We start from the raw sequence: 117366 nt of genomic DNA on the forward strand, positions 1-117366 counted from the left end.
AGAGTGCTCATTTTATTCAGTGTTAAGTTCAGAATAATATTTTTCTTAAGTCAATGGTGTCATTGTGGCTGATTTCCTATAAATGAGAAGCACACAAGTGGGGGCTCAGGAACTAGAGTGGCAAGCAGTTGTAATGTATTTCCTCAACAACATGGTTAACCTAGGACTCAGAGACTAGCTGTAGCCACATGGCCACTCAGCTGGGTAAATCATCTCAATCCATTGAACTATGTGCAAATAGAGTGAGTGAGCCAGGCCCCGGCCAGGCAGAGAACCTAGAGACTTTGGATCAGTGCCATACCCAGACCACATAAGGATGGTTATAGCTACAGGTGCCATCTTTCTTCCTTGAATATGACCAGTAGTTCTCAAACATTTTGGCTCAGAGTACGTTATTATTCTTTGCAAGAGGAATTGCAGAATAACTCTGAAGATCCCAGAGACTTACAGAGGAGTATGATTGCAAAAGTAAGCTCCATATACTTGGGAGACACGTGTGAATTCCTATGCAATTGCAAGGTTAAGTCCCACATAATTCGGGGCACACCTGGGAAGAACTTGGGGCACAATTAGCACACCTTTTAAGCAGATTGATATTACTTGCTGAAGACACGCTCTCTCTATATAGCTATTTAGGTAACTTCCAGTTTTGTCCTTAATATTTAGGTCCTACCTGCCCACCCATCTAGTACAGCATTCATAAGCAAAATCCTAAGGAAAGTTGTTAACTCTCCCGGAAGAAAGGCTCTGTTGATCTCTTCCAAGAAACATACCTCAAGGCCATTTTTCTGAGGAAGGGAAAAAGCTGCTTAGAAGATAAAGCCAACAAAGTCTTTTAGTTACTTTTCTCCTGATTTGGAGCTGGGAAGATCTCTCCCAGTTTCCAGAATTGCTACAATGCTTATCTCAGCCAAAAGGAAGATTTTTTTGTTTGTTTGGTAATTTGTTTGCTTGTGTTAGCACCCTTTCCCCCAGGGCTATAAATAACAGATTCTACAGTTTTCTGATTTTATTCTAGCCATCAAATTCAGCCAATTGCAGCCAGATGGGACCTTTTCTGTATATAAAGAAAAGTGAACCAAGTGAGCTCTCTCTGGTGTTGGTACTCCATTTTGGGTGCTGCAGTCTTCCTAAGACTTCTGGGAGTTGCTGTCCCACTCCCACCCTGCCTCAGTTTTCTCATCTGTAAAATGAGCTGGAGAAGGAAATGGCAAACCACTCTAGTATCTTTGCCAAGAAAACCCCAAATGAGGTCACAAAGAGTTGGACAGGACTGAAACAACTCCACGACAACAACTCCAACCCTGAAAATTGATGAGCTTGAGTGAAAGGCTGATGTCAACCTAATCCAAGGAGCATCCCACATCCTCTCTAATTCTCCAAGACCTTTACTGGCTGCAGATAATATCCTTCAATAAAACTCATTAGATTCTTAAGTTCTAGGTTTGTGGTCTGTTTAGTTTTGCACAATGTCATTTATTTAGAGGACAGTGGCTACTAAATAGCGTAAGTTATATGCATAGGAGAAGTTGATCAATTCTCCTGTTCATGTATTTCTTGTGAATCCCAAAGTAACCCTGATTCTTGGGGAGAGGAGTAGAGCATCAGTTTAGAGTTGCACCAGATGATCATAATTCAATTTATATGAATGAGCATTTATTAAATATCTGCTTTGTGACAGGCGCTCCATCCAATAGCCCAGATTTAGAGCTGAGGTGGACCTTAGAAATCATTTCATTCAAATCTTCTTCCTTCTACAGAGGTGAAAACTGAGGCCCTGACACCAGGGGGGATGAGGTTTGCCCTGGGGCACAGGGCTCACCAGAGCCAGGATGAGAACCTGAGGCCTCCAGGTTTCCAGTCCAGGACTCAGAGGTACAGTGAAAGGAATGCTGGATTTTCAGACAGAGGATCTGAGTTCAAATTCTCATACTGCCATTTACTGCTTGCATAACTCTGACGGCCAACTGACATCAGTTTCCTCATCCATAAAATGAAAGGGTTGGATTATGCAACCCCTAGGGTCCATCCCTCTGAATCTATGATCCTATTTTATGTCGATCTTGGTGTGGCTAGAGCTTAGGCTCACTGGTGGGTGAAGCAGATTTCCTGTAGGGGACAGCATCATGTTCACTAGGCTGGGACTGAGGCGACACGTAGGAAACGCATGCAGAGAAATCTCAGTGAACAGATGAGGAGAGTCATGGGACGTCACTTAGTGGCTAAACCATTGCAATAGCTGCTGCTTAGTCTCCCTGCCTCAAGTCTTCCCTCATAGGGGGCAGCTGGGCGGCCCAGTGGATAGTGCACCGGCCCTGGATTCAGGAGGACCTGAGTTCAAATCAGATCTCAGACACATAACACTTACTAGCTGTGTGACCCTGGGCAAGTCATTGAACTCCATTGCCTCGCCCAGAAAAGAAAATTCTCTCCTCATTCCAGTCCCTCCTCCACTTGGCTGTTAAAGCTCAGATCTGACTTTCCCTTTCTTCTCTCTCTCTCTCTCTCTCTCTCTCTCTCTCTCTCTCTCTCTCTCTCTCTCTCTCTCTCTCTCATATACACATACACACACATACTCAATAAATTCCCTATTATTTCCAGGAGCAAATATAAAATCCTCTATTTGATTGTGAAAGCCCTTCATAATCTGGCCTCTTTCTAGGGTCCCAGTCTTCTTACATCTTACTCCGTCCTTCCGCACCCTCACCCCTACTCTGTGATCCAGTGACTTTGGCTTCCTTGCTGTTTCTCAGACAGGACAATCTATCTCCCAATTCCAATGCATTTTCAGTGGTTGTCCTTCATCCCTGGGTCTCTCTCCCCTCCTTACCTCTGCCTCTTGGCTTCCCTGGCCTCATTCAAGTCCCAATTGAAAACCCATCTTCTATTAAGATTCCCTAAGATTAAGATGTTAGTGCCTTCCCTCTGAGATGATCTCCAGTTTATCCTAGGAATCATCCTGGACTTCTCAGTCTCTCATATCCAAGTGTTACCAAGGCCCATCTATTTTACCTTTGCAGCATCTCTCTGATACACCTCCTTTTCTCTTCTGATACTGCCACTCCTCTAGTGCAGGCCCTCATCACTTCAAGCCTAAATTACTGCAAAAGCGTAGGGGTGAATCTAACTGTCTTTAGTCTCTCTCCACTCCGAAGTGTAGGTTCCACCATCTCACTCCCCCACTCAATCAGCTCCAGTGGCTCCCTATTCCTCCAGGATCAAATATAAAATGCTGTTTGGCATTCAAAGCCCTTCATAACCTGGCCCCCTCCTACCTTTCCAGTCTGCTTACACTTTACTCCCCAACACATACTTTTCAACCGAATGACACTGGTCTCCTGGCTGTTCCCCAAACAAAACACTCCGTCTCTCAACTCTGGGCACTCTCTGTGGCTGTTCCCCCATGCCTGGACTGCTCTCCCTCCTCCACCCCTACTACTGACCTCCCTGGCTTCCTTTAAGGTCCAACTATAGTCTCATTTTTTTTTTACTGAAAGCCTTTCCCAACTCCCCTTTATTCTAGTGCCCTCTCTTTCTGTTATTTCCTATTTATCTTTTATATAACTCACTTCGTACATATTTATTTGCATGTTGTCACGCCCATTGGAATGCCAACTCCTTGCAGACAAGGATTTTTTTTTTTGCCTTTATTTCCCCCCCAGAGTTTAGCATTGTGTGTGGCACGTAGTAAGTGCTTAATAAATGCTTGTTGATTTAATGTATTCTCTTTATATTAATTTTATACATCCTTATATATGTCCTTGTCTTCCTCATGGGATTGGAAACTCTTTGTGAGTAGGAATGGTTCCATTTTATTGTATTTGTATCCCCAGTGCCTAGCATAGTACCTGGTACACTAGTACACATAGTGCCTGGCGGCTGTCCTTCATGCTCAAAGAGGACCAAAATGGCATCGTTATGTCAGGGTGGAGGTATGGTGTGACCAGCTGTGGCTGATCAGACCAATACCAGCTCGGAAGGCTCTACTGCGGTCAGGCACAATAGGGCACGTTAACATTTGGAGTGGAGATGTCTCTACATTTGTGTGTCTCATGTTTCTTCTGACCTACTACAGTTTCGCTTTGTTCATAGAACACAACACTTTGTTTGAGGCAGGCATGCCATCCTGGGCGGTCCAGTGCCAGTGTCTCCCATGTTTCACAATGGATTCCAAAGTTCTTCAGAGGGACCTTGAGAGTGTCCTTGTATTGCTTCTTTTGACCTCCATTGAGCATCTTCCTTGTATGACTTCTCTGTAAAATGGTCTTTTAAGCAAAAGTACCTTTGGCAGTAGAGTTTGACTGCTTGCTGAAGAGGGACCTCAGTGTCCGGTACCTTATCTTGCCAGGTAATCTCCAGAATCTTTGTATGGAAGTGATTCGGTTTCCTAGCATGGTGCTGTTAGACTCTCCAGGTTTCACAGGCATATAACAATGAGGTCAGAACAATGGCTCTGTAGACTTTCCATCTGGTAGGCAGCCTAATTCCTCTTCTCTCCCACACTTTCCTTCACAGCCTCCCCAACACTGAGCTAGCTCTGGCAGTGCATATACCAACTTCATCATCTGTGTGTACATCCCTGAAAAGTGTATTGCCAAGGTACACTTATCCACAGAATTCAAAATTTCTCCATTGGCTGTAACTGATGGTTTCTCATATGGATGGTGTGGTGCTGGCTGGTGGACTTCTTGATGTTAATTGTCAGGCCAAAATTAACACAAGCAGCAGAGAATCAATTCAGGCTTTGTTGCAACCCAGCTTCAGAGGCTGCACTGAGTGCACAAGCATCTGAGAACAAAAAGTCAGGCACCAGCTCTACCTCCACTTTAGTCTTGGCTTGTAGCCTTTTCAAGTTAAATAAGTTACCGTCAGTGTGGCAGCTGACTTTGAGGCTGTTTTCTTCTTCATTGAAGGTGTTTGACAGCACTGATGAAAACATCATGCTAAAAAGCACAGGAACAAGCACACAGCTCTGCTTCACTCTATTGGTGATGGGGAAAGCATCCATTATCCAGAATCCATGCAAGCATGCAATCGTGGAACTGGCATACAACACTGATGAACTTCTCCAGGCAACCAAATTTTACCATGATCTTTCAGTAGCCCTCATAACTGACAATACCAAAGGCTTTGGTCAGATTGATAAACGTTGTGTACAGTCCTCTATTCTGCTCCTGGAATTTCTCCCGGGGTTGTCAGGCAGCAAATATCATGTTGATCATTCCTCAGCCTTTTCTGAAGCCACACTGGCTCTTGAGTAGATGATCATCTTTCAAGTAAAGGATCAGCCAACTATTAAGGAGGATTCTGGCAAGAATCTGGCCAGAAGTGACTAAGAGAGAGAGACCCCCCTGTGATTGTCATAGGACAATCCATTTCCTTTTCCTATATAGAAATGGACAATAAAGGCATCCTTGAACTCCTGGGAGATAATCTCCTCTTGCCATGTAACCTGGAAGATTTCAGCGAGCTTTGGTATGAGCAGTAGACCCCCTGCATTGTAAATCTCAGCTGGAATAGAATCAGCACCAGGTACTTTACCACATAAGAAGAGCTAATGGTATTTAAAACCTCTTATTCAGTTGGAATTTGGGCTAGAGAGGGGTTGACTTCAACCTGAGGTATACAGTCACTGGTTTCAGCATTAATTGATAAGGGTCTGTTGAAAATACTATGGAAGTATTCAGCCCATCTCTCCAGGATCATGTCCTTATCACTAATCAATGTGGCTCTATCATCACTGAGTGGTTAAGCCCATAAATAGCCTTCAGGGCATCATAAAAGTGCTTTGGATTATTAGTATCAGTATGTAAAACTAAATTTCATCTGCCTTTTTATTAAGCCAAGAATCCTGCATATTTCTAAGCTTTGCTCGTACTTTGCTTTTGATGGAGTTAAACACTGCCTTCTTAGAGATGGATGAACTATCCTGCTGGTAAACCCTATGGAGTTCTTGTTTTTTGTCTAGCAGCTTCTGAATCTCCCCAGAATTTCTGTCACACCAATCCTGTTATCTGTAAGTGCTCTGGCCCAGATGAGTAAATGCAATGCTGACTATGCACCAATAGGATATGTAAAGGATAAATTGGGGTTAGTCTCTGAGGGAAGGCATGAAGATTAAGGAGGACTGTGGAAAGCTCCTTGTAGAAGGTAGGAAGTTAGCTTGGATTTGAATGAAACCGATGGAACCAGGAGGCAGAGATGAGGAGGGAGAGAGATCCAGGGATGGAGGACAGCCAGAGAAAATGTCCAGAGCCTAGAGATGGGAGTGTCATGCCTGAAGAACAGCCAGGAGGCTGGTGTCCCTAGACTAGAGTAGGGGAGAGGAGTCTAAGGTGTAGGAAGAATGGAAAGACAGAAGGGATCCAAATTATAAAGGGCTTTAAAAGCCAGACTTTTCTTAATTCATTTTTTCAGTTGTGAATGACTCTTCATGACCCCATTTAGGTTGGGTTTTGTTTTTTGTTTTTTGGGTTTGTTTGTTTGTTTTGGTAAAGATACTGGAGTGGTTTGCCATTTCCTTCTCCAGCTCATTTAATAGAAGAAGAACTGAGGCAAACAGGGTTAGGTGACTCGCCCAGGGTCACACATTTACTAAGTGTCTGAGGCCAGATTTGAACTCACAAAGATGAGTCCTCCTGACTCTAAGCCCCAGCACTCTGTCCACTGGACCACCTAGCAATTAGGAAGACACAAAAGGACTGCCTTGCTGTAGTGAGGGCCCAACTGAGATAATGTAACATGAATTTGTAGTGGACCCAGTCAGGAGGATTTTGTGAATTTCACCAGCTTAATTCAGTACCATATGAATAGGAGCAAAGACAGCAGATGGTGGGAGTAATCCAAGGTTGGAGTTTGGCTGGGCAAGGCTTTTGCTAGAATAAAGAGGCTGAGGACTTGAGAGAAGATGACAGTGACCCAGAGGTGAACTGGTTCACCAAGGGATCAAGAGGGGAAAGGGAGGAGAATAGAGACAGTGTAAGGGTATGGCCGGGGTGGGGGAAATGAAATTTCGAGTGGAGGGATTGGAGATAGAGGTTTGGAAGAACAGGGTTAAGGCTTCAAGGCAGAAGGAGAATTGGAACAACAGATTATGTTGAGATAAAAGAATTTCTGAGCTCGTGAAACTGGTTGTAAAACACTTGTGAGCGATGGCAAAGATGAAGAATATAACAATTCTCTGTGTAGCTAGAGTGGAATGCAGAAGTAGGCTATAGGAAATGTGCAAGTTGAAGAACTAGGAGCTTAGGGTATTTGAGGGAGTATCAATATGAAATCCCCCTGGTGTGTGGGCAGGAGTTTGGGGGGAGAGAAGGACCATAAGCCAGGCATAAACTCATCAAGGAAGGATGAAGAGTGTCCTGCAGCATCGTGGACAACAGCTACCATTCATGATTGTCGGATAGATAGGGATTGGATGAACTTTTAAGGAGGAGAGCTTACTGAGTGGCAGTGATTACTGAGGGAGCCTGAAAGTGGCAATGGGGAGCAAAAAATATTCCAACTCCCCATATGGACCAGTGAATGATTTGGGGTTTCAACAGTGGTTCCCCTATCCTCACCCCCATGCAGAATCACTTAGATGCAGTAGTGTGACCAGGTGCAAGTATGTTATTCATTGAAGAATTAGTTCAGATATGTTATCATTGTCCACAAGGGTTTTGCCTGTGACTGGATAGGTGGGCAGGGTGTGGAGGGTGCAAGACAAGCCTCCTAGAACTGGAGAGAGTGCCTGGAGGGAGGTGGATGTCACAGGCAAGGCAAGTCATGTAGACAGAGCTGAACCTAGAAGATTCAGGGGGACAGGGAAAGGCTTTGTGGGATTTGAGCTCTATGTCTTCTATTAGAATGTAAACTCATTGGAGGCAGGAATGCTTTTGCTTTTGTATTTGTATCCACTGGGTTTAGCCTAGCACTTGGCACTTAGCACTTAATAAAAAAATAAATTCTTTCATTCATGAATTAGTGAATTCTAATTACTGGAGATCTTCAAGTGGAAGCTGACTGACCACTTGTTTTTTTTAATTAATTAATTTATTTTGAATTATCAACAATCACTTCCATAAGATTTTGAGTTTTAAATTTTTCTCCCCCTCACTCCCCACATTTCTCCCCAAGACAGCATGCAATCTGATATAGGCTATACATACACATTCCTACTAAACATTTTCACATTAGTGATGTTGTAAGTAAGAATTAGAACCAATAGGAGGAACCACCAGAAAGAGGAAACAAAACACAACAGAAGAAAAAAAAATAGCAAATAATATGCTTTGACCGGCATTCAAACTCCATACTTCTTTCTTTGGATGTGGATAGCACTTTCCATCATGAGACCTTTAGAGATGTCTTAGATCCTTGCATTGCTGAGAAGGGTTAAGTCTATCAATATTAGTCATTGCACAACATGGCTGTCACTGTGCACAATATTCTCCTGGTTCTGCTCACTTCACTCAGCATCAGTCCATACAAGTCTTTCCAGGTTTTTCTGAAGTCTGCCTGCTCATCATTTCTTATAGCACAATAGTATTCTATTCCATTCATATACCACAACTTGTTCAGCCATTCCCCAATTGATGGGCATCCTCTCAATTTCCAATTCTTGGCCACCACAAAAAGAGCTGCTGTAAACATTTTTGTACATGTGGTGGCTGACCACTTGTTACAGAAGGTGTTGTAAACATGGAGTAGAGACAACCACCTATCAAAGATTGAATGATTTTTGCCTCTTATTTTGTAGGAGGCAGCAAGGGAAATTGTGCCAGATTTGTAGTCAGGAGACCTGGGTCTGAATCTCAGCTCTGCCACTAACTCTTTCTGTCAAATTCCTTTGGCCTTCCTAGGTCTCAGTTTCCCCACCTGTAAAATGGGGTTGGGATCCTCTTAGGATTCATCCAGTTCTGGGATCTGGGATTCTAAATTGAACAAAAATTTATTAAGTACCCACTGTGTTCAAGTCCCCACAATCAGAGAAGTCCCACAAGGACAGGTCTTCTCACAATAGATGATATTCTATATAATGTTACACATGACATTGTAATAAATTTATATTGTGCTTTAAATTTTGCAGAGCTCTTTATAAAAATCTCATTTGATCCTCATAACAATCCTGGGATATAGATGCTATTATTATCTCCATTTTACAAATGAGGAAACTGAGACTGAGGGATGTCAAGTGACTTGCCCAGGGTCACAGAGCCAGTTAGTGTCAGGCTCAGGATTTGAACCCTCAGCTTCCCTGACTCCAGCCCACTCCTCATCAGATCAGATTTCTTTCCAAGACCTGAGTATTTTAAGGGGGGAATCACATGGCAACTTCATTGTAGTTCCAGAGAGCTACCGGCAGGGAGCGCTAGCAACCTGCCTGCCTCTGACGGCAGAGCAGGGGGCAGGGAGCGTCTTCCTCCCCCTCTCCCCCTCCCTCTCCCTCTCCTCATCCCTGGCACTCGGCTTTTCGCCTTTATCCTTTTAATTACTCTAAATAAAGTTTTGGAGCTAACTTTTTTTTTAACGTCCCAACGAAGGTGCGCCTGCAACCACACGACGACCCAAAGCGGAGACCTCCGCTGCGCCTGCGCAGTGTTCAGCGCACGGGGCCAGAGGTGACTCTGAGGCGCTACGCATTCAACGGACGCAGGCATCAGTTAAACGTTGCGCGGACAGGCGGTGCGAGGGCAGCCTCGGCGTCGGGGTCCTGGGTGGCGCCTGCGCAGTGCGTCCTGTCGCTGAGGATAGGGGTGACCCTGAGGCGGACCCACTGACAGGCTGACGAGCGGGCCGAGCCGGGGGGGAGGCGAGACGGGCAGCGATGCTGAACAAGTATCTAGGGCCGCGCTACAAGGAGCTGGTGAAGTACTGGTGAGGAAGCCCCGGCCCGAGCCCACCCAGGGGCAGGATGCTCTCCACCACTGCCGCCGCCGGAGTAGCCCCTGCTCGGCGCCTCCCCCATTCTGCTTCCCCTCCTCTATTCTCCTCCCCGTCCTCCATTTTCCTCCGCCCCCTTCTCCAGTCCCCACCCTCTCCTCTCTGGAGGCCCTCCCCCACTTAGATCTTTCCCCCTCCATATAACCACCCTTCCTTGGAACTCCCTTCTCACCCCTGTCCTCAGCCCTTCTCCCCGTTGTTGACTCTACCTCTTGCTTTTGGTAACTCTCTTTCCTCCACTAACTCTTTCCCTCCCTTATTAATTCCTATTCACAAAATGTTATTCAGTCTTTTTTCAGTCATGTCTGACTGTTCATGACCCCATTTGGGGTTTTCTTGGCAGAGAAACTGAAATGATTTGCCATTTTCTTCTCCAGCTCATTTTACAGATGAGGAAACTGAGGCAAACGGGGTTAAAGGTCACACAGCTAGCAAGTGTCTGAGGTTGGATTTGAACTTAGGTCTTCCTGACTTCAGGCCCGTTGGTCTATCCACTGTTCCACGTTATTTTGACCCTACCTCAACACCTCAATAGTACCCTAATCCTCCTTAGAACTCTCCATTCCCTCGTTATCTTCTCTTCATGGCATCCTCTTCCTTTAGAATTTTCCCTTCCCCTCTTTTGACCCTACCTCTCCACCTTGATAGGACTCTCTCCACCCCTCTGAAAACTCCATTGATGGCCCTTCATAGATTTACTCATTAATCTATTCATTCCTGTAGCACAGAGGAAGCGCCTATGATATGCCAAGCTGTGCTCTGAGGCAGGGAGATACAGAGACAGAAAAGAATCCTGTTGGGGGGTGGGAAGGACACTAACTAAGTGCTTTAGGGCGGGGGGGAGGCACAGAAATAGTTATCTGAAAGGCTTCTTGTGGGAAGTGACCCTGGAACTGAGATTCAAATGAAGCTGGAGATTCTATCTCCCTCCAGCCTTAATATTTGATGATTTTCTACCTTCATAGGACTCTTCTTCCCTTGGAACAATCTTTCTCTTTCAGTGATGTGGGTTCCTCCTTACATAGACCCCATTCTTGATCCTTCATGAAACATTCCTCTCACCTCCATGTACTCCCAACCCTTTCATTAGATCAAGTAGAGTCAGTTATCTCTTTGCAGGTGACCCCTAAATCTTATATTCAGCCTTGATTGATTTCCTTGAAGATTAGAGTCTCCCATCACCAGACTGCTTGGGGGATGTCACCATTATTTATATTCTGTGGCAGAGGTGTCAAACTCAAGGCCAGCAGACATCCACAAAACTCCCAGTAAAGCCAGAATCAGATTAAATTGTAATTAACTTGTAAACAAAATAGATTTTAAAATACAATAAAATATAGATAATGTTAGTTTGTGGTTTTCTAAGTCAGTATGCAGTCCACAGGGATATCTTTTTTTGAGTTTGACACCATTGTTCTATAGCATCTCAAAACTTCTCATATCCAAAACAGTTTTGCCTTCAGACTTCCCTTTAAGTGTCTCCATTAACGCCATAAGAAGACTAATCCCATCCTTCCGATTATTTTGAATTCTTCTTTTGTATCCCGTATGTGATTAATTGCCAAGTCTTATTGAGTCTATAATGTCTCCTGCAGTTTCTCTATTCATTGTTCTTTAAAAACCACCTTGTTCGCCCTGCTTCAGGTCTCTACTACGTCCAAATCCATCTTCTACACTACTGTCAAAATTACCTTCCTAAAACGTGGTCATGGCTGACCTTGTCACTCTACTGAGTAGGCCAGTCAGCTAACCAGCTTGGGCCTTGTTTTCCTCACCTGTAAAGTGAAGGGCTTGGATCAGGTGACTTTTAAAGACCTTTCTGGCTCCATGAGGTCTGTTATCTGTTCAAGAATCTTGAATGGCTTTTTATTCCCTCTAGTACAAAATGTAAACTTTTCAACTTAACATTTAAAACCCTGAACAATCTGGCTCCAGCCTGCTTTTCTAGTTCCAATTAAACTGTCCACTTGTTAATCTGCTAATTCCCATCTTCATGCCATTGTACAGGTTTCTTCCATGCTTGAAATGTACCAGCATGCCTTTGCCTTTTAGAATACTTAGTTTTCTTCAAGGGACATCTCAGGGGCTCTTTTCTAAAAGAGTCTTTCCCAATTCTGGAAATTTTAAATGCATTTTCCTGGCATCAGATTATCTTGTTTGCTTTGGTCTACCTCAGTCAATTTTATAAGACTAAATTAAATTATTATTACACACCCAGTAAAATGTGTGTTCCCTGAGAGCAGGAATGGTTTTTCATGCACTGTGACTTAATACGTATTGAACTGAATTGAAGTCCAATCAACTAGCAACCATTTATTAAGCCCCTACTATGTGCCAGGCACTGTGCTTAATTGTTGAGGATCCAAAAAGGGGAAAGACGGTCCCTGTCCTCAAGAGCTTACAGTCTAATGGGGGAGGCAACATGCAAAGAAATATATACAAAGCAAGCTATATACAGGATAAATAGGAGATAAGAGAGGTAAGGTACTGGAATTAAGAGGAGTTAGGGAAGGTTTGGTGTAGAAGATGGAATTTTAGTCGGGATTTTAAAAAAGCCATGGAGGTCAGTAGTTGGGTTGGGGCAGAGGAGGGAGAGTCAGATAAAATCCCCGGAGCTGAGAGATAGAATGTTTTATTCATGGGACAGCCAGGAGCCCAGTTTCACTGGGTCGAAGATTATGCATCCATAAGTAAGGTGTAGGAAGACTGGAAAGGTAAGAGGGGACTAGATTAAGAAAGCTTTTAAATGCCAAACAGAGCATTTTATATTTGATCCTGGAGGCAATAGGGTTTATTGAATAAGGGAGTGACATGAATGAACCTTCGATTTGGGAAGATCACTTTAATGGCTGGATGGAGTATGGATTGCAGTGGAGAGAGACTTGAGGCAGGCAGACCCTCCAGCATGCATTGCAGTAATCCAGGAGTGAGTTAATGAGATCCTTCAATAGAGTGGTAGCAGGGTCAGAGGAGAGAATGGGGTGTATTCAAGAGATGTTGCAAAGATGAATTTGACAGGCCTTGGCTGGAGGATGGTATTGCTCTTCACAGTAATAGGGAAGGTGGTGAAGGTTGGGGGAAAAGATCTCGAGTTCTGTTTTAGACATACTGAGTTTAAAATGTCTACTAGACATCCCCTTTGAGCTGTCTGAATGAAAGGCACTTGGAGATGGAGCAGGGTAGATAGATTTGAGAATTATCAAGGTGGTGATGTTAATTAAATCCTTAGGAGCTGATGAGATTACCAAGTAAAGTGGTTTGGAGGGAGAAAAGAAATAGGCGCAGGACAGAACCGTGAAGGACTCCTAAAGTTAAGAGAGTGTGATCTGGAAGAGGATCCAGCAAAAGAGCTCTGGCCTTGGGGTCAAGAGGACTTGAGTTCAAAGCCAGCCTCAGACACTTGACACTTGGTAGCTGTGTGACCCTGGGCAAGTCACTTAACCCCGACTGACTCACCAAAAAACAAAAAAAACCCACAAAAGAGACAGACAAGGAACAGTCAGGAAGGTAGGAGGAACCAGTAGAGAGTAGTGTCCCAAAAACCTAGAGAGAAGAGCATATCAAGGATGATAGAGTGATCAGCAGTGTCACAGGATGCAGAGCAGCTCAGATAGAGTGAGGATTGAGAAAAGACTATTGGATTTGGCAACTAAGAGATTTTGGAGAGAAGCAGTTTAGGTGGAGTAATAAAGTCAGAGGCTGGATTGTCAGGGAAGAGAGTGAGAGGAGAGGAGTGGGGGCCCCTCTCGTAGACGACCTTCTCAAGGAGTTTAGCCACAAAGGGCAGAAGAGATATGGGATGATAGTTAGCAAGGCTGGAAGGATCAAGTGAAGGTTTTCTGAGGATGGAGAAGAGACATGGGCATGTTTGTAGGCAGTAAGAAATGAGCCGCTGGACAGATTAAATGAAAGTGGGGATGGCGGGGGGGTACTCTATTACAGGAGACAGGATGGAAGGGGATCACTGGTACAAGTAGAAGAGTTAGCCTTGATGAGGAATGAGGCCACTTCATTTTGTGAGACGGGTGAAGGAGGAGAACGGGGCCAAACGCACCCGAATGGTAAGAGATGGCGAAGAGGAGAGAAGAGGGAGTTCTCAGTAAATCATCACAATTTTTTCCTGTAAAATACAAAGCCAAGTTCTCAGCTGAAAGAGTGAGAAGAGGAGGAGCCATGTGAGGTTTGATCTGGGATGAAAAGATTTGGATGAACCACTGTGGAGATTGAGTTGATGAGAGAGGTGGAGAAGGATTGTCCAGCAGCAGTGAGGGCCCAGTATAACATGGTTTTATAGCATGTTGTGTCATTTTCTCCACTTTGTTTAGCAGTGCATATATAAGTGTGAAGGTGATGAATGGCAAGCCAAGGCTGAGGCTTGGCTGAGCATAGACCTTGCCCTTTATAGAACTTTCTTCTTAGAACATTCCCCTCTATAGATTTCACTCTTTTCTTCTTCATAAAACTTTTCCCTCTTTGAACTACCTGTAGTCCTTTGCCCTTTCTCTCCAAAGGCTTTCCAAACCCTTCCTTCTTAGACACCCTTCCTCCCCTCACCAATGACTTGTCCCTCCTCTCCCTGAGAATCCATTCTTTCTTTTCTTTTTTTTAAGGCAGTTGGGGGTTAAGTGACTTGCCCAGGGTCACACAGCTAGTAAGTGTCAAGTGTTTGGTCTAAGGCTGGATTTGAATTCAGGTCCTCCTGACTTCAGGGCCAGTGCTCTATCCACTGTGCCACCTAGCTGCCCAAGAATCCATTCTTTCTCCATAAAACTCCATCCTTTCCCTCACAGAACCTATCTTTCCCATGCTTTTCGTCCCTTCTTCTAGCATCAGATCTTTCAAATAGAATTTTTGTCCTTCCTTTCTACACAAAGCTTCAGAGAACATAGTGGTCATGTGAGTGGGTTTTGAGGAAGTAGTTCTAAAATCCAGAGAAGCCAGGGGTTGTGGGCATGTTGTTATACTCCAGGGTTATATATATGATCAAGGACAAAATCAGGAATGAATTCTACAACAAAGGAATTCAGCCCTTCATTCTTGGGCCAGATTCCATTCAAGCCCTGGGTCTGGATAAAACACACTAATTCATTTCCATAAATTAGTCACAAAATAATGGAGCAGCAAGGAATCCTAGGATGTTACTGCCAGGTGGAACCTTGTGGCACCTAGTTATACTCACCCTTAGAGGTCCACTAGCCTAAGACCTCCATTAGTTTATTTATTTTAAATTTCCCTTCATTTTATTTATTTATTTTAGTTTTCAGCATTCACTTTTATAAGATTTTGGTTTCCAGATTTTTTCTCCCTCCATCTTCCCTTCTCCCCTCCCCAAAACAGCAAGCAATCTGATATGGGCTATGCATGTACAGTCGTATTAAACAGATTTCCACGTTACTCATGTTGTGAAAGAAGAATAAGAACCAAAGGGAAAAACCATGAGAGAGGGGAAAAAAAAAGTGAAAATAGTATGCTTTGATCTGCATTCAGACTCCATAGTTCTTTCTCTGGATATGGTTAGCATTTTCTGTCATAAGTTTTTTGGAGCTGTCTCGAATCATTGTATTGCTGTGAAGAGCCAAGTCTGTCGTAATTAACCATCACACAGTGTTACTGCTATTGTGTACAGTGTTCTCCTGGTTCTGCTCACTTCACTCAGCATCCGTTCATGTAAGTCTGCCAACTCATCATTTCTTATAGCACAGTAGTATTCCATTACATTCATATACAACAGCTTGTTCGGTAAGACTTCCATTTACGAAGAGCTGTCAGGACTGCAGAGGTAAAGGGACTTCCCTGTGGTCAGTGTCAGAGCCAGAATGACAAGACGCAGCTGAACTCCTCTTCGGAACAGTTTGTTGTCTCTCCCATCCCAGATAATGCTTCCCCTTCTCACCTTTCCCTGTCCTAAAAAATTAGAAACAAGAGCAACTTGTTGCTAAGCTGTGCAATACTCCCTTTTTTTTTTTAAGTAACACAGACTTAGCAACTGAAGAGCAGTGTGAAATGGGGTAGTTGGTGCTAGAGGTGGAACTCAGCAAGGTTTGGAAGGTTGAGTTGGATGTGAAGAGTGGAAAGGAAAGCAGGCAGGAGCACTGGAGACCGCAAGGCCCTCACGCTGGGGCCTTGAGCAGGCCTCCTCACCCATCCCTGGCCGAGCTGAAGGAAGAGGGATCCTTCCAGCCACTTCCTCTCCTTGTTTTGGACAGCCCTGTCACATGCTTCTAGTGTTGTGCATGTTTGTGTTGGAGTTCCCATCAGATTGTGAACCCCCAAAGGCTTGGATGGTGTCATTTTTCATCTTTCATCTTTGGTAGCCAATACCAAATACGGTACCTGACATATGGTGCCTGAAAATGTTTGTGGATTTGAATGTGCTCAGAACCGTTCGAGGCGCTGTGTGGATATTAGAATATAAGGGATATTCCCTATCTTCTAGCAACTTCCAGTTTAGCTGGGGAGCAGGAAGATGCTAGATAGGGGCAGCTAGTTGGCACAGTGGATACAGCCCCAGCCTTGGAGTCAGGAGGACCTGAGTTCAAATCTGGCTTCAGACACCAGACACTAGCTGTGTGATGCTGGGCAAGTCACGTAACCCTCATTGCCTCACCAGAAAGTTACTTTTTTTTTTGGTAAGGCAGTCGGGAGAGTCTTCCACATCTGTAATATGGAGACAGTAGCCTTTTTGAGAGAGAAGCATTTTATAATCCTTAAAATTCTATATAAATATGAATTGTTATTAAATAGTATTATTATCAGTATTGTTATTAGTCAAGGGACTTGAGAGGCCACTGTGGTCGGGAAGAAGATAGGATTGAGTTGAACTTAAGGAAGGAAGTCTAACGCGGAACAAAACAGAAGGTGTGTTTCGTGCCAAAGAAGAGGTCATATCTTCTGAGCAGTAAGGGTGCATGTTGGGAAAGGTGGGATACCAGGCTAGAGAGAAAGGTTGAGAAGACCTTATATGCTAGTCAGAGTAGTTTAGACTTTATCCTGTAAGCAGTGGGGAAATGTTCTTTTTTCCCCTTCCCTCCTTCCCACAATGTAGTTTGTGTTACAGCTTTATCTCCCCAGCCATAATGATTTTCTCTGGTCCTTAAGTGTTTGCAGCTCTTTTCTTCGAAGAATTCTGTGAGGTAGGTTCGTGTAAGCACTGTTTGTAGATGGTGAGACTGAGGCCAGAAGTGGTGCCCGTGGTTGCACAACTCTTGTGTCAGAGCCAAAGTGCAGAGTCTGGTCTGCTGGCTCCAGATATGATGTTTCTTCAGAGTTTGGACTCCAACATACCCAAGGCGTTCTCTCTTCACATCAAGTGTTCCTTCCACTAGAACCTGCCGCCTCTCAGGTGACTACTGTTTCCCATTCTTTAGATTTGCCTTCACTCTCAGCCTTTACATCTCTGACCCACCACCTCTGTCTTTAGTTTTTTGTCTTTTTTGGGTAATTACTGTTTACGTATTCTGTTTAATGCAAAGAAGAGTTGATGAAGCAGCATATGGTGCAGCACCACTGATTAGTACCAGTTCTGGGTAGGATTGCTGATGAATGCCAACTAAGTGCCCTTGGGCTGATGCTATTTAGACATGCAACCTTGAAAATTTGGACCTTGTGACTTCTCCAGTCAGTTTTCAGTTGAGCTCAGAACTCCAACCATATGAATGTGAGAGTGGAGGGAGACATAGAAGGGCAGTATTTGGTGGAGAAAGGACCTGAGGATTTTAGTTAACCTTGATGTAAACCAGCAGGCAGCTGTTCAAAGAAGGGTAGTGCAGTCTGTCTGGACAAGCCCTCATTACTAGCCACTTGAACTCACTGCAACAACTTTTCCTGTCTTTTCTCTCTACTGTGTCCAGTCCACGCCCTAGAATAATCTTCCTTATGCATATATCTGGTCATTGAAATAATTATGGTTAGTCAACATTTATTAAACACCTACCACGTGCCAGAGACTGTGCTAAGCCATGAGAATACAGATATGGAAAAAGCTGGCCCCTGCCCTCAAAGAGCTTACAATCTTACAACACAAAAGGAAGCTGAAAAGCTGAGGGTGGGGGGGTGGGAATGATGGCAGAATTAGAGAAGTCCCAAGACTGTGCAACCAAGTGAAAAATAAACATCTGAGCTCCCTCTTTAAATGGAGGTTTGGGGGTCATGGCCCCTCCTCCACTCAGGGACAGAGGGCATCAGTGAGCTACAGTACCAAGAGTTCTTACCAGGGTGATGAAGTGAGTGAACATTTATATAGAACTTTTAAGGTCATCTCATTTGTCTGCTCAGAAACATGTAGTAATTCTTTATGGTTTACTGAGTGAAGCTCAGATTCTTTTGCCTGGCATTCAGGGCCCTTTATAATCTGGCATGAACCCACCTTTCTGGCCTTACCTTGTATCTGTCTCTGTGCACTCTGTTCTAGTTCTGTTCCCGTTCCTACAGTGTTTTGCATTTTGTTGATATTCTTCCCTAGGCCTTACGTGTCTCCCTGTTCCCTTTTGGTCATCTGTTGAGTGCCTGCTCATCTTTTAAAGACCTCTTTCAACGCTCCCCCTTCCACCTAGCCTGCCAACCTCCTCTCCTGAGCTCCACAGCTTCTTTGTTTTCCCCTGAGTTTATTCAGAACTATAAAGTTTAGCCTTGAATTACTTTCTGTCCGATATTCATGTTGTTGTCAATAAGTAACAGAGTGGTAGTGAAAGGAACTGGATTTGGAATCAGAAAACCCTATCTCAAGTCCTAGGTCATCTCTCAGACCATGGGCAGGTGCTGCTCTGAACCTCAATTTCCACATTTATAACATGGGGATTATAATCTGGACACCACCCCAGTCCCCGCTGTTGTTGTGAAGAAAGTGCTTGGCTTGTTAAAATTTGTTTCCCCGAGTTGATTACAAGCTCCTTGAAGACAAGAATCATTCTTAATGCTATTCCTGTATCCCCCACAGTTCCTAGAAGTGGGTAACTCTTGAAGTAAGCATTCAGTAAGTATTTATTGATTAGTTGATGCATTGATGCTTTTGTTTCTTCCCCTAGGCTTCCCACAGTAGGCACATGGGGTGCTTTTGGTACCGTGGGGCTAGTTTGGGCCACTGACTGGCGTCTGATTCTGGATTGGGTGCCATACGTCAATGGCAAATTTAAGGACAATTAACTGACTTTTCAGTCTTATGGTAAGTCTCTCTAGCCCGTTTAAGAGTGTTAGGTTAATATGTTCATTAGATAATTGGGTGCTATTTGATATATTCACTTTTATGGATTCACAGTCTTTTGATTCCAAAGACATCGCCTTGTTTCCAATGCACACTTGCTGGACTCTCTTACAGACTTTTTTTCACCTTAGAAAGTCCTATATTAAGGGAGGGATAATTTACAAAGAATTATGCTCATCACTAACAACTTAGGGCGTGTGTGTGTGTGTGTGTGTGTGTGTGTGTGTGTGTGTGTTTAAGCTTTTATAGCCCAAACAAGTAACTTTTTGGGGAAAGAGCTCACACTGATGGGTGAGCTATCCTGCTGTGGCCCAATACCTGCCCCACTGCTCAAAGATGGCCCTAGAAACACAGAGGTTGTCTCCTGCCGTATGCCACTGTTGACTCCCATAACTGCCTAAAAAACACTGACCTTTAGATGTTTGCAGAGTGCTTTCTTAACAGTATTGTCTGTGGAGAAGCAAGAGAATAGGTTAGCTACTCGACCATGAATAACTTGTGCTATCTTCTGACCTGCCTCTCAGCAGAGGATCATGATAGAGTAGAAGGTCCCCCTGCAGAAGAGGAGTCTGAAGGCATGAGTTGTAGTAATAACAATAACTCAGATTTATAGAACCTCAAAACTTTCCTCGCAACAACCTTGTGCGGTAGGTGGTGCAAGTATTAGTGTTCTCATTTTACAGATAAAGAATGTGAGGCACAGGGAAATAAGTGGATCTGGCATGTGACTTTGGGCGAGTAAGTCCACCTCTCTGGAACCATTTCTTATGAGGATAATACTTCTGGTCCTGTCTATCTCACACAATTTTGGGGATAATTAAATGAGATGATAAATGTGAGAATGCTCTTAAAACCATAAAGCCGTCTATGAACATGTAGTGGTGGTATTATTTTACGCTGTTTAACCTAATGGGTAAAATGGAGAACCAGTCAGCAAGCATTTATGAGGTACCTGCTATGTGCCAGGCACTGTGAGAAGCTCTGGAGATTTAGAGAAGGGCAAAAGACAGTCCTTTCTCTCAAGGAATTCACAGTCAACAGTGGGGGATCTTAGTAACATGTAAGATAAGAGAGATGTTGCAATATCCCTTCCCCATACCCCCAGCAAACAAGAACAGCAATGACAGTCATTTTAGGCTGCTTTAAGAGATGTAGTATTCCTAACAAGAGAGATGTGACCTCTGTTTTTCTGGCCAGACCAGTCTACATCTGTATTCAGCTGTGGGTGCCACATTTTAGGAAGGTTAGTAGCCAGGTAGAGTGTATCCCAAAGAGGGCCGCCAGCACAGTGAATGGCCTAGAGACCCTACAGTCCATGGCCAAGGAGCTGAGGGGGTTCAGTTTGTTGAAGAGTAGAGTTTGGACAACCAAGACAGTTTATTTCAAGTATTTGAAGAGCCTGTGGAAGAGGATTGGTTTAGACTTGTGTTTAATCCGCAGGGGATAGAACAGGATTCAAGGGTAGGAGTTACAGGGAGGCCTCATTCATCTCAGGATGAGGATAAACTTCTTAACAGTCAGAGCTGCCCAGAATTGAATGTACTGTCTGATAAGAAAGTGAGTTCCCTTCCCTAGAGATGATCGAGATGAAACAGGATGACCATGCAGAGGATTTCCTGCTCAGGTAGAGGTTGGACTAAGTACCCTCCAAACAATTCTTCAGCCACTTGAGGTTCTGGAGTGAAGGAGATAGAGCCATTTATGATAACATAAGCAGCTAGGGACAGATCTGTCTAAACTAAACTCTCTGCAGAGCCACAGGTGTCTGAGTCTCAGCAAAGCACTACCTGGCGGGACGATAAAGTAGGGAGACTGACTTTTAAGAACAGCCGCACCAGCACTGACTTCACTAGAAGGAGAACAGTCCCTGTCGACGGGCATGCACTGATTCCATCCATGTTGCTGCTGCTCCAAAACCATTTGGGGAAACTGCCTTGCTAAACTTTGGCACTCTTTTGAAATGACCCCCATGGTGACAAATCATTGTCCTTTGAAGACAGATTAGATCTTTGGAAATAGCTGTTTGGGGTAACAGAATAACATGATTGTTCTTCTGTGACACATGGCTTGCTCTGAAGACTCTTTCCAAAGAGCAGCTCTAAAAATGTTTTAAGTAACACTGGCATTGATGAACTGTGTGTATATGGTGGTCTGTGGTGATGGCTCTAAATGCAACACTTACATGAACATGTGGGGGTTTTTTGGTTTTATTTTTTTTTAAAGGCCACGTCATCACATCTGTTAAGAAGTTATACCTAGCATTTGGTACAATGGAATTCTCTTGCATCAAAAGGATTTGAAAATACCTTCTTGTCCACCTACCCCTTGAAGTTGTAGTCATTCATTTTTAATGGCCTTTGTCTAGACATGTAGCAGCCAGGTGGACATCATTATTGATCATCAGAAAAATGCCAAAGATGTAGTGAGAACTAGAAGAAAAATTATATCCATTATTCAGCAGGAATGTATTGGAGGGAAAATCGTTAGCAAACTGAGGTATTTGGAAATGTTTATTGTCGAAACCTGTCGCCTTATCAAAATCATTTCCAAAAATACACTTGGCAGCCATGTTTTGGAATGTCTAGTATAGCGATCTGAATGCACCTACTGACCAGTGCACACTGATTCTAGTTTGGAGGCACACTTTGAAGAGTTTAGAAGCAGTCACTGACATACCAGGGAACCCGTGAAACTCAGAACTTATCTGGTCCCTCTTGAGCGGAATCCTAGTCTGAGGCATCCTGACAGATGTCTGTTGAGCTTCGTTTTGAAGATATCCACCAACATAGCATTTATCCTCTTCCAAGTCAGACCCTCCCACTTTAGAACCATTCTGAGCGTGAGGGTGTGTGTGTGTGTGTGTGTGTGTGTGTCTTTGTATTGAACAAATCTGATATTTTGCTTTTTCCGTAGCCCTTAGTGCTCATTAAGCCTCCAGCTCTCAGAATGATGTCTCCTGTCTGCTTTCACTTTGGGGAAGTGTTTCTGTAGTCACCTGTTGTGTTTTGGTTTCATTTGCTGCAGGTCTAGGGATGGAGGACTTTTTGGGGACTGCTCTTCTCGGGGGATCCTGATAGAACACAAATGTGAAATGCTCAGGAAGGACTCCAAGGACCTCTCAGTGACAGTCTTTGATGTATCACTTGTATAGGGATAATTAAACCTCTCTCTGAAACATGCTGGCTGCTTAGGTATTGAGCACAGGAATAACTATGACAACAGATTGAATTATGCCGGATTTCACAGTGACATATGGAATTAAAAAAAAAAAACACGCCAAGGTCAAGCTTGAAACCTTTCTGTGGTAATTTTGGTATTTCTTTGTGGTAAAGATGAGGATTGGAGGAAGACCAAATTATTCATTTATTCAAAAAACATTAAGTACCTGTCGTGGGAGAAGGGGGAGAGCATAGGAACATTTACCATAGCCCCAACAATGCTCACTGTGTCCCTCACCACCGCCATTGTTGCTTAATGCCTCCTTGAGACCTTTGAAAGCACAGCTGAGACATGAGTTGCCAGGGGCGTGACATGAGATGAAAGGAATTTACTTAACAAATCCAGATAGAAATCAAGGTTTGGGGGGAAATCAAAAAGAAAATGTCTTACCATAAGGGCTGGCTTATGGTCCTGGCTGCAGAAGAGGTAAAAATGTGTTGATTGGGCATGTTAATACCATGCTCAGACAGAGGTTCCAGAATGTTGGAGTGAGATAGTCTCTTGAGGGAAGGGAGGGAAGGATCAGGACTGGTCCTTGAGAGAACGAAGACATGGAGGAAAATAATTATGGAACCCTGCAGTGTTAAACTTAGAAGGGAGGTTAGAACATAAACGATCACACTTGGAATAAATTGCAGCGGTCATCTAGCCCAGCCCCCTTTAGCTAAAACAACCTACATGTCACAGTAGTGGAAAAGGACCCTTGATTATAGCACCATACAAGAAGGCAAACTTAGGTGCTGACAGAGAATGCACTGGTTGGGGCTGTGTTTTCATCATTTTGATTTTCCTGAACTACACACTGAGTCTTGGGTAATTAGAGGCTCTAGTCTTTTGGGATCTCTGCTATATTCCTGCTGGCTTATCTGTAATTCTTGAGATATTTATGAATTTGTAGACTATATTAGCTGTTAGCACTTAATACAGACTAGACAGAAATCATAAATCCAGGGGCAGCTAGGGGGCGCAGTGGATAGAGCACCAGCCCTGAAGTCAGGAGGACCTGAGTTCAAATCAGGCCTCAGACCAAACATTTGACAGTTAACTAGCTGTGTGACCCTGGGCAAGTCACTTAACCCCAATTACCTAAAAATAAAAAATTTTTAAAAAGAAATCATAAATCCAATAGCAATGCATTTAATTAGGACAGATCAGCAAAATCAGTAACAAGGGACTATCGAGTAGTGGCATCATTCTCACCCTGCCATACACAAAGGAGCCCAATATCTCACAGACTTTCATGTTGGTAGGAAATGTAATGCTCCCTGGAAAACCCCTCTGGTGCACCCTACCTGATGTGCCTTCCTGTCCTTGTTGCTCAGAGCTCCCCTTATCTTGGCTGCTTCCCTCCTGCCTCCACAGCTACCATTGGCTGCATCTCCCCTGAGCCCCCATTACCATCTGCTGTGATGTGAGCAAGGAAGATTCCTGGGCCAGGATGCGTCAGGGGCTTGTCAACACAATTTCTTTTCTTTGTCAGGAACACAAAAGGGTTAATACCTTTTTTTTTCTTTAAACTTCCCTCCCACTGAAAAGCTCCCTGCTCTCATTTCTGCTGGGTTAAGGCTACGATTTCCTAGAGTCAGGACCATACAAATTTTTGAAAATCTCAGGGACACATTTGGGGGGAAGGGTGGCGCTGGACTGATAACTTTTACCCTGAGCACCAGTTTCTATAGCAGAAGTTCTTTACATGTTTAGGGGGATGTGGGGCAGTAAAGTTGGTTTTCCCCTGAGAGAATGGTGGTCTTTTGTTCTCAAAGAGGACCAAAATTACAATAGTATGTTAGAGTCAAGTTACAGTGTGTCATACTGGCTGATTAGACCAATACAAGCTCAAAATGTTTTGCTACAGGTTGGGCACAAATAGTCCGTATGAACATTTGGGGTAGATTCTCTAAATTTGAGCATCTGGAGTTTCTTTTGAGCTACTTCAATTCTGCTTTGCTAGTAGAGCACAGCACCTCCTCTGATGAGGGCATGCCATGCTGAGCAGGCCTGTGCCAATGTCTCCCATGTCATGCAATCCCGAAGTTCTTCAGAGAGATCTAGAAAGTGTTCTTGTATCTCTTTTTTTTTTTCAAGATTAGCTTTTAGGAAGGGGTATTTAGTAAGGAGGCATAGCAAAAAAAAAAAAATAGCACAAAACATCCCCTCCCAAAGTCTGTGATACACGCTCTCACATACATAGAATCCATGGACAGTGGGCTCAAGCTTGGAAAGCAGGTGTATCAAAGGGGTAATGCACAGCTGCTGGAAGCCATTGTACTGGACACCCCGACATGTTCTCCTTAAATATGGTACAGGTTTTCTGTTGTGCTCTTTGGAGAGCCTCGAATCTGTATCCAGTCCATCCTTGGCTCCTGATGCAGACGCTGTCTTCTGCTAATCTGGAGACGGCTATGGGAAGTTGGGAAGTCCTCCAGGCTTCTACAACTCATGAGGTACTTTTAGGTTGTGTTTTGCCCTTCATTCTGGAAGAGGACTGTGACATTAGGAAGATGGTGACATTGTTATGGTTTCATACATATCTGGTATCTTCCAGTTTCAGCTGGTGAAGAGCTTGGTATTAGGCAGTTTTTCCCAGTCGGGGAACCATATGATGAGGTCTAGAGGTTTAGGGGTGCTGGGACGTGAGATCATGACATGTGGGTCCTGCCCAAAAGAATTTGACCCAAACCTGCTTTCAGCCAAAGACAAGGTTTATTAAAGATCTGCCATATTAGCCAGACTCAAGGAATCTGAGAGTCTGTGAGGTATTGGCTAGATTATAAGAATCTGAGCCCCTTGTATCTCTTTCTGATCACCATGTGAACACTTGCACTGTGTGAGTTCTCCATAAAATAGTCTTTTTGGCAAGCACACATTTGGCACTGGAACAACGTGGCCAGCCCATAGAGTTGCACTCTCTGCGGTAGAGTTTGCGTGCTTGGCAGTTTAGTTCCAGAAAGGACCTCAGTGTCTGTATTTTATTCTGCCAGGTGATCTTCAGAATCTTCCTAAGACAATTCAAATGGAAGCGATTCAGTTTCCTGGCATGGCGCCAGTATAGTGTACAGGTTTCACAAGGCATACACCAGTGAGATCAGCACAACAGCTCTGCAGACCTTCGGTTTGGTAGGCAGTCTAATACCTCTTCTCTCCCACACTTTCCTTTGGAGCCTCCCAAACGCAGAGCTAGCTTTGGCAATGCATGTGTCAACCTCATTATCAATGTGTACATCCCTGGAAAGTATATTGCCAAGGTAAGTGAACTTATCCACAGCATTCAAAATTTCTCCAATTGCTGTAACTGATGGTGTGATGCTGGCTGGTGGAGCACCAGTGTGTTCTTGGTGTTGATTGTTAAGCCAAAATTAGCACGAGCAGCAGAGAATCAATCCATGCTTTGTTGCATCTCAGCTTCACAGGCTGCACTGAGTGCACAATCATCTGCAAACAAAAAATTGTGCACTAACACTCCCTCCACTTTGGTCTTGGCTTTAGCCTTTTCAAGCTGAATTTACCATCAGTGTGGTAGCTGACCTTGACACTCTTTGTCCTCATTGAAGGCATTTGACAGCATGGCTGTAAATATCATGTTAAAAAGCACAGGAGAGGGGCAGCTGGGTGGCGCAGTGGATAGAGCACCCTCCCTGAAGTCAGGAGGACCTGAGTTCAAATCCGGCCTCAGACCAAACACTTGACACTTACTAGCTGTGGGACCCTGGGCAAGTCACTTAACCCCAATTGCCTAAAAAAATTTAAAAAAAACAAAACATACAGGAGCAAGCATAGCTTTGTTTCACTCCATTGTTGACCGGGAAAGCACAAGAGCATTGTCCATTATCCAGAACCCGGGCAAGCATGCCGTCATGAAATTGACGTACAATACTGACGAACAACTCTGAGCAACCAAATTTTGACATAATTTTCCATAAGCCCTCACAACTGACAGTATCAAAGGCCTTGGTCCAATCTACGAACGTTGGGGTGTAGGGTGTGTTCAGAGAAGACTAGTACCTCTGGTGTGCGGGCTGCTGAGCCCTTTCAGAAACGCTTTCCGCCTTTTGTGCCTACCTAATCTACCTAACGCTCCCCCGTGGCTCCATGAAGCTTTAGTATGCCCAGCAGCCATACCCAGGTAAATCATTTCAACAGACAGGCTAAACCAGGTTGAGGGTAACCAATGGTGAATTGGGGTGGGGTTCTACCCCAAGCATGCAAAGACTTCCCGTGGTGGAATGGGCCCACAGCTAAAGCAGGTGCTGTGGAGGGCTGCTCTTGTGGCCAGACAACCCATTAAATGAGGCCAGGTTAGTCATGGATATGCCTGTATTTTGTGTCAATGCCTGCAGCCTCCCCTCCATCCCCTTTCATCATCTGTTCTATGGGGCCAAGATTGCACACGTATTCACTCATTTTGCTATGTTTTTAGGGATCTTTTCAGTTATGTTACTGTAGCTATTGTATGCTTTTTCTGGTTCTGCCATATTTCTCTGAATTCCTTGGTTTCTTCTGGAGCAGTAACATTCCATCACATGTGCCACAGTTTGTTCAGTCATCCCCCAATTGAAGGGCACCCCCTTTCTTCCTATTTTTTGGCCATCACAGAAAGTGTTGCTATGGGTATTTTGTGGAGCCCCTCTGGTCATAATTCAAAACAAACAAGCATAAAATCATATGAAACAACATCACAGGGAGACCTACCTCCGGTTTTATTTTTTGCTTTCTTCTAAGACCTTTTTTGAAAGTCAAAATTATTAATTCAGTACTTATTAATGCCCCTATAGATACAACCCAAACCTGGCTACTGTGGGAGATTTGTTGTGTTTTGGGGGGTTGTTTTTATTTTTTGTGGGGTGGGGAGTTCTTGGAGGGGTTCAGACCTAGGACTTTATTTCCACTGGTGCAGCCTGGCAGGTCCACTGCAGCACAGGTTTTGTTGTTGCCTGGGTTGCTGAGAGTGAAGTGATTTGTCACAAGGTCACAAAGCTAGTCAGAGGCAGGCTATAGAAGCATAGATACTCGGAGAACCTATGCCTAAGCAAAACTCTGGATCAGCAAGCATTGAACGACCACTTGGTATCTGCTAAGGCATCCGACTGAGGAATTCATACTTGAACGTACAGATACAAAATAGGTACGAGGTAGTTTTCGAGGAGAATGTACTGGAGTCTTTTTAAGTAAAACATGCTTAATAAATGTTTTTAATTGATTTGGATCCTGCCCATAAATCACAATGTTTTTTAATGTCTCTTGCTCTCAGGCTTCCCTCAAAAGCAATTCCTCTTCCTAAATATATTCTTAAAACCCTTCATCACTTGAATGAATGGGCCTAGGCAGAAACTATTTAAATTGGGCTTTTTGGTTTTGGTTTGACTTCCTGATGGTTTTTAAAAAGAATCTTTCTTCTACCTAGAGCCATCTGATATAACAAAGACTTTTAAAAGAGAAAGAGAGAGAAAAGAATCAGAAAAAACAACTCTGATAATAGATGCAAACACTTGTGTAAAGGTGTGGGGGAAGGTGTTTTTGAGGCCGTTCTGGTTCTTCATAATTTCTCAACATTTTGTGTATTTGTGGTCATTCTTTACATTTGCATTTTTGCAATTATTCTGTATTTTGTTTTCTTGGCTCCACTTCACTGTGTATCAGTTCATGTAAATCTGTGCTTCTCTATAGTTGTCATATTTATAATTTTTTACATTCCAGTAATGCATTATATTCAGATACAAAAAAAAAAAAAGAATCTTTCTTGTAATGGACAACTGTCCCAGAGAGTTGTCTGCAGTGCTGAGTGAAGGCACAAGCAAGTCGTCTCATATATGAAATCCGTAAGCAGGAATTTCCGGTAAAGGGGATGAAACAAACATCTCCCTGCACTCAGAGTCAGTGAATTCCCTGTCCCTACACATTAATGTTCACCATCCCTTTATGTGAAGAAAAAAATCAATAAAGATTTCTCAAAAGGCTAACTAGAAAAGGATTAAACCATAGCCTTTATTACATAGAGTTTCCTTTTTAGGCCTGTGAGATTAAGCCCTTCTGCATTCTGGCTTCTATGCTGAATAATGCAGAAAAGAGGCAGGTGTCTAAATGTGAAGAACATGAGAATATAAGTACACACCTAGCCCTCAGCCCTCCCTTCTGCATTTGAATCCCATGGTCCCAGACCATAGCTCTGGATGGGCTTCTGTTCAACCTTTTACATATTTATGAGAAACAACCAGGCAGCTTGGGCTGAGATACCAAGGACGGACTAATGCCTGTCTGCTGTATTTCATTTGAATGCTACGCTTCTGTTTTTTCCATCCAATAATGGCACTTGAATGCCTGTTATGTGGGTGTACTATGGAAGGCAGATTTGACCTGGGTACCTACACGTAATTACTGTTAACCTTTGGAGGATTTGTTTTTCCTCAGCTTTTCTGGTGTATGTCCTCTACCCAGAATCCTAGGGAAACTCTCTGTTCTGAGTCTCAGGCAATTCAGTAACTTAATGAGAGAAGTTCCCATAGCCTGTCTGTACATGCCCCATCTTCCTGGATCCCCGCCGAGCTCCTCTGCGTTCTAGGTTCTGTGGGATAGTGGACAAAGCCCTGGCTCAGGAGTCAGAGACACTGGTTTAAATAGTGGTTTGGCCACTTGGGACTTGGAGTCCCTTCAGCTCACTAGACTCCAGGCTCTGCATCTCTAAGATGGGAATAATATCCAAAGTACATATTTCCCCAGCAGTATTGGGAAGATCAAATGAATAAAATGCAAAGTATCTGAGACCTTTTAAGGTCAGCCATCATCTGTCCCCTTGGTTTTGCTCCCTTCTGAGTACAAACTGTTAATCTCTAATCATCCCTCTTTGTGGCTCGGGATTCCCTAGATCTATTTCTTCCATATTGGGTCAGCCCCTAATTTTGCCCTCTGGTAACTGATGAGCAGTCTGGGTCTGTTCTGGAGTAAAGGTTCTGACCCATCATTTCCTGGGGCACAGTTTAACAACTGAGCACAACATGTATATGATGACCTCCTACAATCTGCAGTTTGGTTTAGTCTTAAATTTGGGGGATTGAAAGCCCTTCACAATCTAGCTCCAGCCTACCTTTTTTTTTTTGTGAGGCAGTCGGGGTTGAGTGACTTGCCCAGGGTCACACAGCTAGTAAGTGTCATGTGTCTGAGACCAGATTTGAATTCAGGTCCTCCTGACTCCAAGACTGGAGCTTATTCACTGGGCCACCTAGCTGCCCCCAGCCTACCTTTTCAAACTTCACATGCTCTACATTTTGCCAGACGGGCTTATTTGCCACCCCCAGTCCCCTTCTGCTTGCTTTTTTTGTAGCCTATTTACCCATGCCTGGAATGTGACCCCTTTTCAGACATCACCAACGACCTGTTGGATATTTCCAAGAAGATATCCCATAGGCATCTCAAACTCAACATGTCTAAAACACAACTCGCTATTTTTCTCCCCAACACCTCCCCCCTTCTGAACTACCCTACCGCCATTGAGGGCACCCCAACTTCCCAGTCATCCAGGTTTGTACCCTCAGTGTCATCCTCAGTTCCTCACTCCACACATCCAGTCAAGTCATCAAATCTTGCCATTTCTACCTCTACAACATCTCTCCTATACTTTCCTTTTCCCAGTCACATAGCAACAACCCTAGTTCAGACCCTCTTCACCTCTTGTGTGGACTTCTCCAATAACCTTCAGTTGGCCTTCCTGCTTCTCCTCTTGTCCAATACATTCCCCCATTCTGATCACAGGGATTTTCCTAAATCCCAGGTCTGACTACATCCCCTACTTAGTAAACTTTAGTGGCTCCCTATTCCAGGATCAAATAAAAGGTCTTTAGATATTTAAATCCAATCTCCTGAGGGGAGAAGAGGACCCAAACCATCGGAATGCCTTGTGCTTTACACCTGGGAGCAGCAAGCCCCTGAGGGCAGGCTGCAGGGGGCTGGGAGCCTTCTCTCTACCCTGAAGTCATGCCTGCTTCAGCTCCAACTCCAGCTCCAGCTGCTTCCAGCCTGATCTCCCAACCAGGATGTGGAGAACCTTTGGTGCAGAGAGGAAGAACCTACCCTTTGACCTCAGACCTTTCACCTGCTGCACCTGGCCTTGAGGGAAGTTGGGGAACAGGGGTGGGGGAGGGGGAAGAAGGAACCAGACTTCTTTCTCCTCCAGCATCCTTACCTACCTAATCTCCACCGTTCAGAGGGACGAGGAGCAGTGAAGCAGGGCCTCCCATCTGACCATGAACCTGCCACCTCCACTCAATGATGAACATTCTCACACCTGGTCATACCCTTCCTATGCCAGTGATTCTGAACTCCTGTACATTGTCATTGAAACCCATCAGCAAACCGATTCTCCATCAGCAGTTCTGTTTGGCTTCTGCTCTATGGCATAACATGCCTGTGATAAAATGATCACCTGAAATGTCATCATCATGAAGAATGATTCAGCAAGCCCCTGAAAGAAGGCTGCAGGGAGCTGGCAGTACTCTACAGTCCACACCTTCTCAAAGGGCTGCCAGGTGGCACAGTGGATAAAGTGCTGGAACTGGAGTTAGGGAGTTCAAATGTGGCCTCAGACACTAGCTGTGTGACCCTGGGCAAGTCACTTAATCCTGTTAGCCTCAGTTTCCTCATCTGTAATATGAGCTGGAGAAGGAAATGGCAAACCAGTCCAGTATCTCTGCCAAGAAAGCGCCAAATGGAGTCATGAAGAGTTGGACACAACTGAAAAGTGAGTGAATAACAACGCCTTCTCAACTCACCCTCAGTTGCTTCTCCTCTGTGATTGGAGGGTGGTACACTAAGTTCCTTCTGAATCCTTCTTTTCTAGAAGACTTACAGCCTTCCTTGCAACTCCATTCTCTGTCAGCAGCCTGGTTTGACTTCCACTCCATGGAACAATGTGCCCCCATGCCAGGTACACACAGCCACAACCCTCTCATCCCTCTTGTTCCCCCACTCCACCCCCTATTAGATCTTAAGGTCCCTGTGGGTAAGAACTGGCTCTTTTTCATATTTGTATCCCCAGAGCTTAGCACAGTGCCTGGCATACAGTAGGTACTTAATAAATGTTTATTGAATTGAAACCTAGTCCCCATCCCCCACCACTCAATTTATTTCCATCACCATCAACCCTCCCATCCCAAAGTTTCAACAAAACACATCCCTCTCCTTCCACTGTGCTCTCTGCAATGCCTATTCCAGAGGTAACAAACTTGCCTTCATCCTAAATCTTTTCCTCTCCCACTCCTTCCATCTACTGGCTTATTACTGAAATCTGTCTCCCCCTAAGCCCCCAGGATGACTCCTTGGCCACTCTTTCCAGTACTGGCTGCACATTAGGTGGAGGGGGGTGAGGGAGTTGGAATATTCCTTACTGAGGCAGAGTCAAGATGAGGGAGTGAGATTGAGCATTTTTACCCAGCTCCTCCAACACACCTCCTCCACAACAACCTAAAAAATGTGCTATGCTGAATTCTGATTGGGAAAGGCAAGAAAATTCCATCATTGTCATTTTTCCAGCCCAGGGCAACTTAGGAAGATAGATGGGTCTGTGGATACTGGGCATGGGTCTGACCAGCAGCACAGCAGCAGTAGGAGCATGCAGCTACAGCAGCATGGGGGTAGCAGGGAGCATTCTGGTGTCCAGGGACAATAGGAAACTATGACCAATCACCAGGGCTGGAAGCACCAGGGCAGAAAGAGATCCCAGGGGAGCCTTGAATTAGCACTGGGAACCAGAATGAGTGCTGTCTGAAAGCTCTGTTGCCTATTACTCAGTTTCAGGTCATAGTTCCAGGGCAGAAAGGAGTAATCACTAGCAAGAGAGGCCCTAGACGTGTATAAGCAAGGAACAAGTTCCAAAAACTTAAGAGTGTAGCTGTGAGCCCTAGAGCAGAGTGAGGACTCAATTCTAACCTTTAGCCCCACACATAAACCCACAGTGGAATAACCAGGGCAGAAGATGAATGCCAAAGCAGAGCTGGCAGTTCAGTGGTTCTGAACCTGCAGAACCTCCCTGTGGGCTAACAGGGAGGCCAGGAGCGGCCTACAGAAACCCACTATCCAACAGACTCATACCTGGGTCAGGACTCATAGAACTTTTACCAGGAGTTCTGTGAAGAAACTCCTCCCCGAATCATAGCACCTTGAAAACACTGAAAACTTGAAGGTCCCCAGGCTGAGCTGTGGAAACAGCAGAAAGTCATAAAGAGACTGAACTCAGGCTAGCCATCATCCCTCAGAAGCTAGCTGAGCCCCACACTGACAAAGTCCAAGGGTAAGAAGTAGGTGGGAATAGAGCACTGGCCCTGGATTCAGGAGGACCTGAGTTCAAATCTGGCCTCAGACACATAACACTGTGTGACCCTGGGCAAATCACTTAATCCCATTGCCTAGTCCCCGCCCCCTACAAAAAAAAAAAAGAAAAGTAGGCTGGAAGAATGAGCAAATAGAAAAAAGAGCCCAACCAACAAAGAGCTTCTACGGTGACAGGGAAACTCAAGGCACAAACACAGAAGACGATGACCTGACAACACCTACAAGCAAGGCCTCAAAGAAAAAAAATGCAGATTGGATACAAGCACAACAAAAATTCCTGTAAGAGTTAAAAAAAATGTAAAAGCAAAAAAGAGTTTTAAAACCAAGTAAGAATAGTACGGGAAAAAATAGGAAAAGAGATGAGAGCTATGCAAGAAAGTTGTGAAAAAAGAATTAACAGTTTTGTAAAAGAGGCATAAAATATTGTTGAAGAAAACAACTCCTTAAAAATTGGAGGTCCTCTAAGGGAGCTGCTGCCCTTGGGAGAGCTCTCAGCACTCAGCATCTCACCTGCAGCAATCATGGTGAAGTTGATTCAGGCCGTGCCTGACTACGGGCTTCACCCTCTGGTACCAGTGGGATTTGTCATTGGCTATTATCTAGACAAGAAGAGTGATGAAAAACTAACTGCTTTCCGGAATAAGAGCATGTTATTTAAAAGGGAACTGAAACCTAATGAAGTTACCTGGAAATGAAGGCTTTGGCTGAATTGAGAAATTTTCATGTTAAATAAAAAAATTTATGAAAGAAAAAAAAATACAAAAAAACCTGGAATTGGTCAAATGGTAAAAGAGGTACAAAACCTCACTGAAGGAAATAACTTAAGAATTAGAATTGGTCAAATGGAGGCTAATGATTCCATGAGACATCAAGAAATAATAAAACAGAGGCAGCTAGGTGGCGCAGTGGATAGAGTACCGGCCCTGCATTCAGGAGGACATGAGTTCAAATGCGGACTCAGACACATAACACTTGGTAGCTATGTGACCCTGGGCAAGTCACTTAACCCCATTGCCTAGGAAGAAGAAGAAGAAGAAGAAATAATAAAATAAAGTCAAAAGACTGGGGAAAAAAAGTAGAAGGAAATGTTAAATATATCATAGGAAAAACAACTGACCTAAAAAATAGCTCAAGGAGACATAATTTAAGAATTGTTAGACTACTTAAAACCCAGGAACAACAACAAAAAGGACCTAGATATCAAATTTCAAGAAATTATGAACTGCCCAGATATTATAGAACCAGAGGGCAAAATAGAAATTAAAATAATTCACCAGTCATCTCCTGAAAGAAACCCTGAAATGAAAACTCCCAGGAATATTGTAGTTGAAATCCAGAACGGCCAGGTCAAGGAAAAAATGCTGCAATCAACCAGGAAAAAAAAATTAATAATGAGGAGCCACAATCAGGATCACACAGTAGTTAGCCACCACTATAAAGAAATGGAAGACAAATAAAGTCATATCTAAATAATTGGGAAAATAGCCATTGCTCATGGGTAGGCTGAGCTAATATAATAAAAATGACGATACTCAATTTACCTATTCAGTGCCATTCCAATCAAACTACCAAAAGTTATTTTATAGAGCTAGAAAAAATAATAAAATTCATATGGAAGTATAAAAGGTCAAGAATATCAAGGGAATTAATGAAAATAAATGCAAGAGAAGGGGGCCTAGCCATATCAGATCTAAAACTGTATTATAAAGCAGCAATCACGAAAACTACTTGGTGCTGGCTAAGAAATAGAATGGTGGATCAGGTTGGGTATGCAAGACGCAGTAGTCAATGACTACAGTAATCTACTATTTGATAAACCCAAAGACTCCAGCTTCTGGAACAAGAACTCACTATTTGACAAAAACTGTTGGGAAAACTGGAAAATAGTATGACAGAAACTAGGCATAGACCAAAATCTTGCACCGTATACCAAGATAAAGTCAAAATGGGTACATGATTTAGACTTAAAGAGTGATACCATGAGCAAATTAGGAGAATAAGTAATAGTTTACCTGTCATATCTATGGAGAAGAGAAGAATTTATGACCAAACAAGAGATAGAGAACATTAAGAAATGTAAAATGGATAATTTTGATTACACTAAATTAAAAAATGTTTGCATGAACAAAGACAATGAAACTGAGATTAGAAGGGAAGCAGAAAGCTGGGAAACAATTTTTACAGCCAGGGTCTCTGATAAAGGCCTCATTTCTAAAATATATAGGCAACTAAATCAAATTTATAAGAATGCAAGTCATTAATTAATTAATGGCCCAATTAATAAATGGCCAAGGATATAAACAGGCAGTTTTCAGATGAGGAAATTAAAACTACCTATAGTCATATAAAAAGTACGCTAAATCACTGTTGATCAGAGAAATGCAAATTAAAACAACTCTGAGTTACCACCTCATACCTATCAGATTGGCTAATATGACAAAAAAGGAAAATGATAAATGTTGGAGAAGAGGTGGGAAAATTGAAACACTAATGCTTTGTTGGTAGAAAATTGTGAACTGAACCAACTATTTTGGAGAATAATTTGGAACTATGCCCAAAGGGCTATAAAATTATGCATATCCTTTGATCCAGCAATACCACTACTAGGTCTGTGTCCCAAAGACATCATAAAAATGGGGAAAGGACCCACATGTACAAAAATATTTATAGCAGCTCTTTTTTGTGGTGGCAAAAAATTAGAAGTCAAGGGGATGCCCATCAATTGGGTAATGGCTAAACAAGTTGTGGCATATGAATGTGATGGAATACCATTGTTCTGTAAGAAATGATGAGCAGGCGGATTTCAGAAAAAACTGGGGAAACTTACATGAACTGATTCTGAGTGAAATGAGCAGAACCAGGAGAACATTGTACACAGTAACAGCAACATTGTGTGATGACCACCTTTGAAAGACTTAACTGCCCTCCTCAATGTAGTGATCCAAGGCAATTCCAAGGGACTTGTGATGGAAGATGCTGTCCACATCCAAGGAAAGAACTATGGAGTCTGAATGCAGATCAAAGCATACTACTTTTTTTCTTTCTCATGGTTTTCCCCTTTTGTTCTGATTCTTCTTTTACAACATGACTAATGTGGAAATATGTTTAATATGATTATATATGTATAGCCTTATCACATTGCATTCTGTCTTGGGGAGGGGGGAGGGGAAGGATGGAGAAAAAAACTAGAACTCAAGATCTTTGTAAAAGTGAATGTTGAAAACTATCTTTGCACATAATTGGAAAAAAAAATGCTATCAAGTGGGAAAAAATTAAAAAGAAATTTAAAAATTGGAAGACTTGGAATATACTGTTCTTGAAGCAAAGGATCTAGGATTATAGCCAAGAATAACATATCCAGCAAAACTAAGTATAATCCTACAAGGGGAAAAATGCATGTTTCATAAAGTAGAATACTCCTTGCTCCCCATTGCCACTTCTAGGTTTTCCCCCTTCCTCTGTCACTCAGTAATCTCACCTCCTTTGAGGTTCATGTTATTCATATCTACCACTCAATCAAGATACTGGTAGCTGCTGTTATAGACTCTAGGTCAATCCACTTCCTCAGTCAGTTTGATACATGGTTCACAATTTTTTTCTCCTCCCAACTCCTATCTTCCTACTAGGGGATATCAACATACATATTGACTCTCACTCAAACACTAACCATTCAGTACTTCAACCTATTCACTTCCCATGACCTACTCCTCCACTGTTCCTCAGATAGTCAGACCCCTTGATATTTCCACCACCCATAAATGTATCACCTCCATGTTCAAAAAATCCAAAATCCCCCTATCCAACCACAGTCTATTGGCTTTTCACCTCTCCCTCTGCCTTCCCTTGAAAAATCCTACTCTTCATCTGCATCATGACTTCCAATCCCTTGACCCTTCAATTCTCTCCCAGTCCATCTCTGCATTAGTCATTCTCTCTTCTTTTCCTCATCTTGACCCCTTGATGAACCAGTTCAACTCTACATTGTCTCTTGAATCCCTAGCCCCCTTATCACTTCATCAATTACATCTTGCCAAGCTTCAGCCTTATACTCTTATATGTCTTCTACCATTTGCCACCTTCACTCCTGAACCTATGCAGCTGAAGGAAGGTGGAGAAAATCACAAAACTGTTCTGTCTACTATATATGTTAGACAACCTCAATTGAGCCTTCAACATTGCTTGACTTAAGTTCTATACCTGCCTCATCAACTCATTATCCCATTCTCCCCAGTAGCTCTTCCAAACCTTTTTGTCCCTCCTCAAATTCACCTGACCCCTCCCTCCCCCACACCCTTTCAGCTGACAATCTTGCCTCATACTTTACAGAAAAAATTAAGACCATATGCTGTGAACTGTCTTTTCCCCTCTTTCTTGTCTCGTATCACTCCTATGCCTTCTGCCACTCTCTCCTCCTTCACACCTGTCTCACATGATAAGGGGGCCTTACTCCTTACCAAGGCTAACCCCTCTATTTGTACAAGCAATCCCATTCCAGCCTATCTCCTGAACCAACAGATTGCTCCCTCTGGCAACCCTACTCTATCACTTATTTTCAATCTGGGTCTACTGGCTCATTCCCCTACTGTCTGCAAACACACCTATGTCTCTCCCACTCTGAAAAAACTTTCACTTGATCCTTCCACTCCCCAGTCCCCACCAACTATCCTCCTATAGCTCCCCTGCCTTTTGTATCGAAACTTGAAAAGGTCATCTACAATAGGAGCCTCCACTTTCTCTCCTCTTACTCTCTTCTTAATCCCTTACAATCCAGCTTCTGACTTTATCATTACACTGGAACTACTTCCTCCAAAGTTACTACTAATGATTTCAGTTGCCAAATCCAATGGCCTTTTTCCAGTCTTCATTCTCCTTAACTTCTCTTCAGCTTTTAACTCTGTTGGTCATTTTCCCCATCTTGATACTCTCTTCTCTCTAGGTTTTCAGGACACAACTCTCTCCCACTTCTCCTCCTACCTCTCTGGCCACTACTTCTCTGGCTCCTTTGCTGCATCCTCTTCCACCTTACACCCTCTAACCATAGATGTCCCTCACAGTTTTGTCCTGGGACCTCTTCTCTTCTCCCTCTACACCTCACTTGGTGCTCCCATGGGTTTAATTACCAGCTCTATACTGAGGATTTTCCAAATCTGTCTTGCCTCAATCTCTCTGCTGATGTCAGATCTTGCATCTCCAACTGCCTGGCTTCCTTTAAGTCTCAACTAAAATCTCATCTATTAAATAGCAAGCCTTTCCCAACACTTCATTCTGGTGCCTTCCCTAGGCTATTTTCTATATATCCTGTATATATGTATTTATATAATTTTACTTGTATGTGGTCTCCCCCATCAGACTGTGAGGGCAAGGGCTCTTTTTTGCCTCTTTTTTGTATCCCCTGCACTTAACCAGTGCCTGGTACTTAGTAGGTGCTAAATACGGTTTTGATTCATTGAAGATCTTCACAACTTCCCCCTTCCTATATTTCCAGTTTTCTTACACTTAACTCCCTTGATACTCTAGGATCCAGCTGTACCAGCCTACTTTCTGCTCTTTGCACATAATAATCCACATCTCCTCTCAGTGCCTTTGCTCTTAGGTGTCTCCCATGCCTGCAGTGCTCTGCCTTCTTGCCTCTACTTCAAAAAAACTCTTCTTAAAAAAACTCAACTCAAATTCCACTTTCTTCAGGAGGCTTTTTCTGGTCTCCTCTCCCCCCACCCCAAGCCTTCCTCCTCTGTGGTTTTCTTCTAGCTTTTCAGATCCTGTAGCTGTTTATTTATGTGTTGTCTTCCCCATTATGGAAGCGAGGTGGCGCAAGATAGGGCACTCGACCTGCAGTCAGGAAGACCCATCTTCCAGAGTTCAAATCTGATCACAGACACTTACTAGCTGTGTGACCCTGGGTAAATCATTTAACCCTGTTTGTTTCCGTTTCCTCATCTGTAAAATGAGCTGGAGAAGGAAATGGCAAACCATTCCCATATCTCTGCCAAGAAAATCCCAATGGGGTCATGGAGAATGGGACACAACCGAAATGACTAAATGACAACAAACTTCCCTACTAGAGTGTATTGTGTGATCCTTTAGGTGAGGGACTGGTTCAGTTTTGTCTTTGTATTCCCAGCAGGTAGCAAAATGCCTGACACAAAGTAGGTGCTTAATCAGTGCTTGCTGAGTACTGCCAGAATCTCTACTTAAAACGGACTTTGCACCTAGTTTCTGAATTGAATGAATGCACATTCATCCATTCATCCATGCTGAACCTTCAACAAGCATTAATTCAGAGACTAATTTGGGCCAGGCACTGTGCTAAGTGATGGGGATACAAGGGCAAAAACAGAACAGCCCCTCCCTTCCAGAAGCTTATATTCTTTTTTTTAATTCAATTTTTTTTTCAATTCTGGACACTCTCCCTCCCCTCTCCCACCTAACAAGAAAGCAAAACAATAGCAACAACAAAACCTGGCTACAGATCTTTATGGTCAAATAAAACAAGTTCCTGCATTAGCCTTGTTCAGCTTACATTCAAATGCACTAAAACTTTTGGGACACCCTGTATATCTTTTTACTTGTTTATGTACATGCTGAACCGCTCTTCCTCATTAGCTTGTGAGTTCAATTTAAAGCTTACACTATGTCTACTATCTACACACACACACACACACACACACACACACACACAGAAATTCATGTAAAAAATACAAAGTAATTGGAAGAGGAGGGAACACCAACAACTGAGGAATCCAGAAAGGCCTCTTGCAGGAGGTGGCCCTTGAGGGGAGCTCTGAAGGGGATTGTGGAAAAGAGGCCTGAGGGAGAGCAGCCAGTAATCAGCCTGGAAAGATCTGCAGGATTCAAACTGTAAAAGGCTTTAAATGCCACATGTGGGAGGCTGTATTTTGTCCTAGAGGCGTCGGGAGCCCCTGTGGCTTCTTGAGCAGGAGACAATAAACATAAAGCACTTCTGTGCCAGATACCCGGTCAGACCTGTGTTTAAGGAATATCCATCTGACAGCTTCCTGCAAAGAGGGATGGGAGGAGAGACTTGCCTGAGGTTCCGAAGGGTTAGCAGGGGTTAAAATGAGTGGGTTGGACAGGATTCTGAAGGACCAATGGTAAAAACATGCTATCCACCTCTGGACAAAAAAGTGATGGCCTCAGGGTGTCAATTTTGGACAGGGCTAAACGTGGAATCTGTCTTGCTTAACTATGCATATTTGTTAGATGGTTGTTGTGGTTTTTCCCCCCAACAGGAGATGGGAGGAAGGAAAATTGCTTTTTTGTTCATTGAGAAAAAAATTTACGTTAAAAAAAAAAGCAAGGAGAGGGGTTATCTAAAGCTCCTGCCATAACAAAAAGTTGTCAAACAATGACTTTATGCATAGTCCTGTCCCTGCACTAGAAGTGATACAAAGTTGCAGTGACGTCTCCCTCAGGCAGGAGATAAAAGTCCAAACCATAATATTACATGAGGTCTGAAAAGGTTGTTACCAGCCCTGGAGATTAGGGCTCTACAGAGATGGCATCTGGGACGGGCATTAAGGGATGTGTGGGGATCCAGCAGGCAAAGAAGAGGGGGAGAAAGGGCATTCCAGGCTCAGGGAACGGTGAGCAGAAGCAGAAGATGGAAGTGTGGATTCCAGAAAACAGAGTGCACATTGGCTGAAGGGAAGTGCATAGAAAAGGAAGGAAAGAGGGAAGGAAATAAGCATTTATTAAGTGCTCTGTGTGAGGCACTGGGCTAAGCCCTTTACAAATATCTCATCTGGTCCTCACAACAACCTTGTAAAGTAGGTGCTAGTCTTACTCCCATTTTTACAGATGGGGAAACTGAGGCAAACAGCAGTTTAAATGATTTGCCCAGGTTCACTAAGGCTGGAGAGGCACCAGGTTAAAGAAAGCCTCGAATGCTATAGGAATTTCAGTGTTTGAGGGATGGACTGTTATTAAGTGCTGTTCTTTGCTCTTGAGGGATCACAACAAGGTGATGAAGTGTTCATCTGCAGAGTCCAAAACAGGGACTTGTGGGATGCTACTGGATAGTAGGCAACTGTTGAAGGCGGTGCCCCAGTCCCAGAAGACTTAAGAGAACCATCTACAAAGGTTCTTGGTTACTCAGACTGCTGGTGTTTGGGTCATTTCTCCCAAAGGCTCTCACCGGTAATCCTGTGGACTTAATTGTTAAGTTGTTCCTGGGCTTTGTCATCTTTGTTGTTTTTAAAAGCCTGTCTCTGATAACATTGCGGCTAACTGTACTAGTAAGGGATTTGGTCTGTCCAGTACTGTCCAGCATGTCGTGCTGGAATTTGGGGGAAGGGCTCTGAGACAGTAAATAGAACCACTCCTCCAAAGGTGACCAGAACAACACTTTCATTAGTCTCCAAAGAGGGATCCTCCCCTGATCAAAACTCAGCTTGGCATAGCTTGTTTCTAATTATGCCCCACCAACTAGAGCCATTGAGCAGTGTTTCTGTGCTGGGTGGGGATAGCGTGGCTCTCTAGTGGGAGTAAATAGGCAGGTTTCCAAAGAATGCGGACATCGCAAACCACCAGGGGGAGTGGACAGGCTGGTCTACAGTGAGGAAGAGCACTGAGTCCCCAGGGAGAGTGGACAGGCTGGTCCCCAGGGAAGGGGGAGGGGGAATTGTGGGTCGAAGTGTTAACAGACCGAGAACTGGAAGAGACTTCAGAGGTCATCTAGTCCCACCCCCTCATGGTGCACATGAGGATGTCACCAAGAGGAGTCGGCGGGCTGGTTCCTTCCTAATTGGGGGTGGGGGTTCTCATTAGAGGGGGTGGACAGCTTGGTTCCCACTAAGGGGACACTGTGAGTTACTGGTTAAGTGCGAGACTGGTCCCGAGAGAAGGAAGGCGGGGAGGACCTGGTGAGGGAGCAAGTGGGCTGATGGGCGGGAGGGGGGGCCTAGGGTAAGACCCCCAGGCCGGCAGGGGGCGTCCCCGGGGGCCGGGGGCGGGCCAAGGAGACAGCCGGGCTGTTGCCCCAGGCGCCTCGTGGCGGAGGCTTGGAGCGGCGGTGGCGGGCCCCGGACTCTCTGGCTCTGTGGCGCGTGCGCTCGCCCGGGAGCGCCAGGTGGGAACCGGCGGCGGCGGCGGCGGCGGCGGCGGCGGGGCCATGTCCAAGGCGTGGGGGCCCCGGGGGCTCCTGTCCGGCAGGAAGCAGCGCGCGGCGGCGGCGCCGAGGTGAGCGGGGGGGGGCGCGCGGGGCGTCCGTTGGCCCGGGCGGGAGGGCGGCGTCCTGCCGAGGTGAGGGGCGGCCCCGCGGCGGGCCGGGGGCCGAGCCGACGCGGAGGCGGGAAAGTTTTTCCCGAGCGGGCGGAGTGAGCGGGAGGAGGAGGAGGAGCAGGCGCGGAGGAGGGAGGGAGCGCAGGCAACGGAACGGGGCGCAGCCCCCCAGGAGGGGCGCCCGGGCCCCCCGGCCCGGCCCGCTTCGGTCAAGCCCCCTCCTCACGGGGGGCCCCGCGGGGGCTGCTCCCGCCCGGGGCTGGGGGAGGGGGTGTGGGAGCGCGTGCCTGAAGGCCCGGCTCGGGGCGCGAGTAGGGGTCGGGGGAGATGGTGGGGCTAGGGGCGACTCGACGGCCCGAGGGGTAGGAACTTGATGGCGGCGGCCTTGTCCCTGCGCCGTGCTGCGGCCCGTCTGCTCTGGGCGGCGGAGGGATCCGAGCGAGACCCCGCGGGCAGCCCCTTCCCCACCGCTGCTGCTCCTCCTCCTCCTCCGAGGTCCCCCTCCCCAGCAGCCCGCGCGCTGACTGGGGGTGGGGGGAGGGAGGGGCTCCTCGGGCGTCACGCGCAGCCCCCCGGGTGGCTTTGGAGGGGATGGTGGGCTGGGGAGTCGGCAAGCGCGCCCCCTCGGCCGCCGGCCTCTCTGCTTTCGCATTCTTCCCTCGCGGGCGCCCGGCTCAGCCCCGCCCCCATGGCTCCCCAATGGGGCCTGAGGCCACGCCCCCTCTGGCCGCGGGGGCGGGGCTAAGAGACCTGCGGCGTGCTAGGGAGACTAGTCTGGGAGGGGAGGGTTGGGAGGGGGTGTCTGGAGGCCTGAGTAGGAGGAGGAGGCGGCGGCGGGCGCGAGGACGCGGGCGCGGGGAGGGGGGAGCCTGGCAGAGGAGGGGAGACGAGCGAGCGCAGCCCCGGAGAGCCCAGCGCGCGTGCTCGCTGCCTCCTCGCTCGCTCACCGGGATGGGGGCGGAGGGCGGAGGCCGGGAGGGCGGAACAGCCGCGGAAAGTAGATTCAGCGGCGGCGGCGACCGAGGAGGAGGCCACCGAGGCCGGCCGGGGCGACGGCGGCTCGGGCGGCTGCTCCTCTCCTTCCGCGGCGGGCTCCTCGGGCGGCGGGAGCTCAGCTCGAAGCGGCGGGTCGGGGTCGAAGGGAGCCAGCGGCGGCGGCGGCAGCGGGGCCAGCTCGGCCCGGGGGAGCCCGAGCGAGGAGGAGCAACCGCGACCGCGGCGGCGGGGGAGCCCCTGTGCCCGCACAGCGATGGAGCGGAAGAGGTGGGAGTGCTCAGCTCTCCCCCAGGGCTGGAAAAGGGAAGAAGTGACCAGAAAGTCGGGTCTGTCAGCCGGCAAGAGTGATGTCTATTACTATAGGTGAATGGACCATTGGAACCGGGGACGGGGGGAAAGAGCCCACGAAGCCCGCGGGGCGGGGGCCCGGCCCGGCTCGGTTCGGCTCCCTTCCCCCCACCCTGCACTGGCCCCTTGGAGCGAGGAAACTTGCATTGGGCTGCAGCAGCTCCCCCCACCCCCTTCTTCCTCAGCCTGCAGCTGCTGCCCAGGCCAGAGCCAGGGCACCGGGAGTCGCCTGCCTGCACTACTGTCCTTTAATGTAGGGTGACAGCCAACCCCTGGGACTGGCCGGGCCCCCTGGCTGCCTGCAAACCACCCCCGCCCTGTCCTCCAGGGCTGCCGGGATCCAGTCTGGCAAGAAACTTGCATGTGCTGCTAGACCTGCATGCCAGGAGAAGCCCTTTGCGAAAAAATAATAGTCATTTTCATCTTCTCTTCTGCATTCCCACTCCCCTAATTTTTTTCCCCTAAGCCACCTAGCATGACTGCATGCAGGAGAAATAGGAAGCCTTCTGGGTGCAGCAGCTGGGGGTGGGGGGAGGGGGAGAGAAATACAGTCTTTATTGCAATGTCTAAATTCACAAATGATAGATTGGTGTAGGCGCCGTTGGAGCCACATGGGGTTCCCTTTTCCTAAATGCAGCTATTGGAATACAAACTTTAATAGGCTTTTAGAGCTGCAGTCCGCTTTGTTTAATGCAGCATATGCAGTGCTGGAAACTTGACTGCTTTTATCGGATTGTGAAGGGTCCCTTTATTAGACGTAGCCATGCAGTGTGGAACAGAGTGCCCCCTAATCAATCCCCCAGCCCTTTGTGTGTTTGGGAGGGGTGGGGGACTGGACTAGCTCATTTTAAAGAATGCAACTGTGCTTTATTGAAGAAATTTACGATACAGTTTGTCACTTATGTAGCTTAAATCACCCGGAACCCTGGGGACGTATTTTCCCTTCTGATCAATTCTGTCTTGGAGCATATAGCACCTTGGGGGTTTGTTTTCTTTTCATCCCCCCCCTTTCCTTTTCTTCCCTCCCAAGTTCAAAGGGAGTCTTTGGCCTAGGCTTTCAGAGGGTAGGAACCAGAGGGGGAAGGCGGTCCTTCTCTCTTACCATAACAAGAATAGAACAAAGAGCTAGTTGCACATTTAGACCATGCACCTGGCATTGGCTGGCTGCATTGAATGGCCTCCAATCCATTTGTTTCAATCTTTCCCCAAATTTTCTCACTTTTAAAAAATAGTTTGCCTCTGAGGATAGCTTTTATTCCCCCCCCATACCAGGTATGTGATGGTAACATTACAATAGCAGTTTAGATTTTATGAAGCACTTTCTTTATGACAAGTACTTTATAGTAGGTCGATCAACTATTATTGTCCCTGTTTTAGAGATGAGGAAGTTGAGACTCGGAGGTTGTGATTTGCCCACTGTCATACAGCTAGCAAATGTGACTTGAACTCAGGTCTTCTAAGTCTGAGGTTCTTTCCACTACAATAATAATAATAACAAACCTTAATATATGGTGCTTTGAGATTTGCAAAGCAGTTTGTTGCCTCTGCTGAGTGGAGCTTCTGGTGGAGAGAATGAAAGGACTTTTGATGGTAAGTCAATCATTGATTGTGATTTGGTGATCATAAGTAAAATGCACTCAAGTGAAATCCAAGAGTACACTTGTTTGGTAATACTTAAATTTGATCTTAAGAAAAGCTTGATTGCCGTGATTTGGTCATCTGGTTTCATGTTAATTTGGGGGATAGGGGAAGCTGTTGGTCTTGTATGTGGATATGAGCTTGAAAATCTCTTAAAAGCTGAAACTAGAAGATGAATCATTTCTACAAAATGTGTCCTTTTTCTTCTCTCTATTATCAGTTTTTGTTTATTGACATTAAAAGAAGTCCTCACCAGAGTCTAACAACATGGGAAAGTGATTGCTTTAGGCATAGGCTTCTGGTTAGTTTCTGTGGGCAGCTCTCAGGCAGCAACTTATCAAGCTGTTAATGACAATGTGAGCTCCTTTATGTGGTGCTTTAAGGTTAACAGAGCAGTACAGTAAGGTAGGGAGATTCCCCTTTTACAGAGAAGGAACACTTCCTACCTTTTGAAGGCTGATTTTAGAAATTTGGATTGACTCTTCTAGGGGGGCAAATCAGGGAAATTAATAGTAGGTTTTTTGTTAGAGCCCATACTTGTTAAGGGTGTCAGCATTTGTTAAAATTGAAGCAGCAGCATTAGGCATTCTCTAAAGTACATCTAATTTTAGATGAAGCTATCTAGAAGAGTAAGAAAAACTTAGTTTGCCTGATCAGTTCTTGTCTTCTTTTGCAAGGGAGATGGGAGGTAGATGATTATTATTCCCTAAAAGGTAGGCTAACATCATCAAATTAAGGTATCTTTTTCAGTTAAAGAAACTGAGAGAAAGTGGCCCTGGCTTGTGGTCAGTGGCAGAACCAGAACCCCATCCAAAATCATCTCTTGGAGCTTTTGTAGTACTTCATTGTTGAATAACAATTACTAATGAAGTATTTTTCTTAAGACCAGTTTTAGGGACAGCTTGAATTTTTTTTTCAACCCCTTTTCCTTTGTATTTAGTGTTTCTTTAGTTTTTCTGTGTTCCTAAGCCCCAAGTCTTCTTCCCTTTTATCATAAAGAGCTGCTAACGACTCCACTCCTTTTCTCTTGAGAAACTTCTACGTTATTGCCAGTTGGTACTTAATTGTCTATGTTGAGTCACCAGTAAAAGAATATTGAACAGAGAGGTCCTGTTAGTCAAGCAGTTTGCAGTGGTTAACATTAAACCATTTCTTTCCCTTGTATTTTTTTTTGGGGGGGATCCTTTCTGCACAGAAAATATTTGTGCAGAAGATCTAACATAACAGAAATTAAAACCAAAAAAGTCAGTGGAAAATAAAATGTAATTTGTGTGTGTGTGACTAACCTTTGTGGGTATTGGGTTTCTTTGCATCAGGATGTAAAATGTTCCATGTGTTTCTTAGAAAGGTGTGATAACTCCATAGGTTGCTTGTTCCAAATTAACCCCTAAAGAATTGGAGGCTATATTGATGGCAAGAGTGCTGTTATGCTAGGGTGGGTTGGAAAAGCAGAAATAAAGGTGGATTTTTTAAAAGTAGGGATTAATTCAAACTTAAAAGTAGCCAATTTCAAAGTGGACAGCATGGTATAGAGGTGGGATTCTTAAATGGGGACTTAAAGGCTTGAGTGCCAGTCCCTGTTCTGCCATTCTGTTGCTGTGTGATGACTGAGGGCACGTCATTCCCCTCCTTTGGGGGCCTAGTTTCTCCATGGTCTTAGCTGATCACTGAGCTAGCTCCCTTCTAGTTCCAGCAGTCAGTGAATAGGAAATGGCCCCCTGCTGTTGCCCAGCTTACATGTACTCAAGGGCTGTGGACTAATTTTAGTACCACTGAGGTTGGAACATAGTTATAAAGGAAATCTGGGGGGTGGGGTGGGATTTGAAGGCAGGGTAGGAACATAGAAACTATTTAAGAACTTAAGTAAAATTACTACTCTTACCTACCTCCTTCATATTTCTGCTCATAATTTGAATTGACCATAATGCTGGTCACACACTGTGTGGAAAGAACAGTGGTTGGTAGACTACTAGATTTGTAGTTGGGATGACTGGGGTGAATTCAAATCCACCCCTAACACTAGCAGTGTAGCCTTGCACAAATCATTGACCTTTCCTGGACTTGAGGCAATTCTTAAGAAGATCTGCTAAGTTATAGGTTATAAATTATATCTTACTGAAGATCTGTATTTGCATGAATATTTGTTCCATAAATGACATAACATATTGTGTGAAACAAATTGTTTTATTCAGTTAATTAAAGATCCTGTTGTTTTAACCAAGTTGGTGAAACTAGGGTTACATTGTGTTTGCAAATGTTTCTGTCTTGTAAGTGGAAATGAACCAACTTGAGAGATGACAAGGTAGCTTTGTCTGACTGTCAGCCTTCCCGTCAGATCAAAGGTTTTTTAAAGGTATTGCTGTTACATTTTGTATAATATTGTATTCCTGGTTTGTGGTTCTTTAAACTAAGGGAGGGGGTTGATTGTTGGATTCTGAATTGCACATTATTTTTTTTGCTCTAAAGGTTATAGGATTTAGAGTTGGAAGGGACATTAGAGACCTTTTTGTTTAATCCTGTCTTTTATATATAAGAAGCAGAGGCCCAGAGAGAAAAAAAGATTTCCCAAAATCACACCAGTCATAAGCAGCAGATTTGAACCTGGCTCCTCTGATTCCACATTGAGGGCTCTTAGATTTATTATGAAACTTGTACTCTTTGCTGAAGCTGGATCTTTGAGGAAATGAGCAAGAGTTTCACAGCAGTGTGTGGCTCCTGATGCCAAATGACCTTTTATGGCCCTTCCAACTCCAAGATTCTGTGATGTTTAGATAAGGGGGGTGGCTTGCTATAGATGGGGAAAGTTAGTTCTCCATCTGGAAAGTTTGTTGCATTGGATATCTAGTGATTTCAAGGGCAGAAAGATCACACTGGTCTTCATTCTCGGATTGGTCTGACTGAGAAAGAACACACTCTGCCTTTACTTTGGTATCACAAACATTGATTATTGTGAAAATAAGGTCTTCACATAGGGTACCAGAAGAGAGAGTCGTTCTATCTCGTGGTTCATTCCTCATCTATAACAATGCTTCACAATAACAGTGATGGATTTAATGTTGGTGTAGCACTTAGAATGGGGAAAGATGATCAAAACCTACCCTACAAAATAGGAATTTCCCTTTTCCTTTTTAGCCCAAGTGGGAAGAAGTTCCGAAGCAAACCTCAGCTAGCCCGTTACCTGGGGAGCTCCATGGACCTGAGCACTTTTGACTTTCGAACAGGGAAAATGCTCATGAGTAAGATGAACAAGAATCGGCAGAGGATGCGCTATGACTGTTCTAACCAAGCCAAAGTAAGGACCCCTTCCCTCACAAGCTCTTGGCCCTCTTTGGGGAGCCATAGCCCCCACTCTCTGGAGTTGCCTTTCCTGGTAATCTTTGTAGATCTGACTCTTGGCATTTCTGTACCTAAGAGTTTTCAAGACCTTGCTCATGTCGAGCCTTTTTAGTTCCTGATCCTAGAAGCAATGAGTGGAAACTACAGGCTCCTGCTTGATATAGCCTTCTCCGTGAATGCAGTGGGTTAGCCTCAGAAGGTGGGGAGCACCTTACTTGTAGAGGTATTCAAGCAGAGGCCAAATGACCCTTTTTCTAGATACTGAAGAGATTTTTGTTCAGGTATGAATGGGTTGGACTGAATGCCTTGAGAAGTCCCTATTCAACTCTGAGATTCTGAAAAGTTGTCTGAAAACATAAGTAATTTGGGTTGAATATCTTCGTGCACAAGCCCTTGAATCAGGGCTGGCAAACATAACTAGTCATGTGATTGTGGGCAAGTCGCTATTTGAAGCCTCAGGGTTCTCATCTGTAAAATAGAGATAATCCCAGGACCTGTCTCTCGGGTCTGTTCTGAAGATAGTGCTTCGTGAACTCTCTAATGCAGTGTGAAACCAAGCTATTCTAATGCAAAGAGCCAAGTCATCGTACTTAGTCCAGGTCTTTTTAGTTTATAACCTCACATTTGGCACTTCATGGTTTACAAAGTGTGCATTTGCATTCATTATCTCATTTATCTTCCCAATAACTACTGAGAATAGATGGGACCAATACTATTATGCTTAATTGAATAAAGAAACTGAGACCCACAGAGCTGGAGTGGCAGGCCTGACTGCTCGTGGAAAGGGGGCTGGACTATCTCAAGCTTACTAGAAAGCAGGCCTCAGACACCTACCAGCTTTGCAACCCTGGGCAAGTCACTCATTCTCTGTCTGCCTCAGTTTTCTCATCGGTAAAATGGGGATAATAATGCCTCTCAAGGTTGTTAGGATAAAATGAGATGGTTTTAAAGTGGTTTGCGGGGGCAGCTAGGTGGCGCAGTGGATAGAGCACCGGCCCTGAAGTCAGGAGCACCTGAGTGCAAATCCGGCCTCAGACACATAACACTTACTAGCTGTGTGACCCTGGGCAAGTCACTTAACCCCATTGCCTAGCAAAAATAAAATAAAATAAAGTGCTTTGCAAACCTTAAAGCACTATATAAGTGCTAGCTGTTGTTATCATCATCATCATTATTGTTCTTAACAAATGCCAAAAGAACAAAAAAGAGAATTTGACACAAAGTGGGGAAAATCTCCTCCCATGCCTTGTTATCCTGTGCCATGTCTGCCCCATGTATTTTTGTAAAGCTGCCAGAGATGATCCACTTAGTACACTAGATTCCTTCGTCTAGTGCTCTGAATATTTCTTGGTGTGCCCATATGTTAATTCTAACTACATAACTGACAGACCATTTCTCTAAATTTGGAGGCCTACCCGTAGATTCCTACTCTTTAAGAACCTAAATTTAGAGCTTGGACGGAACCACAGAGGTAACTTGATCTAACACCCTCATTCTAGAGAGGAGGACACTGAGGCCCAGCCCGGAGCTGCTAAGAGACTGGCCCCGAATTCACCAAGTAATACATGGCAGAGAGAGGAGTTGAGCCTAGTTGTTTGTCCATCTGTGCTGCTTGCCTGAAGTAACTCAGTGGCCTGCCCATGCAACTCCGTGGCATTGTGTCCCTTCCTTGCCTGACGTTTTTCAGTCATTTGTGCAAGATCTGTTCTTAAGCCACTTTATTTTTCCTGGGCAGTTGGTCAGGGCAGTCTCTTTGAATGCCTGTAGATCTCATATCCAAGGATCTCTATGAGCCACACTTTCCATATACTTTAATGGACTCAGTGCCTGAAAGTGTCTATTCTTTTTGCTATTTCCCATAAGACCATCTATGTTTTTAAGAAAATTATATGACATTTTATAGAATAGTAACAGGTAATAAGCAAATAAAATTTTTAAAACTCAGTTGCATTTGTAAGAGGACTCAGTGAAAAAAGGCTTGTGAGTTTATGTAAGGGGAAAAGTAATGAATATTGTTTTGGGAGTACTGGATTCTGGGTCCTGGTCTGTCAGTTATGTAGTTAGAGTTAACAGACGGGCACACCAAGAAACACACTGGTGCCCATGAAATACTCAGAGCACTAGACGAAGGAATCTAGTGTATTAAGTGGATCATCTCTGGCAGCTTTCCAAAAATACATGGGGCAAACATGGCACAGGGTAACAAGTCATGGGAGGAGAATATCCCACTTTGTGTCAAATTCTCTTTTTTTGTTCTTTCGGCATTTGTTAAGAACCATGATGATGATGATGATGGGTCCTCCCACATTTACCAGCTGTGGGATCTTAGGCAAGTCACTATTGGAGACTCTCAGTTCTCTCAGCTCTCATATAGGGCTAAATTCTCTTTAACCCTGCTTTCCTTGAAGGGTTCTTGGGAAGAGAGTGCCTCACAAGCTTCAAAGTGCTGAGTAAAGGTTGTTTCATGTAGTGTCATCCAAAATAGTTCATTTAGACAGTTGGTTCCTAGACAGTAATCACTCTTACTCGTTTAGTCCCAAATGTCAATCAGATGTCTAAGAAAGTGGCCACATGTTTGAAAACCATATCTATCCCCAGTCTCCATCTATAGGGTCAGCTTTGTTGACGGCCATAGCCTCTTCTCCTTATCTTGCCACTTCTTTTGGGTAGTTTCATCAGGATAATATCCTGTCATCCCAGTCTCAAAGTGACCCTCTCCTGAGCTGGTAGAAGGTCAAGTCATTAGCTTTCCTAAAACGTGAGACAGATTCCTTTCTTCCACTCAGAGGTCTGTTGCATGTAGGTAGGGCCTTTTTGCTTTATCTTCCTAAATTCATTTTCATCAGAGAGAAATCTTAAAGCAAATCTTGCTATTTTGGTTGGAAGCACTAATTTAATACTTGAAGCAATCATGATTCCATGGGCATTGGTCCTCTCACTGAAACAAATTTCGTAAAACTTTTCTGACCAAAAAACCTCATCATCCCGTGGCCCACATTCTGGTGACTAGTCTCTCCAGATTTGGCGAGGTTGATCCTAGAATTGCTGATGTACAGTCTGCCACCAGGTCGGTGCTCCAAATCTTTATGTTCTGTTAAAGCCAGAGCTAGCACTCCCTGGCACGTGTATGGCTTTCAAGGATCCATGGCCTGTTCTCCCAGTCACCCACTGGAAGGTCACTTCAGTGGGTCTGTGCCCACATCATTGTGAGTCTGTATTCTCTTCGTGAGGTTGGCCTCCATGACTGCCCCAAGAACCATGCTTCTCACCTTGGGTCATTCATTGCTTCCCATGCTTTGCATAGAGCCTCCTGGAGATTCTTCTCAGCGTGTTGGAGGTCTTCTTCTGGTTCTTTTACTGCTTCTTGATGGAAAGTGGCTGTTCCTCAGTTATCTGTCATTCTTGCTCTATGACTGACCCACCTTTTTTTTTTAGTTTTACATATCCTTAATGATTTAAGTTTATCCCACTTCTGTGCATAAGCTACCATGAGTAATAGGACACTGTAGCCCATTTACACCTGCAACCTGACTTCCCATTGCTCTTCGGCTCACCTGTAATTCCCTTGAGATTGGGGTTGTTCATCATTTGCAACTACATAGCATGTCTGGAAGAATATTGGTGTTGTGAGGTGGGCTTTTACAACAAAAAGCGTTTTGGGATCCTTGAAAATGTGCAGTTTCATCCAAGTACCTATCATAACACAGGCAAAGTACTTCAAAATTCTTGATCTATTTTGTTTTTCCTGTGTGGGTAGTTAGGGTGATACCCTGAGTAACTATGAATGCCATTGAGAACACCTTGGAGTGTCCCAGGACCCAGTGCAGTAAGCATAAAATGATCTACCAGAAGGACCCTCCTGGAGAGCCTCTTCATCAATAAGAAATCTGTTTGGGCTAGGTGTGGGTTAGGTGTCCTTCTTCCATGACACTAGCAGACACTGACCATATTTGTCCCTCTGCCTCTGGCCTTACCTGATGTTGATGATCCATCAGCTGTCGAGCAGTGTTCTCACTAGTTCATCACCCATCAGTCAGCAAGCATTCTGTAAGTACTTACAATGTGCCAAGAACTGTGTTGTGGGCAGAGAAAAGCAAAAACACAGTCCTGGTCTCCAAGAACTCACAATCTAATGGGGGAGACAATATGGAAATAACTATGTCTGTACAAGAGATGTATATGTAGATAAAGAAGGCATACTCAGGGGGAGAGGGAGGGCATGGGAAAGGCCTCTTGCAGAAGGTAGGATTTGAACTGAGTCTTTTTTTTAAAATTAATTTATTTTGATTAATCAACAATCACTTCCATATGCTTTTGAGTTTAAAATTTTTCTCCTCCTTCCTCCCCCCACCCTCCCCAAGACTGCACACAATCCGTTATAGGCTATACATTTACATTCCTATTAAACATATTTTCACATTAGTGGTGTTGTAAGTAAAAATTAAAACCAATAGGAGGAACCATCAGAAAGAGGAAACAAAACTCAACAGAAGAGAAAAAAAATAGCAATTCAACTTCCATAGTTCTTTCTTTGGATGTGGATAGCATTTTCTGTCACAAAGTCTCTGGAGATGTCTTAGATCCTTGCATTGCTGGGAAGGGCTAAGTTTATCAATATTAGTCATCGCATAACATTGTGTACAACGTTCTCTTGGTTCTGCTCACTTCACTCAGCATCAGACCATACAAGTCTTTCCAGGTTTTTCTGAAGTCAGCCTGCTCATCATTTCTTATAGCACAATAGTATTCCATTACATTCATATACTACAACTTGCTCGGCCGTTCCCCAATTGATGGGCATCCTCTCAATTTCCAATTCTTTGCCACCACTAAAAGAGCTGCTATGAATATTTTTGTACATGTAGGTCCTTTTCCCATTTGTATGATCTCTTTGGGATATAGCCCTAGAAATGGCTATTGCTGGGTCAAAGGGTATGCACATTTTTATAGCTCTTGGGCATAGTTCCAAATTTTAACTGAGTCTTAAAGGAAACTAAGGAAACTTGTTATAGGGGAGAAGGGAGATCCTGCTGGGCATAGGAGAAAGCCAGGACTGAGGCATGGAAGTGGGGAGAGAAGGATTGTGGGAAGAACAGCCAGGAGGCCAATGTAGCTCGGTCAGTAAAGTCGAAGGGGCCTGGAAAGGTAGAGAGGATCCCAGTGCCAAATAATATTTGATCCTGGAAGTAATAAGGAGTTACTTGGACATGATTGAATCAGGGATATGATATGATCAGACCTGAGTTTTAGGGAAATGACTTTGGAGGTTGAGTTAGAGGATGATTTGGAATAGGAATAGCCTTCAGTCAGAGAGATCAGTTCGAAGGGTATTGCAAAGCTAATGGGAACTGGATGAGGGATGACTGGTGAATAAAGAGAAAAGGTACTTTACAGATACATTGTGAAGGTAAAAAATGGCCAAATTTGACAATGAATCTGTGGGTAGAGTTAGTCTGAGTGAGGAATGAAGAATGACACTGATTGGAAGCCCTTGTTAACTGGAAGGATTGGTGGTTCCCTTGGCAATAATACGAACATTGGAAAGAAGGGACAGTTTGGGAAGAGAATGAGTTCTCTCCTAGGGACAGGGCAGAGTGTCCAGGAGTAGGGGACCACTGATATTAAAGGTGGTAGAGAAGTCAGGAAATAGGAAGATTGAGAAAAGACCATTAGATTTGGCAAGTAAGGGAGCATCCCTACCTGAGCAGTTTCTCAGTTGAGTTGATGAGGCTGGAAGCCAGACTGCAGAGAGTTTAGAAGAGAGTGAGAGAGAGGAAGTGGAGGCCCCCATGGTAGATGACTTTCTCAAGGAGTTTAGCCAAGGACGATAGCAAGCAAGGCTCACTAATAGGATCCAGGGAGCGGGGTTTAAGGATGGGGGGGGACGGGACAGGAGTGTATTTGTAGCACAGGAGCCATGGTCATGGAATCTCTTATGAATTAAACGTAATAACTTACCTTTTAAAGCATCCTAAGGTTTGCAAAGCTTTATATTCATTATCTCCTTGCCTCTGTGTAACAGAGGCTAAGTACCATGCAGGTTTCATCCCTGGTATTTTTTTTTTTGATGAGGAAACAGAACAAGAGAGGTACAGTGACTTGCTCTTGGCCTACAGCTAATAGGTGACAGGGCCCATTGCACCGGGCTGCCTTGAGTTATGATCCCCATGTGATTTGTCATGAGATTTTGTGTGACCTTGACATAGGTACAGGAGACATCATTTTTTGATGTGTGAACAAAACTACTGGGAAATGAATCTTATGTGCTAAACATTTTGGGGGTGTAAGAAAAGTGTGACTTTGCACAAGGAGCTTACAGTCTAGCTGAGGTAAAACATCCATCACAGCATTAGTTATAATGGCCTTGTAGTCATTACGGATAGGATGGAATGCTGGATTGTGCAGTACATGTGGTTAGATAGTAGGATTGTACATAAGGTGATAATCATGTGGTAAACAAACACAAAGGGAGAGACCATCATGGGTTGTTGTGTTCAGGCAAGAGTTGATGCAGTAGCTAGCAGAATGCTAGATGCTAATAGTGGTTAGAGTACTAACATGGGAGGAGGCCAAAAGACCTCATTTTGAATCTTGCCTCTAACACTTAGTAATGGTATGATCATGGGCAAGTCAACTTCATCACTGTGGGCCTGGGTTTTCTCACCTGTAAAATGGGGGTAATACCACTTGTGGGCGCACTTAACCTGAAGAGTACATTTTATAAATGCATAATTTCCTATTTAGTGTTTTGAGGAAGAACACTGGATAACACTGACATTTCCTCCCACCTAATTCCTAGTCAGATTGCAGAGCACACCTGTGATCTGTGGAATGTAGCTTGGGAGATAATGTAGCAGGAGCAGCACTGGATTTGAGCTAGGAGACTTTGGATCCTCATCCTGGCTTTGCAGCTTCCTGACTTGATGAGCAGAGACCTTATCTTTGAGCTTCTGCTTTTTCTTCTGTAAAAGGACTTGAACTAGTTGATCTCTAAGCTTCATTACTGCTCTGCAGCTAGGTGGCACCCTAGTTCATAGAGCACTGAGCCTGGAGTCATGAAGACCTGAGCTCAAATCTGGCCTCAGATACTTCCAAGCTATGCGACCCCTGGCAAATCACTGAACCCTGTTTGCCTCAGTTTTCTCATCTGTAAAATGAACTGGAGAAAGAAATGGCCAACCACCCTAGTATTTCTGCCAAGAAAACCCTAAATGGGGTCATGAAGAGTCAGATACAACAGAAAAACAACCAAACAAAAAAGTTTCATTACTACTCTTAATCTTGTGAAACACTATAGCAGGCTTTTGTCTGATTTGCTTTGCCCACATTACCCCTGGCCAGTAATCTTTTAGGGAGATCTGCCTGGCAGTGGGGTGCCAGATGGATTGAAGGGGAAAGATTAGAGGAGGAGCTGCAGAGGGATAAAAGCAGAAGTCCAGGGGTGAAGATTCTCTCTGAATCTCTGTGATAGCTTCTCTGCTTCCTTTCTGAAGTTCTGCTGTGTCTGTGCTCTTTTATCTTGGGTCAAGGATTTACAACTGGAAGGGACCTTAGAGATCGTCTTGTCCAATCCCTTCATTTTACAGATGGGAAATATATGCATGTTGGAAAGTTGGGGGGAGGAAAGAGTGGTTACCATTTACTTGGACGGCAATGATCTGAGAATTAGCAAGTGATTTGCAAAGCAGTTTAAGACCCTTGCATTAAAAAAAAAATCTAAGAGCAGTTAGGTGGTGCAGTGGATAGAGCACCAGCCCTGGAGTCAGGAGGACCTGAGTTCAAATGTGGCCTCAGACACTTGACACTTACTAGCTGTGTGACTCTGGGCAAGTCACTTAACCCCTATTGTCCAGTCCATCCCATCCACCCCCCCAAAAAAAAGTCTAAAATTTAAGTATCAAGTCATTTTTTTTCAAACTTGGGTACATTATTGTATTTTTGTTTTATATACTCTGCCTTGCCTGTCAGCGGGGTTAAAAGGCTGCCAGGCAGCTGATCCCACTCCTGGATAGTTTTGGTATGAACAGGTGCTGCCTCAGCACGGTATTAACTTCTGTGCTTCCTGGAGGCGTTCTTTATCCCTACCCCACGGATGCTTTTGGCATAGCCCCCACTTTCTAATATCTGTATGTCAGAACTGGAGGTTGTAGGGCACCTTTGCTGTCAATTTAATATGTCTATATACTACAAGTTATTTTTGATATACTCAAATATAGTATATTTGAATTTTTTCTTCTCCTTTAAAGATTAATTTGACAGATCCCTGTCAGATAAATGCAGATGGGGAGGTAGGGGCTTTGGGGAGCATTTTGTAACCTTTTCTTCCTTCTAATACCAGCAATATTTGGCATTTATGTTGTGCTGTACATATATAATCAGTTACTATTTTGATGCTTTGCGATTTACAAAAAAGTTTCAATACATTGCCATGTTTGAGCCTCACAGTAACATAGCCCTCTGAGAAATTAGGTATAGGACAGGTATTACTTACATTTTACAGGTGAGGAAATTGAGCCAGGATTCAAAATATAATATCTTGAGTGACTCCTCATCCAGTGTTCATTCATCCAGCTGGCTCAGTGTACTACCAAGTTCATATTTTCTCTTCATTAATAACCACCACTTATATACAGAGAACCTCAGTGCTTTTTTTGGTCTCTTATTCCTACCACCCCAATAGTGTAGAGTATCCTTTATTTAGGAAGGATTATAGAGGATATGCATTTTGGTGGTATTTGTCATTCTTTTTAAACAGCAATGGCTCTTTCCTCTGACCATTTCTTTTACTGACCTTTATATAATTTGTTATGGCATTGAAGGCCTACCTCAATCTGGTCCCTAGATCTCACTCTTCCTCTATATAAGCGCTCTCTCTCGCGTTCTCTTTCTCTTGTTTTTTGGTGAGGCAGTCGGAATTAAGTGACTTGCTAGGGTCACACAACTAGTAAGTGTCAAGTGTCTGGGGCCAGATTTGAACTTAGGTCCTCCTGACTGCAAGGCCGGAGCTCTATGTAAGCTCTTTCTAGCAAGACAGATTCATTGGCTATGTCTTGAGCACACTTGGCCCTTACTTAACTCTGGGAATTTGCTTACTCACACTGTTCAACTTACCTGAAATAGATTCTTCCCTTCTTCTTTTTACTGATAAAGTCTTACCCAAATCCTCCTGCTTTTATATGACTTCCATCCTGAAGTGATCTCCCTTCTCTGTTTAACACAATTCATTTGTATCTCCACCATGCCAGTTGCTTAAGTTCCAAAAAAATTCTTGTATTGGCTTGATTGTAGGAGTAAAAACCACCTTATTCAGTGGGTCCCCAAGCAGAAGGATCCAATTAGGGCCATTCAGTTCATTCCTAGGTCTGGTGATGAACAGTGTTTGTCAGAAGAGCAGCCATATGAGTTTGGTTGGGCTTTTCATAGGCTGACAGCCATGTGGTGACTGTTTTAACCTTGGCAACTGTCAAAGATAATATTCTTAGTCCTCAAAGGGTTGTGTGGTCTGTGTTAGGAGAGGAGGGAATACCCATATTGAGGACCTGTGAGCCATAGAAAATATGTTAGACATAGTCCGTACCCCAGAGTAGTTTACTCTCTACTGAGGATGATATTTCTGTACCTGAAACAATTATGCATTGATAAAAGATGAGCTACCCATCTTTCAGTAGGACAGAAGAGTGCTGTTGGGAAGAAGAAAAGTTACTGAATTGAGAATCAGAAGACCACAGTTCTAATCCTGGCTCTGCTATTAATGCTGTGGCACCTCTCTGAGCTTCAATTTCATCTGTTAAGTGAGGGCTTCAGACTAAGTCATCCATGAAGCCACGCCTAGCTCCAATGTTCTGTGAAACATAGGATCTCAGATTTAGAGCAACCTCTTCACCTATAAGGAAATTGAAGGCCCAGAGAGGTGACCTTTGTCCAGGGTCACATAGACAACCTTGGTGCACCCAGGATTCAAACCCAGCTTCTCTTTGAGTCCAAAGTCAGTGTTTCATACAGTAGAGGAGGGGGCGAATGATCACCTCTTCAAACCATTTAACATCAGTGAAGTGGGATACATCCAGGAAACAGACAGTCGAGGATAGGAGGGTCGCTTTAATCCGTGGGGATACAAAGACAAATGAAATCTCCTTGCCCTCAAGGAGCTTGTCTCCTAGGAACTGCTAGGAATGTTTAATTAATGGAAAGAAGACATGGGTGTGGGGGTCATCGGCAAGAATATGAAGGGATGCCAAATGGAAGGAGGTTTTGGGGGGAAGTCCTGTGGCCACAGAAGGGCAACGGAGAAACAATGGTAAAAGCTATAGAAAAGCAGATTTCTACTCAGTGCGAGATAAACTCCCTAGAGAGTCCCAGAGCAGGATGGTGCTAGTGAGCTCCCCCTTACAAGAAGTCTTCAAGCAGAGATCAGACTAGCACTCGTTGGGAATGAGTGTTTTGGACATTCATTTCCTGTGCAAATAATTGATTGGAACAGCTGCTTTTGAGGTTCCTTCCAATTCTTAAGAACCTGAATACTAGAAGTATCAAATGCTAGAGCTCCTGCAGCACTTGTCAGGGCAGAGGAACCTTAAAAATGTAATTGGGAAATATTTAATCAGATAAATAAAAATACAGTAGAACATAGATGATGTTAGTATGTGGTTTTCCAGACCTTTTTGGGGGGGAGGGCAATTGGAGTTAAGTGACTTGCCCAGGGTCACACAGCTAGTAAGTGTCAAGTGTTTGGTCTGAGGCCAGATTTGAACTCAGGTCCTCCTGACTCCAGGGCCGGTGCTCTATCCACTGTGCCACCTAGCTGCCCCTTAATGTGTAGTTTTCTGAGTCATGATGTGTCTCGCTTCCCTCTACCTCCGGTTTCTTTTTGAGTTTTCCACCCCTGGCCTGCTCGTAACCACTGTAGAGCTGTTATTTATAAGAATTCCAGGCAGAGGATATGTCCAGATTTCTCTCCCTATCCTATACAAATGTTACAAGTCACAAGGCAGAGCGTCTGTGTTTGGCACAGTCTGGGTTACTTATCGAGCTTGGGCCACAGACTGCTGAGGAGCCATATTAAAATAGAAACTCTTGTCTTTGCTGGGGTGGCTGGATCTGTTGGGATTTAGGTTTCTCCACCCAGCTGGCCTTTATTTTTTTCACCTACATTTGTTAAATCAGTTCTAAAACAAACCCTGAGTATGTGCTTACTTTTCCCAAGTGTCCTAAGGCATGTTGGTCCATGCGCCATATGCTTAGCTTAGACACGTCAGGTCTCTTTATTGTTTCTCTCCTTCCCCTCCTGGGAAATTAAGTGATTGGGCTAGAGCAGTGGTATCAGACTCAGAAACAGGGTGACAGGATCCCCATGGGCACATTGTGACTTAGAAGACCACATGTTAACATTACCTATGTTCTTTTGTATTTTTATTTTGTTAAATATTTTCCAATTACATTTTAATCTGGTTTGGGTGAACCTAGGGAATGTTGAGGACCACAGCATAAAGCCCAAGGGCTGCCTATTACCCGCCTCTGGGTTAGGGGATCTCTAAAATGACCCAGCTCTGGCATTCTATATTTAGCCTATTTGAGATTAAGTGGAATCAAGGTGGAGGCCAGCAGTGTCATTCTATAAAGATTGAACTGTCTTCTGTGAAGAAAACACTTTGTAAATAAAGTATTATACAAATATGAGTTGTTAGGAGTATGGTCTAACTTGCTTGTTGTTGTAGGGAAAACCAGATTTAAATACAGCACTCCCTGTCCGGCAGACGGCATCCATCTTCAAACAGCCTGTTACCAAGATTACTAACCATCCCAGCAATAAAGTAAAGAGCGATCCACAGAAGGCTGTGGACCAGCCTCGACAGGTGAGACTCACAGACTTGGGTATTGCATTTGTTCTACTCTGAGTAAGGCTCAGTCGTCAAATGGTATGCTTTTCCCTTGGAATTTTACATTCCCATCAGGAGAGAGCCAGGCATGTCGGATTGGAAAGGATGAAACAAACCTGTGTGCTAATCCTGGCTCTGCCACTCACTTGTCAAGGGACCATCTTTGCTTCTGGGGCCTCAGTTTCCCTGTCTGGAGTGGTCATATTATGGCCATGTTACAGATGAGGAGTTTCCCCACTGCACTAGCTAGCATAAGGTTAGCTGTCTGGTTGCTGGTACTCTCAGTTCATAAATCCTAGTGTTTCCCCTGCCGTGTCTTTTGTGCTGCACCTGAGGGAGCTGCTTCCAGCATCTCGGATGCCAGCCTAGTTCACTTTGAATGTGGCTACATTGCATTGCCCTGGGACTTGAATTCCTACCTAGACCATTTGTTGGGAGCTCTCAGAGCTGCAGTTCTCTCTGACAATTTTAGGTCTATGTTCTTTGTGACCTCAGTAGGCTTAGTACATCAGTATGGCAACGTTGCCAGCCTAGGGAACACGAAATCAGGTCGATTCACAGCTTGGGTCTTCCTTATGTAACATGATGCATAGCTCCCATCAGGCTGCTTCATGACTGCTTTTCCATTATCCTGAATGTAGGACGGTCTTAAGGATCAAAACTAATTGTGAGTTTTTTATGGGACATAGAATTTTAGGGCTAAACAGGGACGTTAAAGATCAACTGATCCAACCCCTTCTTTGCAGATGGAAAAACTAAGGGGAAGTGACCTGCCTACATTTACAGATCAATGACTGGGGACAAATCTGATCATAGAACCCAAGTCTCCTGATTCTCAATCTAGTGTTCTTTCCACTTGACCACACAGTCAAGGTAAACCTTAGGGATATTGTGGGGTCCGTTGCAGGCCACTGCATTAAAGTGAATATCACAATAAAGTGAGTCACACAAATTTTTTTGTTTCCCAGTGCATATAAAAGTTAGGTTTACTTTACTTTAAAGTTTACCGTAGTCTGCTAAGTAGTTTGCAGTATTATGTCTAAAAAAACAATGTACAGACCTTAATTTAAAAATACTTTGTTGCTTAAAAAAAAAGCTTAAGCATCATCTGAGTCTTTAACAAATTGTACTTTAAAAAAAAAAGACAGAAATGAAGTTTACCACATTGACTGACTCTTCCTTTCACTTGAACACTTAGAGGCCATTGTGGGGTTATTAATTGGCCTAATTTCAAAATTGTTGTGTTTCATAGAATAGGGAGGCCCAAGGAGAGGGAAGAAGACAGGAGTGGCCATTCCATGGAGCTGTCAGAACACACATGCCATTTATCCGTCAAGTTTACTGTCTTATATGGGCAGTTTGTGGCGCCCCAAAACAATTACAGTAGTTACATCAAAGATCACTGTTCCCAGATCACCATGACAGAGATAATAATGAAAAAGTTTGAAATGTTGTGAGGATTCCCAAACATGCCCCAGAGACATGACAGCAGCGCGTGCTATTGGAAAAATGGCACTGGGAGACTGGCTTGCCCAGACCTTCAGTTTGTGAAAACCTCTGTCCGCAGAGCTCAGTCAATCAAAGTGCAGGTCTGCCTGTACTGACTGTTGAGAATATTGGAAATAGAATTGCTTCATTTTGAACTAATAAAATGCAGAACTGGAAAGGGAATGATAATAAAGGAAGAGTATTCTTATAGACAAGTAGGTTGTGTGGCCATTATAGTACATATGAGATTCTATCCTTAGACAGGAAGAGAGTACAGTTGGACATTGAAGCTACTATATTAACATTCTACATACAGAAAAAAGACGTATTAACGAAATTGAATGTGTACCAGCTAAATATAAGAGGATTTGTTTTAGTAAACTTCTATGAAGCTACTATTTTACAGAGAAAAATAGGGGGTGTGGAAGAGCTGCAGACAGGTACGGGAAAGAGGTCAGTGTGAACAGGACAGCCGTTAGGATGGTTTACAGTTAACTGATGTCTTCTCTTCCTCTCCTTGCTGTTTCCTCAAAAAGTTTAAGCCTTATCTCCCCAGGTGCCTAAGGGTAACTCCTTGGCAGCTGCTATTTCAAATGAGCTGCCTAATGTAACATTATCTTCTCTCCCCCCCCCCCATATCCTTAGGCAGCCTGTCCTCTTAACAACCCAGGCTAGCTGCCTGAATTCTATTTGATTTGGGGCTTTTTGTATCATCAGGGTCTCCCTTGAGTTGCCTTTTTTAAAAACTGTGTAAATAAACATAAATGTTTTCTTTGATAGCTTTTTTGGGAGAAGAAACTAAGTGGATTGAATGCCTTTGACATTGCAGAAGAGCTTGTGAAAACAATGGATCTTCCTAAAGGTTTACAAGGTAATTAGTAACTGTTTTTGACTGCATGTTGAACTTGTAAATTTTAAGAACATCTTTTCGCTATTTTGTGAGCCTTCACATTACACTTCTCCTGGATTGACTGTTAGGCATGGAGAAAGCTTTACTATGGAGAGTGCATAGAGCACAGAAGGTCAGAGCTGGGAGGGCATTTAAAACAGTATCAGAACCAGGAGGTCCTTTGAAAGAGCATCTTCCAGGTGAAGAAATGGAGGCTCAGGGAGCACTTTGCCTAAAACTGCCCAGGTAGATAGTGGCAGAAACAACCTTAGAACCTGGATCTTCTGACCCCCGTGGTGCCCCACTGCTATTCTTTGTTTATACCTGTGGGTTGATTTTTAGCTCTGAATTGAGTTTTGGATAATGGCTGATAAAAGACACCAGCAAGGATGTTTAAGAAGCTAGTCTGACTTTTAATTTAGCAAATTTAACTTCATCTCTCCTTAGAAAGGTTGTGGTTCAAAGAGAGAATCTTTGCATATATGAAAGAATATAGAAAGGGTTTCTTTGTGTAAAGAACTTCTTGGTGTGGAATTTGGTAACTCCTTAAAACATGTGGAATGTGGGAGGATTAAAACTGTTATAGTTTAATTTTGTATCCTACCTTAAATGTAAGCCATCACTCCATTGCTGTGGAAACAGGCAGTTCCTTTTCTCACCATGGCTGAAGGGCTATACAAAACTTTTTACTTTATTTGGTCTGGTAACATTTGAAGTAGATAGGAAGACTGCTCGCCCCACAGGACATTACCCCCACCAACTTTGTTTCTCAGTAACATTGTTAACGCATCGTAACCAAAGCCTTCTGTAAAAGCATTGCTGGGACAGCCAGCCCAAGATGGCAGCTTAGAGTCTCTTCAGCAGTGATCTTAGCTGGGCCTTCAGCCTTAGAAGCAGTCATTCATTCTCCTTAGCATCAACTTATGAACTCATTCAACTACTGGCTAGACTTCCCCCTCCCCCAGATAAAGCTGTTTCTCTGATCCTGTTCTTAGAGAACCAGTTAATATCTGGGAAGTTATAGTATCTCTGTGACTGAAATTTAATATTTAGTTGTATTGCCTTTAAAAAAAAAAGCCAAACTCCAGCAGCAGTATGAAGTTTGACCATCTGGTGGTGGTGAAGGGGGTTGAAGGAACTTAGTATTTTGCTTTTTTTTTTTTTTAATACTATGTGATGACGTTTATGGAGCAAGTTGATTCATCAGCTTTTTTTTCTTTCTGGTAAATTGTGTCCTGCAGGGGTTGGCCCAGGTTGCACTGATGAAACCCTCCTCTCTGCCATTGCCAGTGCTCTGCACACGAGCACAATGCCCATCACTGGGCAGCTCTCAGCAGCTGTCGAGAAGAACCCTGGGGTGTGGCTTAATACCTCGCAACCACTCTGCAAAGCCTTCATGGTGACTGATGAAGATATCAGGTAATGGAAAATGTATTAGAAATTACTTTGGGCAGTCAAATGCTCTATGGAGACATGTAACACAAATGCTACTGCTCACCTGCAGTGGGTATAAATCCGGTCCATCATTCTGCATTTTGAATCTCATACACAAGATTCAGGCTCTTAATTTCACAAATGAGAAAACTGAGGCTTGAAAAATATTAAGTCAATTTGGCTACCCCATTCACCTCCCCCCCCCAAAAAAAAATTGTAGCAGCAAGTAGAGAGAGAAGCTAGGCCCAGATTCTCAAGAGATGGGAGTTACGACTTCCTATGTGGTTGGCGGTATTGAATAACCTAATGGATGAAGCATTGCGTATCCAGGCCCCAAGATTTGTCTGTTCAGGTACCGCCTGGGATGGTACAAACTTTCACCGTCGGTGTTGCCTTCTTGTCTAATAGAACAGTAAACCACATGAAGGCTGGACCGTGTCACCGTATCTCAGCTCAACATTGTGTTTTCCCCAACCACGTGAGAAGTGGAGCCTGGGACTTTGGCCTTAGAACTCCTCCTTCCATGAATCAGTGTTTCCACCTTTATGACACCAAAGTGTTTCTAGACTCAGTAGCCCAACAGAGTTGGAGCGTATAGAAGAGACTGTTAAGACAGTCTGTGCTCTGGCGAGAGGTACCTCCTCCTCCCGTTTTGGCAAGGGTAGGAGAGAAGGGAGGCTTTGCAAGCTGTCTTGTTCCTCAGGTTCTTGGTGCTGATTTAAGACAAACCTGAAATTGAACCAGCCCCCAGTTTGGTAAAATGTAATGGGCCACTTGGGCAGTTGGTCCCGTACTGGGACTGGACAGGGTGTGCTGGCGCCTCTTACTGCAGAGGAGCTTTTAATGTGGAGAGTCACTGGGGGTCAATTAGAATACTGGGCTTAGAAGACCTGTATCTTAACTGTCTCTCATTGTGTGGGCTTGGGCAAGGTGCTATACCTTCAGAATCAAACGATGCCCGTGCTGCCTACCTGTTAACATAATGAAGTGATGCTGTTGGGGGATGTGGGGGGCACGCAGGCTGGGGTGGGTGGTGGGGGTATAATGGTGAGAGGCCTGGATTCTGAGTTGGGAGACTTGGGTCCACGCTCTGATAATAACTTATTTGTATGATAAATTAGGCTACTCATTCAACCTTTCTGGGCCTTCACTTCCTTTACGAAGTGTAGGGACTGGACTAAATGATCTCCTCCAGCTCTAAAATTGTATATTCTGACATTGCATGATATCAACTTCCCTGGTTTAGTATTGTTAGAGTAGTGTTTTCCAAACTGTATCCTGTAGAACCCTGGCATTCCATGAAATGTAAATAATGTTAGTAAAAAAAATATGAAATTGTATCTCTCAAATATATAATATGTACAGTAATTTTTACTTTATGACTAAAGCTTAATTTTGTCCATCTTGCTCTAAAAATTTCTCCCTTTATCCTTGGGAATATTATAAAATGGCACTCTTCCCTCAGCCCCAAGGACTAAATACTGTAAATGAATAAAGTCTTAGATTTGGAAGGACCTCAGAAATCCTGTGGTACAACCCATACCTTGTGCCCAACTCCCTGTAACAACCTCCTTGGCAAGTGGCTGCCTCGCCTCTACTTAAACCTCTAGTCAGTGGATCTCATTATAACAAGCCCTCCAATGTTTGAGGACATTCTGCACCCTCCACCCCAGTCAAGTCTGTTCTTTTGTAGGATGAACAGCCAGTCTTTTTTTTTTTTAAAGGCAGTTGGGATTAAGTGACTTGCCCAGGGTCACACAGCTAGTAAGTGTTAAGTGTTTGGTCTGAGGCCAGATTTGAACTCAGGTCCTCCTGACTTCAGGGCCTGTGCTGTATCTGCTGCACCACCTAGCTGCCCCAACAACCAGTTTTCATGAGACCTGGGTCAGGTTTTGTTACCTTCATGGTTGTCCTCCCTCTGAACTTTTTCTAGTTTGTCAGTGGCCCTCCTAAATGTGTGATGCCCTTATTGTAACAATAGCACTCCAAGAAATAACATGCCAATTTAATTTGCAAGATTCTTTTACTTGAGGTCATAGGGCCACCTCTTAAAGGTGAGAGGGGCAGCTTTTGCCGAGGTGTGTGTAGAGCTAGCTGTAGCCAGAAGAAGCCACTTGGGAGGATTCCTTTCCTCGTCCTGAGAGTGTGGGCAGCGGTAGCTCTTGCAGTGGTACTTGGACCCCTCGCTTGACAGGGCCATGGGTGCTCCAGTTGGGTGCTGAATACCACATTCAGTGGCAAGAACTTGGGTTCCTAATGATGATGAAAATAGCTTCCTAGTAAAAGTCATTAAGTACACATAAAATCATGATTTAAAAACGTCAGCTCTGAAGTATGACTTCAGAGACTTAAGTGAGTGTTTAAACAACTTGGCTGTCCCGGACCAAGTATTTGCACAGTTTGGCTGCAGAGCCGATCGACTACTAGAGGTAACTGACTGTGATCTTTGTTCTGAGTCAGGAAACAGGAAGAACTTGTACAGCAGGTGAGAAAAAGGCTGGAGGAGGCCCTGATGGCCGACATGCTTGCTCACGTGGAGGAGATTGCCAGGGATGGGGATGCCCCTGGAGAGAAGGGGGCTGCAGAAGAGGAGGAGGAAGAGGAGGAGGAGGAAGAGGAGCAGGACCAAGACCACGAGATGGAGACTGTATAGTCCAGGTGAGACCAGCACCTCTGGGGGCTGCACGTGGAGGTTTCCCACATCCTTGTTTAAGTATGGAAGAATGGGGGTGCTGGAATAAGTGTACATATAAGGAGGCAGAGGGATCTAATGTTTGTGATTTGTTTTATCAGAAACTTAATCTCTTGAGTCCAAGAGATGAATGGACCTATGTTTTTGGGTGTCTCTGTAATGTATTAACTGCATATCTTTCAAGGTTTACAAAGCATGTTACTTACAACAGCCCTGCAAGATAGGTAGTCCGTGTGTTTTCCCTATTTTACATTTGAAGCAGCTGAGGCTCAGACCTGGCACAAACCCTGGTCTCCTGTGTCCTTCTCTCCCCAGGCTAGACCTCTCTCTGCCAGAGTGTACTGCCTGGCAGTAGCTATGCTATGCCTGTGCTATGCCCCTTCCCCTTTGCTTTCCTTGTATGGATGATTTCTGTAGATATCTCTGTAGTATAACATTTATGACCATAAGGTTTTTAAAAAAGTGATAAATAGAAGAAAACTAAACTGAGGTGGGTATTTAGCACTGAGAAAAGCAATTAGTAAATATGGTTAGAGAAATGTGATGGAGTGGGAAAAGTTTGGGACTTGAAGTCAGGACAGACTTAGACTTCAATGTCCATTCTGTGTTGTGAAACTCAACTGAGATGGTGTGTGTGTGTAAGAAGTGCTTCGTCAGACTTAAAGCCCTGTGGGAGTATTTATTATAAAAGTGGAGAAAATGAGAGCTCTTCACCATTTTTGTTGCAGAGCAGTTTTCATATTCCAGCCAGTATGATTTAAAGACCATTCATACAATAAGAATCCCTATTAAGAATAATTTGTTTATTGGAGAGGTGAGTCTCAGCACAGGTGCTTGTCAGCTAATTGTCAGCTGATGGAACCTAGTTGAACATTTTCCAAGTGGAGGATCAAAATTTCAGGGCTGGAAAGGACCTTACAGGGCATGTAGTCCTGACCCCCTCCCCAGTCCACAATAAATGGTCATCCGATTTAAAAACTTCCAGTAATGGGGTCCCCTTCTGAAACAGTCCGTTTTACTGGACAGTTCCTAACTGTTAGAAGGTTCTTGTATTAAACTAAAATGTGTCTCCCTCTTACCTCCTTGTTCTGCCTTCCATAGGACCAAACAAAATTAGTCTTTTCCCTTTTCCCCATAACAACTGTTGACACATTTGGAGCTAGCCGTGATAGGTGTGCCCCCTAACTCTTCTTTTTCCAGGCTCAGTGTTCGCAGTTGCTTCATCGAGTCCTTTCACAGTATGGTTGTGAGTCCCTCCCCCATCCTGGTCACCTTCACTTGGCATGAGACTCTAGCTGGCCAGTGTTCTTCCCCAGATGTTGCCCCCTGAATCAGACAGAATCTTCCAGAGAAAGAATGAGTAGGATTGAGCTCAGTGATAGAGTTTAATCAGAGTGGAACTGCAAGTAAAACAAAATTTAATGAAGGTGTTTTCTGTTGTATTTTTCTTTTTCAGGAAGATCCAGCCAAGATTGACATGTAAAGCAGCAGCAGGGCCAGCACAACCATTCCCAAAGCCAGGCGTGTCCAAGGACTAAACTGCATCTACCATACTTAGGAACAAGCTCCCTTGACCACTAGAGGAAAGAGTTGGGCATCAGAGAGTAACTGTTTACTCTTGTGAAAGACACATCCCCTCTTTTCCCTTCCCACATCAAAGGTGGGGAGGAGCTACACGGGTTTGTACTAGACACACAATCTCCCCTTCTTATTTAGGGGTCACTGGTTCAGTATGGTCAGTTTTCCCAGGCCTTTGGTACCTTTAACTTTTTGACCTAGGCCCAGCATTTTCTCTCTCCTTCTGGGTCTTTTTTAAAGTGAGAGAGGTTCTTCACTGCTTGGCTTCTCCCCAGTAAGCTGCTTGATAATCCCCAACTCTTAAGAGCCCGTTTTCATCTTTCGGATTGTTGTTCCATATGTGAATTCAGGTCATTGAATGTCATGCCCAGAGTGATCTCGGGGAAGGACAAGGGAGTCAAGTAAGGGTGTGACACTCTTCCAACCTGCTTTTCCCAAACCCAGTGTCAGAATTCCTGTATGAAATGTTTAGAACTGAAGCTAGTATAAACTGGGAAGATCTGCAGGAATCAGATTCGCTTGTCCTGCTAAATTTCTTCAAACTTACTCTACTTCTGTATTGTCCTTACTTTATTCTGCATTGTGGAAATAAGCCACCAACAAAGACATGCTCCCAGAGTAGTCTGTTCCCGAGGTCCTCAGCATCCCGTAGGTGGGGTAGCAGAAGAGAGAAGTGGTCTATGAAATGTTCGGTGTGATTGCTGCAGTGAGGTTGGGGAATGCTTCCAAGCAAAACAGAAGATCCAGCAGTAAGAAGAGAGAGACTCGGTTCTGGTGCCAGGACTTCCTCCCCTGCAGGAGAGCAGATGTGGAAGGCATCGCCTTTAGTTTGTTTGCAGGACTACACAGTACATGAAGCTGTGATAGTCTCACCCTCATTTTAAAAAAAGTTCACCTTTCTTTAATAAATTGATAATATCAACTGAATAGAATCCTTTTTTGAACATTTTAACCTTTTGTATTTGCTGTGCATTGAAGTGAACTTTGGCCTTTGTTGAAGAGAAATGAAATGTAGTCAAACTGCCTTAATGGAGTTCTGAATCCTCAGTTGGATATGGGAATCTGGAACTCTTACCCCATCTCTATGCAGCTGCTTGAGATCCAGATGCAGAAGTAATCATAGGCACAGATTCTCCCTCTCCTCCTTCTTCTAGCATGAGTTGCTTAGGGGTATGGGGAATGACAGCCCAGACATCTTCTGGCACACGCTTCTCACCTGTAGGCTCTGCCATGATCTTGTGGGCAGTTTAGAGGAGACTATTAATTAGAATTACAGAGCTGGAGAACTAAAAGACCTCCTTATTAAGAAAGTGACAAAACAGATGTTTGGTGACGTGAAATGAGAGGTGAGCGAGTGACTTGTCTGAGGTCACACAGCTGGTTAGTACTGAGGTGGGAAAGCTGCCTCAGGCATAATGGGCTGCTGTATCATACCCCTTAAGGGCTGTGTCATGTGTTTCCATCTAACAACTTAAGATTTTTTTTTGAAAGACATTTTCCCTGTTTAGCACTTGAGAAAGCCTTAGGCATTTCCAGAAAGATATTACAGCTCTGGTGTCTAAGAACGCTAATATTCAACTGCCTAAAGAAAGGTTATGCTGTTTCAATCCCCTGCCCATCACCTCTCAGTTCTGTGCCTCAGTGCCTTGTGAAGAAGGGCACATTAACTACAGTGGCCGCTACTGTGGGTGGGGATAAAGATGTTCTTCCACAAGCCAAGCGATTTCTTTTTCTGCTGGGACTTTACTGGCAAGAGAGAAGACTTGGAGAACGTCTGTCTTCTCTGTAGTCAGATGACACCCGCTACAAGATGCAAGTTCTCCCTTCCTTTTGGAAGTTTAAATTGAAACCAGCATTCTTCTGTCTTGGCAACATGAATACTCTTCTGTAGACTGCCTCGTTGCCCTACATCCCTTTCCAGTTTCTGACACAAAAACTCAAATGGGGAGATCCACTCTGGAGGACAATCTGATGTGGCAGCCCCCAGAGGGTGAAGTCTAAGAAGGCGCCGGAAGGACAGGAGCAACGAGCCCTTTCCTTGCCTGGCCTCCTCCAGCTAGACATGGACAAGCGTGGAACTCTCCTGGGCTGGCATTTTCAGGATTTTTACTGAATGTGTAGATGCCTGAGACAACTCCCTACCGAGGTCTACATTCTGGGTACAATAAATTGTAGATTGGACTGGACTGGACTGAGGGAGTTGTCGGCAATTAGAGGGTAGTGTCAATCCAGATTTGAATCTGCCTTTTTTTTTGATATTCTTCCTTGTCTTATCTCTAGTTATAATCTTTTTTTTTTTTTGGCTAGTACAAGGAAAAAAAAGCCCAAGATGAATCTACTACGTCACTATAAAGCATAGTGTATGAAATGCCCGGGATTCCTAGCTATGTGCTCGTTTATGCCGATTTGCCAAAAAGTAGACATTGGGATGAGGGTATCGTGTCCTCATGATGTTGATGTTCGTGCTTCTCCCTGTGCGTTCTGAACCCTTCCTCCATTTGTTTATAACTGGTTGCTATCACTGGTCAGATCCAGCATTTTTAAACTGCATGACCAGTGTGGCTTGGTGATGAGGTGTTCACCACCCAGCGTCTAACATGCCCGTCCTACTGGGCTTATGAAACTCATGTGTATTGAGGAAAGAGAGGAGAATTCCCTCCCCAATCCCAAACTCATGAAAACTACATCTAGGGATCATACATTGCTCTTTGTTGTTGGAGGGTTTTCTAATGTTCCTTCCCCCTCCACATAAGTTGCAATCAGTGAATTCACAGGAAAGACAAATTTTAATCCCTTGTTTCCCCACCTGCCCTCCTCAGACTTGGTAACTGTGGAATAGAGGAGTTGACTTTAAGCATCTTGGGGGGTGGGGGATAAAGGGAGGTTTATCATTTATTTTTATCAAAGCACAAATGCCAAGCAGATCCACCTGCTGCCTGAACCTCTGGGGGTGGGATGATCATTGGGCCAGTTTGCCTTGTAAATGCTTTTTATGTCATTAGAGTGATAACTTTCACGGGTGTCAAACTCATGGACTGTACAGGAAAGTTACTATTGGGCTTTTGATTAAACATTAATCCTTTTGGCCTAGAAGTCCCCAGCTTTTCACAGGCTTCCTTCCTGAGACATGAGTCCATTGAAAGGAAGAGCTGGTAGTGACTTGTGCCTCTAGACTGTCCATATGCCATAGCCAGTGTTTGGGGCTTTGTATTTTTACATGGGAATTGCCTCTCAGTTCCTTCTCTGACCCATCTACTGACCTTTCCAGCTGTTTGGGGGCCATTGCAGCACTGAACATGCCTTCAAGTTTTTGCAGGGGGAAGCTCTGAGATTGCCATTTTGCTCCACCTCATACCTACTATTATTAGTCAAATTGACAACAGTGTTATGGGCCTTGAAAGCTGTGTGGCTGGGGCAGCTAGGGGATGGTGAGAAGACATGGAAGCTGAAAGCCACTCGCTGAGCAGTCCCGGGGTGCTTCAGTGACCCCAGGGTCCCCATGTGGGTGTGAAGTCAGCTTTCCATCCCCTTGTTGGGAATTTGGAGAGCTTGGTGCTGATGTACTTATAAAGAGGATGATTGTAAGCATTTTTTCCCTTTAATGTGTGTTTTTGTATCTATAAACATTTGAATAAATTACCCTGGTATGGGAAGGTGAATTGTTGGGGCCTGTTCAATATTCACAAAGATGAGAGATGCTTTGGAGTGTTTGGGCTCCAAATTTCATTTGTGGCAGAATTTATATTTGCACTCTTGTCTGAGTGGTCTTTTAAAGTCAAAATGTCATGAGTTAGAAAAGACTGGGGATGTCAGCAAAGGCCAGAACCATACTTAGAACACGGAGTATTCAAGCCAAAGAAGAGACCTTGGAGGAGATAAACAGTTTAGTCACGGAATCCCAGGATTCGGAGTAGAAAAGGTCCTCAGAGATCATCTAATCCAACCTCACTTTTACTTTATTTTTGGTGAGGCAATCAGGATTAAGTGACTTGCCCAGCATCACACAGCTAGTAAATGTCAAGTGTCTGAGGCCAGATTTGAACTCAGGTCCTTGACTCCAAGGCTGGAGCTCCATCCACTGTCGTTAAATTGTTTCTAACCCCTCACTATGGCAACCATTTCAAGAATTATTCTGACCAAAGGAGCAATGGGGTGGTCAGTAAGGGTGGAGGTCCTCTAGATACTTATCCTAACAGTATAGCTGCCCATCTCGCTTTTATTTTTAAAAATAAGTTTTGTTCACACTGGTTACTAGAAAGCTCACCCCCGCCACCCCCTTGTAAGAAAATAAGCAAATCCACCCAATACAGTGTTGGTAATTGAGGCGTGTGCCCTACTATGCTCTCTCCACCGCTGCCAGTACTGACCAGGATAAGAAGTTATCTAGAGTCAAGGCAAAGGCAACTACGTGTCATTTCTAATAGAAATTAAATTTGGATTGGTTCCAGTTTCAACATATGCTGGTTCAGCAAGTCTAGTAAGTTTTTTGGTTCATCTCCTGGGGCAGGAATAGAGAAATATCAGAAGCTGGTTCTTTGCCTCTGAAAAAGGACCTCCACCCTTACTGACCACCCCGTTGCTCCTTTGGTCAGAATAGTTCTTGAAATGGTTGCCATAGTGAGGGGTTAGAAACAGTTTAACAACAAAAAGGGACTAGCTAAAATAGGAAGAAAAGGTCGGAAAATATGGCAAAACCCCGTATTTGTAAGGAATAACCCTGGAAATGGAAAAGGTCCTAGTCTGGTTTTGTAAACAATGTCCTTGGGAAATGACCATCTGCAAGGTCTACAAGACCCGAATCTCCAAATAAATGCCTTGGGCATTGCAAACGACCAAAGAGACCTTAGGCCAGGACTGTTGATTGCTGAGCCTGAAAAATGAACACACCTAATCTGCTACCCTTGCCACCGTTACAAAACGGGATGTTTTGCCTGGAAAAGAGCATATTCTCTAGTATTAATGGGTGGAAGCATTTTCTACTTTGTATAAGAAAGGGCTATAACAATTACAGCCTTCCAAAAGTAGAAGGGAATGTCTTTTGGTGGGATATTCAAAGGGAGGTAGGATGTTACTGAAGGGACACATAGATTGAATAGGGGCTAAACCTAATGACTGCTTATGCCGCTTCTGAGATTCTGTGATTTTTTAAAAAGGATGAACAGGAACAAAATGCATGAGCCCATGTGTCTGTAGCTAATCACTTCCACATTCCACATTCGCATATTCTTCACTCTCAGGGAAAAATTTTAAGTGCTAACATAAAGTTCCCTTCTGGTATACTTAGACAACACAGGTACAGAATGGGGCCATTGAATGTTTCATAGGATCTTCACATTAGAGTTGGTAACTTAGAGATCTGAAGACTTTTCTCACTCACACCCTGAGGCCAGTAGTGAAATCATTTCTGTAAAATGTGGATGATAGAGCAGATAGTAAGCCAGCCTCAGTCATACTATAGATAGGAGACTGTTCAGTGCCCTGTGGAACTCCCTAGTTTGGGCACTGAGACCCATGACCAGCATGTCTTTGAGAAAGGATACCTGTTCAAAAGAATTAAGATGAGGATGAACATGTAGGTTATGATAGAGTCAATTCCCAGCCATCTCCTCATCTTCATTTCTTCTCCATCTACAAACCTTGGATTCCAACCCTAGGTCCCACTTCTCTGATTGGTAAGCTCTTGCTTTATCTCTCTGAGAATTGAGTCTCCATGCCTTGTATCCCTTCCCTTCATTTTCACTCTCCTTTATGCCTTGTCTTCCCTGATTAGAATGTAAGTTCCTGCAGGGAAGGAATTGTCTTATATTTTTGTCTCCAGTGCTTAGCCCCAAACTTGGCACATAGTAAGAACATAATAAATGATGTATCTTATATGATGTCTGTTGGACCAGGAGCCAGAGCCCAATAAATGATTTGTCTATTCTGTGAGAAAACCTAGAAACTAGAAGTGTGGCAGACAGTATTTGGGTGAAGGTTAATGAGGACACTAACGGAAATGACACTGTCATCGGTGTATAACAGACCATTTGGACAGAAAGAGGAAATCATTGAGTTCAGGAAACAGTTGTTAAGCCAGATAAAAAGACAGGATACAGTAGTGATGAGGAACTTCAATAACCCTGACATCGATCAGTCCCTGCCTTCAAAGAGTTGACATTCTATCAGAGAAATAACATGCATACATTTTAAATAGCTACTAAATATATACAGAGGAAGTTCAGGGGAGATGCAGACAGTGGCAGCTGGGGAGATCACAAACGGCCCCATGTAGGAAGCAGCTCTTGAGCAGATCATGGAAGGGTGCAGGAGTGCGTTGCAGGCATGGGGAACTGACTGCCTGTAAAAAGGCATGGAGGTGGAAAATGGAATGTTGAGTGTGTCATGCCAAACAGGCATTTCTGTTTTGTCCTAGGGGTCATAGGTCACCTCTAAGCCCTGGGTTTTATTGTGTAAGTGGGTGATAGGGTCAGACCTATGCTTTAGGAAAATCACTTTGATAGCTGTGTGGAGAATGGATTGGAGCAAGGACTGATCATAGGCAGGGAGAATAATTAGCAAACTATTGCAGTGCGGTGGTGGTTGTGAGTGGAGAGGAAACGTGTCCCTACAAATCTTGTGGAAAATGAAACAATAAGATTAGGAAACTAATGTATTGAGGTTGGTAGTGCCCTCAGTGGTAAGGACGTTCAGAAGGGTGGTTTTGCAGGGGAAAACAATAAATCGTGATTTTGATGTGTTAAAGTTTGTCTGCAGTACATGCAATTTACAATGTCCAATAAGCAGTTGATGATGTAGAACTGGATCCCAGGAGAGAGACAGACTGGAGAAGAAAGGAGAAGAGAGATACAGAGAGAGATACACACAGAGAGAATCATCTACATGGAGCATAATTAAACCCATCAGAGCTGGTGAGGTCAATAAGTTACTGTAAGAAGAAAAGAAGACAGGATAGAGTCTCAGGAGATACCCACAGTTAGTAGATTCACATGACATAGATGAATATCTTGCTAAAGAGAGTGAGAACAGTCAGAAAAGAGGAATGTTACAAAAACCCAGAGAAGAGAGAATGTCCAGGAGGAGAGAATGAGCAACAGTGTCGAACTGCTGCAGAGAGGTCCAGGAGAATCTGGGTTGGGGCAGGGGGTGGGGGTGGGGGGGAGGTATCGAGTTGTATTTGGCAACCATGTCATCATTGGTAAGAGGTCATCTCCAGTCATCCTGACCTATGTCTTGCCACTAGACTCAGATGGCCTTGGAGGAGAGAGTGAGTCTGGTGACTTTGCACAGCTCTGCCTCACTAAAATCCAATTCACTTGCAAGTCAAGACGTCATCCTCCTAAGATTATTGGTCTTCTAGAATGAAGGACAAACAACAATCTGTGAGTAGTAGTGAGGGGGAGGGACACGGGATCTAAACATCTAAAAGGAAAAGACAATGTCTTTGGGATCTGGACCCCAAAAAGGAAAAGCTCTGAACTTTTCTACATGGTCAAGTCTGGCTAGCCCAATCTCCCAATTCAGTTCTGTTACCCACCCTAAATCACCCCTAGCCACATCCCACCCTTAATCCTATCTAGACTCCATTCTCTCTTAGCCACATGGTCCAGGTCCCTTGTTCTGTTACCTCACAGTGACCCCAGCTTGCTGGCCACTCCCATCCAGATCCTCCTTAGACCCCCCACAGTCACCTCAGACTACTTGGCCACTCCTAGATCCCTCCCATAGTCTTTCTATATATAAGATCCATCTTGGCTGCCATTTAAGGTGCTCAGATTCTTAAAATCTAGTCAATAGCACAGACTTACTAGGAATCTCGTTCACCCAAATCAGTGTTCTAATAAACCATGTCTTTGGCTGAAAGAAGGCTTGGGTCACATTCATTCGAGCAGGACCCAGGTATCGCTGTTTAGGGGTCCCAATACCTCTAAACTTCTAAACTTCAACAGTAGTAGCTACCACACTGGTGGCCCAATTGGCCAGTTCCAATTAGGCAATCCTTCCCTCCCTCCTTCCTTCCCTCCCTCCCTCCCTTCCTTCCTTCCTTCCTTCCTTCCTTCCTTCCTTCCTTCCTTCCTTCCTTCCTTCCTTCCTTCCTTCTTTCCTTCTTTCCTCTCCCTCTGTCCACAAGGGAATCATACGCTTACATGTGTGTGCTCTGCCCAAAGGAATATACATTTCAATTGCTGAAGTCTCACAAGATATTTTGGGGTTTGGGGGCCAGATTTTTCTCTTCCATATTTATTCTATCATTTTTTTTAAACTGGGACAATTAATTCACCCCATGTTGTTTCATTTATTATTTCTTCAAATAGAGCTCTGGAAAACCACGCTTTGATAAAGCCCATTGGGATTCAAATGGAGCTGCTTGACCATGCCTTAAACCCAAATCACTCTGGCTCTCACTAAGTGGCCAATAATAGATCCCAGCACAAGCCTCACTTGGTCATTGTTTGGATTTTGATGGCTCAAAGTGAATGTAAATAGCAATCCTTTCGGTTATGGCCAGAAATGCTGAGGGTCTTCCCTTCCCAGTTCAAATTTTTTTTTTTTTGAGTAGGCAAAGTAGGCCATATTTTGCCTCATTTCTTACCTAGGCTTAAATCACTGAATGGTATTGCCTCAGACAAACCGAGACCTTAGTTTAAAAGGGCCAAGGTCTCCCACTGTATCTGGGATTATCTCCAGTCATCCTGACCTATGTCTTGTCACTACACTCAGGTGGCCTTGGAGGAAAGCGTGAAGCTGATGAATTTACACAACCCTGGCTCACTTAAATCCAGTTCACTTGCAATTCAAGATGTCACCCTCCTGATGTCATTGGTCCTCTTCAAAAATGAAGGACAATAAACATTATCATTGGTAACTTGAAGGAAGTAATTTTGGTTGAATGATGAAGTTAGAAGTCGGAACAAGCAGCCACTTGCTCAGAGCATTCAGCTACTTTCTTTCCAAGATGAGCTCCAAGTAGACAGCTGCCATTTTCCTTTCCTTCCTCCTTTGTATGATTTTCTTTCATTCTCCAACCCGACAAGTCTCTAGTCTTCTCTCTACCTTAGATTTCTCTCTTTTTCCCCCATGGAAGTTCTGCTGCTGTTTCCTTTGGGAACACTTCATTATCCCTAACTATGTGAAGGGTGGAGAGGTATCCTTCAAATCCCCTCATCTTCCCTTTCAGCAGAAAAACAAGCCTTCACCTGAACACAGATAGTCACTTCCCAGTGGTAGAAATATGAACACCATACACTCAGTACAAGTCACTACAAAACAGAAAAGCAAATGTCTGGATTTTCAAAAGAGGGAAAAGAATAAAGTCTGCAGACTACAGGCCAGTGGACTGGAAAAATGTATTCCTGAAAAAATTCTTAAATGGTTTATTAAAATAACCCTTTCTCAATTGATAGTCACAGATATGAACAGGCTATTTTCAGAGGAAGAGATCCGAATTCTCAACAGCCCTATGAAAAAATGATGTTCCAAGTCACTAATAGTTTCAGAAATGCATATTAAAGCAACTGTGAGGTTCCACCTCCCACCCATCAGATTGGCAAAAATGACAAAAAATGACAAATGTTGGAAACAGATGTGGAAAAAGAGGCATATTGATGCATTACTGATGGAGTCGTGAGTTGGTCCAGTTGTTCTGGAAATCAATTTGGAACTGTGCCCCCAAAGTCACTAAAATGTACATACCCTTTGATCCAGTGATACTTCTATACCTATACCTCAAAGTGATCAAAGGAAGAAAGGGCTCATGTGTAAAGTGTGTGTGTGTGTGTGTGTGTGTGTGTGTGTGTGTGTGTGTGTGTATAAAACACTGGAAAAGAACTGGCAACAAGATGTTCATCATCTGGGAAAAGGGGGAACAAATAATGTTATATGAATGCAACGGAATACCCTTGTGTCCTAAGAAATCACAAAAGGAATGGGAGGCCATCTCCAGTGGTCCTGATCTATATTTCACCACTGGACCTATATGGCTCCAGAGGAGAAAGTGAGGCTGGTGACCTTGCACAGCCCTCCCTCACTTAAATCCAATTCGCTTGTAAGTCATGACATCATCTGCCTGATGTCACTCAGAGTTGCATCAGCCTGGAATTGTGTTCCGCAAGCAGCATGAAACATAGGGCTGCACTTCCCCTAATCCCATGTGTCTCAGACTGGTCCCCAAGATAGTCTGCATCCCGATGTGTCCTCCCTAAAGGCAGGGATGAAGAGCTTTTCCCTCCAAAGCGCTTGCACTAACTCACACTCCACGGTCATGTTCACACTGAAGTGACCCTCACACAGTCACTCAAGGACAAGGGAGCATTCTCTTTCCAATGCAGGCAGCCATGCAGCACAGGAGCATTCCTAGTCCACTGGGCTTGGTTAGGAGTTACAGCTTATTAAGACATGGTGAATATCTAGAAAAGAAAATGGTGACTGCATCAAGAAAAGGTCGCACCAAACTAACCTTGTTTCCATATTTAATGACTATTAAAGCAGTTGATGTGACAGAGTGGATAGAGTGTTGGGCCTAGAGTCAAAAAGACTCATCTTCCTGGGTTCAGATTTGGCCTCAGACACTTATTAACTGTATGACCCTGGGCAAGTCACTTTACCCTGTTTGCCTCAGTTTCCTCATCTGTAAAATGAGCTAGAGGAGGAAATGACAAACCACTTCAATATCTCTGTCAAAAAAAGCCCAAGTGGAGTTATGAAGAGTTGGACACAACTGAAAAAACCAAACAGACAACCAGTAGATCATGTGAATGCTATATACATAAATTAAATTATGATAAATTTTATGCAATTCTTATGGAGAAGACAGGAAAACATGGTCTAAATCATATTACTATTCAATGGATATGGAACTGGCTGAATGAGCAGACCCAGAGACTCTTCATTATTTATTTGATATCAGCTCAGAAGGAGGTCTCCCATGGATTACCCCAGACAGCTGTGCTTGGCCTTATGCCGCCTAAGATGCTCATGAATGACTTGGATAAAGGTAGGGGTGGCATATTTATCATATTTGCAGATGACAAAAAGCTGGAAGGGCTAGCTAACATACTAGATGACACAAGTTACAAAAATATTGATAGGGAAGAATGTTGGGCTGAATCCATTAAAATGAAACTTAATAGGGATAAATGCACTGTCTTACAACTTAGTTCCAAAAGAATTGACTTCGCAAATTTGGGAAGGCATGGTTAGACAGCACTTTTTCTGACAAAGATCTTGGGGTTTTAATGGATTGTAAGCTTAATATGAGCCAACACTATGGAAGCCAAAAGAGGTAATGTGATTTCATGTTTAACAAATCATAAGTGGTTACTAAATGCTTTTTTCAGAGATCAAAGAAAGGGAAAGGACTTACACAAAAATTTTTATAGCAACTTTTTTTGTGTGGCGAAGGATAGGAACAGGGGGTACCCACAAATTGGGGGATGACTGAAGAAATTGTAGTATATAAATGTGATAGAATATTATTGGGCTATAAAAAAAATCATGAAGGGGATGATTTCAGAGAAACCTGGGAAGACTCATATGAATTAATGCAAAGTGAGAACAATGGAGAGCCTGGAGGACAACGTATACAATAACAACAAAGAAAACTAACTTTGAAAGACTTAGGAAAAACCAACCACAGTTCCAGAGACCTCTTGATGAAATATGCTGCCCACCTCCAGAGAGAAAGATGATGGACTCAGAGTGCAGATTAAGGCTTCTTTGTGATGTTGTTCGTTTATTGCACACGGTCAAGGTGGAAATTTGTTTTGCTTGACTATATACGTTTGTAATAGGTATTGTTTTTTTTTTTCAGAGAGAAAGGGGAGGGAAGTAAGGAGAGAATTCAGACCTGAAAACCAAATAAAATTGAATTTAAAAAAAAGTAAATTTTACAAAAAACAAATGCTTTTTCATACATCCATGAATTAAGGGACACAGAGCTGCAGAAATAAGGACATAAAGGTCCCCTTGTCCTCTGCCTTCCTCAGGCAACACACAGAGAATTGTAGAAAGGATATTAATAAGCTTCAGTTTTTCAGTCGTGTCTTAGTCTCTGTGACCCCATTTGGGGTTTTCTTGGCAAAGATATCGGAATGGTTTGCCATTTCCTTCTCCAGCTCATTTTACAGATGAGAAACTGAGGCAAACAGGGTGATGTGACTTGCCCAGGGTCACAAAGGTACTAAGTGTCTGGTGCCAGATTTGATCTCAGGGAGAAGAGTCTTCCTGACTCTAGGCCTGATGCTCTACCCACCTAGCTGCCCCTGATTCCCTTTTGCTGAGCCATTATTCTTGTCCTGAGCCATTGTGAGTAGTCCCCAAGGCTCTGCCTATGGAGCTCTTTTCTGTCTCTGGTAGAGATCTTGCCCTCTCAGCAATGTCATGCTTCCCTTGGCTCAAGCATCTCTTCTACATGGATGGTTCTCAAATGTATATCTAAAGCCTTAGACTCTTTCCCGAGCTCTAGTCCCAGAATCATCATTTTAGATTTGGAAGTTACTGAGTCCAACCTATACCTCCCCAAAACGAACCTCTCCCCACTTCCCCACCCCCTCCCAATTACAACAGAAGACCTCCATGGAGGAGTAGTTCACAACCTTCTCAGGCAGCCTGCCCATTCTATTGATGGAAAGTCCTAATTGTTAGGAAGTTTTTTCTGGAGATCAAGCCCAAATTTACTTGTTTGCAATTTCCATCCATTTTTCCTAGTTGTGCTCTCTGGGGCCAATCAGAACAAATCTAATTCTTTTACAAGTCAGATCTTCAAATACTTGAAGACCATAGGCATGTTCCCCTTGAGACTTCTCTTCTCCAAGCTTAATATTCCCAGTTCCTTCAGTTTATTCTCATATGGCATTCACTCAAAGCGCTTCTCTATTTGGGTTACCCTCCTCTAGCTCATTAGTGGGGCCACTAGGTGGCAGCATAGAACATAAAGCGGCCAGGGCCTCAAGTCAGAAAGACTCATCTTCCTGAGTTCAAGTCTGACCTCAGACACTTACTACTTGTGTGACCTGTGTGTATCGGACAAGACTGAAAAATAACCACTCCAGGAGAATAAGAAGGAGCAGTCCGATTAGTAGAAGAGAATCAAATCTAATGATCTTTTCTCAGTACTGTTGCCCAACTCCTCTCTGGGTTGTCATGATACTACTCTCAGTTCTCACCCTGTCTAACCACTCTTTCTCTGTTTCTTTTGCAGGATATTGATGTCATTCCCATTAATTGGGGGTATCCCCCAAGGCTCAATCTTGGGCCTTCTGCTCTTTTCTCTCTCCCCTCTAATGCTTGGTCATCTCGTCTTATAGTCCTAATGTCTCTCCCAAGCTCCAGTTCCACATCACTAACGGTCTGTCTTCTGGACAACTGGATATGTCAGAACACAACTCATTTTCTTTCTCCCCACACCCATGCCCCATCCAAACTTCACTATTACTTTCAAGGACACCAGCATCATTCCAGACACCAACATTCGTAATGACAGCATAAGTAAAACTAACCTATGGGAGCACGGCATTCCTTGGAGCAGGCACAGAAATTTCCTTCCCAGTGAAGTGGGCATTTGGGGAAGCCTATTTCGTGTCTGTGGAGCTTACGCTGTGTGATGATGGTGAGTCCCCTAAGTCGATGTTGAGCTGGAAGAGCTAGCAACTCACGGGTTATTATTATATCTTTAAGCAAACTTTTGGGCTGTTGGAGCTCTCTTGTTCTATTTCTGACTATGAAGCAGAAAAACTATTTCAAGATGCTCCTGAGAGCCAGATGGTTTCTCTATCCACCAGCCAGCCTTTACGTAGCTGGGAGCACAGTACTGCCCTACTCTTTTGTCTTTGTTCTTTCCTGATCATCAGCAAATGAGTGCGTGGTGGGTGTGTCCAAGTCCAGCAGTCAATTTGTGAGTTCTAAAAGATGAGGTCCTAGGAAGACTATTGGTCTGTTTTGTGTCCCTGGAGTGGCTAGTGGATGACGGCAAGGGAAACATCTGCACAAAGGGTGGAAAAACACACAGAAGATAGATGTGGGTGTGGAAAGACATCAGTCGAGAAAGGAGGCAGCTTTGGAGAGTGTGATCCCGCAGGAAGGACCCAAGGAAGGGGTATATCCTTGGAGCCTAGCTGAGTGGCCTGCCTAGTAGAGAAGGGCACCAAAGGGTAACTTCATGAGACTCAACCAGGGGAGAATGGGCTTCCAATAACAGGAGTTATTTTCCCCGTCTGCCACACGTACGTATCCAGTGTTATTATTGGTGTAGTCAGTGTTATCATCATCATCGTCATTGCTACCATCACCAGTACTGTTATCATCTCCATTGTCGTTAATACCGTCATTATCGTTATTGGTACTATCATCATCCTTGTTTTTGTTATCATCATTATCGTTAATAGTTAGCCTTTGTATAGCACTTTAAGGTTTGCAAAGCTCCTTACGAATATTATCTCACTTTATCCTCACACAACCCTGAAAGGTAGGTGCTATTATTACCCCCATTTTACAGATGAGGAAACTGAGGCAAAGAGGAGTTAAGTGACTTTTCAGGTTTGGTTTTTTTTTTTGGTGAGGCAACCGGGGTTAAGTGACTTGCCCAGGGTCACACAGCTAGTAAGTGACATGTGTCTGAGACTGGATTTGAACTCACGTACTCCTGATTCCAAGGCCAGAGCTCTATCCACTGCGCCACCTAGCTGCCCCTTAAATTTTTGTTGTATTTGCTATATCTTTTTTTTTTTAGGCAATTGGGGTTAAGTGACTTGCCCAAGGTCACATAGCTAGTTACGTGTCAAGGGTTTGGTCTGAGGCCAGATTTGAACTCAGGTCCTCCTGACTTCAGGGCCAGCGCTCTATCCACTGCACCACCTAGCTGCCGCAGTTAAGTGACTTTTCTAAGGTCACATAGCTAGTCAATATCTGGGGCAGAATTTGAACTCAGGTCTTCCTGATTCCAAGTCCAGGTTCAGTCACTCAGTCAATCAATAAGCTTTTATTAAGTGCTTAATTATGTGTCAGTCACTATGCTGAGTACTGGGAATACAAATAACAGTTAAAAAAAGAAAAAGAAAAGAGGGGCAGCTAGGTGGCACAGTGGATACAGCACCAATCCTGAATTCAGTAAGACCTGAGTTCAAATCCGACCTCAGACACATAACATTTACTAGCTGTGTGACCTGGGCAAGTCACTTAACCCCATTGCCCAGCCCCCCCCCAAAAAAAAACCCAAAACAAGACAAAAAAAGGACAATTTATGTCCTCGGCTTACATTCTGAAGAAGGAAGCAAAATATAAAAGGAAGCTAGGGGCAGGGTGGGGATGGAATTGGGGAGGAGGTACCCAGCAGGATGGAGAAGTTGAGAGGGAGTGCATGCAGCCTGGTGGGAAATGAAGAAATGGCAGCCTGAGCACCAACCTGGCTGCTGGTTTGGAGGGTTTTTCTGTGTGTGTGTTTTTTTAGGTCCGATCCCACCTTTCTCATAGACTTGTGTGTATCTTAGGTAGTATATACGTCCTAGGCTTTTATGGGAGAATGTCTTGTACCAACTGTTCTAGCTATATCACATCTGTAAATTTGCTTACTAAAAGCTGTCCTCTAGATGATTAATAATAATAATAACAGCTAACATTTATATAGTAAACAATATAAGAAATTGTGAGCAGGATGCTTTCAGAAAAACCTGGGAAGACTTAGTGAATATATGCAAAGTGAAGTGGGCAGAACCAGGAGAACATTGCATACAGTAACAGCAATATCATGTGATGATCAACTGTGAATGAGTTGAGAATGAACTGAGAATTAGCTATTCTCATATAACCATCCAAGACAATTCTGAAGTATTCATGATGAAAGATGCTATCCACCTCCAGAGAAAGAACTGATAGAGTCTGAATGTAGATCAAAGCATATTTTTAAAACTTTCTTTATTTTTCTTGGATTTCTTTTTTTTTTTGGTCTATGTTTTACATCATAACATTTCCATAACATGGAAATATGTTTTGCATGACTGCACATGTATAACCTATGTCAAATTGCTTGCCTTATCAATGAAGGGGGAGGGGAAAGAGGGAGGGAAGAAAAGAATTTGGAACTCAAAATTTTAAAAAGCTAATGTTCGGGGCAGCTAGGTGGCACAGTGGACAGAGTGCTGGCCCTGGAGTCAGGAGGACCTGAGTTCAAATCTGGCCTCAGACTCTTGACACTTACTGGCTGTGTGACGCTGGGCAAGCCAGCTAACCCCAACTGCCTCACCAAAAAACAAATAAACAAAATGAATGTTAAAAGTTGTTTCATAGTAAGCATTGGATAAATGCTTTGTCATTCATTCATTCATTCCATCATTCATTCATTCCACCATGATCTTGAAGCCAGTGGTCGTTTCCAATGAAACATGGAGTTATTTGGCCTTGGCCTTCCAGGGGTTCAGGAATCAAGGAAGGGAATGGGGAGAGTGGCTGCTGGGTCAGTCATCCTGCTCCTTGTAAACAATGGCTTTCTCAGATTGGTTCCTATATGCAATTGCTCTGTGTTTCTTCAGCAGAGCGTCCTAGCTGACCAGTAAGACCAAACAGGAGAATCTTCCATCTTATGTGGGAAGGGAAAGTTTGGCATCGATGCCAAAGCACAGAGACGGCTGTTGAAAGAGCTCTAGATTTCATTTTTTTCCTCAGGACTATCTGGCACACCACCTCGAGCTCTTGCCAAACCAGGCACCTTACAGCTAAAAAGACAAATTAGGGGCAGCTAGGTGGTGCAGTGGATAGAACACTGGCCCTGGAGTTGGGAGGACCTGAGTTCAAGTCTGACTGCAGGCACATAACACTCAATTAGCTGTATGACCCTGGGCAAGTCACTTAACCCCAATTGCCTCACCAAAAAAAAAAAAAGACAGATTAAATCACCCCAAGGTAACAGCCTGCTGGTTTGTCTGCTCCTCACTGAAGTCTCCCTGCAGCTGTCAAGCCTCGACCTTCCTAAGGTACTGGTCTGACCATCACACCCCACTGCATTCTAGGAAATACCCATTGCCTCTAGGCTCACCCTTAAATCCCTACCCTGGACCACGTGTTGGTGCTCACTCCTTTTCCTTTTCTAATGTTTTATTGATTTTTTTTAATTAAAAAACTATTATTATGAGCTTAGTAGTAATCATCAGTCAGCAAACCAAAGCTGTTAGGTAGAGCACCGTGTAGAGCGCCAGCCTGGAGTCAGGAAGACCTGAATTCAAATCCAGTCTCAGAAACTTACTAGCTGGGTGATCCTGGGCTAGTCACTTAACCCTTGTCTATTTCACTTTCTAAAGCTGTAAAATGAGAATAATAATAGCTCCTACCTCCCGGGAGAGTTTTGTGGATCAATCTGTCATCAGTCAATAAACATTTATTAAGTGCCTACTATGTGCTAGGCAGGCAGCTAGGTGGTGCAGTGGATAGAGGGGCCAAGCCTGGAGTCAGAAAGACTCATCTTCCTGAGTTCAAGTCTGGCCTCAGACACCTACTAGATGTGTGACCCTGGGTAAGTCACTTAACTCTGTTTGCCTCAGTTTTCTCAATTGTAAAATGAGCTGGAGAGGGAAATGACAAACCACTCCAGTATCTCTGCCAAAAAACCCCAAACAGGGTCATGGAGAGTCAAACATGCTTGAAACGACTGAACAACAAAAAATGTGTGCCCGGTACCGTGCTAAGGATCAAATAAGATGATTCTTGTCAAATGCTTTGAAAATGTGGAAGTGATGTATAAATGCTCATTTATTAATAAAATATAATATGGAATTAATATATTAATAAATAAGATATGAATAATCAATAATAATAAAAAATGCTTAATTATTATGAACATTTCAGTGCACAAGGAAGAAACAGAGGATTGCATATGAAACCATGAAATTTTGTTCCATATACTTTGGGTTTTTTTTAAAGTGTATATAAAATGTAACTGAGTAATAACAAAATTACCCCATTTGTATCCCCTTCTAAACTTTTTTTATTTTCATCTGGGTTCTTTAAAAATATTTTATTGGTGTTCTTTGTTCTTTTTTTTGCATTTCTATTCTTATTCGTGCCTCTCCCACTGACAGAGGCCTGCCTTTGGGACATGTAAGCATAATCAAGCAAAACAATTTCTTTTTTTTAATTATTATTAATTTATTTTGAATTATCAACAATCACTTGCATAAGCTTTTGAGTTTTAAATTTTTCTCCCCCTCCCTCCCCACCTCCCTCCTCTAGACAGCATGCAATTTGATATAGGCTCTACATATACATTCCTATTAAACATATTTTCACATTAGTGATATCGTAAGTAACAAGCAAAACGATTTCAAGGCATTGAAAATCTTGATCTCCTTTTGCACCCCTCGTCCATCATCTCTCTGCCAAGAGGTGGGAAGGATACCTCACTCTCCTGTTCTGACACCCTGATTGGTCATTTCATTGATCAAAGTTCTATAGCTTTTCTTTTCCAGAAAAAACCAATTTTATTATGACTTTGAACATCAACAAACATTGACATTTCAATGAACAAAGACAAGTGGTAAAGAGAATTGTATATGAAAGGGGAGTTACTTAGTTTCTGAGGATGTTAAATGCAATGTGACAGTAACCAAACTGACCTGTTTCGCTACTGGCCTCTTCTGAACTTTCTTCTGTCCTGTTTTATTGTACTTTCTAATGTTTCATTGTGTTTTGTTTGTTTGTTTTTTTGGCATCACTCTCATAAACCTCCCACTCCATTTCCTTCCACCATAAAATGGAAGCCCTTCCTAGACCTATGATATCATACAGGGAACTCCCAGGTGAGGAAACTCATTCTGCCCATGCAGATCACCACCTTCTTTGCAATTTAATGTCTCAATTGATGCCTAGAGCAGTGGGAGATTAAGTCATTTGCCCAAGGTTATGCAGATAATATGTGCTGGAGGAGAGACCAGAACCCACGGATATTCCTAGCTTCCAGGTCAGCTGCCTTTTCACTGAGCCACAGCCTTTCAAGTATGTTCAAGCCAAGCAAATCAACCCGCTGGCCATGTTTGTAAAAGCTTGCCTCTTTCTACATTTTCAATTCTACCATGTACTTCCAGTCTGTCATCTCTCTGCCAACAGGTGGGAAGCATATTGAATCAGCATTTTATTTTTTTTTAATTTATTTTATTTTAGGCAATTGGGGTTAAGTGACTTGCCCAAGGTCACACAGCTAGTAAGTGTTAAGTGTTTTAGTCTGAGGCGGGATTTGAACTCAGGTTCTCCTGACTTCAGGGCCAGTGCTCTATCCACTGTGCCACCTAGATGCCCCTTTGAATCAGCATTCTGAACTCATTATTGATGACTGGCATTGATCAGAGCTCTAAAGTCGTTTACAGGTTTTTTTTCTTTTATATTGTTGTGGTCTTTATGTACATAGTTTTGCTTCTGCTCACTTCACTGTGCCACAGACCATGCAAATCTTCTCCAGATTTCCTAAAGTTGTCCCTTTCATCTCATTTTGATGGGGTGGGAAAGAGGGCTTGAAGCAGATGGAGCAAGCAGGATGAGAGGTAGGAGATAAGATGCAGGATGTGACCAAAGAAGACTATGCATTGAAATCCCCATCATGGACGTATCCTCAATTCCAGAACAACTCTTCCCCTCCCCTTTCCTGTTCTCTTTGCTTATCACTTCCAGACTACCTGATATCCCAGGCATTTTGGAGCCCTGTTTGCTCCTCCCATTCTCTTGTCCCCTTCCTCCTATTCCATAAAATTGTATTTAAACTATACCTTTGACCTGGCTAACAGGCTTGGCCTCCTATGGGAAGCAGAGGCCACTCTGCTGCCTTAGGGAGCAGGGCCTGCAAGCTTGTGCTCTGCCTCTCATGTGGAGTAGAGCCCATTGGGGCTCTGCCTTACTGGGAGCAGGCCCCCTTGGGTGCATCACCCCATAAATGCCTTTCTTTAACTTGCAGACTGAGTGAATTCTTTCAGGACACTAGGACCCCCATGTCTATTCCTCATCATTTCAGGTAGCACCCCAACATTCTTAGGGTCCACCCTGAACTCATCACCAGTGGCTACAGAGAAGGTCTAAATGAATTCTTTCGCACCTGAACCACTCTCCCAACTCTGACCTCAACAATTTTATCCTCACAGCAACCCTCAGAGGGAGGTGCTGTTTTTATCCCCATTTTACAGATAAGGGACCTGAGAGTGGAGAGGTTAAGTGGCTTACCCTGGGTCACACAACCTGGGGCAGGATTTGAACTCACATCATCCTGACTCCAAGGTCAGTGCTCTATCCACTTCACCACCTGATTGCTCCTAGCATTGGTGACATCTCTTTATTGATGGACTTCCCCCTAAAAATCACAGTGATCTGAGTGCTTATTATCTCATTGGCAGTAAGCCTCTTTGAGAGAATGATGATGAAGTCATTTTGGAGGGTGATTTCATAGGTTCATTGATTGAAGAGCTAAAAGGGACCTCTGATACAGGTGAGGAACCAAGACCAGAGAGGCTAAATCCCTTGCCCAAGGTTATAGAGGTTGTGTCAGAGGCAGGATTTGATTTGATTTAAGCACCTCTGCTTCCAGCACCAGAGCTCTTTCTTACTGCAGCTTGATGATTAGAAGATAATTATAGGACTGAGCCAAAGCTTTAAGGACCAGCACTAAGCCACAAGATTGAGAGAGGGATTGTAGATGCGAGGAATGGATTTGAATTCCCTGGAGGTGAAGCCTGGCCAGCCTCAGCATCCCTCGGGGAGCCCCTAAAATGGAGACAGGACATATTTGGAGGGGCAGTGGAGGAGTGGACCAGGAGGTCCTAGAGGGGGGAAATCACCTGGCTCAAGTAGGAGATAAGGAAATAGACTGCCATAGAAATCAAGGCAACCCAGGTATCGATGGAGCCGGGAACTGACCAGCGTTCTGGAGAGAAGGGGAAGAATTTCACCACAGAGCCTGAACCAAGCTTCTTGGAGAGACGTGAATCACCCACATGACCACCGCGGTGCGAGCAACAGTCAGGGGACTGGTCTCAAGGTCAAGGAGCCACCTGGCCTTTTCCCCTTCTACTATCACTATGAGTTATTAGGACTGATGGGAAGCAGTTTTCAACCCCAAGTGTGTTGAAGACTCAACCCCAGGGTAGAGCTAGAGCCCTGCTGGGAGATGCGGCTCCCTGGAGGAAATAAAAGTTGCTCTGACCATTTACGAGTCTTTGGGATTTGTGTTTTCTGTCAAGTGGAAATAAAGGCAATCCTGTATTCTATACATTGTTAGCCTGAGTGCTTGTATGTGAGTGAGCCTAATACTGTACAAACCTAGACACAAGCTGATATTCCCAGGGGGTATATAGATAGGAGCACAAGCTAAAAAGAGTAATTTGTGAAGAGCATTCCAGATAAACCTGTAGCAAATAATGCTAGTTATCATATCATAACCATCATCATTATGGTCCATGAGCAACATAACATCTTATCACCCTAATAAACTGTGAGCTTCTTGAAGGCAGGAATTGTGTCTAATTTCAACTTGTATCTCCTCTAGTCTCTGCACTGTTTCCATGACTATTTGCTGGATGAAAGAATAGATGAATATCCTACAAATAAGCCTGCAGATTAATTGCTAATACTGTGATCAATTTCTAAGATTGTTTCCAAGCCAGGCTAAGTGGAAATATTCATTCATTCATTCATTTAACAAATATCTGAGCTTGACTGTAGGGGAGGTGCAAACAAAGTTTAGATAAAACATATACAAAATTTATTAAGCACCCACTATATGCCAGGAACTGTGCTAAGCACTGGGGATACAAAGAGAGGCAAAAAATCAACAACCACAAAACACACACACAAACAACAACAACAAAAAACCCAATCCCTGATCTTAAGTCTGGTGGGGGAGACAATACGCAAATAATTATGTATGAATGAGATATTTACAGCATAAATTGGAGATGATCTTGGGGGGATGGCACTAGCATTATGAGAGAACAAGGAAAGGCTCCTTGTGGAAGGTCGGATTTTAGCTGAAACTTGATTTTAGCTTGGACAGTCCCTGCTCTCATTAATATGACACCTAGTAGATGGGTAAGATGTACATATACAACTAGACACACACCTATAACTAACACAAGGCAGATTCACAGAATCACAAAGCTAAAAGGAGCCTCAGAGATCACCCTAGTTCAAGAGCAAGAATCCTCTCTATGTGTAGCACAAGAAAAGTACGAAGTATTATGAAGGAAAGAGGAAAGACAGACCTGGTGCTTCCAGCTAAGGGGGTCAGAGAAGGCTCCCTGGAGGATATGGAGCATCTGTAGAGGGCTCCAGCCTGTGACATGTATGAAGATGGATTCTTCAGGGAGAGAATGGAGACAGGGAGACCAGATAGGCTGGAAGGATAGGCCAGGCAAGAGGGAGTAGAGGTTGGGAATGGCCGGGGGGTGGGGAAGGGGGGGGGGAGGATGAAGTAGAATTAAGAAGCCTATAAGCCATGAGCATGAACTGAACATTAAAAGAGGAAGAGTCAGTTGCTGAGTACAGCAGGAGGGTTTGAAAGCAGCAGTAGAGTACAATGAATATATGGCAACTCCTCCTCCTGGCCCTTTGTGTCTAGGTAGGAAAGAAGGGGCGGCCAGCATTGGAGAGGGTGCCAGAAGGCTTGCTGCTTTCCAGAGAGGGCCAGATGGTGATGAGCACAGATTGTGATAGACAGCAGACGGCCTGTGAAAAGAAGGGGTCTAGAATGAAGGGAGAGAGGAGTCCAGAGGTTACAGTGGGAAAGAAGGGCAGATCAGGAAAGGGACTAGGGAAGACAATGAGATAGGTGGGGATAAGTGACAGGGATCACAGGTCATAATGGCCTTAGAGCTGGGAGGGCCCTCGGGGGCCATCTAGTCCAACCCTCTTATTTTACAATTGGGGAAACTGAGGCCAAAGGAGATGTAATGGCTTTTTCAATTAATTAGTTAATTAATTTTTAGTTTTCAGCATTCACTTTTATGAGATTTTGAGTTCTAAATTTCCTGTCCCTCCCTCCTTTCCCCTCTCTCAAAGACAGTATGCAATTTGATATAGGCTCTACATGTATAATCATATTAAACAGATTTCCACCTTAGTCATGTTGTAAGAAAGAATCAGAACCAAAAACCATGAGATGGAAAAAAGAGAGAGAGAAAATAGTATGCTTTACAAATATCATCTTTCCATGTAGAAATATAAACACTTCTACTTTAATAAGACCCTTATGATTTCTCTTTCCTGTTTACCTTTTCACACTTCTCTTGAGTCTTGTATTTGAAAGTCAAATTTTCTATTCAGCTCTGGTCTTTTCATCTAGAATGTTTGAAAGTCCTTTATTTCACTGAATGTCCATATTTTCCCCTGAAGTTTTGCTGGGTAGGTGATTCTTGGTTTTAATCCTAGCTCCTTTGACCTCCAGAATATCATATTCCAAGTGTTCTGGTCCCTTAATGTAGAAGATGCTAAATCTTGTATTATCCTGATTGAGTTACCACAATACTTGAATTGTTTCTTTCTGGCTGCTTGCTATATTTTCTTCTTGACCTGGGAACTCTGGAATTTGACTATAATATTCCTAGGAGTTTTCCTTTTGGGAGCTCTTTCAAGAGCTGATTGGTGGATTCTTTCAATTTCAATTTTACTTTCTGGCTCTAGAATATCAGGGCAGTTTTCCTTGATAATTTCTTGAAAGATGATGTCTAAGCTCTTTTTTTGATCATGCTTTTCAGGTAGTCCAATAATTTTTTCTGTGTGTAAGGCAATCGGGGTTAAGTGACTTGCCCAAGGTCACACAGCTAGTGAGTATCATGTGTCTGAGGCCAGATTTGAACTCAGTTCTTCTTGACTTCAGGGCTGGTGCTCTATCCACTGCACCATCTAGCTGCCCCTAGTCCAATAATTTTTAAATTATCTCTCCTTGGAGCTGTTTTCCAGGTCAGTTTTTTTTTCCAGTGAGATATTTCATATTGTCTTCTGTTTTTTCATTCTTTTGGTTTTGTTTTATAATTTCTTGATTTCTCATAGAGTTATTAGCTTCCATTTGCTCCATTCTAATTTTTAAGGAATTATTTTCTTCAGTGAGCTTTTGGAACTCCTTTTCCATTTGGCCAGTTCTGCTTTTTAAGGCATTCTTCTCCCCACTGGCTTTTTGGACCTCTTTCGCCATTTGGGTTAGTCTATTTTTTAAGGTGTTATTTTCTTCATTTTTTGGTGGGGAGTCTCCTTTAGCAAGCTGTTGACTTGTGTTTCATGATTTTCTTGCATCACTCTCATTTCTCTTCCCAATTTTTCCTCTACTTTTCTTAACTTGCTTCTCGAAATCCTTTTTGAGTTCTTCCATGGCCTGGGACCAATTCATATTTTTCTTGGAAGCTTTCTTTTATTTATTTTTTTTGGCTAGGCAATGGGGTTAAGTGACTTGCCCAGGGTCACACAGCTAGTATGAGTGTTATGTGTCTGAGGCCAGATTTCAACTCAGGTCCTCCTGACTCCAGGGCCGGTTCTCTATCCACTGTGCCACCTAGCTGCCCCTGGAAGCTTTGAATGTAGGAGCGTTGACTTTGTTATCTTCTTCTGGTTGTAGGTTTTGATCTTCTTTGTCACCAAAGTAAGATTCTATAGTTTGAGGTTTTTTTGTGCTGTTTGCTCATGTTCCTAGCCAATTACTTGATTTTTAAACTCTTTGTTAAGGTAGGGGTCTGCTTCCAGCGTGGAGGGTGTACTGTCCCAAGCTTCAGGGGTTTTGTGCAGCTGTTTTCAGAGATACTTCTAGGGACCTGTGAATTTTCAGTTCTTCCAAGGTGCTATGATCAAGAGCAAGGTGTTTACTCCTTTCCTGGCCTGTGGTCTGGTCTATGAGTGACCATAAGCACTTTTTTCTGCCTTTGAACTGTGAGGAGGATTTTCTCTCTACTGCCACCTGAAGCTCCACCACGCCAGCGCACCTCTTTTCCCCAGACCCACCACCTAGGACTGAGACCAAATCCAAGCCCAGGCAAAGCAAGAGAATCCTGTCTCAGCACCAGCAAAGAGATCCCTGCAATCTCCCTCTGATCAGCTGCTCGATCCCCCCACTGTCTATGGACCGACAGCTTTCAAAGCAGCCACCATCCTGGGCTGCACCAGGACTGGGGCCAGACCACACTTCTCTCTCACCCAGCACCGACAGATCTTTCCTATTGACCTTCTAAGTTGTCTTTGATGTTTGTGGGTTGAGAAGTCTGGAAATCACCACAGCTGCTGGTGATTCAGTCCCCTGAAGCCTGCTCCAGGTGGTCTGAGGCCCTGTCTTTGCCTGCGCTCTTCTCACAGCCTGGTGCAACAGCCCTTTCCCATCAACCATCCAGGTCATCTTGGCTGGAAATTTGTTTGATTCTGTCTTTTTGTGGGTTCTACTGCTCTAGAATTTGTTTGGAGCCATTTTTTACAGGTATTTGGAGGGATTTGAGGGAGAGCTCAAGCAAGTCACTGCTTTTACTCTGCCATCTTGGCTACCACCTCTGTTGTTGTTTTTTTTAACCAAGCTGTTAATGCTTTTCATAATTTTCTTGCATTACTCTCATGTCTTTTCCCAATTTTTTCTCTACCAGTCTAATCTCCTTCTTTAACTCTTCCAGGAATTCTTGTTGGGTTTGGGTCCAGTTAGCATTTTTCTTTGAGGCTTTGTTGGTTGATGGTTTCACATTGTTTTCTTCTTCTATGTTTATGTTTTGGTTTTCCTTACCACCCTAGTATCTTGCTCATTTTCCCAGTCTATTTTTTCACTTTGGACTTGATGTTAAAATTGGGCTCTGCTCACCTTGGGGTGGGGAGACACTGCACCAAGCTTCAGGCTTTTTTGTGCTACTGCTTTCAGAGCTAATTCTGGGAGTCTGCAAGTTTTCAGTGCTTGCAGTGTGGTATTATTCTGGGAGAGGTGTGGTCACTGCTTCCTCAGTCTGTGTCCTGCTCTTTAACCAGGAAGGCTCCCTTCTCCCCTGAAGCCACAAGTGCCAGAGTTCCTCTTGGACCTGGAATTGTGACCAAGACACCCCTGCTCCCTTGTGACCAGGACACCCCTGCTCCCTTGTGACCAATTGCAAGTGCTCCTCTTCACCCTGGAACTGCAACCTGAAACTATGGATGGGCAATAGAGTTGCCAATCAGTTCTAGCTGCACCAAGTGCCAGCAAAGGGTTCCCTGTAATCTCTTTCTGACCAGTTGTCTCATCCCTGCGTTGAGAGCTCCCAAAACTGCTGCTGCTGCTGTTGCAACCGCTTCCAAGGTTCATTACAGTTAGTAAGTGTCAAGTGTTTGGTCTGAGGCCGGATTTGAATGCAGGTCCTCCTGACTTCAGGGCCGATGCTCTATCCACTGCGCCACCTAGCTGGCCCCCATCCCCTTCATTTCTTACAGCGCAATAGTATTCCATCACATTCATATACCATAACTTGTGTAGCCTTTCCCCAGGAGATGAGCATCCCCTCAGTTTCTACTTCTTTGCAACCACAACAAAAACCTGCTATAAATATTTTTATACATGAATCCTTTCCATCTTTCTTTGATCTCCTTAGGGTATAACTACAGTAGCAGTATCACTGGATCAGAGGGTATGTATAGTTTAATAGCTTTTGTGGTATAGCTCCAAATTGCTTTCCACAATGGTTGGACTAGTTCACAGTTCCACCTACAGTGATTAGTGTTTTCCCACATACCTGTTTTCCCATATCCCCTCCAGCATTTGTCATTTTCCTTTTTTATCATCTTCACTAACCTGATGGGTGATAATCAGCTCCCATCCATGTTCTCTGTCTATGTAGACTTTTTAAAAAATTATCCTAGTGATGATAAAGTTATTAGGAGTTACATGTGCCATCTTCCCATATAGGAATGTAAGCAGTTTAAGTCCCTTATAATTCTCTTTCACGTTTACCTTTTTATGCTTTTCTTCAATCTTATAAGTCAATTTTCTATTCAGTTCTGGTCTTTTCAACACAAATCCCTGGAAATCCTGTATTTCATTAAATGCTCAGAGGTAATACCTCTGAGTTGTTTTAATTTGCATTTCTCTAATTATTCATGATTTCAAGTATCTTTTCATATGACTACTAATAGTTTGGATTTCTTCCTCTAAAAATTGACTATTCACATAGTTTGACCATTTATGAATTGGTGAATGATTCTTATTGTAAATTTGACTCAGTTCTCAATAAATCTTAGAAATGTGATCTTTATCAGACGAATTTACAAGGACTTCTCCCTAGTTTCCTGCCTTTGTTCTAATTTTAGCTGCATTGGTTTTGTTTATGCAAAACCTTTTTAATTTTATGTAATCAAAATTATCCATTTTACCTTCTGTGAACCTCTCTCTCGTTTGGTCTTGTTTGATCTTGCACTGTCCATAGATTTAACAGGTAATTTCCTTCTGCTCCGCTAATTTGTTTCTAATGATAGTATATCTACATGTACCTCCTTTGAGCTTATTTTGGAATACTAGTGTGAGATGGTAGTATATGCTTAGTTTCTGCCATCTTACCTTTCTGGTTTTCCCACCAGTCTTTGTTGAATAGTGAGTTCTTATGCCAGTAGTTGGGATCTTTGGGTTTATTTAATACTAGGTTATTAATTTGCTTCTGTATATTAAGTACCTAATCTATTCCACTGATCAGCCTCCCTATTTCTTATCTAATAGCAAATCGCTTTTGACAATTACAACTTTGCAGTATAATTTGAGATCTGGTACTACTAGGCCCCCTTCCTTACCATTTTTTTTATTGATTCTTTTGATATTCTTGATTTTTTATTCTACAGATGAATTTTATTTTTATTTTTTCTAGCTCTAAAGGAATCCTTTGGTAGCTTTGCTGGTATGGCATTAAATAAGTAAATTAATTTAGTTAATATTTTCATTCTTATTATATTGTCTCAGCTTACCCATGTGAGCCAAATAATATTTCTCTAATTTTTTAGATTTTTGTGTTAAGAGTGGCTTGTAATTGTGTTCGCATAGTTCCTGTTTGTGTCTTGGCAGGTAGATTCTCAAGTATTTTGTACCATCCGTAGGATTTCTTTTTCTATTTCTTCCTGCTGGGTTTTATTGGTAACAGACAGAAATGCTTGTATAAGTTTATTTTATATCCTGTAACTTTGCCAAAGTAGTTAATTGTTGGTGGGTTTGTTTGTTTATTTTTTATTAGGCAATGGGGTTAAGTGACTTGCCCGGGGCCACACAGCTAGTAAGTGTTATGTGTCTGAGGCCAGATTTGAACTCAGGTCCTCCTGACTCCAGGGCCAGAGCTCTATCCACTGGGCCACCTAGCTGCCCCTTAGTTAATTGTTTTGATTAATTTTTTAGGTGACTAAAAAGTTCTCCAAGTAAATCATCACATCATCGGCAAAAAAGTTTTAGTTTTGTTTCCTCTTTGCCTGTGCTTTTTCCTTTAATTTTGTTTTCTTATCTTATTGTTATAGCTAGCATTTTTGGTATGATATTGAATAGTAATAGTAATATATGGTGATTATTGAAAAGGCTTCTAAATATCCCTATTACAGATAGTGCTTACTCTTGGTTTTAAATGGACATTGTTTATCCTTTGTTCTTTATTCTCAAAGAGGACCATGACATAGGAAAGATGATGCCATGATGTGCAAGTGAACTGGATTTAAGTGAGGCAGGGCTGTGCAAAGTCACCAGCCTCACTTTCTCTTCCTGAGCCATCTGAGTCCAGTGACCAGTTATAGGTCAGGATGACTGGAGGTGGCCCAGGATTCAGTGAGGGACCTTGGCCTTTTTAAGCTAAGGTCCTCTGAGGTTCTCACTTTAAGTGAGGCAATGTCCAATCAGTGATTTCACCTGTTTAAGTGAGTTAAGGGATGGCCCCTTCAATTAAAAAAAAAAATCGAATTGGGAGGGGAAGACCCTCAGGGTTGCTGGCCAAAAGAGAAACAATTACTATTTACATTCACTCTGAGCCATCCAGGCCCCCAAAATAACCATTAAGTCTATTTGGACAGGGACCTGTTGTTGGCCAATCAATGAGAACCAGAGTGAATTGGGTTTAAGAAATCATTTTAAGGAAAGTCCTATTTATGCTTAAGCTTTCTAGTATTGTTGTTTTTTTTAAACAAGAATAGATGTTATATTTTATTGCATCTATTGAAATAATCATTGTTTGTGATGATTTTGTTATTAATGTGGTCAATTATGTTTATAATTCTCCTAGTATTGAACCAGTGCTGATTCTGGTATGAATCTAGCCTGGTCATTGTGTATATTATCTTTGGGATATATTGCTGTTGCCTCCTCGCTAGCATTTTATTTAAAATTTTTGCATCAATATTATGGAAATATTCAGGGATATTAGAGAAAATCATTCTGTAGTCTTCTTTCTGTTTTAATAACATCTAAACACGACAGACTCATACCCAGTCCCTCTATCTAATTACGTGGAGACTATGACACCTGATGATAGTAATGGTCAACAAATTATATCTCACAATAAACAATAACATAATATTTAATAATAAGCAGCAATAATTTAATCATTAATAAGAAAATAGTAATTATAAAGAATAAGCAATGTGCCAGGCACAGTGCTAGAAATAAGAAATATAAGGACAATCCTTGCCTTCGAGGAGCTTACAATCTAATGGGGAAAGACAAGACCCAAAAAGAAGTTGAAAAGTTTCAGGGAAGGTGGGGGAAGGGATGGTGGTGGTGGGAGGCCTCAGGAGGGCAAGATGTTGGTGGAGTCAAAATCAAGCTAACTAATGGCAAAATTAAGAGTTGACTGGAAAGTTCTGAGCCTTTCATAAAGGAAGGCTTTGGGAAGAGCTGATGCTGGGGGAGGCATGTTGGTGGTGAAGTTGAAAACCAAGCAGAGCAACTGATTAAAAAATGAAGAATTAGCTGGAAAATTCCGAGCCCTTTACGAAGGAAGACGATGACAAAAATACAAACAGTTTATAGCAGAAGTGAGTGGACCCCACATGTGTGGAGCGTGGTCATTATGAAGCTCAAAGGGAGGTAGACTAGACATTGCTAGACTTCCCTCCCCCCTGACCCTTCTCTGAGGGAGACTTTCATTCCTGCCAGGAGGGGAAGCAGAGGCTGAGGCCAGAGACCACTCTGCTTGCCTCGGATAGAGGGGGCACCAGGCTCCCTTAAATACTGTCTGTCTAGGGAAGGGGTGGGCAGCTTGTGTCCTCGAGGCCACACATGGCCCTCTAAGTCCTCAAGTGCAGCCCTATAACGGAATCCAAACTTCACAGAACAATATATTAAGTATATATATATACATATATATATATATATGTCATATATAATAATTAATAAAAGGATTTGTTCCATAAAACTTGCGACTCAGTCAAAAGGCCACACCCAAGGACCTAGAGAAGGCCACCTGTGGCCTCGAGGATGCACCCCTGGACTAGGGGATATGATCAGCTTCCAGCTGACTTCTGATCGACAGATAAGATTCCTGGAGTGAAAGGAGACCCCAGACTCTATATCCAAGGTTTGACCCCTTTCCCACCAAATACCAATTTCACCATGAAAACACATAGCAAATAGCAAAGAAATCCTTTTGTCCAAATCATAGCAAAACAGAAATCAAAGAAGATATACATAGGAGAATATATAGCAGACAGTACAGAGGGAAGGAGCTCTCCTATTGGGAACAGAATGACTCAGCTTAACCAAGAGCGAAAGTTCTGGATCTCAGCGACTGGAAGAACTCCCTGTGGTCTCTGGTGAAGCAAACTGGAAATCGAGGCATGATGGAGACTGCTCGTTCCACTCACGTCTTCCCATCGTCTTTTCCTACAGCAACATGAAGTGGGGTTGACCTTGTCCATCTTCTCTCTCAAAAGGGGAAACCAGAAGCGCCAGAAGGGCAGGGCATTCATCTTCACCAATAAAAAAAAGAGCTCTATACCGACGGGCTTCGAGACAGGGGTTACAAATAACCAGGTCATTTGTTGTTTAGCTGTTTTTCTGTTGTGCCCAACCCACTGTGACCCCACTTGGGGGGGTTTTCTTGGCAAAGGTACTGGAGTGGTTTGCTATTTCCCTTCTTCAGCTCATTTTACAGATGGGGAAACTGAGGCAAACAGGAGTAAGTAACTAGCTCAGGGTCACACACCTAGGCCAGATTTGAACTCAGGAAGATGAGTCTTTCTGACGCCAAGCCCGGCACTCTATCCACTGTGCCACCTAGCTGTCTAAACAGGCACAAACAATACAAGGTACAAACAAGCTATATACATAAAAAAGAGGAAATAATCAAGGGAGGGGAGGCACTACAATTAAGAGGGATTGGGAAAGGCTTCCTGTAGAAGGTGGGATTTCATCTGGGACTTCAAGGAAACCAAAGAAGCCTGGAGGGAGAGTTGAGGAAGGAGAGCATTGCAGGCCTGGAGGACAGCCCGGAGCCAAGCGATAGAATGTCTTGTTCAAGCACTAGCCAGGAGGTCAATGTCACTGAATCAAAGAGTACATGGGGGCAGTGGATAAAGTGTAAGAAGAATGGAAAGATGGGGTGAGGGGAGCTAGGTCATGAAGGGCTTTGAATGCCAAACAGAGGGTTTCATATTCAATCCTGGAAGTGATAGGGAGCCACTACAGTTTACTGAGGGGGGTGTGTGTATGTGTGTGTGTGTGTGTGTGTGTGTGTGTGTGTGTGTGTGTAAGATGATCAGGCATGCATTTTAGGAAAATCACTTTGGTGGCTAAATGGATAGACTGGAATGGGGAGACGCTCATGGTACGTGGAGCAGCTAATAAACTCTTACTGCAATAGTCCAGGCACAAGGAAGCAATGGCCTGTGGTTATTTGTCCTTTGTTTTTGAAGAGGACCCATGACATCAAGGGATGATGTCTTAATTTGCAAGTGAATTGGCTTTCAGTGAGACAGAGCTGCATGAAGTCATTAGCCTCACTCTCTATTCCTGAGTCATAGGAATTCTTCAGCAAGAGAAAAATCAAGACAACAGGCAATGGCCAGAGTGCAGCGGATCACGTTAGCCTCTTCCAAGTCTGGCCACACCCCGCGCGCACTCCACGGTGCCGGCTTCAGCCACCTTCATGGCTGTTGGAATAAATTGTTCTCATCTGCTCGTCCCGCGGGAGGAAGTCTTCACATGCTTGGGTAGACACCCCTTAACTCACCGACAGGTTTGAGGCTTGTCACCTCAACCTGGTTTAGCCTGTCTGCCAAGACAATTTACTGGGATGTGGCCACTGCGCATGCTACAGCTTCTTGGAGCCACAGGCGTGAGCTGAGTGCCAGGAGGACACCAAAGGTGGATGAGCAGCCCCGAAAAAGGCTCAGCAGCCTCCCCACCAGAGGTGCTGGTCCTCCTTAAACATACACCTGTACCAGAGCAGTGGCAGAGGAGAGGTATCAGAAGAGATGAAGGAATATATTTGAGAGATGTTGCGGAGGAGTGATGAATATTGGTTTTAGCAACAGATTTAATACGAGCAGTGTGAGAGATGGTGATGAGTTGAGATGATACCTAATAGCTTGCAAACCTGGGGGACTGGGAGGTGCCCTTGACAGTACTAGGGAAATTTGGCAGGAAAGGGAAGTGTTTAAAGGGAAAGATAATGAGCTCAGTTTTGGACATGTTGAGTTTAAGATGTCTAGGAGACATTCAGTTCAAGACACCTTACAGGCAGTTGGAGAAATGAGACTGGAGGTCAGCAGAGAGGCTAGGGCAGAATAAATAGATTTGAGGAGATGAAAATAGAATCCAAGGGAGCTGACGAGATCATCGAGTGAAATGCCTCAGAAGGGGAAGAGAAGAGGAGCCAGGACAGATCTCTGGAGAACATCAGTGGTTAGCAGGCATGACCTGGGTGAAGATCCAGTAAAGGAGACTGAGGAGGAGAAATAGGAGGAGAACCAGGGGAAAGCAGTGTCCCAAAGACCTAGAAAGAAGAGAGTTATCAAGGAGAAAAAGGTGATGGACAAGTGTCAAGGGTGGCAGAGAGGTCAAGAAGGATGAAGATTGAGAAAAAACCATTGGATTTGCCAATTCATAGATCACTGGTGACTCTGGAGAACAGGGTTTCAGTAAAATGAGGAAGTTGGAAGCCAGATTGTAGGGAGTTAAGAGGATGAGAGGAGAATACATGGAAGCATCTATTGTAGACAGCCTTCTCAGTTGATTGACGGGAAAATGTTATCTTCTGTAGAAAAATCTGTGAGAACCTACCTCCTCCCTTCTCATATTTTCATCAAGGATACTCTGAATAAGTGTGTTGACCATTCCATTCTTTTAAAGAGTTTTATGGAGATAAGACAATAGGTCTATGGCTTGGTAGTTGCCAATATCTTCTCAATCACATTCTTGTAATACTGCCTTTTTGTTTCTTTTCTTTTGCTAATCTCCCTTCTTTGATTTATTACAAAACTTAATTTTTCAGTGTTTGGAAAATATGCTACCTCCAGTACAGTACTTCTTAGTATGTTCTCAGTCTGGTCCAGTCTCCCTTCCCAACTTCATTTCCTTAAAAACTACATATAAATTGGGTACTTACGTGTTAAAGTCCAAATACGGTGGTACTGCTGTCATCAGTGACGAAAATAGATCACTATAGAAACTATAACAAACCCATTCCATTTTTGTATCTTTCTGGATTTTGTCCATCTTCCAGTTATATCTATAAATGTTCTTGGGATGATTTGACTTAATAGAATCTCATACTTTCTTCAGACTTGTTTTCCTTTCCACTTACTTTATTAAGCAATAATGCTCCTATTTTATGGTATTCTCAGTAATACCCTGCCAATGAGCTTGTCTTCTAAACCACTGTTGCCCTTGGCTACCACGTCTCTCTGTTTAGCAAGGAGGGCAAGGATTTCCTGGAAGAGAGGCAATCTCTGGGCCTTTTTACTTTGGTAACTACAGTGGTTGAATTTCCATAAGAAAGGGTGATAATTGTTACCAATGCATATGTTCGGATGTTTGGAGAATTTCGAGAAGTACTTTGCAGAATTTCCCTGCTGAATATTATCTTCCTCTTCTTTTTGCAGAGATGGGGGGGGACTATTGGTCTGGAACAATATACATACTTTTGGTTTTGTTGATATGGTAGTTAGATTTGCTGAGCATGTGTTAGTTTTTTGAGATGCAAAAACAAAAGATATCAATAACTTAAAAAAAAAAAGATTTCTCTACTATTTTGTCCCCTGATGCCTAAGTTAGCACATAAGCTACAAGCGGCACTTTGGACCACTCTTATTTGTCATGAGCATTGCAAGATGACCAAGTATCCCATGGAATGATGTTCTTCATTGCCTTGGGGCCCACAATGAAACCAACTCCATCATGTCTTCACTTGCCTCTTCCAAGGAGAATCTGAGTCATCACTCTATTTGACCTTAACTTTGCATCTTCTGGTTTCATTTATAGTGAGATTGTCCTTATTGATATGGCAACTGAGCCATGTGACTAGCAATATGGCAGAACAGATACTTGTACAAACCTTTTCGACTCAAAGACTTTTAAAAAAAAAAGAATTGTGTGCCAGAGATAGGGCGATTACAGCTGATTCCACAAGATAAGAAGACAGAACACCTTGCACTATTTACAAACCATTTGAGTTTATATCTGAGCACTTGAATACTGAAGAGCTCTTCTTCAGTGCCCCTCCTCCGTTCAACTTCACATGCTCACCACAAATAATACAAGGAAACTCACAGGCTTGTGCCTGGGGAGGGCCTGGCCATATGGATCTCATATTCCTTTAGTGATTTTGCCCAACACTGTCCCCTACCCCCACCCAACTCTGCAAAGAAATGACAGACACTGATTCTGCAGAAACTGGAGAGTATTTGGTGATGCATGTGAAGTGCTCAGAATTATAGGCTGAGGGAAACAAAGCATTGGGCCTGAGGCAAAGGAGACTAGAAAAACTACCTGGGGTCAGTCATCTCTCACAGATTCTCTTTTTTTCCTGTAGTTTATTTTTAAAATTTATTTAGTATTCTATTTTTCCCCAGTTACATGCAAAAACAATTAAAAATTTTTTTAAAACTTTGAGCTCCAAATTCTCTCCCTTCCTCCCCAACCCACTCCCACCTGCATTGAGAAGGCAAGTAATTCAATATTGGTTATGTATGTGGTCATGCAAAACAATTCCATAATAATCACTGATGGGGTGATGGGACCTGGACCCATGTCTTTGAAAGCAACCCAGTCCCTGAATTTTCCCATACATTTCAGCAGCCCAGATCTCAAGTCTCTCAGCATCTCTCCCAAGGCAACTGGCCCACCCCAGCCTACCTATATATTTGATAGTCCTTTCACCACCCTCTTGGCCCATCCTAGACTATTTACCATTCCTTTATCCCATCTAGATCCTTTCACTGTTGCACCTGGCCCACTCCACTGCTACTGACCACTCCTTAATCCTGTCCATATCTTCTCACTATCCTTTTTTTGTACATAAGTATTGGTCTTGCCCCATTTAAGTTGCAGATTCACTAGGAATCTAGCTCTATTGGCCCTAACCTTGCCACTTTGACTGGCAGAAGGCTTGAGTGCGTGGATTCTTTCCGGCTGGACATTGCCCTGTACCCTGACATTTCAGAGGTTCCCAGCAACCCCAAACTGCATCAGTCATGTTGTGAAAGGAAACAGACAAGAAAAAAAAAACCCTCAAGAAAAATGAAGTAAAAAAAAAGTATGCTTCAATCTGCATCCAGATGTCATCAATTCTTTCTCTCTCAGAGACCCGAGGGCAGTGACCCGAGCCAGCTAACTCCTATATTTCCTAGTGTGAGGAAGCTGACAACATGAGTAGTCCAGCCTTGGGGAGTCATGCACCAGTGAAAGGAGTAGGCCAAAGTAGTGATAGGAATAGGGCATAAAAGAAAAAAGCCTGAAATGCCAAAAAACGTGAAGAGAAAAAAACCTTAACAAAAACCTAGTACACAAACAGATAAATCAAGAGGAGCCTAAAGACAGGAAAAAGAAGGTGTGAAACCTTAAAGAGAAACCAAAGCATTTTAAGCAAATATGATCGTGGAGGAACTTGAACAATGACCTGGGATGAAAGAATCCTGTGGACCCTCAACAATCTGAAGAAACTCTAGAGTGGTTCAGTTCTTCTAGAGCAGGGGTGGGGAACCTGCTGCCTCGAGGCCACGTGTGCCCTCTAGGTCCTCAAGTGGAGGCCACGCGTGGCCTCCAGGCCGCAGATCCCCCACCCCTGCTCTACAGTCTGTTAACTCTTTGGTTGTTAGGCAGAGATCTCAGGTAGAGGGTACCAATGTCAATGGTGTTGATGGATAGTTTAAAAAACTGTGATTCCCCTTTCTCTGCTGCTCCAGCACCTTCACAATGTAAAAAGGGGGTCTCTGCATGGACTGTGGGCCGTGTTGGATTTTTCTCCATTTTGACATGGCCCCAGATTTCATCCTCTCTTGTCTGGTGATGTCCTCTAGCAGCAGGTTGCCATTTGCTAGGACCATATTTTTCCAACTTTGAGGGAATCTTCCAAAACTTCTCTGGCAAAAATTGGTGTGCCTCTGAGAACCCAGGGTCGCCTCCATACCACAGACACATTGGAGGAGTAGGATTCTGGCAGAGCTGTTTGTAAAATGGGAATAATAATTCCTGCCCATCTTACTTCACAGGGGTGGTATATATAGTAAGGATGGAATAAGAATACTTTCTAACATTTTTTTTTTTGCTTTTTGGTGAGGCAATCAGGGTTTAGTGACTTGCCCACGGTCACACTGCCGATAAGTGTCAAGTGTCTGAGGCCGGATTTGAACTCAGTTCCTCCTGACTCCAAGGCTGGAGCTCTATCCACTGTGCCACCTAGCTGCCCCATCTTTCTACCATTTGTATAATGCCTTAAAGATTTCAAAATTCTTGCACCTCCATTGTATCACCTGGCCTTCACAGCAGCCTTGTGATGTAGGCGGGGTAGATGTTACTATACTGATGAGAAATGAGCCTGAACTTTTTTTTTCTTTAAACGAAACAAGACAAAGGGTTGTTATTGATATCTCTTCTCTTTACATCACTGACATTTCTTCCCATGTGGATCCTCATCCACTTGTCCAGAGGGCCACCCCTTATTAAAGAAAGAACGAAAAAAAATCAGCAAAACAATTCACACATCAAAAAAAAAATCTGATGTTAGATGCAGCGCTCCGTGCCCACAAATCACACATCTTCAAAGGAGCTGGTGGATGTCCTGGGCCGTCTTTCCCCAAATATGGCTGATACCAAATGTTGGTATGGAATAAGGTCATAAAATATAAATATCCTAGAATGGTGCTGTGATTAGCTTTGGTCTACCTGCCTAGGAAAAGGGAAGGGGTATGGCATTGACACCTTACATTCACCAGCCTTTGGCACCTCCGACTCTCAACACCTGAATGTGGGGCTAGGCACCATGATCATAGGATCAGATTACAGATCTGGAACTGAAAGGGACCTCAGATACCATTTAGCCCAACCCCCTCATTTTAGGGAACAGAAAACTGAGACCCAGGGAAGTTATGTCTGCCCAAGGTCATTCAGTCAGTAAACATATGAGGTAGGTTTTGAACCCAGGACCCCTAACTCCAGAGCCAGTATGCTTTTCTACTGTGCTACTTACTGGTCTTTGTGGATGACAATGGTGCTCACTACTTTAAGTCTTAGAGACTCTCCTATTTGTTAGTGGGGGTAGCTCCTGAGTCTGCCTAACTTTCCCACTCTACTCCTCACCTCAACCATCCAAACTTTACAGTAAATATACATATCTATATCTATCTATCTCAATGTGGCAGTTACATACAATTATTATTATTATTATTATTATTATTATAGGCAATTGGGGTTAAGTGACTTGCCCAGGGTCACACAGCTAGTAAGTGCCAAGTGTTTGGTCTGAGGCCGGATTTGAACTCAGGTCCTCCTGACTTCAGGGCTGGTGCTCTATCTACTGTGCCACCTAGCTGCCCCAGTTATATACAATTATTAAGCACCTACTATGCAAGGCCTTTCCCGGGTCTCACTTTGAGTGAGGCAATGCCCATCCAGTGAATATGTCCCTTCAATCAAAAACAAAAAAAATAAAAAAACAAAAAGAGCAAACAAATGGAGGGGAAAGGTTGTTTCTGGACAAAAGAGAAACAATTAGTACTTACATTTCACTCTGAGCCATCTGGGCCTAAAAAAAACCCATTAAGTGGTGCTTGGGCAGGGACCTATTGTTGGCCAATCAATGAGACCTACAGTGAATTGGGTTTCAGGGGAGGTCTTTAAGAAAGAAATCTAGCCAGTAAACCCCGAGATACCTAGGTAGGTTTCAGGCATCAAAACTTACCTTCCTTTGGACAGAGCACCCTCAGGTCCAAGGGCATGATACCTCATGTGGGGAGAGGAGGGGAAAGGAGAGGAGAGGAGGGGAGGGGAGAGAAGAGGAGGGAAGGGGAGAAGGGAGAGGAGTTGACCAACAGGAACCGGATCCCCACTGGGGCAGCTGGGCCTACTCACAGGTTGTGGTTTGTCCTTCATTCTCAATGAGCACCATGACATCAGGGAGATGACATGACTCGCAATTGAATTGGATGACAGTGAGGCAGGGCTGTGCAAAGTCACCAGCCTCACTTTCTCCTCCAGAGCCATTTGGGTCCAGTGACCAGATAGAGATCACTCAAAGTGAGAACTCGGGAAGACCTTAGCTTGAAAAGGCCAAGGTCCCCCACTGCATCCTGGGCCATCTCTAGGTCATCCTGATCTATACCTGGCCACTGGACCCAGATGGCTATGGGGGAGAAAGTGAGGCTGCTTGCACAGCCCTGCCTCACTCAAATCCAATTCAATTGCAAGTCATGCCATCATCTTTCTGATGTCACTCAAAGGACAAACCATAATCACAATTATGCAAGGCTGTGTGCTAAGGAGCAAGGAACATAAAACACTCTAAGGACCACAAAGGGCTTTGTTCACAACAAGCCTGTCTTCTAGGCATTTACAATCTGCTGGAACTATAACTAGGGCAGGGCTATAAGGGCTAAGTCCCAAGGCTGTGAAATTTAGCAAGTGCCAATAGCACTTGTAATCCTTCAACAGCTAGCAATAACTGGGCTTATTATCCCTTATTAGCAATATTAGTTAAACCAAAGAGCTCCAACAGCCCCCTCTCCTCAGGTGACCACTTCTCAGACCAGTTCCTGCTACACATCAAACTCACTAGCTTCCAGAAGAGTGGCATAGCGGTGACCCTGAGTTCCTCCTCCTGTATCTTCTGCAGGGTTCAAGCACAGCAGGCACTTACTAACCATGTTGGTTTTTATTAGGTGCTGAATTCTTTTTCCAGCCCAGCAGCCCGTGAAAGCATGAGGCAGAGAGGGGTTTTGATGTTCATGGTGGTAAGTTGTTTAAATGTTTAATCATAATTTTTTGGAGAGGAGAGACAGTCAGGACCTGTGATTTCATCTATGTGAGGCCCTCCCAGTCTGGAAACTCCCTCTACCAATGCAGAGCAGAAACTCTGCTGAAACTTAAAAGTCTTAGTTTCCTAGAGCACTGAGAAGTTAAGGGACTTATCCAAGGCCTTAGAGCCACCATGTGTCAGAGGTAGGATTTGAACCCAGTTCTCTTTGGCTTCAAAGGCAGCTCTCTATCCATGATGTCATGCCATCTCTCTCCTGTATATTTTAGCCAAGTGAAATCAAAGAATGGTATTGAACAACCCACCTAAGTGATTAGATTATATTCGTGCTTCCTTCCAAATTTGGCAGAAGATTTATGGCCTTCTGTTTAATTTTCTGTTTTCTCCAGTTGCATGTCAGTTACTGTTTTGCCCTGGTCTCACTGGTCTTACTTTTGCTTCCACGTCTTCCTGGATTTCCTTGGATTTTTCACATTTATTGTTTTTATGGCCCCATAATGTCCTGTTATGTAAATACAAGAGAGTTTTTAAAGCCATTCTCCATATATTGGGTATATAGATTGCTTCTTCCTGCCTTCCCCCCATGCCTAATAAAATTGGAAGCCCCTTTGAAGCATCTCCCAATGTCATTTATGGGAGACTTTTCAGTTTGGTTCAATTTAATACTCATGCCCATCACTGAACTCAGTATGCCACAAGTCTAGACATCTTCAGCTTTTTCAGGCCCAAGGATAAAGCCAAGGCACCACTGATTCCCTAGCCAGGAATTGGAGAGAGGACCCTGGGTAGGCCTGGACTGAGGTCATAATCATCATCTGTGATCTCATCATCAGCTGATACACATGCATGATTTGGGAACTGAGGAGGCCAACACCTTTGTGGGAACCCAACCAGGTGGCTTCCTGCCTTATTGTCTGGAATTTGAAGTACTTTTCTACACTCACCAATGAAGTAATAGATATTAGCATATCGTGGGTCACTCTGCTGCTCAAAATCCTTCTGTAGCTCCCCTTTACCTAGAACATAGGCGTTAGAGACTCCCTTGCTTGATGTTTGAGGTTCTTCATACTACAGCTCCAAACCACCTTTCTGACTCTCTCAAATGCTGTTCCATTTGGTAAGATCTTAGTCTTAGGTGTAGGGTTTACAGACACCTAAGAGGTCAGCTAATTCAACCTCTTTATTTTACAGATGAGGAAACTGAGTCCCAGAGAGGTCAGAGAATCATAGCTTTAGAGTTGTAAGGGACATTAGAGTCCTTCATATCCAACCCCTTTATTTTACAGATGAGAAAACTGAGGCCCAGGGAGGTTGTTACTTTCCCAAGGTCATAGAGGTAGGATCTGAACCTGGGTCTTTCTGACTCCAGATCCAGGGTGCTCTCTACTAAGCCTTGATGCTTCCTTCCTAAATGCCACAGTCCAGATAACATTGTCTTGCCCTGTTTGGCCTCCAGGGATTCCCACAGGCTATCCCTTCTCTCTCCTATTTGCTGTAGCACCTCAGGTAGCAATCCCAAGCTAGGGAGAATGGGACCTGTGTTTCTGCGGGCAAGTTTATTAGTTACTTAAACAATAAAGGCCTAGCTTTGGATTCAGGGTCCAACACTAACTGTGACTTTGAGCAAGTCTCAGTCTCCCCATTAAAGGTATAATCCTGGTGCTGATGCCTACCTTATAGAGTGGTTGTGAGGAGAGTTTTAGACCTGAAGATCCTATGGAAATGAGGGTGATTGTGAGAGGCACTGCAAATAGAATGCTGAACTTAGAGCCATAGGATGTCCTGGATTCAAATCCTGCTTCTGATACATTAGCTCTGTGATCACCGTCCTCTCTGAGGCTCAGGCCTCTTTCTAAGGCTTATCCACTAAGTTATAGATAGATAGGAGAAGCTCTCACCTCTGTTCTTCAAAGAAGGTCTTTCCATCTCCTCTCCTATGCCATTACAGAGGCTGCCCACCATGTCTAGGAACGTCCTCCTTCCTTCTCCCCAATTCATAGAAACTCTCACTTCAAGACTCAGACCAAGCTCTGCCTTCTCGAAGCCTTTCTTATCCCTCCTGTGCCCCCCAGTTGTTAGTGCCCTCCCTCTCAAGCAATAACTGCAAACATTCTATCCCCTGATAGAACGGAAGCTCCCTGAGGGCAGGGACAGTCCATTTCCTCATGGGAAATGGAGAATTTCTCCCCTTCAGCCAAAGGTAACTCCTCTGAACCCTCCAGATGGCTTGTAGTCATCCTAGGACACACACCTTATACTTTAGGGTCGTTCGGGTTTGGGTTTTGGCCCCAACAGCAATTTCATCAGGAGGAAACCTTCAGTGAGGAAATCAGGGGATCCGTCCACACCAGTCCCACGTGTGGGTCCCATGTCGGGAGCTGGTGACAGGGAGACAAAACTGAGACATTGCCCCGCCCCCGGAGCTATGGGGTTGGCCCCTGTTGGTACCACATCAGTTCTGTCTAGAACTCTCTGTGTTTGAGTCCTTAGTAGCCTGGTGCCCTGGGTCAGAGTACACACCTGTATGGCTGTAGCCAGCTAGTGGAGTTAATGATGGTGGGAGTGGGGAGGCAGGGGGGAGAGAAAACAATTCTCTATGCTCTTCCATCAGCATCTGTCCCTCCTTCAGAAACAAACAAATAAAAAAAAAACCCAAAACACTGGCTCTAGAGGCAGCTATGGCCTGGAGACAGGAGGACCTGAGTTCAAATCTGGCCTCAGACACTTGACACTCACTAGCTGTGTGACCCTGGGCAAGTCACTTAACCCCGATTGCCTAGCCAAAAATAAATAAATAGATAGACAGATAGACAAATGCGTTTCCTTCCTTTCTCCCTGGAAATGCTGATGGGACAGAGCCTCCAACAGTATCGGGATCCTCCATTTATATTTGAGTTCAATACCACCCGACTGGAGAACTTTGATCAACACAGTGACTGCCCTGATTCTAGATGGTGGATGATGAAACATGCTACCCACCTCCTGACTCAGAGGAGGTGGACTCAGGGTGCAGAGTGAGACATCCATGAGTGATGGTGTCACTCTTCAGGAACATCACCTCCCCTGTCCTCCTGCAAGGGCATCCAAAGAATATACAAAATCAATGCAAGGTCATTTTGGAAGGGAAGGCACTAGTACCCCTGCAGGATTAAATAGCTGAGGGTTATATATGATGAGAAGCAACACTGTGTGCCTGACAACATTATCCCAGGGGTCTTTGCAAGATGGGTCATATGTCATTATGATCACTATCATTGACTATTGCTCAGATTGAAGGCTTTTCTACAGAGGTTTTCTTTTCTTAAAATTGTGCATTCATATCTTTTATTTTTACCTTACCATAATTTTCAAATATATCCCTCCTCCCTGACCCAGAGAGCCATCCCCTATAACAATGAATAAAGAAAGAGGAGAAGGAAACACCATAAAGCATTTTTAATCTTCTCAAGACCCTTTCCAGGACCTCACTTTATTTATTTAATTATTTATTGATCTAGTTATTCATTCATTCATTTATTCATTCCTTTATTCTTCCATCCATCCAACAAGCATTATTTATTTTCTTGTTTTTGTTTTTTGGTGAGGCAATTGGGGTTAAGTGACTGGCCCAGGGTCACACAGCTAGCAAGCATCAAGTGTCTGAGGCCGGATTTAAATGAACAAGCATTTATGAAGCATCTACTATATACAGGTATCCCTAACTGCTAGGGATACAGACACAAAAATGAAAACATTCTTGCCCTTAAGGGAGAGGAAACAAGCATTTGCTAAGTGCCTGCTATGGGCCAGGCACTGTGCTAAGTAAGCACTTTACAAATATCTCAGTTCATTCTTACACCACCCAGTGAGGCAAGTGCTGTTATTGTCTTTATTTTATAGTTGAGGAAACTGAGGCATACAGAATGTAAGGGACTTGCCCAGGATCACTCAGCTAGTAAGTGCCTGAGGTTTGATTTGAACTCAGGTCTTCCTGACTTCAGGCTCAATGTTCTCTCAACTGTTGCCTATTTGGGAACAAACAACATAGAAATGTAAATGCGAACTATGTACAAAGTAGATGTGGAGTAATTGGGGAGGAAGGATGGCCCTAGTAACTTACTTTGTTGTTCAGTCATTTGTCAGTGGTGTCATGATGCCAGTTGGAGTTTTCTTGGCAAAGATACTGGAGTGGTTTGCCATTTCCTTCTCCGGCTCATTTGACAGATCAGGAAACTGAGGCAAACAGGGTCAAGTGACTGGTCCAGGGTCACGCAGCTAGGAAACCTCTGAGGCTGGCTTTGAATTCAGGTCTATTTGACTCCAGGCCTGGCCCTCTATCCACTACACCACCTCGCTGCCAGTAACTTAGTAGTGGGATGTAATCTGGCTAAACTTCCTATAGGTGGTGGTGTTCACCTCACCACAGACAAAGGTGTTATCTCTGTTTGACCAATGAGGAAACCTCAGAGAGGGACAGATACATTCAACCCAGCGTGTGGTCAAAGCCATTTTCCTGAGAATAGGTCTGAGTGTAATTCCTCCACTTGGAAATCTTCTGCTGCTTTTCTCTGTCTACAGAATAAAATGCAACACCCCAAGCTTGATATTTAAGACCTTCTACAACCTAACTCCAAGCGACTTTTCTAAACACGTCCCACATCCCTGCCCTTCACAGTTCACCTGTACCCGTTACAATCCTTTCTTTCCTTTGAGATTCAGCTCAAGCCAACTTGGCTCCTCTCATCAATTCAATGATCCAAGGCGATTCCAAAGGAGCCGTGATGAAAAATACTATCCCTCTCCAGGGAGAGAACTGCTGAACACAGAGTGCAGGTATTGAAGCACTTTATTTTTTAACTTTATGTTTTTTTGCTTTTTGGTAAGAGTGTGTGTGTGTGTGTGTGTGTGTGTGTGTGTGTGTGTGTGTGTGTTTTGTTTTTTGCTTTTGGCAACATGGCTAATATGGAAATGTATTTTGCATGACTTTACATGTATAATTTATGTCATTTTGCTAGCCTACTAAATGGGTGGGGGAGGGGCAGAAGGCAGAGAGAGAATTTGGAATTCAAAAATAAAAAATAAATGTTAAAAAAAAGACACCTGAAGCACCGCTTTCTGTGTGAAGCTATGCCCGATTTCCCACCCTCACTCCCCAGTGCAAGTGTCTTCCCTTTCAAATTGACCTTGCATTGGTTTTATACATTTTTTGGAAATATTTGCCAGGGTAAAGGGGAATGGTCCTGAAGAGTAACACTGTCACTCGCGTACATCTCACTCAGCACCCTGAGTCTACCGCCTCTTAATATCAGGAGGTGGGTAGCATGTTTCATCGTGGGTCACCTGGTGTCGTGAGCTTGTCGCTGTTGATCAAAGCTCTCTAGTCCAGTGCTATTAAACTCAAATGGAAATGGATCCTTGGGGGAGGGGAGGAGCATATTAACTTAGAAAACCACAAATTCCCATTATCTATATTGTACTGTATTTTTATTTATTTTGTTGAACATTTCCTAATTATATTGCAATCTGGTTCAGGCTGCACTGGGGAGTGAGTCTGGCACCTCTGATAGGGTTTCAGATTTGTCTTTAGAGCCGGGGGTCACTGGATAAATTGTTTTCTTAGTTCCTCTCATTTCACTCTGCACTCATTCATGTATCACTTTATCCTTTTCAAAGCAGTTTCCCTTCTGCTATTTCATTTCATCTTTCCCAACATGTGGTGGTAGGGGGAAGGGAGGCAGTCATTATTACCCCGCTCTACAGCAGAAGGAACAGAAGCCCAGAGAATTAAAATGGCTGTCCAAGGTGGTACCTGAGGTGTGGCACAGCCAGGGCTGGAAGGCAGGTTCTCTGGTGCCCTCTTCAGCATTCAGTGTTCTAGACTATCGGCCTAATCAACGTCAAACCACCTGCTTGAAGAACCGAGCGAGGGCTTGCTTCTTAGGGTAAGGCTAGTCCCCCCATCACATATATGTGTGTGCATGTATGTGTTTGTATGCACGTATGTATGTATGTACATACACTGTTCCTGACATATGTCATGGCCACATGCCACTGCCACTCTAAGACCTCCACCTGCATGTACACTCCCCTCTCCTTGATGGGAAGAGAGGGGGCAGGGACAGCAGGTTACGTAGACTGTCAGGGCTTGAAGGGATTATAGGACATCATGATATTAAATGATGCTGAGGTGGGATTTAAAGGTAGGCTAAGTGTTGACAGCAACAATCACAGCTAACATTTATATAGCACTTAGTATGTGCCAGGCCCTGTGCTCTATCCCATAGATCCAGAGCTGGAAAGGACCTTTGGGATCATCTATTCTAACCTCCCTCATTTTATAGGTGCTGAGACCAAGGCCCAAAGAGGGGAACTGATATGTTCAAAGTCTCATACGTGTTAAACGGCAGGATTAGAACTCAGGTCGTCTAACTCCAAATCCTGAATTTTGTATACAGCATTAGATTGGAATCTCGGTGAAGTAGGTGTTATTATCCCCACTTTGCAGATATGGAGACTGAGGCTCAGAGAACAAACGTAGCCTGCTCTGGTCACATAGCTTAGAGGTGCTAGAGGTAGGATGTAAGGAAGCCCAGGTTTTCCTAGAAAATAAGACTCTGGGGGGCAGCTAGTTGGCGCAGTGGATAGAGCTCCAGCCTTGGGGTCAGGAGGACCTGAGTTCGAATCCAGCCTCAGACACGTAACACTTATTAGCTGTATGACCCTGGGCAAGTCACTTAAACCCCACTGCCTAGCCAAAAAGAAAGGGAAAAGAAAAAAAAAGAAAAATAGACTCTGGCAATTGGAAGAGACCTTGAGATCATTTCATCCCAGCCCTCCTTTTTAAAAGGGAAAAGTGAGGCCCAGAGAAGGAAGTGAATTAGTTGCCTCTGCTCGCACAGGGCATCAGGGCAGAGGTGGGATTTCAATCAAGGTCTTCTTGCCTTGGGTGCACTAGTCCATCTACTACATTTAGCTATTAGAACACACCTTAAAGCAGACTGTAGGAGAAAGAAGGGACCTGGAAGTCACGGAATCCTACCCTTTTCTTTCACACATGGGGGAAGTGGAGGCCCAGAGAGACAGTGACTAAACAGATGTCACACAGCAAGGTAGCATCACAATCCATGTCTTTGGGCCAACCGGAAGAATATAAATTCAAGCATAATTGGCCATTGTCTTGTTCCCTCTATGCACAGAAAGGGATTTATTTTTTCTAGGATAGCTTTCTTTTTTAAAAAATTATTTATTTTATTTTTAATTTGTAAAATAAAACAAACATTTCCATAACATAGAATAAAAAAGATAGCACATGAAACTGCAAATTATTATGTACAACTTGCTATTCCTTTTAAATATGTTATCGTGTACATTTCTTTTTCCTTTTTTCTTCACTCCTCCCTCCCTAGAGATGGCTACCATTAGACACAAATATGTACATATACACATACAAGTGCATGTGTGTACATATGTATACACACATTTCTTTTATCAGTTCTTTCTCTGGGTGCAGATAGCATCTTCCTTCATATGTCCTTTGTAATTTGGGTATTTATAATAATATGACTTAGTCACTCAAAGTTGTTCTTAAAAATAATATTGCTGTTACTGTTTATATATCATATGTCTATATGTATGTGTGTGTATTTATATAAGATATATTATATATATATAAATAAATATATACACTTTTTTCGTTGCTTAGGATTTAAATTGTAACACCAACCCTGCCCCCCATCCCTTTTCTGGCCACAGTAGTATGCCATAAGTACACTCAAGCATTCCAAGGAGCAGCAACCCAATTCTGAGATATGATTACGTTAAAGCAAAGAACTCAGACTCACAAATATTAAGCCTCAAATTAGCACACATGGAAGGGAAGGAGACTCCTCTGCCAATTTGATTAGTGTTAAGCTCAGCAGTCCCAAGTTCCACAGTGAACGGAGTGATTAGAGGGATCTGTTTATTTCAGCATTTCCACCCACCCACCCAGGTGCCTTCTGGAAAGCAGGCCACAGCCTTGACTTCTCCCTCTGGCAAGGAACAAATCCATTTGCAGACTGGGTCAGATTGTCCACACAGCTTAATCTGACTGTCCTCACCCTGAAATCAAGAAGCCATCCATCACGATATGTGTTCGAAATAGGAATCAGTCAACCAATCAATTAAATAATCTAGCTTTTATTAAGTGCCTACTATTGTTGAGGTTAAGGGTCACAGGACCCCAAAACAGCCACACACAGGTCCTGCCCAAATGAATGTGACCCAAACCTTCTTTCAGCCAAAGACAAAGTTTATTAAAACACTGATAGAGGGTGGGCATGAGTCTAACAATCGGCCATATTGGCCACTCTTAAAGAATCTAACCATTGGGGCAGCTAGGTGGCGCAACGGATACAGCAACGGCCCTGAAGTCAGGAGGACCTGAGTTCAAATGCGACCTCAGATCAAACACTTTACACTTACTAGCTGTGTGACCCTGGACAAGTCACTTAACCCCAATTGCCTAAAAAAAGAAAGAAAGAAAGAAATCTAACCATTGGCTAGATACTTAAGGAATCTGAGGACCTTAATGGAGGCAAGATGGATCTTATATACAGAAAGACTGTGGGAGGAATCTAGGAGCAGTCAAGAAGCTTGGGGTGCCTAGGAGAAGGGGTCTAGGGAGGATATTGATGGGATTGGCCAGTAGGCTGGAGTGACTGGGAGGAAGAATGGGGTCTAGATAGGATGAAAGTTAGGAAGTAGCCAGGGGCGGTTGGGAGGTAACTGAGAATTGGGAGATTGGGCATAGGCCACAATGAAAGAGCTGTAGAGAGGATTATAGCCTCAGGTTAATACCTGAGACTTGACCTTGTGGGAAAATCCAGGTCCAGATCCCAAAAGACATGGTCTTTTCCTTTCAGGGGTTCAGATTCCATCCCCAATCATTAAGTGCTGGGGAAACTTATGAAAGTGAGACAGTCTCTGCCCTCAAGAAACTTACAGCTTTGGGTGGGTGGGAGGGTAGCCATCAAGGTCACAGATAAGTAAACCCAGGATACATACAAAATAAAGGTAAAGCACGGGAGGGAGGGCTGGAGCAGATAAACATTGGATAGTAAAGAGAGGCAAATTCTAGTTCTATACAAGGGAGAATTTTCTAACAATTAGAAATGACCAGCCCTTAATTACCCCCACCATCTACCTTCCCCACAGGCATTCATGCACACTGACTTAGTCCACAAAAATGTTATCTAATTACTACTGGGCCCTTATTGAAGCAAAACAATCTTTTTTGCTCTACCCTAATTGACTACCAGGGCAGCATATTTGGTGCAAAGGATAGAGTGCTTGGCCTGGAGTCAGGAAAACCTGAGTTCAAATTTGACCTCAGACACTTACTAGCTGTATGACCCTGAGCAAGTCACTTCACCCTGTTTACCTCGGATTCTTCATCTGTAAAATGAACTGGAAAAGGAAATGGCAAAGCACTCCAGTATCTTTGCCAAGAAAATCCCTGGTCATGTCAGGAACAGTCAGACACCACCAAACAAGTTAAAGTGACAACCACTCTTCCCAAACTGACTCTTCTGAATGTTCACTTCTCTCCTCAAGCCACCACACCACCCCTGGCTCTGCCTGCTGAGAGAACCTGACTCATACTTTATTTATTTTTTTGTGAGGCAATGGGGTTAAGTGACTTGTCCAGGGTCACACAGCTAGTAAGTGTTGAGTGTCTGAGGCTGTATTTGAACTCAGGTCTTCCTGACTTCAGGGCCAGTGCTCTATCTACTGTCCCACCTTGACTCATGCTTTACTGAGGCAACGGAGGCCACCCGCTACCAGCTCCTTCTCTCTTCCTTTGTCCC

General features: G+C 43.7%; 2 protein-coding genes, 1 long non-coding RNA gene and 1 pseudogene across 7 annotated transcripts; 3 read left to right on the plus strand and 1 right to left on the minus strand.

The window, feature by feature from the left end:
- The first annotated feature begins 9691 nt into the window (after positions 1-9691).
- Positions 9692-22302, plus strand: UQCR11 (ubiquinol-cytochrome c reductase, complex III subunit XI). Its single transcript, XM_021008998.2, has 3 exons — positions 9692-9858; positions 18948-19084; positions 22148-22302. The coding sequence occupies exons 1-2, from the start codon at positions 9809-9811 to the stop codon at positions 19063-19065; spliced, it is 168 nt and encodes a 55-aa protein (XP_020864657.1). The 5' UTR covers positions 9692-9808; the 3' UTR covers positions 19066-19084; positions 22148-22302.
- An 8184-nt stretch (positions 22303-30486) lies between these two features.
- On the plus strand, positions 30487-35956 carry LOC144457099 (NADH dehydrogenase [ubiquinone] 1 beta subcomplex subunit 1 pseudogene; annotated as a pseudogene).
- A 5686-nt stretch (positions 35957-41642) lies between these two features.
- Positions 41643-71833, plus strand: MBD3 (methyl-CpG binding domain protein 3). Of its 5 annotated transcripts, none has more exons than XM_021008945.2 (7): positions 41643-41857; positions 48014-48173; positions 59932-60069; positions 62362-62452; positions 63712-63889; positions 66365-66562; positions 68053-71833. In XM_021008945.2, the coding sequence occupies exons 1-6, from the start codon at positions 41790-41792 to the stop codon at positions 66555-66557; spliced, it is 828 nt and encodes a 275-aa protein (XP_020864604.1). In that variant the 5' UTR covers positions 41643-41789; the 3' UTR covers positions 66558-66562; positions 68053-71833. The 5 variants fall into 5 exon arrangements, with proteins under 5 accessions (XP_020864604.1, XP_020864606.1, XP_020864603.1 ...); XM_021008947.2 differs by lacking the exon at positions 41643-41857 and adding an exon at positions 41900-41920; XM_021008944.2 differs by lacking the exon at positions 41643-41857 and adding an exon at positions 42869-43258.
- Positions 71834-104981: 33148 nt separating this feature from the next.
- LOC144457101 (uncharacterized) lies at positions 104982-108300 on the minus strand. Its single transcript, XR_013486446.1, has 3 exons — positions 108224-108300; positions 107845-108041; positions 104982-105226 (listed from the first exon to the last, which is right to left on the minus strand). It is a non-coding gene; the product is annotated as an uncharacterized LOC144457101 (long non-coding RNA).
- Positions 108301-117366: the final 9066 nt, after the last annotated feature.

This window comes from Phascolarctos cinereus, unplaced genomic scaffold (assembly GCF_003287225.1).
Source record: "Phascolarctos cinereus isolate Bilbo 61053 unplaced genomic scaffold, phaCin_HiC Scaffold_4;HRSCAF=312, whole genome shotgun sequence".
NCBI lineage: Eukaryota > Metazoa > Chordata > Mammalia > Diprotodontia > Phascolarctidae > Phascolarctos > Phascolarctos cinereus.

What these genes read in the sequence shown, in the direction of transcription:
- UQCR11 (XM_021008998.2), top strand. Translation starts at nt 9,809, where the DNA reads ATGCTGAACAAGTATCTAGGGCCGCGCTACAAGGAGCTGGTGAAGTAC. An exon ending in AAGGAGCTGGTGAAGTACTG is followed by an intron (nt 9,859 to 18,947) that starts GTGAGGAAGCCC and finishes TTCTTCCCCTAG; the next exon opens with GCTTCCCACAGTAGGCACAT.
- MBD3 (XM_021008944.2), top strand. Translation starts at nt 43,149, where the DNA reads ATGGAGCGGAAGAGGTGGGAGTGCTCAGCTCTCCCCCAGGGCTGGAAA. An exon ending in AGTGATGTCTATTACTATAG is followed by an intron (nt 43,259 to 48,013) that starts GTGAATGGACCA and finishes TTTCCTTTTTAG; the next exon opens with CCCAAGTGGGAAGAAGTTCC. An exon ending in GTGACTGATGAAGATATCAG is followed by an intron (nt 63,890 to 66,364) that starts GTAATGGAAAAT and finishes GTTCTGAGTCAG; the next exon opens with GAAACAGGAAGAACTTGTAC.